Source organism: Saccoglossus kowalevskii, chromosome 5 (assembly GCF_978046115.1).
Source record: "Saccoglossus kowalevskii chromosome 5, keSacKowa6.1, whole genome shotgun sequence".
Taxonomy (NCBI): Eukaryota; Metazoa; Hemichordata; class Enteropneusta; family Harrimaniidae; genus Saccoglossus; species Saccoglossus kowalevskii.
The window spans coordinates 17924892-18069070 of record NC_140645.1 but is presented as its reverse complement, the minus strand read 5'-3'; the positions used below and the strand labels follow the sequence as shown (position 1 = coordinate 18069070).

Genomic DNA, 144179 nt, shown 5'->3' with positions numbered 1-144179 from the left:
TAGGCGATTGGGTGCCGTACGCGAGCGCCGGTTCGAGTCACGCACGCAGTACGTGTTTACTATAATTAGACATATTCTTTACCTTGCACGTGTTTACTATAATTAGACATAGTCTTTACCTTGCCGTTTATTCGGTGTTATTTGCTTACTTTACTTCCTATGTCGACAGGAACTATGAGTTTAGAATTATTTCTCAGTACTTATTCACTGTTACAATGCTGTACCATTACTTTCACCATTCTACTACAGCCAGATCTGAAGGCCTTTGCCGCATTCTGGCCACGCTGTGTGGCGCGGATCGCGTGGACGGGTTTCATGTTCTCTGCACGTAATAAGCTCGGTTATTAAGCATCCTTTTTTGGGGATGCCAGGTGGCCGAGGGGAAGACGTGTAGTGGCGTGAAGCTAGGCGATTGGGTGCCGTACGCTAGCGCCGGTTCGAGTCACGCACGCAGTACGTGTTTACTATAATTAGACATAGTCTTTACCTTGCCGTTTATTCGGTGTTATTTGCTTACTTTACTTCCTATGTCGACAGCAACTATGAGTTTAGAATTATTTCTCAGTACTTATTCACTGTTACAATGCTGTACCATTACTTTCACCATTCTACTACAGCCAGATCTGAAGGCCTTTGCCGCATTCTGGCCACGCTGTGTGGCGCGGATCGCGTGGACGGGTTTCATGTTCTCTGCACGTAATAAGCTCGGTTATTAAGCATCCTTTTTTGGGGATGCCCGGTGGCCGAGGGGAAGACGTGTAGTGGTGTGAAGCTAGGCGATTAGGTGCCGTACGCGAGCGCCGGTTCGAGTCACGCACGCGCACGCAGTACGTGTTTACTATAATTAGACATAGTCTTTACCTTGCCGTTTATTCGGTGTTATTTGCTTACTTTACTTCCTATGTCGACAGCAACTATGAGTTTAGAATTATTTCTCAGTACTTATTCACTGTTACAATGCTGTACCATTACTTTCACCATTCTACTACAGCCAGATCTGAAGGCCTTTGCCGCATTCTGGCCACGCTGTGTGGCGCGGATCGCGTGGACGGGTTTCATGTTCTCTGCACGTAATAAGCTCGGTTATTAAGCATCCTTTTTTGGGGATGCCAGGTGGCCGAGGGGAAGACGTGTAGTGGCGTGAAGCTAGGCGATTGGGTGCCGTACGCTAGCGCCGGTTCGAGTCACGCACGCAGTACGTGTTTACTATAATTAGACATAGTCTTTACCTTGCCGTTTATTCGGTGTTATTTGCTTACTTTACTTCCTATGTCGACAGCAACTATGAGTTTAGAATTATTTCTCAGTACTTATTCACTGTTACAATGCTGTACCATTACTTTCACCATTCTACTACAGCCAGATCTGAAGGCCTTTGCCGCATTCTGGCCACGCTGTGTGGCGCGGATCGCGTGGACGGGTTTCATGTTCTCTGCACGTAATAAGCTCGGTTATTAAGCATCCTTTTTTGGGGATGCCCGGTGGCCGAGGGGAAGACGTGTAGTGGTGTGAAGCTAGGCGATTAGGTGCCGTACGCGAGCGCCGGTTCGAGTCACGCACGCGCACGCAGTACGTGTTTACTATAATTAGACATAGTCTTTACCTTGCCGTTTATTCGGTGTTATTTGCTTACTTTACTTCCTATGTCGACAGCAACTATGAGTTTAGAATTATTTCTCAGTACTTATTCACTGTTGCAATGCTGTACCATTACTTTCACCTTTCTACTACAGCCAGATCTGAAGGCCTTTGCCGCATTCTGGCCACGCTGTGTGGCGCGGATCGCGTGAACGGGTTTCGTGTTCTCTGCACGTAATAAGCTCGGTTATTAAGCATCCTTTTTGAGGATGCCCGGTGGCCGAGGGGAAGACGTGTAGTGGCGTGAAGCTAGGCGATTGGGTGCCGTACGCGAGCGCCGGTTCGAGTCACGCACGCAGTACGTGTTTACTATAATTAGACATAGTCTTTACCTTGCCGTTTATTCGGTGTTATTTGCTTACTTTACTTCCTATGTAGACAGCAACTATGAGTTTAGAATTATTTTTCAGTACTTATTCACTGTTACAATGCTGTACCATTACTTTCACCATTCTACTACAGCCAGATCTGAAGGCCTTTGCCGCATTCTGGCCACGCTGTGTGGCGCGGATCGCGTGGACGGGTTTCATGTTCTCTGCACGTAATAAGCTCGGTTATTAAGCATCCTTTTTTGGGGATGCCCGGTGGCCGAGGGGAAGACGTGTAGTGGCGTGAAGCTAGGCGATTAGGTGCCGTACGCGAGCGCCGGTTCGAGTCACGCACGCAGTACGTGTTTAACTATAATTAGACATAGTCTTTACCTTGCCGTTTATTCGGTGTTATTTGCTTACTTTACTTCCTATGTCGACAGCAACTATGAGTTTAGAATTATTTCTCAGTACTTATTCACTGTTACAATGCTGTACCATTACTTTCACCATCCTACTACAGCCAGATCTGAAGGCCTTTGCCGCATTCTGGCCACGCTGTGTGGCGCGGATCGCGTGAACGGGTTTCATGTTCTCTGCACGTAATAAGCTCGGTTATTAAGCATCCTTTTTTGGGGATGCCCAGTGGCCGAGGGGAGCCGAGGGGAAGACGTGTAGTGGCGTGAAGCTAGGCGATTAGGTGCCGTACGCGACCGCCGGTTCGAGTCACGCACGCAGTACGTGTTTACTATAATTAGACATAGTCTTTACCTTGCCGTTTATTCGGTGTTATTTGCTTACTTTACTTCCTATGTCGACAGCAACTATGAGTTTAGAATTATTTCTCAGTACTTATTCACTGTTACAATGCTGTACCATTACTTTCACCATCCTACTACAGCCAGATCTGAAGGCCTTTGCCGCATTCTGGCCACGCTGTGTGGCGCGGATCGCGTGAACGGGTTTCATGTTCTCTGCACGTAATAAGCTCGGTTATTAAGCATCCTTTTTGGGGATGCCCGGTGGCCGAGGGGAAGACGTGTAGTGGCGTGAAGCTAGGCGATTGGGTGCCGTACGCGAGCGCCGGTTCGAGTCACGCACGCAGTACGTGTTTACTATAATTAGACATATTCTTTACCTTGCACGTGTTTACTATAATTAGACATAGTCTTTACCTTGCCGTTTATTCGGTGTTATTTGCTTACTTTACTTCCTATGTCGACAGGAACTATGAGTTTAGAATTATTTCTCAGTACTTATTCACTGTTACAATGCTGTACCATTACTTTCACCATTCTACTACAGCCAGATCTGAAGGCCTTTGCCGCATTCTGGCCACGCTGTGTGGCGCGGATCGCGTGGACGGGTTTCATGTTCTCTGCACGTAATAAGCTCGGTTATTAAGCATCCTTTTTTGGGGATGCCAGGTGGCCGAGGGGAAGACGTGTAGTGGCGTGAAGCTAGGCGATTGGGTGCCGTACGCTAGCGCCGGTTCGAGTCACGCACGCAGTACGTGTTTACTATAATTAGACATAGTCTTTACCTTGCCGTTTATTCGGTGTTATTTGCTTACTTTACTTCCTATGTCGACAACAACTATGAGTTTAGAATTATTTTTCAGTACTTATTCACTGTTACAATGCTGTACCATTACTTTCACCATTCTACTACAGCCAGATCTGAAGGCCTTTGCCGCATTCTGGCCACGCTGTGTGGCGCGGATCGCGTGGACGGGTTTCATGTTCTCTGCACGTAATAAGCTCGGTTATTAAGCATCCTTTTTTGGGGATGCCCGGTGGCCGAGGGGAAGACGTGTAGTGGTGTGAAGCTAGGCGATTAGGTGCCGTACGCGAGCGCCGGTTCGAGTCACGCACGCGCACGCAGTACGTGTTTACTATAATTAGACATAGTCTTTACCTTGCCGTTTATTCGGTGTTATTTGCTTACTTTACTTCCTATGTAGACAGCAACTATGAGTTTAGAATTATTTTTCAGTACTTATTCACTGTTACAATGCTGTACCATTACTTTCACCATTCTACTACAGCCAGATCTGAAGGCCTTTGCCGCATTCTGGCCACGCTGTGTGGCGCGGATCGCGTGGACGGGTTTCATGTTCTCTGCACGTAATAAGCTCGGTTATTAAGCATCCTTTTTTGGGGATGCCCGGTGGCCGAGGGGAAGACGTGTAGTGGCGTGAAGCTAGGCGATTAGGTGCCGTACGCGAGCGCCGGTTCGAGTCACGCACGCAGTACGTGTTTAACTATAATTAGACATAGTCTTTACCTTGCCGTTTATTCGGTGTTATTTGCTTACTTTACTTCCTATGTCGACAGCAACTATGAGTTTAGAATTATTTCTCAGTACTTATTCACTGTTACAATGCTGTACCATTACTTTCACCATCCTACTACAGCCAGATCTGAAGGCCTTTGCCGCATTCTGGCCACGCTGTGTGGCGCGGATCGCGTGAACGGGTTTCATGTTCTCTGCACGTAATAAGCTCGGTTATTAAGCATCCTTTTTTGGGGATGCCCAGTGGCCGAGGGGAGCCGAGGGGAAGACGTGTAGTGGCGTGAAGCTAGGCGATTAGGTGCCGTACGCGACCGCCGGTTCGAGTCACGCACGCAGTACGTGTTTACTATAATTAGACATAGTCTTTACCTTGCCGTTTATTCGGTGTTATTTGCTTACTTTACTTCCTATGTCGACAGCAACTATGAGTTTAGAATTATTTCTCAGTACTTATTCACTGTTACAATGCTGTACCATTACTTTCACCATCCTACTACAGCCAGATCTGAAGGCCTTTGCCGCATTCTGGCCACGCTGTGTGGCGCGGATCGCGTGAACGGGTTTCATGTTCTCTGCACGTAATAAGCTCGGTTATTAAGCATCCTTTTTGGGGATGCCCGGTGGCCGAGGGGAAGACGTGTAGTGGCGTGAAGCTAGGCGATTGGGTGCCGTACGCGAGCGCCGGTTCGAGTCACGCACGCAGTACGTGTTTACTATAATTAGACATATTCTTTACCTTGCACGTGTTTACTATAATTAGACATAGTCTTTACCTTGCCGTTTATTCGGTGTTATTTGCTTACTTTACTTCCTATGTCGACAGGAACTATGAGTTTAGAATTATTTCTCAGTACTTATTCACTGTTACAATGCTGTACCATTACTTTCACCATTCTACTACAGCCAGATCTGAAGGCCTTTGCCGCATTCTGGCCACGCTGTGTGGCGCGGATCGCGTGGACGGGTTTCATGTTCTCTGCACGTAATAAGCTCGGTTATTAAGCATCCTTTTTTGGGGATGCCAGGTGGCCGAGGGGAAGACGTGTAGTGGCGTGAAGCTAGGCGATTGGGTGCCGTACGCTAGCGCCGGTTCGAGTCACGCATGCAGTACGTGTTTACTATAATTAGACATAGTCTTTACCTTGCCGTTTATTCGGTGTTATTTGCTTACTTTACTTCCTATGTCGACAGCAACTATGAGTTTAGAATTATTTCTCAGTACTTATTCACTGTTACAATGCTGTACCATTACTTTCACCATTCTACTACAGCCAGATCTGAAGGCCTTTGCCGCATTCTGGCCACGCTGTGTGGCGCGGATCGCGTGGACGGGTTTCATGTTCTCTGCACGTAATAAGCTCGGTTATTAAGCATCCTTTTTTGGGGATGCCCGGTGGCCGAGGGGAAGACGTGTAGTGGTGTGAAGCTAGGCGATTAGGTGCCGTACGCGAGCGCCGGTTCGAGTCACGCACGCGCACGCAGTACGTGTTTACTATAATTAGACATAGTCTTTACCTTGCCGTTTATTCGGTGTTATTTGCTTACTTTACTTCCTATGTCGACAGCAACTATGAGTTTAGAATTATTTCTCAGTACTTATTCACTGTTACAATGCTGTACCATTACTTTCACCTTTCTACTACAGCCAGATCTGAAGGCCTTTGCCGCATTCTGGCCACGCTGTGTGGCGCGGATCGCGTGAACGGGTTTCGTGTTCTCTGCACGTAATAAGCTCGGTTATTAAGCATCCTTTTTGAGGATGCCCGGTGGCCGAGGGGAAGACGTGTAGTGGCGTGAAGCTAGGCGATTGGGTGCCGTACGCGAGCGCCGGTTCGAGTCACGCACGCAGTACGTGTTTACTATAATTAGACATAGTCTTTACCTTGCCGTTTATTCGGTGTTATTTGCTTACTTTACTTCCTATGTCGACAGGAACTATGAGTTTAGAATTATTTCTCAGTACTTATTCACTGTTACAATGCTGTACCATTACTTTCACCATTCTACTACAGCCAGATCTGAAGGCCTTTGCCGCATTCTGGCCACGCTGTGTGGCGCGGATCGCGTGGACGGGTTTCATGTTCTCTGCACGTAATAAGCTCGGTTATTAAGCATCCTTTTTTGGGGATGCCCGGTGGCCGAGGGGAAGACGTGTAGTGGCGTGAAGCTAGGCGATTAGGTGCCGTACGCGAGCGCCGGTTCGAGTCACGCACGCAGTACGTGTTTAACTATAATTAGACATAGTCTTTACCTTGCCGTTTATTCGGTGTTATTTGCTTACTTTACTTCCTATGTCGACAGCAACTATGAGTTTAGAATTATTTCTCAGTACTTATTCACTGTTACAATGCTGTACCATTACTTTCACCATCCTACTACAGCCAGATCTGAAGGCCTTTGCCGCATTCTGGCCACGCTGTGTGGCGCGGATCGCGTGAACGGATTTCATGTTCTCTGCACGTAATAAGCTCGGTTATTAAGCATCCTTTTTTGGGGATGCCCAGTGGCCGAGGGGAGCCGAGGGGAAGACGTGTAGTGGCGTGAAGCTAGGCGATTAGGTGCCGTACGCGACCGCCGGTTCGAGTCACGCACGCAGTACGTGTTTACTATAATTAGACATAGTCTTTACCTTGCCGTTTATTCGGTGTTATTTGCTTACTTTACTTCCTATGTCGACAGCAACTATGAGTTTAGAATTATTTCTCAGTACTTATTCACTGTTACAATGCTGTACCATTACTTTCACCATCCTACTACAGCCAGATCTGAAGGCCTTTGCCGCATTCTGGCCACGCTGTGTGGCGCGGATCGCGTGAACGGGTTTCATGTTCTCTGCACGTAATAAGCTCGGTTATTAAGCATCCTTTTTGGGGATGCCCGGTGGCCGAGGGGAAGACGTGTAGTGGCGTGAAGCTAGGCGATTGGGTGCCGTACGCGAGCGCCGGTTCGAGTCACGCACGCAGTACGTGTTTACTATAATTAGACATATTCTTTACCTTGCACGTGTTTACTATAATTAGACATAGTCTTTACCTTGCCGTTTATTCGGTGTTATTTGCTTACTTTACTTCCTATGTCGACAGGAACTATGAGTTTAGAATTATTTCTCAGTACTTATTCACTGTTACAATGCTGTACCATTACTTTCACCATTCTACTACAGCCAGATCTGAAGGCCTTTGCCGCATTCTGGCCACGCTGTGTGGCGCGGATCGCGTGGACGGGTTTCATGTTCTCTGCACGTAATAAGCTCGGTTATTAAGCATCCTTTTTTGGGGATGCCAGGTGGCCGAGGGGAAGACGTGTAGTGGCGTGAAGCTAGGCGATTGGGTGCCGTACGCTAGCGCCGGTTCGAGTCACGCACGCAGTACGTGTTTACTATAATTAGACATAGTCTTTACCTTGCCGTTTATTCGGTGTTATTTGCTTACTTTACTTCCTATGTCGACAGCAACTATGAGTTTAGAATTATTTCTCAGTACTTATTCACTGTTACAATGCTGTACCATTACTTTCACCATTCTACTACAGCCAGATCTGAAGGCCTTTGCCGCATTCTGGCCACGCTGTGTGGCGCGGATCGCGTGGACGGGTTTCATGTTCTCTGCACGTAATAAGCTCGGTTATTAAGCATCCTTTTTTGGGGATGCCCGGTGGCCGAGGGGAAGACGTGTAGTGGTGTGAAGCTAGGCGATTAGGTGCCGTACGCGAGCGCCGGTTCGAGTCACGCACGCGCACGCAGTACGTGTTTACTATAATTAGACATAGTCTTTACCTTGCCGTTTATTCGGTGTTATTTGCTTACTTTACTTCCTATGTCGACAGCAACTATGAGTTTAGAATTATTTCTCAGTACTTATTCACTGTTACAATGCTGTACCATTACTTTCACCATTCTACTACAGCCAGATCTGAAGGCCTTTGCCGCATTCTGGCCACGCTGTGTGGCGCGGATCGCGTGGACGGGTTTCATGTTCTCTGCACGTAATAAGCTCGGTTATTAAGCATCCTTTTTTGGGGATGCCAGGTGGCCGAGGGGAAGACGTGTAGTGGCGTGAAGCTAGGCGATTGGGTGCCGTACGCTAGCGCCGGTTCGAGTCACGCACGCAGTACGTGTTTACTATAATTAGACATAGTCTTTACCTTGCCGTTTATTCGGTGTTATTTGCTTACTTTACTTCCTATGTCGACAGCAACTATGAGTTTAGAATTATTTCTCAGTACTTATTCACTGTTACAATGCTGTACCATTACTTTCACCATTCTACTACAGCCAGATCTGAAGGCCTTTGCCGCATTCTGGCCACGCTGTGTGGCGCGGATCGCGTGGACGGGTTTCATGTTCTCTGCACGTAATAAGCTCGGTTATTAAGCATCCTTTTTTGGGGATGCCCGGTGGCCGAGGGGAAGACGTGTAGTGGTGTGAAGCTAGGCGATTAGGTGCCGTACGCGAGCGCCGGTTCGAGTCACGCACGCGCACGCAGTACGTGTTTACTATAATTAGACATAGTCTTTACCTTGCCGTTTATTCGGTGTTATTTGCTTACTTTACTTCCTATGTCGACAGCAACTATGAGTTTAGAATTATTTCTCAGTACTTATTCACTGTTACAATGCTGTACCATTACTTTCACCTTTCTACTACAGCCAGATCTGAAGGCCTTTGCCGCATTCTGGCCACGCTGTGTGGCGCGGATCGCGTGGACGGGTTTCATGTTCTCTGCACGTAATAAGCTCGGTTATTAAGCATCCTTTTTTGGGGATGCCAGGTGGCCGAGGGGAAGACGTGTAGTGGCGTGAAGCTAGGCGATTGGGTGCCGTACGCGAGCGCCGGTTCGAGTCACGCACGCAGTACGTGTTTACTATAATTAGACATAGTCTTTACCTTGCCGTTTATTCGGTGTTATTTGCTTACTTTACTTCCTATGTCGACAGCAACTATGAGTTTAGAATTATTTCTCAGTACTTATTCACTGTTACAATGCTGTACCATTACTTTCACCATCCTACTACAGCCAGATCTGAAGGCCTTTGCCGCATTCTGGCCACGCTGTGTGGCGCGGATCGCGTGGACGGGTTTCATGTTCTCTGCACGTAATAAGCTCGGTTATTAAGCATCCTTTTTGGGGGATGCCAGGTGGCCGAGGGGAAGACGTGTAGTGGCGTGAAGCTAGGCGATTGGGTGCCGTACGCGAGCGCCGGTTGGAGTCACGCACGCAGTACGTGTTTACTATAATTAGACATAGTCTTTACCTTGCCGTTTATTCGGTGTTATTTGCTTACTTTACTTCCTATGTCGACAGCAACTATGAGTTTAGAATTATTTCTCAGTACTTATTCACTGTTACAATGCTGTACCATTACTTTCACCATCCTACTACAGCCAGATCTGAAGGCCTTTGCCGCATTCTGGCCACGCTGTGTGGCGCGGATCGCGTGAACGGGTTTCATGTTCTCTGCACGTAATAAGCTCGGTTATTAGGCATCCTTTTTGGGGATGCCCGGTGGCCGAGGGGAAGACGTGTAGTGGCGTGAAGCTAGGCGATTGGGTGCCGTACGCGAGCGCCGGTTCGAGTCACGCACGCAGTACGTGTTTACTATAATTAGACATATTCTTTACCTTGCACGTGTTTACTATAATTAGACATAGTCTTTACCTTGCCGTTTATTCGGTGTTATTTGCTTACTTTACTTCCTATGTCGACAGCAACTATGAGTTTAGAATTATTTCTCAGTACTTATTCACTGTTACAATGCTGTACCATTACTTTCACCATTCTACTACAGCCAGATCTGAAGGCCTTTGCCGCATTCTGGCCACGCTGTGTGGCGCGGATCGCGTGGACGGGTTTCATGTTCTCTGCACGTAATAAGCTCGGTTATTAAGCATCCTTTTTGGGGGATGCCAGGTGGCCGAGGGGAAGACGTGTAGTGGCGTGAAGCTAGGCGATTGGGTGCCGTACGCGAGCGCCGGTTCGAGTCACGCACGCAGTACGTGTTTACTATAATTAGACATAGTCTTTACCTTGCCGTTTATTCGGTGTTATTTGCTTACTTTACTTCCTATGTCGACAGCAACTATGAGTTTAGAATTATTTCTCAGTACTTATTCACTGTTACAATGCTGTACCATTACTTTCACCATCCTACTACAGCCAGATCTGAAGGCCTTTGCCGCATTCTGGCCACGCTGTGTGGCGCGGATCGCGTGAACGGGTTTCGTGTTCTCTGCACGTAATAAGCTCGGTTATTAAGCATCCTTTTTGGGGATGCCCGGTGGCCGAGGGGAAGACGTGTAGTGGCGTGAAGCTAGGCGATTGGGTGCCGTACGCGAGCGCCGGTTCGAGTCACGCACGCAGTACGTGTTTACTATAATTAGACATAGTCTTTACCTTGCCGTTTATTCGGTGTTATTTGCTTACTTTACTTCCTATGTCGACAGGAACTATGAGTTTAGAATTATTTCTCAGTACTTATTCACTGTTACAATGCTGTACCATTACTTTCACCATTCTACTACAGCCAGATCTGAAGGCCTTTGCCGCATTCTGGCCACGCTGTGTGGCGCGGATCGCGTGGACGGGTTTCATGTTCTCTGCACGTAATAAGCTCGGTTATTAAGCATCCTTTTTTGGGGATGCCCGGTGGCCGAGGGGAAGACGTGTAGTGGCGTGAAGCTAGGCGATTAGGTGCCGTACGCGAGCGCCGGTTCGAGTCACGCACGCAGTATGTGTTTACTATAATTAGACATAGTCTTTACCTTGCCGTTTATTCGGTGTTATTTGCTTACTTTACTTCCTATGTCGACAGCAACTATGAGTTTAGAATTATTTCTCAGTACTTATTCACTGTTACAATGCTGTACCATTACTTTCACCATCCTACTACAGCCAGATCTGAAGGCCTTTGCCGCATTCTGGCCACGCTGTGTGGCGCGGATCGCGTGAACGGGTTTCATGTTCTCTGCACGTAATAAGCTCGGTTATTAAGCATCCTTTTTTGGGGATGCCCAGTGGCCGAGGGGAGCCGAGGGGAAGACGTGTAGTGGCGTGAAGCTAGGCGATTAGGTGCCGTACGCAACCGCCGGTTCGAGTCACGCACGCAGTACGTGTTTACTATAATTAGACATAGTCTTTACCTTGCCGTTTATTCGGTGTTATTTGCTTACTTTACTTCCTATGTCGACAGCAACTATGAGTTTAGAATTATTTCTCAGTACTTATTCACTGTTACAATGCTGTACCATTACTTTCAACATCCTACTACAGCCAGATCTGAAGGCCATTGCCGCATTCTGGCCACGCTGTGTGGCGCGGATCGCGTGAACGGGTTTCATGTTCTCTGCACGTAATAAGCTCGGTTATTAAGCATCCTTTTTGGGGATGCCCGGTGGCCGAGGGGAAGACGTGTAGTGGCGTGAAGCTAGGCGATTGGGTGCCATACGCGAGCGCCGGTTCGAGTCACGCACGCAGTACGTGTTTACTAAAATTAGACATATTCTTTACTTTGCACGTGTTTACTATAATTAGACATAGTCTTTACCTTGCCGTTTCTTCGGTGTTATTTGCTTACTTTACTTCCTATGTCGACAGCAACTATGAGTTTAGAATTATTTCTCAGTACTTATTCACTGTTACAATGCTGTACCATTACTTTCACCATCCTACTACAGCCAGATCTGAAGGCCTTTGCCGCATTCTGGCCACGCTGTGTGGCGCGGATCGCGTGGACGGGTTTCATGTTCTCTGCACGTAATAAGCTCGGTTATTAAGCATCCTTTTTTGGGGATGCCAGGTGGCCGAGGGGAAGACGTGTAGTGGCGTGAAGCTAGGCGATTTGGTGCCGTACGCGAGCGCCGGTTCGAGTCACGCACGCAGTACGTGTTTACTATAATTAGACATAGTCTTTACCTTGCCGTTTATTCGGTGTCATTTGCTTACTTTACTTCCTATGTCGACAGCAACTATGAGTTTAGAATTATTTCTCAGTACTTATTCACTGTTACAATGCTGTACCATTACTTTCACCATCCTACTACAGCCAGATCTGAAGGCCTTTGCCGCATTCTGGCCACGCTATGTGGCGCGGATCGCGTGAACGGGTTTCATGTTCTCTGCACGTAATAAGCTCGGTTATTAAGCATCCTTTTTTGGGGATGCCCGGTGGCCGAGGGGAAGACGTGTAGTGGCGTGAAGCTAGGCGATTGGGTGCCGTACGCGAGCGCCGGTTCGAGTCACGCACGCAGTACGTGTTTACTATAATTAGACATATTCTTTACCTTGCACGTGTTTACTATAATTAGACATAGTCTTTACCTTGCCGTTTCTTCGGTGTTATTTGCTTACTTTACTTCCTATGTCGACAGCAACTATGAGTTTAGAATTATTTCTCAGTACTTATTCACTGTTACAATGCTGTACCATTACTTTCACCATCCTACTACAGCCAGATCTGAAGGCCTTTGCCGCATTCTGGCCACGCTGTGTGGCGCGGATCGCGTGGACGGGTTTCATGTTCTCTGCACGTAATAAGCTCGGTTATTAAGCTTCCTTTTTTGGGGATGCCAGGTGGCCGAGGGGAAGACGTGTAGTGGCGTGAAGCTAGGCGATTAGGTGCCGTACGCGAGCGCCGGTTCGAGTCACGCACGCAGTACGTGTTTACTATAATTAGACATAGTCTTTACCTTGCCGTTTATTCGGTGTCATTTGCTTACTTTACTTCCTATGTCGACAGCAACTATGAGTTTAGAATTATTTCTCAGTACTTATTCACAGTTACAATGCTGTACCATTACTTTCACCATCCTACTACAGCCAGATCTGAAGGCCTTTGCCGCATTCTGGCCACGCTGTGTGGCGCGGATCGCGTGGACGGGTTTCATGTTCTCCGCACGTAATAAGCTCGGTTATTAAGCATCCTTTTTTGGGGATGCCCGGTGGCCGAGGGGAAGACGTGTAGTGGCGTGAAGCTAGGCGATTAGGTGCCGTACGCGAGCGCCGGTTCGAGTCACGCACGCAGTACGTGTTTACTATAATTAGACATAGTCTTTACCTTGCCGTTTATTCGGTGTCATTTGCTTACTTTACTTCCTATGTCGACAGCAACTATGAGTTTAGAATTATTTCTCAGTACTTATTCACTGTTACAATGCTGTACCATTACTTTCACCATCCTACTACAGCCAGATCTGAAGGCCTTTGCCGCATTCTGGCCACGCTGTGTGGCGCGGATCGCGTGAACGGGTTTCATGTTCTCTGCACGTAATAAGCTCGGTTATTAAGCATCCTTTTTTGGGGATGCCCGGTGGCCGAGGGGAAGACGTGTAGTGGCGTGAAGCTAGGCGATTGGGTGCCGTACGCGAGCGCCGGTTCGAGTCACGCACGCAGTACGTGTTTACTATAATTAGACATATTCTTTACCTTGCACGTGTTTACTATAATTAGACATAGTATAATTACCTTGCCGTTTCTTCGGTGTTATTTGCTTACTTTACTTCCTATGTCGACAGCAACTATGAGTTTAGAATTATTTCTCAGTACTTATTCACTGTTACAATGCTGTACCATTACTTTCACCATCCTACTACAGCCAGATCTGAAGGCCTTTGCCGCATTCTGGCCACGCTGTGTGGCGCGGATCGCGTGGACGGGTTTCATGTTCTCTGCACGTAATAAGCTCGGTTATTAAGCATCCTTTTTTGGGGATGCCAGGTGGCCGAGGGGAAGACGTGTAGTGGCGTGAAGCTAGGCGATTAGGTGCCGTACGCGAGCGCCGGTTCGAGTCACGCACGCAGTACGTGTTTACTATAATTAGACATAGTCTTTACCTTGCCGTTTATTCGGTGTCATTTGCTTACTTTACTTCCTATGTCGACAGCAACTATGAGTTTAGAATTATTTCTCAGTACTTATTCACTGTTACAATGCTGTACCATTACTTTCACCATCCTACTACAGCCAGATCTGAAGGCCTTTGCCGCATTCTGGCCACGCTGTGTGGCGCGGATCGCGTGAACGGGTTTCATGTTCTCTGCACGTAATAAGCTCGGTTATTAAGCATCCTTTTTTGGGGATGCCCGGTGGCCGAGGGGAAGACGTGTAGTGGCGTGAAGCTAGGCGATTGGGTGCCGTACGCGAGCGCCGGTTCGAGTCACGCACGCAGTACGTGTTTACTATAATTAGACATATTCTTTACCTTGCACGTGTTTACTATAATTAGACATAGTCTTTACCTTGCCGTTTCTTCGGTGTTATTTGCTTACTTTACTTCCTATGTCGACAGCAACTATGAGTTTAGAATTATTTCTCAGTACTTATTCACTGTTACAATGCTGTACCATTACTTTCACCATCCTACTACAGCCAGATCTGAAGGCCTTTGCCGCATTCTGGCCACGCTGTGTGGCGCGGATCGCGTGGACGGGTTTCATGTTCTCTGCACGTAATAAGCTCGGTTATTAAGCATCCTTTTTTGGGGATGCCAGGTGGCCGAGGGGAAGACGTGTAGTGGCGTGAAGCTAGGCGATTAGGTGCCGTACGCGAGCGCCGGTTCGAGTCACGCACGCAGTACGTGTTTACTATAATTAGACATAGTCTTTACCTTGCCGTTTATTCGGTGTCATTTGCTTACTTTACTTCCTATGTCGACAGCAACTATGAGTTTAGAATTATTTCTCAGTACTTATTCACTGTTACAATGCTGTACCATTACTTTCACCATCCTACTACAGCCAGATCTGAAGGCCTTTGCCGCATTCTGGCCACGCTGTGTGGCGCGGATCGCGTGGACGGGTTTCATGTTCTCTGCACGTAATAAGCTCGGTTATTAAGCATCCTTTTTTGGGGATGCCAGGTGGCCGAGGGGAAGACGTGTAGTGGCGTGAAGCTAGGCGATTAGGTGCCGTACGCGAGCGCCGGTTCGAGTCACGCACGCAGTACGTGTTTACTATAATTAGACATAGTCTTTACCTTGCCGTTTATTCGGTGTCATTTGCTTACTTTACTTCCTATGTCGACAGCAACTATGAGTTTAGAATTATTTCTCAGTACTTATTCACTGTTACAATGCTGTACCATTACTTTCACCATCCTACTACAGCCAGATCTGAAGGCCTTTGCCGCATTCTGGCCACGCTGTGTGGCGCGGATCGCGTGAACGGGTTTCATGTTCTCTGCACGTAATAAGCTCGGTTATTAAGCATCCTTTTTTGGGGATGCCCGGTGGCCGAGGGGAAGACGTGTAGTGGCGTGAAGCTAGGCGATTGGGTGCCGTACGCGAGCGCCGGTTCGAGTCACGCACGCAGTACGTGTTTACTATAATTAGACATATTCTTTACCTTGCACGTGTTTACTATAATTAGACATAGTCTTTACCTTGCCGTTTCTTCGGTGTTATTTGCTTACTTTACTTCCTATGTCGACAGCAACTATGAGTTTAGAATTATTTCTCAGTACTTATTCACTGTTACAATGCTGTACCATTACTTTCACCATCCTACTACAGCCAGATCTGAAGGCCTTTGCCGCATTCTGGCCACGCTGTGTGGCGCGGATCGCGTGGACGGGTTTCATGTTCTCTGCACGTAATAAGCTCGGTTATTAAGCATCCTTTTTTGGGGATGCCAGGTGGCCGAGGGGAAGACGTGTAGTGGCGTGAAGCTAGGCGATTAGGTGCCGTACGCGAGCGCCGGTTCGAGTCACGCACGCAGTACGTGTTTACTATAATTAGACATAGTCTTTACCTTGCCGTTTATTCGGTGTCATTTGCTTACTTTACTTCCTATGTCGACAGCAACTATGAGTTTAGAATTATTTCTCAGTACTTATTCACTGTTACAATGCTGTACCATTACTTTCACCATCCTACTACAGCCAGATCTGAAGGCCTTTGCCGCATTCTGGCCACGCTGTGTGGCGCGGATCGCGTGAACGGGTTTCATGTTCTCTGCACGTAATAAGCTCGGTTATTAAGCATCCGTTTTTGGGGATGCCCAGTGGCCGAGGGGAGCCGAGGGGAAGACGTGTAGTGGCGTGAAGCTAGGCGATTAGGTGCCGTACGCGACCGCCGGTTCGAGTCACGCACGCAGTACGTGTTTACTATAATTAGACATAGTCTTTACCTTGCCGTTTATTCGGTGTTATTTGCTTACTTTACTTCCTATGTCGACAGCAACTATGAGTTTAGAATTATTTCTCAGTACTTATTCACTGTTACAATGCTGTACCATTACTTTCACCATCCTACTACAGCCAGATCTGAAGGCCTTTGCCGCATTCTGGCCACGCTGTGTGGCGCGGATCGCGTGAACGGGTTTCATGTTCTCTGCACGTAATAAGCTCGGTTATTAAGCATCCTTTTTGGGGATGCCCGGTGGCCGAGGGGAAGACGTGTAGTGGCGTGAAGCTAGGCGATTGGGTGCCGTACGCGAGCGCCGGTTCGAGTCACGCACGCAGTACGTGTTTACTATAATTAGACATATTCTTTACCTTGCACGTGTTTACTATAATTAGACATAGTCTTTACCTTGCCGTTTATTCGGTGTTATTTGCTTTCTTTACTTCCTATGTCGACAGCAACTATGAGTTTAGAATTATTTCTCAGTACTTATTCACTGTTACAATGCTGTACCATTACTTTCACCATTCTACTACAGCCAGATCTGAAGGCCTTTGCCGAATTCTGGCCACGCTGTGTGGCGCGGATCGCGTGAACGGGTTTCATGTTCTCTGCACGTAATAAGCTCGGTTATTAAGCATCCTTTTTGGGGATGCCCGGTGGCCGAGGGGAAGACGTGTAGTGGCGTGAAGCTAGGCGATTGGGTGCCGTACGCGAGCGCCGGTTCGAGTCACGCACGCAGTACGTGTTTACTATAATTAGACATATTCTTTACCTTGCACGTGTTTACTATAATTAGACATAGTCTTTACCTTGCCGTTTATTCGGTGTCATTTGCTTACTTTACTTCCTATGTCGACAGCAACTATGAGTTTAGAATTATTTCTCAGTACTTATTCACTGTTACAATGCTGTACCATTACTTTCACCATCCTACTACAGCCAGATCTGAAGGCCTTTGCCGCATTCTGGCCACGCTGTGTGGCGCGGATCGCGTGAACGGGTTTCATGTTCTCTGCACGTAATAAGCTCGGTTATTAAGCATCCTTTTTTGGGGATGCCCGGTGGCCGAGGGGAAGACGTGTAGTGGCGTGAAGCTAGGCGATTGGGTGCCGTACGCGAGCGCCGGTTCGAGTCACGCACGCAGTACGTGTTTACTATAATTAGACATATTCTTTACCTTGCACGTGTTTACTATAATTAGACATAGTCTTTACCTTGCCGTTTATTCGGTGTTATTTGCTTACTTTACTTCCTATGTCGACAGCAACTATGAGTTTAGAATTATTTCTCAGTACTTATTCACTGTTACAATGCTGTACCATTACTTTCACCATCCTACTACAGCCAGATCTGAAGGCCTTTGCCGCATTCTGGCCACGCTGTGTGGCGCGGATCGCGTGGACGGGTTTCATGTTCTCTGCACGTAATAAGCTCGGTTATTAAGCATCCTTTTTTGGGGATGCCAGGTGGCCGAGGGGAAGACGTGTAGTGGCGTGAAGCTAGGCGATTAGGTGCCGTACGCGAGCGCCGGTTCGAGTCACGCACGCAGTACGTGTTTACTATAATTAGACATAGTCTTTACCTTGCCGTTTATTCGGTGTCATTTGCTTACTTTACTTCCTATGTCGACAGCAACTATGAGTTTAGAATTATTTCTCAGTACTTATTCACTGTTACAATGCTGTACCATTACTTTCACCATCCTACTACAGCCAGATCTGAAGGCCTTTGCCGCATTCTGGCCACGCTGTGTGGCGCGGATCGCGTGAACGGGTTTCATGTTCTCTGCACGTAATAAGCTCGGTTATTAAGCATCCTTTTTTGGGGATGCCCAGTGGCCGAGGGGAGCCGAGGGGAAGACGTGTAGTGGCGTGAAGCTAGGCGATTAGGTGCCGTACGCGACCGCCGGTTCGAGTCACGCACGCAGTACGTGTTTACTATAATTAGACATAGTCTTTACCTTGCCGTTTATTCGGTGTTATTTGCTTACTTTACTTCCTATGTCGACAGCAACTATGAGTTTAGAATTATTTCTCAGTACTTATTCACTGTTACAATGCTGTACCATTACTTTCACCATCCTACTACAGCCAGATCTGAAGGCCTTTGCCGCATTCTGGCCACGCTGTGTGGCGCGGATCGCGTGAACGGGTTTCATGTTCTCTGCACGTAATAAGCTCGGTTATTAAGCATCCTTTTTGGGGATGCCCGGTGGCCGAGGGGAAGACGTGTAGTGGCGTGAAGCTAGGCGATTGGGTGCCGTACGCGAGCGCCGGTTCGAGTCACGCACGCAGTACGTGTTTACTATAATTAGACATAGTCTTTACCTTGCCGTTTCTTCGGTGTTATTTGCTTACTTTACTTCCTATGTCGACAGCAACTATGAGTTTAGAATTATTTCTCAGTACTTATTCACTGTTACAATGCTGTACCATTACTTTCACCATCCTACTACAGCCAGATCTGAAGGCCTTTGCCGCATTCTGGCCACGCTGTGTGGCGCGGATCGCGTGAACGGGTTTCATGTTCTCTGCACGTAATAAGCTCGGTTATTAAGCATCCTTTTTTGGGGATGCCCAGTGGCCGAGGGGAGCCGAGGGGAAGACGTGTAGTGGCGTGAAGCTAGGCGATTAGGTGCCGTACGCGACCGCCGGTTCGAGTCACGCACGCAGTACGTGTTTACTATAATTAGACATAGTCTTTACCTTGCCGTTTATTCGGTGTTATTTGCTTACTTTACTTCCTATGTCAACAGCAACTATGAGTTTAGAATTATTTCTCAGTACTTATTCACTGTTACAATGCTGTACCATTACTTTCACCATCCTACTACAGCCAGATCTGAAGGCCTTTGCCGCATTCTGGCCACGCTGTGTGGCGCGGATCGCGTGAACGGGTTTCATGTTCTCTGCACGTAATAAGCTCGGTTATTAAGCATCCTTTTTGGGGATGCCCGGTGGCCGAGGGGAAGACGTGTAGTGGCGTGAAGCTAGGCGATTGGGTGCCGTACGCGAGCGCCGGTTCGAGTCACGCACGCAGTACGTGTTTACTATAATTAGACATATTCTTTACCTTGCACGTGTTTACTATAATTAGACATAGTCTTTACCTTGCCGTTTATTCGGTGTTATTTGTTTTCTTTACTTCCTATGTCGACAGCAACTATGAGTTTAGAATTATTTCTCAGTACTTATTCACTGTTACAATGCTGTACCATTACTTTCACCATTCTACTACAGCCAGATCTGAAGGCCTTTGCCGCATTCTGGCCACGCTGTGTGGCGCGGATCGCGTGAACGGGTTTCATGTTCTCTGCACGTAATAAGCTCGGTTATTAAGCATCCTTTTTGGGGATGCCCGGTGGCCGAGGGGAAGACGTGTAGTGGCGTGAAGCTAGGCGATTGGGTGCCGTACGCGAGCGCCGGTTCGAGTCACGCACGCAGTACGTGTTTACTATAATTAGACATATTCTTTACCTTGCACGTGTTTACTATAATTAGACATAGTCTTTACCTTGCCGTTTATTCGGTGTTATTTGCTTTCTTTACTTCCTATGTCGACAGCAACTATGAGTTTAGAATTATTTCTTAGTACTTATTCACTGTTACAATGCTGTACCATTACTTTCACCATTCTACTACAGCCAGATCTGAAGGCCTTTGCCGCATTCTGGCCACGCTGTGTGGCGCGGATCGCGTGGACGGGTTTCATGTTCTCTGCACGTAATAAGCTCGGTTATTAAGCATCCTTTTTTGGGGATGCCAGGTGGCCGAGGGGAAGACGTGTAGTGGCGTGAAGCTAGGCGATTGGGTGCCGTACGCTAGCGCCGGTTCGAGTCACGCACGCAGTACGTGTTTACTATAATTAGACATAGTCTTTTCCTTGCCGTTTATTCGGTGTTATTTGCTTACTTTACTTCCTATGTCGACAGCAACTATGAGTTTAGAATTATTTCTCAGTACTTATTCACTGTTACAATGCTGTACCATTACTTTCACCATTCTACTACAGCCAGATCTGAAGGCCTTTGCCGCATTCTTGCCACGCTGTGTGGCGCGGATCGCGTGGACGGGTTTCATGTTCTCTGCACGTAATAAGCTCGGTTATTAAGCATCCTTTTTTGGGGATGCCCGGTGGCCGAGGGGAAGACGTGTAGTGGCGTGAAGCTAGGCGATTAGGTGCCGTACGCGAGCGCCGGTTCGAGTCACGCACGCGCACGCAGTACGTGTTTACTATAATTAGACATAGTCTTTACCTTGCCATTTATTCGGTGTTATTTGCTTTCTTTACTTCCTATGTCGACAGCAACTATGAGTTTAGAATTATTTCTCAGTACTTATTCACTGTTACAATGCTGTACCATTACTTTCACCATTCTACTACAGCCAGATCTGAAGGCCTTTGCCGCATTCTGGCCACGCTGTGTGGCGCGGATCGCGTGGACGGGTTTCATGTTCTCTGCACGTAATAAGCTCGGTTATTAAGCATCCTTTTTTGGTGATGCCAGGTGGCCGAGGGGAAGACGTGTAGTGGCGTGAAGCTAGGCGATTGGGTGCCGTACGCGAGCGCCGGTTCGAGTCACGCACGCAGTACGTGTTTACTATAATTAGACATAGTCTTTACCTTGCCGTTTCTTCGGTGTTATTTGCTTACTTTACTTCCTATGTCGACAGCAACTATGAGTTTAGAATTATTTCTCAGTACTTATTCACTGTTACAATGCTGTACCATTACTTTCACCATCCTACTACAGCCAGATCTGAAGGCCTTTGCCGCATTCTGGCCACGCTGTGTGGCGCGGATCGCGTGGACGGGTTTCATGTTCTCTGCACGTAATAAGCTCGGTTATTAAGCATCCTTTTTTTGGGGATGCCAGGTGGCCGAGGGGAAGACGTGTAGTGGCGTGAAGCTAGGCGATTGGGTGCCGTACGCGAGCGCCGGTTCGAGTCACGCACGCAGTACGTGTTTACTATAATTAGACATAGTCTTTACCTTGCCGTTTATTCGGTGTTATTTGCTTACTTTACTTCCTATGTCGACAGCAACTATGAGTTTAGAATTATTTCTCAGTACTTATTCACTGTTACAATGCTGTACCATTACTTTCACCATCCTACTACAGCCAGATCTGAAGGCCTTTGCCGCATTCTGGCCACGCTGTGTGGCGCGGATCGCGTGAACGGGTTTCATGTTCTCTGCACGTAATAAGCTCGGTTATTAAGCATCCTTTTTGGGGATGCCCGGTGGCCGAGGGGAAGACGTGTAGTGGCGTGAAGCTAGGCGATTGGGTGCCGTACGCGAGCGCCGGTTCGAGTCACGCACGCAGTACGTGTTTACTATAATTAGACATATTCTTTACCTTGCACGTGTTTACTATAATTAGACATAGTCTTTACCTTGCCGTTTATTCGGTGTTATTTGCTTACTTTACTTCCTATGTCGACAGCAACTATGAGTTTAGAATTATTTCTCAGTACTTATTCACTGTTACAATGCTGTACCATTACTTTCACCATTCTACTACAGCCAGATCTGAAGGCCTTTGCCGCATTCTGGCCACGCTGTGTGGCGCGGATCGCGTGGACGGGTTTCATGTTCTCTGCACGTAATAAGCTCGGTTATTAAGCATCCTTTTTTGGGGATGCCATGTGGCCGAGGGGAAGACGTGTAGTGGCGTGAAGCTAGGCGATTGGGTGCCGTACGCGAGCGCCGGTTCGAGTCACGCACGCAGCACGTGTTTACTATAATTAGACATAGTCTTTACCTTGCCGTTTATTCGGTGTTATTTGCTTACTTTACTTCCTATGTCGACAGCAACTATGAGTTTAGAATTATTTCTCAGTACTTATTCACTGTTACAATGCTGTACCATTACTTTCACCATTCTACTACAGCCAGATCTGAAGGCCTTTGCCGCATTCTGGCCACGCTGTGTGGCGCGGATCGCGTGGACGGGTTTCATGTTCTCTGCACGTAATAAGCTCGGTTATTAAGCATCCTTTTTTGGGGATGCCAGGTGGCCGAGGGGAAGACGTGTAGTGGCGTGAAGCTAGGCGATTGGGTGCCGTACGCGAGCGCCGGTTCGAGTCACGCACGCAGTACGTGTTTACTATAATTAGACATAGTCTTTACCTTGCCGTTTATTCGGTGTTATTTGCTTACTTTACTTCCTATGTCGACAGCAACTATGAGTTTAGAATTATTTCTCAGTACTTATTCACTGTTACAATGCTGTACCATTACTTTCACCATCCTACTACAGCCAGATCTGAAGGCCTTTGCCGCATTCTGGCCACGCTGTGTGGCGCGGATCGCGTGGACGGGTTTCATGTTCTCTGCACGTAATAAGCTCGGTTATTAAGCATCCTTTTTTGGGGATGCCAGGTGGCCGAGGGGAAGACGTGTAGTGGCGTGAAGCTAGGCGATTGGGTGCCGTACGCGAGCGCCGGTTCGAGTCACGCACGCAGTACGTGTTTACTATAATTAGACATAGTCTTTACCTTGCCGTTTATTCGGTGTTATTTGCTTACTTTACTTCCTATGTCGACAGCAACTATGAGTTTAGAATTATTTCTCAGTACTTATTCACTGTTACAATGCTGTACCATTACTTTCACCATCCTACTACAGCCAGATCTGAAGGCCTTTGCCGCATTCTGGCCACGCTGTGTGGCGCGGATCGCGTGAACGGGTTTCATGTTCTCTGCACGTAATAAGCTCGGTTATTAAGCATCCTTTTTGGGGATGCCCGGTGGCCGAGGGGAAGACGTGTAGTGGCGTGAAGCTAGGCGATTGGGTGCCGTACGCGAGCGCCGGTTCGAGTCACGCACGCAGTACGTGTTTACTATAATTAGACATATTCTTTACCTTGCACGTGTTTACTATAATTAGACATAGTCTTTACCTTGCCGTTTATTTGGTGTTATTTGCTTACTTTACTTCCTATGTCGACAGCAACTATGAGTTTAGAATTATTTCTCAGTACTTATTCACTGTTACAATGCTGTACCATTACTTTCACCATCCTACTACAGCCAGATCTGAAGGCCTTTGCCGCATTCTGGCCACGCTGTGTGGCGCGGATCGCGTGAACGGGTTTCGTGTTCTCTGCACGTAATAAGCTCGGTTATTAAGCATCCTTTTTGGGGATGCCCGGTGGCCGAGGGGAAGACGTGTAGTGGCGTGAAGCTAGGCGATTGGGTGCCGTACGCGAGCGCCGGTTCGAGTCACGCACGCAGTACGTGTTTACTATAATTAGACATAGTCTTTACCTTGCCGTTTATTCGGTGTTATTTGCTTACTTTACTTCCTATGTCGACAGCAACTATGAGTTTAGAATTATTTCTCAGTACTTATTCACTGTTACAATGCTGTACCATTACTTTCACCATTGTACTACAGCCAGATCTGAAGGCCTTTGCCGCATTCTGGCCACGCTGTGTGGCGCGGATCGCGTGGACGGGTTTCATGTTCTCTGCACGTAATAAGCTCGGTTATTAAGCATCCTTTTTTGGGGATGCCAGGTGGCCGAGGGGAAGACGTGTAGTGGCGTGAAGCTAGGCGATTGGGTGCCGTACGCGAGCGCCGGTTCGAGTCACGCACGCAGTACGTGTTTACTATAATTAGACATATTCTTTACCTTGCACGTGCTTACTATAATTAGACATAGTCTTTACCTTGCCGTTTATTCGGTGTTATTTGCTTACTTTACTTCCTATGTCGACAGCAACTATGAGTTTAGAATTATTTCTCAGTACTTATTCACTGTTACAATGCTGTACCATTACTTTCACCATTCTACTACAGCCAGATCTGAAGGCCTTTGCCGCATTCTGGCCACGCTGTGTGGCGCGGATCGCGTGGACGGGTTTCATGTTCTCTGCACGTAATAAGCTCGGTTATTAAGCATCCTTTTTTGGGGATGCCAGGTGGCCGAGGGGAAGACGTGTAGTGGCGTGAAGCTAGGCGATTGGGTGCCGTACGCGAGCGCCGGTTCGAGTCACGCACGCAGTACGTGTTTACTATAATTAGACATAGTCTTTACCTTGCCGTTTCTTCGGTGTTATTTGCTTACTTTACTTCCTATGTCGACAGCAACTATGAGTTTAGAATTATTTCTCAGTACTTATTCACTGTTACAATGCTGTACCATTACTTTCACCATCCTACTACAGCCAGATCTGAAGGCCTTTGCCGCATTCTGGCCACGCTGTGTGGCGCGGATCGCGTGGACGGGTTTCATGTTCTCTGCACGTAATAAGCTCGGTTATTAAGCATCCTTTTTTTGGGGATGCCAGGTGGCCGAGGGGAAGACGTGTAGTGGCGTGAAGCTATGCGATTGGGTGCCGTACGCGAGCGCCGGTTCGAGTCACGCACGCAGTACGTGTTTACTATAATTAGACATAGTCTTTACCTTGCCGTTTATTCGGTGTTATTTGCTTACTTTACTTCCTATGTCGACAGCAACTATGAGTTTAGAATTATTTCTCAGTACTTATTCACTGTTACAATGCTGTACCATTACTTTCACCATCCTACTACAGCCAGATCTGAAGGCCTTTGCCGCATTCTGGCCACGCTGTGTGGCGCGGATCGCGTGAACGGGTTTCATGTTCTCTGCACGTAATAAGCTCGGTTATTAAGCATCCTTTTTGGGGATGCCCGGTGGCCGAGGGGAAGACGTGTAGTGGCGTGAAGCTAGGCGATTGGGTGCCGTACGCGAGCGCCGGTTCGAGTCACGCACGCAGTACGTGTTTACTATAATTAGACATATTCTTTACCTTGCACGTGTTTACTATAATTAGACATAGTCTTTACCTTGCCGTTTATTCGGTGTTATTTGCTTACTTTACTTCCTATGTCGACAGCAACTATGAGTTTAGAATTATTTCTCAGTACTTATTCACTGTTACAATGCTGTACCATTACTTTCACCATTCTACTACAGCCAGATCTGAAGGCCTTTGCCGCATTCTGGCCACGCTGTGTGGCGCGGATCGCGTGGACGGGTTTCATGTTCTCTGCACGTAATAAGCTCGGTTATTAAGCATCCTTTTTTGGGGATGCCAGGTGGCCGAGGGGAAGACGTGTAGTGGCGTGAAGCTAGGCGATTGGGTGCCGTACGCGAGCGCCGGTTCGAGTCACGCACGCAGCACGTGTTTACTATAATTAGACATAGTCTTTACCTTGCCGTTTATTCGGTGTTATTTGCTTACTTTACTTCCTATGTCGACAGCAACTATGAGTTTAGAATTATTTCTCAGTACTTATTCACTGTTACAATGCTGTACCATTACTTTCACCATTCTACTACAGCCAGATCTGAAGGCCTTTGCCGCATTCTGGCCACGCTGTGTGGCGCGGATCGCGTGGACGGGTTTCATGTTCTCTGCACGTAATAAGCTCGGTTATTAAAGTGTACACTGAACGATAAATTCGTCAAAGATATTATATTTCAATAAATAAATTGGTGACAATACCGAAAATTTCATCAAAATTCACGCACCATGAGCTTTGTTATGGGCGATCAATGTTAGCATTTTTACCGGTGCGTCGATGCTCATTTGTCTGTCAGGAACTCCGCGTCATTTATGGGCGTCAAATCTGTGACGTCACAAGTGTGACCCAAACATAACCCTAAGGAATAATGGCGTCGCCAACTCATAGTGCTGAAAGTTCGTCAACTCCAAGTGATGCGTCGTTGCAGAGCCGTGATTGCGAGCTTGAGTTGAATTACGAGTCTTCTGACTTCGATGTCGAGGGTTCATCGGTTGACGGAGGTATACGGCCCTACCAATTTGAGCCCGAATTTAACGACGACAGTCACAGTGATTCTGCTGAAGAAAACGATGTCGGTGATGCTTTGGGCGATCGCCTGAATACTACCGAGTGGTAAGTGGTCGAATCAGCTGGTTTTGATAACATTAACTTTCGGAGTTCCGCATATTTTGAATAATTATTAACCTGTATTTCGGAGTAGTTTAAGTCCCAGAACGAAATGTTCTGATTACGTTCAATCACAGAACTCAGACATGCATAGCCCACTAAGTTTAATTTCATTTTCTGTATCTGTTGACATTATATTTGCAAGTCAGTACAATACGATCGGTGACACAACAGCTACCATTTAAGCTTCATATTATTGCCCTAGTAGTTAATTACAATTTATGATTAAATTGTATGCATAGGAGCTTATATTTGTGATGCATGTAATCACAGTCCCTCTATCCCCAACTGTGATGTAATTATAAATTATAAAGTCGAATTTAAGCAAGACATTTACTAATTAGCCAAATTGAAATTATCTTGTATATTGGACATCCAGCATTATATTAGACAGATCATGACAACCACAACACATACAATTAAATTGTAAGGGGCCAGAATGTTAGTATTTGGGAGGAGGCTTAAAAAACTTATTCCCAATAAGTTGCTGTGATGTTTTTGTTTTTTTATTTGAGACTTGGGGTGGGGTGGTGCTATATCGTAGAGGTAATGCCTAATGAATATTAAGGTGAAGACCGTATTTTCAAGTGTCAGGAATAAATGATTTTGAAAATATGCAAAAAAATATCAATCTTAAGATTTTGACAATTTACCTTTGATAGTTCTGATATGGTAATAATTTGTTCTCACAAATAATTATACTGTATTTAGGAGGTAAATAACAAGATAGTAAATTTCATTTTTGCTGAGATACCTGCTTCAAGTATATGTTGTTTATATAATTCAGGTGTCAGTGTAACAGATGCCATGTCATGCCCTCTGCTGAGGAATGTAGATGCTGTTATGAAATAATGCAGGTGAAAGCTGTCTGTGATGAAGTTCCAAATACAGCATGCATCGCAGAACATCCTGGATTTAAGCCAGTGTGTCTGGACAAGTATGTTTTGCTAACAGCTTATCATGTATATAGACAGTACCATGGAACTATTCCAGAATCCTCTGAGTAAGTATTAAAAGTCGCACATACTGGTCTGGTATGAACACAATTTTATTAGGACAAAATATATCATGGTTTTTGTTACACTGAAAATGTATTATGGTAGATGTGCATAAATGTTAATGAATGTCAGACCAATTACAATTATGTTTTGCTAGAAATTTCTGAACTTTGTGAACTGAAAATGGTTGACACATAAATATGTACAACCAGAACCTCAGTATTTTGTTGAGGGCCATACCAACTACATTACATTTGTAATTGTGTACTAACAGTATTCTCTCATGTCCAATAGAAGTATAGGCATTTTATTAGGTTGGAATAAACTGTGTGCAGTAGACAGAATTTGTACATTCAATTTATTTTCCTTGCAGGAGATACAGGTATGTTGCCTACAGGCAACTTGTCCGATGGTGCTGGGGATATTTAGGCAAAGATGTCCACTCCCATCATGTGCAGTTCATCTTATCAGAGAAACATATCCTTCACAGAATGGAGTTTATCAGGGATTTAATTATGTTGATTAAAAAACCTCGACTGAAAGTCAGAAACTGCCACTTCTTTATTCGGTCTTTTGAACTCACTGCAGAGTGCAGGAGGTACTTTGTTCAACACATCACCTTTTGCCTGTGACATGGTACATTTTACCACTCTTGCAGTGACATTAGTTGTCACATTTTGTACATAATCTGTAATAAAGAATATTTTATTTTTTTAATTATTGTTATTGTTTTATTTGTTGAAAAACTGAGCTGTGGTTGTGATTTTAAGTAGCTTCAGTCATGCAAATATATAAAGCTGCTAGTGTACATGCATGTAGAACATTTTATACCAGTACTTACTGAAGGTAGGTTCTGTCTTTACTTGACGCACTGTGTAACTGCCTTTTTTAAATTTTGGATAAGTTATTTTATAGCAAGGATTTCCCTGCTTAGTAACAGCAGCATGTCGCCCACCATTTTCATTATAATGCATTGCTGCCAAGACAAGCCTATAAATAAAACAACCATGCATTATGATATACTGTATTTTACCACTAAGGACTTAATAGAATTACAAATTCTGAGTGTTAGAATACTTGTTACATACTACATCAATTGTGATTGCTAACTTTTGAAGTTAGAAGGCTCTATCATAGGGATAAGACCTGTCAGTAAATAATTAAAGTCAAAGACAGTAATGAGAACTTGTGTATTACACAGGTCTCCAAACCTGTTGATTTGTAAACAATATGTTGTTCTCTGTTTGATTGTAGAATTTAATGTGATAAAACTTATGATATTTGTACTAATTTAATCTACTAATTTGTTAGTCAGAACTACCAGGGCCAATGTTTTTTCAAAAATGTTGAATTTCAGGTCGTCATTTCAATGTTAATATATTTTGCTGCTATTAGACAACTGTACCAGTTGGAAGGTAGTTTTTTGGGGGGTACACATTGTGAAATAATACAATGACAAGTTTCTTTTATGGTGCCAATCTTTATCAACATCACTCCAGCCTACGTTTCCAACTCACAGTATATTACAACAAAGCTCTTTTGACCGCAAAGTTACTTGTTTATTTTCAATGTTGATTAATACAAGTACGCAGTTACCTGCACATCATTCCATTGTATGAGAACCCATGCATCTTTGGGGCAAACTGATTCACCACAGAATGGTATCCTTCCAGTTCTGAAGTCTGTTGTATTGTTGACAACTTAGGTATATCTTTCTTCATTTGTCGAGAATTGAGGAGCGTTATCAATTTCTCTAAGGGTTTAGTTCCTGGAAATATATATATAATATTTAGGCATTATAATAACAGCATACATATACCATCCTAGTCAAAGTGTGTTAAAATGTGAATAAGAGAGAAATACCTGGTTTTAACCATCGCTTTCTTCTCTCTTGTCTTGTTAAATCGTCATGTTCACATCTGGGAAAGAAAGTTCCATGCCCCTCATGAATATTTTGGATGTGGTTTCCAACAGATGTCCATTTGTCCATCATCAAATCACCATTTCCATCAGGTGTTGAGGCAGCAGTCCAATAAAGATGATTGGTGACACTTTTGATCCAGTCTTGTAATATACCACACTCTTTCTCTTTAGAAAGAGCTAGCATTTTTTTCTGTAGACCTTAAGGAATAAATCCTATCATTAGTATTCTGTGTTTTCAGTCATGATTATAGTTGAACTGTTGCAAGGTAATTTGCTGGTCATGTTATAAAATTGCACTTAAATTGCTCTGAATATTGAATATTATCAATATCACTGATGCTGTATTTGACTAAAATAAATTGAAAATATCCTACAAGGATTAACAATTTCATCTAAAATAATCTGTTCTACCCTAGTACCCATCAATTTTTGATATCAATAGACCACGGATAAAAGTGGATCATTTGCATACCAATAGAACAATGGAAAAATGTTTAAGCATGATAAAACAGCTGCTCTCAAAGATTGTGGGGAGAGAAAACTGCTTACCTTTAGCAACATGCCACACATCCACACAGTGTTGAGTATCTGTCATGTTCTCTCTGACCCATTTAATTATTTGAACATGACGGTCTGTGACTATTTTGTAGATATTAATACCTTGACCCTGTAAAAATGCCACACTCCTTGCCAAACCTTCCTTCTCCATGTGGCAGCTACTTTTCACCTCGTTACTCTGAATATAAACAATAGATTCAATTTAATTATAAATTGTTACTAGATTGGTGTTTACATAAAACGAGGTACTTGGTAAGTAAAATGTATAAATACCTGCACAAGCTGTATGTCAATCATAGTACCATTATCAAGGTCCATGACTGAATATGAGCCAAATTTAGCACTATGGCCAGGGGTGTCACACCTCCCATCTCCACCTATGCAAAGTGACCTTCCATTTTGAAGTGCATCATCAATGTACTTTCCACGCATGTTTCCCCATACTTCCATTACTGCTGGTTGGAGGTAGTACCTTTGATGTTTCATGAAAGTATCCGTTGAAATACTTGGCATATTCATAAACTGTAGGACACGTAAAGTTTTTGATGCTAATGCCCCAGCTAACAAAATTCCACAAGAAAGTCTAAGATTTCCACTTGGAATGGAACCTATCATGGATTGGCTGTTCCATTTTGTGCTTAGTCCACAAAAAACACAATTCTGCTCCACTCTTACCATTGTGCCACATATGTGTGTGATTTCACCTAATGTAGGTGAAGAGCATCTGGTACATGTGTGGAATAAATTCATGAGTTGAGCTTCCCCAACAACAAACAATCTATTTTTCTGCATACACCTATAATTAAGAGAAATAAACTAAACTATATTTATTGTATAACATATTTTATTTTACCATAAACCGTGTGATCTGAAGCTACTCAATGCTCACCATGTTTACCTACTTTGATTCACAAATTTTCCCATTTATATTTTATAATTTTATTAAAACTTACCAATCATCAGCACTCGAATATGAAGCTTGTGATTCACATTCTGACTGTTCATACGTTTCATCAGAATCAGTTGTTGCATTGGACTCTGAACTTGACCAAGTTGTGTCAAGTTCATTGTCTGGGGGTGGTTCTTGTACTTGTATTGTTTGGTTTGGTTTCAGGAGATCACATTGTACTTGAACGCTTCTTCTTTCTGGAGGATGCAACATTTCTGTCTGGCAAACTGTAATGCAAATAACACAGTCAAGTTCAAATACAATACCAAATGTAATTGTCCCATCTGAAAACCTGGCAGTGTGATGGAGAACTTTTTTTAAAAAAAATCTGAGGGTAAGAGAAAAAAAATATATTCATTGTCAAGATACGAGAAAAAAATATTTTCAACATAAAATATTCTCCTAGCCTCCCCACATACAATACATACCTTTATTTGATCCAAAGGGCCTTACTTGTACACGCACACTTCTCTTATTAGGCTGCTTGTAAGATATTTGAGTACCATATGTTCTAACAGTCTTAGCCTTGGTTAAAGTCTTAAATGTGAAACAAAATTTAGGAAGTGATTATTTATTTATTTATAAACACACTAATATAAACACACCAAGACGCTGTTTATAGAATACATTTATGTACATACATGTTTTTCATGCAAGTTTCTCGCAAATGTTCAGTACCTGAATAGAGCTGTCGGTAAGAGAATCAGTGTCCTGTACTTGGTGGCTTGTGTCCTCGTCATGGGTGTCCTCCGAATACTGCAGAGTTACCTGTATCAAACAATGATTACAAATAATAATGTATGAACAAAACAGACAAGTGAACGTACGTAATAGCATTACCGCCATAGACAGTCGTTATGTGTAAACATAAACATACTCGCGGTAAATTCAGTGCGCGGCACATAGTCGAACATGAACGAATACAAATACCTACCTTAGCATTTTCTCTTTTAAGAAAAGCAATCCTTGGCCTTTTAGGTGTTGACACAGCCGGATACGCTGGACTTGTATCAGTCTTGTTACTAATACTCTCCGCCAGGACACCGGTATGAATTGTTGGCACGGCATCTTTGTGCAAAGTTTTTCTTCCGGGAACTTGTCCCATCGCACGCATAAACTTGTATTTTGCCGGGTAGCACTCGTCTGTGAAATGGACTGAGCAAAGCACGGAATGCTTCGTAGGACCATGCCATTTAGCTCTCTTCACCCGAACAAACTTCGTCCAAAGTTTGCTCAAAGACGGTCTGTCGAGGGGGAATGCGTGAAGCGAAACACCGTCAAGGTTCGTGTTCTAGCACCCGAAAGCAACGCAGCGTTTACCTCGTCTGTCACAACGACTTGACATTACTAGTTTAAATACGAAGCTCAAATGAATAAAAAAAAATCCCAAACGCAACAGTTCGCGTCTTTGGTTGCAATATCACTAAAATAAAACCGTAGAACATACACGAAAATCAACAATAACACAGCTGATCACGAACGACATTTACATACGGTTTACATATCAATGGCGGCAAACTGAACAGGGCGGTCACACTTATGACGTCACATCCAAGAGGTCATGTAAACGAGGTCAAACGGGGGGAGCTTACGTGCGATTTTAACAGAATCCGCTATATTTCGTAAATGAGTCATCGGATTTTAAAACAAATTTCTGGTGTTTGATATTTAAATACAAGATAGCAGAAAATGAAATAAAATCTAGCGTTCAGTGTACACTTTAAGCATCCTTTTTTGGGGATGCCAGGTGGCCGAGGGGAAGACGTGTAGTGGCGTGAAGCTAGGTGATTGGGTGCCGTACGCGAGCGCCGGTTCGAGTCACGCACGCAGTACGTGTTTACTATAATTAGACATAGTCTTTACCTTGCCGTTTATTCGGTGTTATTTGCTTACTTTACTTCCTATGTCGACAGCAACTATGAGTTTAGAATTATTTCTCAGTACTTATTCACTGTTACAATGCTGTACCATTACTTTCACCATCCTACTACAGCCAGATCTGAAGGCCTTTGCCGCATTCTGGCCACGCTGTGTGGCGCGGATCGCGTGGACGGGTTTCATGTTCTCTGCACGTAATAAGCTCGGTTATTAAGCATCCTTTTTTGGGGATGCCAGGTGGCCGAGGGGAAGACGTGTAGTGGCGTGAAGCTAGGCGATTGGGTGCCGTACGCGAGCGCCGGTTCGAGTCACGCACGCAGTACGTGTTTACTATAATTAGACATAGTCTTTACCTTGCCGTTTATTCGGTGTTATTTGCTTACTTTACTTCCTATGTCGACAGCAACTATGAGTTTAGAATTATTTCTCAGTACTTATTCACTGTTACAATGCTGTACCATTACTTTCACCATCCTACTACAGCCAGATCTGAAGGCCTTTGCCGCATTCTGGCCACGCTGTGTGGCGCGGATCGCGTGAACGGGTTTCATGTTCTCTGCACGTAATAAGCTCGGTTATTAAGCATCCTTTTTGGGGATGCCCGGTGGCCGAGGGGAAGACGTGTAGTGGCGTGAAGCTAGGCGATTGGGTGCCGTACGCGAGCGCCGGTTCGAGTCACGCACGCAGTACGTGTTTACTATAATTAGACATATTCTTTACCTTGCACGTGTTTACTATAATTAGACATAGTCTTTACCTTGCCGTTTATTCGGTGTTATTTGCTTACTTTACTTCCTATGTCGACAGCAACTATGAGTTTAGAATTATGTCTCAGTACTTATTCACTGTTACAATGCTGTACCATTACTTTCACCATTCTACTACAGCCAGATCTGAAGGCCTTTGCCGCATTCTGGCCACGCTGTGTGGCGCGGATCGCGTGGACGGGTTTCATGTTCTCTGCACGTAATAAGCTCGGTTATTAAGCATCCTTTTTTGGGGATGCCAGGTGGCCGAGGGGAAGACGTGTAGTGGCGTGAAGCTAGGCGATTGGGTGCCGTACGCGAGCGCCGGTTCGAGTCACGCATGCAGTACGTGTTTACTATAATTAGACATAGTCTTTACCTTGCCGTTTATTCGGTGTTATTTGCTTACTTTACTTCCTATGTCGACAGCAACTATGAGTTTAGAATTATTTCTCAGTACTTATTCACTGTTACAATGCTGTACCATTACTTTCACCATCCTACTACAGCCAGATCTGAAGGCCTTTGCCGCATTCTGGCCACGCTGTGTGGCGCGGATCGCGTGAACGGGTTTCGTGTTCTCTGCACGTAATAAGCTCGGTTATTAAGCATCCTTTTTGGGGATGCCCGGTGGCCGAGGGGAAGACGTGTAGTGGCGTGAAGCTAGGCGATTGGGTGCCGTACGCGAGCGCCGGTTCGAGTCACGCACGCAGTACGTGTTTACTATAATTAGACATAGTCTTTACGTTGCCGTTTATTCGGTGTTATTTGCTTACTTTACTTCCTATGTCGACAGCAACTATGAGTTTAGAATTATTTCTCAGTACTTATTCACTGTTACAATGCTGTACCATTACTTTCACCATTGTACTACAGCCAGATCTGAAGGCCTTTGCCGCATTCTGGCCACGCTGTGTGGCGCGGATCGCGTGGACGGGTTTCATGTTCTCTGCACGTAATAAGCTCGGTTATTAAGCATCCTTTTTTGGGGATGCCAGGTGGCCGAGGGGAAGACGTGTAGTGGCGTGAAGCTAGGCGATTGGGTGCCGTACGCGAGCGCCGGTTTGAGTCACGCACGCAGTACGTGTTTACTATAATTAGACATATTCTTTACCTTGCACGTGCTTACTATAATTAGACATAGTCTTTACCTTGCCGTTTATTCGGTGTTATTTGCTTACTTTACTTCCTATGTCGACAGCAACTATGAGTTTAGAATTATTTCTCAGTACTTATTCACTGTTACAATGCTGTACCATTACTTTCACCATTCTACTACAGCCAGATCTGAAGGCCTTTGCCGCATTCTGGCCACGCTGTGTGGCGCGGATCGCGTGGACGGGTTTCATGTTCTCTGCACGTAATAAGCTCGGTTATTAAGCATCCTTTTTTGGGGATGCCAGGTGGCCGAGGGGAAGACGTGTAGTGGCGTGAAGCTAGGCGATTGGGTGCCGTACGTGAGCGCCGGTTCGAGTCACGCACGCAGTACGTGTTTACTATAATTAGACATAGTCTTTACCTTGCCGTTTATTCGGTGTTATTTGCTTACTTTACTTCCTATGTCGACAGCAACTATGAGTTTAGAATTATTTCTCAGTACTTATTCACTGTTACAATGCTGTACCATTACTTTCACCATTCTACTACAGCCAGATCTGAAGGCCTTTGCCGCATTCTGGCCACGCTGTGTGGCGCGGATCGCGTGGACGGGTTTCATGTTCTCTGCACGTAATAAGCTCGGTTATTAAGCATCCTTTTTTGGGGATGCCCGGTGGCCGAGGGGAAGACGTGTAGTGGCGTGAAGCTAGGCGATTAGGTGCCGTACGCGAGCGCCGGTTCGAGTCACGCACGCAGAACGTGTTTACTATAATTAGACATAGTCTTTACCTTGCCGTTTATTCGGTGTTATTTGCTTACTTTACTTCCTATGTCGACCACAACTATGAGTTTAGAATTATTTCTCAGTACTTATTCACTGTTACAATGCTGTACCATTACTTTCACCATCCTACTACAGCCAGATCTGAAGGCCTTTGCCGCATTCTGGCCACGCTGTGTGGCGCGGATCGCGTGAACGGGTTTCATGTTCTCTGCACGTAATAAGCTCGGTTATTAAGCATCCTTTTTTGGTGATGCCAGGTGGCCGAGGGGAAGACGTGTAGTGGCGTGAAGCTAGGCGATTGGGTGCCGTACGCGAGCGCCGGTTCGAGTCACGCACGCAGTACGTGTTTACTATAATTAGACATAGTCTTTACCTTGCCGTTTCTTCGGTGTTATTTGCTTACTTTACTTCCTATGTCGACAGCAACTATGAGTTTAGAATTATTTCTCAGTACTTATTCACTGTTACAATGCTGTACCATTACTTTCACCATCCTACTACAGCCAGATCTGAAGGCCTTTGCCGCATTCTGGCCACGCTGTGTGGCGCGGATCGCGTGGACGGGTTTCATGTTCTCTGCACGTAATAAGCTCGGTTATTAAGCATCCTTTTTTGGGGATGCCAGGTGGCCGAGGGGAAGACGTGTAGTGGCGTGAAGCTAGGCGATTGGGTGCCGTACGCGAGCGCCGGTTCGAGTCACGCACGCAGTACGTGTTTACTATAATTAGACATAGTCTTTACCTTGCCGTTTATTCGGTGTTATTTGCTTACTTTACTTCCTATGTCGACAGCAACTATGAGTTTAGAATTATTTCTCAGTACTTATTCACTGTTACAATGCTGTACCATTACTTTCACCATCCTACTACAGCCAGATCTGAAGGCCTTTGCCGCATTCTGGCCACGCTGTGTGGCGCGGATCGCGTGAACGGGTTTCATGTTCTCTGCACGTAATAAGCTCGGTTATTAAGCATCCTTTTTGGGGATGCCCGGTGGCCGAGGGGAAGACGTGTAGTGGCGTGAAGCTAGGCGATTGGGTGCCGTACGCGAGCGCCGGTTCGAGTCACGCACGCAGTACGTGTTTACTATAATTAGACATATTCTTTACCTTGCACGTGTTTACTATAATTAGACATAGTCTTTACCTTGCCGTTTATTCGGTGTTATTTGCTTACTTTACTTCCTATGTCGACAGCAACTATGAGTTTAGAATTATTTCTCAGTACTTATTCACTGTTACAATGCTGTACCATTACTTTCACCATTCTACTACAGCCAGATCTGAAGGCCTTTGCCGCATTCTGGCCACGCTGTGTGGCGCGGATCGCGTGGACGGGTTTCATGTTCTCTGCACGTAATAAGCTCGGTTATTAAGCATCCTTTTTTGGGGATGCCAGGTGGCCGAGGGGAAGACGTGTAGTGGCGTGAAGCTAGGCGATTGGGTGCCGTACGCGAGCGCCGGTTCGAGTCACGCACGCAGCACGTGTTTACTATAATTAGACATAGTCTTTACCTTGCCGTTTATTCGGTGTTATTTGCTTACTTTACTTCCTATGTCGACAGCAACTATGAGTTTAGAATTATTTCTCAGTACTTATTCACTGTTACAATGCTGTACCATTACTTTCACCATTCTACTACAGCCAGATCTGAAGGCCTTTGCCGCATTCTGGCCACGCTGTGTGGCGCGGATCGCGTGGACGGGTTTCATGTTCTCTGCACGTAATAAGCTCGGTTATTAAGCATCCTTTTTTGGGGATGCCAGGTGGCCGAGGGGAAGACGTGTAGTGGCGTGAAGCTAGGCGATTGGGTGCCGTACGCGAGCGCCGGTTCGAGTCACGCACGCAGTACGTGTTTACTATAATTAGACATAGTCTTTACCTTGCCGTTTATTCGGTGTTATTTGCTTACTTTACTTCCTATGTCGACAGCAACTATGAGTTTAGAATTATTTCTCAGTACTTATTCACTGTTACAATGCTGTACCATTACTTTCACCATCCTACTACAGCCAGATCTGAAGGCCTTTGCCGCATTCTGGCCACGCTGTGTGGCGCGGATCGCGTGGACGGGTTTCATGTTCTCTGCACGTAATAAGCTCGGTTATTAAGCATCCTTTTTTGGGGATGCCAGGTGGCCGAGGGGAAGACGTGTAGTGGCGTGAAGCTAGGCGATTGGGTGCCGTACGCGAGCGCCGGTTCGAGTCACGCACGCAGTACGTGTTTACTATAATTAGACATAGTCTTTACCTTGCCGTTTATTCGGTGTTATTTGCTTACTTTACTTCCTATGTCGACAGCAACTATGAGTTTAGAATTATTTCTCAGTACTTATTCACTGTTACAATGCTGTACCATTACTTTCACCATCCTACTACAGCCAGATCTGAAGGCCTTTGCCGCATTCTGGCCACGCTGTGTGGCGCGGATCGCGTGAACGGGTTTCATGTTCTCTGCACGTAATAAGCTCGGTTATTAAGCATCCTTTTTGGGGATGCCCGGTGGCCGAGGGGAAGACGTGTAGTGGCGTGAAGCTAGGCGATTGGGTGCCGTACGCGAGCGCCGGTTCGAGTCACGCACGCAGTACGTGTTTACTATAATTAGACATATTCTTTACCTTGCACGTGTTTACTATAATTAGACATAGTCTTTACCTTGCCGTTTATTCGGTGTTATTTGCTTACTTTACTTCCTATGTCGACAGCAACTATGAGTTTAGAATTATTTCTCAGTACTTATTCACTGTTACAATGCTGTACCATTACTTTCACCATCCTACTACAGCCAGATCTGAAGGCCTTTGCCGCATTCTGGCCACGCTGTGTGGCGCGGATCGCGTGAACGGGTTTCATGTTCTCTGCACGTAATAAGCTCGGTTATTAAGCATCCTTTTTGGGGATGCCCGGTGGCCGAGGGGAAGACGTGTAGTGGCGTGAAGCTAGGCGATTGGGTGCCGTACGCGAGCGCCGGTTCGAGTCACGCACGCAGTACGTGTTTACTATAATTAGACATATTCTTTACCTTGCACGTGTTTACTATAATTAGACATAGTCTTTACCTTGCCGTTTATTCGGTGTTATTTGCTTACTTTACTTCCTATGTCGACAGCAACTATGAGTTTAGAATTATGTCTCAGTACTTATTCACTGTTACAATGCTGTACCATTACTTTCACCATTCTACTACAGCCAGATCTGAAGGCCTTTGCCGCATTCTGGCCACGCTGTGTGGCGCGGATCGCGTGGACGGGTTTCATGTTCTCTGCACGTAATAAGCTCGGTTATTAAGCATCCTTTTTTGGGGATGCCAGGTGGCCGAGGGGAAGACGTGTAGTGGCGTGAAGCTAGGCGATTGGGTGCCGTACGCGAGCGCCGGTTCGAGTCACGCATGCAGTACGTGTTTACTATAATTAGACATAGTCTTTACCTTGCCGTTTATTCGGTGTTATTTGCTTACTTTACTTCCTATGTCGACAGCAACTATGAGTTTAGAATTATTTCTCAGTACTTATTCACTGTTACAATGCTGTACCATTACTTTCACCATCCTACTACAGCCAGATCTGAAGGCCTTTGCCGCATTCTGGCCACGCTGTGTGGCGCGGATCGCGTGAACGGGTTTCGTGTTCTCTGCACGTAATAAGCTCGGTTATTAAGCATCCTTTTTGGGGATGCCCGGTGGCCGAGGGGAAGACGTGTAGTGGCGTGAAGCTAGGCGATTGGGTGCCGTACGCGAGCGCCGGTTCGAGTCACGCACGCAGTACGTGTTTACTATAATTAGACATAGTCTTTACGTTGCCGTTTATTCGGTGTTATTTGCTTACTTTACTTCCTATGTCGACAGCAACTATGAGTTTAGAATTATTTCTCAGTACTTATTCACTGTTACAATGCTGTACCATTACTTTCACCATTGTACTACAGCCAGATCTGAAGGCCTTTGCCGCATTCTGGCCACGCTGTGTGGCGCGGATCGCGTGGACGGGTTTCATGTTCTCTGCACGTAATAAGCTCGGTTATTAAGCATCCTTTTTTGGGGATGCCAGGTGGCCGAGGGGAAGACGTGTAGTGGCGTGAAGCTAGGCGATTGGGTGCCGTACGCGAGCGCCGGTTCGAGTCACGCACGCAGTACGTGTTTACTATAATTAGACATATTCTTTACCTTGCACGTGCTTACTATAATTAGACATAGTCTTTACCTTGCCGTTTATTCGGTGTTATTTGCTTACTTTACTTCCTATGTCGACAGCAACTATGAGTTTAGAATTATTTCTCAGTACTTATTCACTGTTACAATGCTGTACCATTACTTTCACCATTCTACTACAGCCAGATCTGAAGGCCTTTGCCGCATTCTGGCCACGCTGTGTGGCGCGGATCGCGTGGACGGGTTTCATGTTCTCTGCACGTAATAAGCTCGGTTATTAAGCATCCTTTTTTGGGGATGCCAGGTGGCCGAGGGGAAGACGTGTAGTGGCGTGAAGCTAGGCGATTGGGTGCCGTACGCGAGCGCCGGTTCGAGTCACGCACGCAGTACGTGTTTACTATAATTAGACATAGTCTTTACCTTGCCGTTTATTCGGTGTTATTTGCTTACTTTACTTCCTATGTCGACAGCAACTATGAGTTTAGAATTATTTCTCAGTACTTATTCACTGTTACAATGCTGTACCATTACTTTCACCATTCTACTACAGCCAGATCTGAAGGCCTTTGCCGCATTCTGGCCACGCTGTGTGGCGCGGATCGCGTGGACGGGTTTCATGTTCTCTGCACGTAATAAGCTCGGTTATTAAGCATCCTTTTTTGGGGATGCCCGGTGGCCGAGGGGAAGACGTGTAGTGGCGTGAAGCTAGGCGATTAGGTGCCGTACGCGAGCGCCGGTTCGAGTCACGCACGCAGAACGTGTTTACTATAATTAGACATAGTCTTTACCTTGCCGTTTATTCGGTGTTATTTGCTTACTTTACTTCCTATGTCGACCACAACTATGAGTTTAGAATTATTTCTCAGTACTTATTCACTGTTACAATGCTGTACCATTACTTTCACCATCCTACTACAGCCAGATCTGAAGGCCTTTGCCGCATTCTGGCCACGCTGTGTGGCGCGGATCGCGTGAACGGGTTTCATGTTCTCTGCACGTAATAAGCTCGGTTATTAAGCATCCTTTTTTGGTGATGCCAGGTGGCCGAGGGGAAGACGTGTAGTGGCGTGAAGCTAGGCGATTGGGTGCCGTACGCGAGCGCCGGTTCGAGTCACGCACGCAGTACGTGTTTACTATAATTAGACATAGTCTTTACCTTGCCGTTTCTTCGGTGTTATTTGCTTACTTTACTTCCTATGTCGACAGCAACTATGAGTTTAGAATTATTTCTCAGTACTTATTCACTGTTACAATCCTGTACCATTACTTTCACCATCCTACTACAGCCAGATCTGAAGGCCTTTGCCGCATTCTGGCCACGCTGTGTGGCGCGGATCGCGTGGACGGGTTTCATGTTCTCTGCACGTAATAAGCTCGGTTATTAAGCATCCTTTTTTTGGGGATGCCAGGTGGCCGAGGGGAAGACGTGTAGTGGCGTGAAGCTAGGCGATTGGGTGCCGTACGCGAGCGCCGGTTCGAGTCACGCACGCAGTACGTGTTTACTATAATTAGACATAGTCTTTACCTTGCCGTTTATTCGGTGTTATTTGCTTACTTTACTTCCTATGTCGACAGCAACTATGAGTTTAGAATTATTTCTCAGTACTTATTCACTGTTACAATGCTGTACCATTACTTTCACCATCCTACTACAGCCAGATCTGAAGGCCTTTGCCGCATTCTGGCCACGCTGTGTGGCGCGGATCGCGTGAACGGGTTTCATGTTCTCTGCACGTAATAAGCTCGGTTATTAAGCATCCTTTTTGGGGATGCCCGGTGGCCGAGGGGAAGACGTGTAGTGGCGTGAAGCTAGGCGATTGGGTGCCGTACGCGAGCGCCGGTTCGAGTCACGCACGCAGTACGTGTTTACTATAATTAGACATATTCTTTACCTTGCACGTGTTTACTATAATTAGACATAGTCTTTACCTTGCCGTTTATTCGGTGTTATTTGCTTACTTTACTTCCTATGTCGACAGCAACTATGAGTTTAGAATTATTTCTCAGTACTTATTCACTGTTACAATGCTGTACCATTACTTTCACCATTCTACTACAGCCAGATCTGAAGGCCTTTGCCGCATTCTGGCCACGCTGTGTGGCGCGGATCGCGTGGACGGGTTTCATGTTCTCTGCACGTAATAAGCTCGGTTATTAAGCATCCTTTTTTGGGGATGCCAGGTGGCCGAGGGGAAGACGTGTAGTGGCGTGAAGCTAGGCGATTGGGTGCCGTACGCGAGCGCCGGTTCGAGTCACGCACGCAGCACGTGTTTACTATAATTAGACATAGTCTTTACCTTGCCGTTTATTCGGTGTTATTTGCTTACTTTACTTCCTATGTCGACAGCAACTATGAGTTTAGAATTATTTCTCAGTACTTATTCACTGTTACAATGCTGTACCATTACTTTCACCATTCTACTACAGCCAGATCTGAAGGCCTTTGCCGCATTCTGGCCACGCTGTGTGGCGCGGATCGCGTGGACGGGTTTCATGTTCTCTGCACGTAATAAGCTCGGTTATTAAGCATCCTTTTTTGGGGATGCCAGGTGGCCGAGGGGAAGACGTGTAGTGGCGTGAAGCTAGGCGATTGGGTGCCGTACGCGAGCGCCGGTTCGAGTCACGCACGCAGTACGTGTTTACTATAATTAGACATAGTCTTTACCTTGCCGTTTATTCGGTGTTATTTGCTTACTTTACTTCCTATGTCGACAGCAACTATGAGTTTAGAATTATTTCTCAGTACTTATTCACTGTTACAATGCTGTACCATTACTTTCACCATCCTACTACAGCCTGATCTGAAGGCCTTTGCCGCATTCTGGCCACGCTGTGTGGCGCGGATCGCGTGGACGGGTTTCATGTTCTCTGCACGTAATAAGCTCGGTTATTAAGCATCCTTTTTTGGGGATGCCAGGTGGCCGAGGGGAAGACGTGTAGTGGCGTGAAGCTAGGCGATTGGGTGCCGTACGCGAGCGCCGGTTCGAGTCACGCACGCAGTACGTGTTTACTATAATTAGACATAGTCTTTACCTTGCCGTTTATTCGGTGTTATTTGCTTACTTTACTTCCTATGTCGACAGCAACTATGAGTTTAGAATTATTTCTCAGTACTTATTCACTGTTTCAATGCTGTACCATTACTTTCACCATCCTACTACAGCCAGATCTGAAGGCCTTTGCCGCATTCTGGCCACGCTGTGTGGCGCGGATCGCGTGAACGGGTTTCATGTTCTCTGCACGTAATAAGCTCGGTTATTAAGCATCCTTTTTGGGGATGCCCGGTGGCCGAGGGGAAGACGTGTAGTGGCGTGAAGCTAGGCGATTGGGTGCCGTACGCGAGCGCCGGTTCGAGTCACGCACGCAGTACGTGTTTACTATAATTAGACATAGTCTTTACCTTGCCGTTTCTTCGGTGTTATTTGCTTACTTTACTTCCTATGTCGACAGCAACTATGAGTTTAGAATTATTTCTCAGTACTTATTCACTGTTACAATGCTGTACCATTACTTTCACCATCCTACTACAGCCAGATCTGAAGGCCTTTGCCGCATTCTGGCCACGCTGTGTGGCGCGGATCGCGTGGACGGGTTTCATGTTCTCTGCACGTAATAAGCTCGGTTATTAAGCATCCTTTTTTTGGGGATGCCCGGTGGCCGAGGGGAAGACGTGTAGTGGCGTGAAGCTAGGCGATTGGGTGCCGTACGCGAGCGCCGGTTCGAGTCACGCACGCAGTACGTGTTTACTATAATTAGACATATTCTTTACCTTGCACGTGTTTACTATAATTAGACATAGTCTTTACCTTGCCGTTTATTCGGTGTTATTTGCTTACTTTACTTCCTATGTCGACAGCAACTATGAGTTTAGAATTATTTCTCAGTACTTATTCACTGTTACAATGCTGTACCATTACTTTCACCATCCTACTACAGCCAGATCTGAAGGCCTTTGCCGCATTCTGGCCACGCTGTGTGGCGCGGATCGCGTGAACGGGTTTCGTGTTCTCTGCACGTAATAAGCTCGGTTATTAAGCATCCTTTTTGGGGATGCCCGGTGGCCGAGGGGAAGACGTGTAGTGGCGTGAAGCTAGGCGATTGGGTGCCGTACGCGAGCGCCGGTTCGAGTCACGCACGCAGTACGTGTTTACTATAATTAGACATAGTCTTTACCTTGCCGTTTATTCGGTGTTATTTGCTTACTTTACTTCCTATGTCGACAGCAACTATGAGTTTAGAATTATTTCTCAGTACTTATTCACTGTTACAATGCTGTACCATTACTTTCACCATTGTACTACAGCCAGATCTGAAGGCCTTTGCCGCATTCTGGCCACGCTGTGTGGCGCGGATCGCGTGGACGGGTTTCATGTTCTCTGCACGTAATAAGCTCGGTTATTAAGCATCCTTTTTTGGGGATGCCAGGTGGCCGAGGGGAAGACGTGTAGTGGCGTGAAGCTAGGCGATTGGGTGCCGTACGCGAGCGCCGGTTCGAGTCACGCACGCAGTACGTGTTTACTATAATTAGACATATTCTTTACCTTGCACGTGCTTACTATAATTAGACATAGTCTTTACCTTGCCGTTTATTCGGTGTTATTTGCTTACTTTACTTCCTATGTCGACAGCAACTATGAGTTTAGAATTATTTCTCAGTACTTATTCACTGTTACAATGCTGTACCATTACTTTCACCATTCTACTACAGCCAGATCTGAAGGCCTTTGCCGCATTCTGGCCACGCTGTGTGGCGCGGATCGCGTGGACGGGTTTCATGTTCTCTGCACGTAATAAGCTCGGTTATTAAAGTGTACACTGAACGATAAATTCGTCAAAGATATTATATTTCAATAAATAAATTGGTGACAATACCGAAAATTTCATCAAAATTCACGCACCATGAGCTTTGTTATGGGCGATCAATGTTAGCATTTTTACCGGTGCGTCGATGCTCATTTGTCTGTCAGGAACTCCGCGTCATTTATGGGCGTCAAATCTGTGACGTCACAAGTGTGACCCAAACATAACCCTAAGGAATAATGGCGTCGCCAACTCATAGTGCTGAAAGTTCGTCAACTCCAAGTGATGCGTCGTCGCAGAGCCGTGATTGCGAGCTTGAGTTGAATTACGAGTCTTCTGACTTCGATGTCGAGGGTTCATCGGTTGACGGAGGTATACGGCCCTACCAATTTGAGCCCGAATTTAACGACGACAGTCACAGTGATTCTGCTGAAGAAAACGATGTCGGTGATGCTTTGGGCGATCGCCTGAATACTACCGAGTGGTAAGTGGTCGAATCAGCTGGTTTTGATAACATTAACTTTCGGAGTTCCGCATATTTTGAATAATTATTAACCTGTATTTCGGAGTAGTTTAAGTCCCAGAACGAAATGTTCTGATTACGTTCAATCACAGAACTCAGACATGCATAGCCCACTAAGTTTAATTTCATTTTCTGTATCTGTTGACATTATATTTGCAAGTCAGTACAATACGATCGGTGACACAACAGCTACCATTTAAGCTTCATATTATTGCCCTAGTAGTTAATTACAATTTATGATTAAATTGTATGCATAGGAGCTTATATTTGTGATGCATGTAATCACAGTCCCTCTATCCCCAACTGTGATGTAATTATAAATTATAAAGTCGAATTTAAGCAAGACATTTACTAATTAGCCAAATTGAAATTATCTTGTATATTGGACATCCAGCATTATATTAGACAGATCATGACAACCACAACACATACAATTAAATTGTAAGGGGCCAGAATGTTAGTATTTGGGAGGAGGCTTAAAAAACTTATTCCCAATAAGTTGCTGTGATGTTTTTGTTTTTTTATTTGAGACTTGGGGTGGGGTGGTGCTATATCGTAGAGGTAATGCCTAATGAATATTAAGGTGAAGACCGTATTTTCAAGTGTCAGGAATAAATGATTTTGAAAATATGCAAAAAAATATCAATCTTAAGATTTTGACAATTTACCTTTGATAGTTCTGATATGGTAATAATTTGTTCTCACAAATAATTATACTGTATTTAGGAGGTAAATAACAAGATAGTAAATTTCATTTTTGCTGAGATACCTGCTTCAAGTATATGTTGTTTATATAATTCAGGTGTCAGTGTAACAGATGCCATGTCATGCCCTCTGCTGAGGAATGTAGATGCTGTTATGAAATAATGCAGGTGAAAGCTGTCTGTGATGAAGTTCCAAATACAGCATGCATCGCAGAACATCCTGGATTTAAGCCAGTGTGTCTGGACAAGTATGTTTTGCTAACAGCTTATCATGTATATAGACAGTACCATGGAACTATTCCAGAATCCTCTGAGTAAGTATTAAAAGTCGCACATACTGGTCTGGTATGAACACAATTTTATTAGGACAAAATATATCATGGTTTTTGTTACACTGAAAATGTATTATGGTAGATGTGCATAAATGTTAATGAATGTCAGACCAATTACAATTATGTTTTGCTAGAAATTTCTGAACTTTGTGAACTGAAAATGGTTGACACATAAATATGTACAACCAGAACCTCAGTATTTTGTTGAGGGCCATACCAACTACATTACATTTGTAATTGTGTACTAACAGTATTCTCTCATGTCCAATAGAAGTATAGGCATTTTATTAGGTTGGAATAAACTGTGTGCAGTAGACAGAATTTGTACATTCAATTTATTTTCCTTGCAGGAGATACAGGTATGTTGCCTACAGGCAACTTGTCCGATGGTGCTGGGGATATTTAGGCAAAGATGTCCACTCCCATCATGTGCAGTTCATCTTATCAGAGAAACATATCCTTCACAGAATGGAGTTTATCAGGGATTTAATTATGTTGATTAAAAAACCTCGACTGAAAGTCAGAAACTGCCACTTCTTTATTCGGTCTTTTGAACTCACTGCAGAGTGCAGGAGGTACTTTGTTCAACACATCACCTTTTGCCTGTGACATGGTACATTTTACCACTCTTGCAGTGACATTAGTTGTCACATTTTGTACATAATCTGTAATAAAGAATATTTTATTTTTTTAATTATTGTTATTGTTTTATTTGTTGAAAAACTGAGCTGTGGTTGTGATTTTAAGTAGCTTCAGTCATGCAAATATATAAAGCTGCTAGTGTACATGCATGTAGAACATTTTATACCAGTACTTACTGAAGGTAGGTTCTGTCTTTACTTGACGCACTGTGTAACTGCCTTTTTTAAATTTTGGATAAGTTATTTTATAGCAAGGATTTCCCTGCTTAGTAACAGCAGCATGTCGCCCACCATTTTCATTATAATGCATTGCTGCCAAGACAAGCCTATAAATAAAACAACCATGCATTATGATATACTGTATTTTACCACTAAGGACTTAATAGAATTACAAATTCTGAGTGTTAGAATACTTGTTACATACTACATCAATTGTGATTGCTAACTTTTGAAGTTAGAAGGCTCTATCATAGGGATAAGACCTGTCAGTAAATAATTAAAGTCAAAGACAGTAATGAGAACTTGTGTATTACACAGGTCTCCAAACCTGTTGATTTGTAAACAATATGTTGTTCTCTGTTTGATTGTAGAATTTAATGTGATAAAACTTATGATATTTGTACTAATTTAATCTACTAATTTGTTAGCCAGAACTACCAGGGCCAATGTTTTTTCAAAAATGTTGAATTTCAGGTCGTCATTTCAATGTTAATATATTTTGCTGCTATTAGACAACTGTACCAGTTGGAAGGTAGTTTTTTGGGGGGTACACATTGTGAAATAATACAATGACAAGTTTCTTTTATGGTGCCAATCTTTATCAACATCACTCCAGCCTACGTTTCCAACTCACAGTATATTACAACAAAGCTCTTTTGACCGCAAAGTTACTTGTTTATTTTCAATGTTGATTAATACAAGTACGCAGTTACCTGCACATCATTCCATTGTATGAGAACCCATGCATCTTTGGGGCAAACTGATTCACCACAGAATGGTATCCTTCCAGTTCTGAAGTCTGTTGTATTGTTGACAACTTAGGTATATCTTTCTTCATTTGTCGAGAATTGAGGAGCGTTATCAATTTCTCTAAGGGTTTAGTTCCTGGAAATATATATATAATATTTAGGCATTATAATAACAGCATACATATACCATCCTAGTCAAAGTGTGTTAAAATGTGAATAAGAGAGAAATACCTGGTTTTAACCATCGCTTTCTTCTCTCTTGTCTTGTTAAATCGTCATGTTCACATCTGGGAAAGAAAGTTCCATGCCCCTCATGAATATTTTGGATGTGGTTTCCAACAGATGTCCATTTGTCCATCATCAAATCACCATTTCCATCAGGTGTTGAGGCAGCAGTCCAATAAAGATGATTGGTGACACTTTTGATCCAGTCTTGTAATATACCACACTCTTTCTCTTTAGAAAGAGCTAGCATTTTTTTCTGTAGACCTTAAGGAATAAATCCTATCATCAGTATTCTGTGTTTTCAGTCATGATTATAGTTGAACTGTTGCAAGGTAATTTGCTGGTCATGTTATAAAATTGCACTTAAATTGCTCTAAATATTGAATATTATCAATATCACTGATGCTGTATTTGACTAAAATAAATTGAAAATATCCTACAAGGATTAACAATTTCATCTAAAATAATCTGTTCTACCCTAGTACCCATCAATTTTTGATATCAATAGACCACGGATAACAGTGGATCATTTGCATACCAATAGAACAATGGAAAAATGTTTAAGCATGATAAAACAGCTGCTCTCAAAGATTGTGGGGAGAGAAAACTGCTTACCTTTAGCAACATGCCACACATCCACACAGTGTTGAGTATCTGTCATGTTCTCTCTGACCCATTTAATTATTTGAACATGACGGTCTGTGACTATTTTGTAGATATTAATACCTTGACCCTGTAAAAATGCCACACTCCTTGCCAAACCTTCCTTCTCCATGTGGCAGCTACTTTTCACCTCGTTACTCTGAATATAAACAATAGATTCAATTTAATTATAAATTGTTACTAGATTGGTGTTTACATAAAACGAGGTACTTGGTAAGTAAAATGTATAAATACCTGCACAAGCTGTATGTCAATCATAGTACCATTATCAAGGTCCATGACTGAATATGAGCCAAATTTAGCACTATGGCCAGGGGTGTCACACCTCCCATCTCCACCTATGCAAAGTGACCTTCCATTTTGAAGTGCATCATCAATGTACTTTCCACGCATGTTTCCCCATACTTCCATTACTGCTGGTTGGAGGTAGTACCTTTGATGTTTCATGAAAGTATCCGTTGAAATACTTGGCATATTCATAAACTGTAGGACACGTAAAGTTTTTGATGCTAATGCCCCAGCTAACAAAATTCCACAAGAAAGTCTAAGATTTCCACTTGGAATGGAACCTATCATGGATTGGCTGTTCCATTTTGTGCTTAGTCCACAAAAAACACAATTCTGCTCCACTCTTACCATTGTGCCACATATGTGTGTGATTTCACCTAATGTAGGTGAAGAGCGTCTGGTACATGTGTGGAATAAATTCATGAGTTGAGCTTCCCCAACAACAAACAATCTATTTTTCTGCATACACCTATAATTAAGAGAAATAAACTAAACTATATTTATTGTATAACATATTTTATTTTACCATAAACCGTGTGATCTGAAGCTACTCAATGCTCACCATGTTTACCTACTTTGATTCACAAATTTTCCCATTTATATTTTATAATTTTATTAAAACTTACCAATCATCAGCACTCGAATATGAAGCTTGTGATTCACATTCTGACTGTTCATACGTTTCATCAGAATCAGTTGTTGCATTGGACTCTGAACTTGACCAAGTTGTGTCAAGTTCATTGTCTGGGGGTGGTTCTTGTACTTGTATTGTTTGGTTTGGTTTCAGGAGATCACATTGTACTTGAACGCTTCTTCTTTCTGGAGGATGCAACATCTCTGTCTGGCAAACTGTAATGCAAATAACACAGTCAAGTTCAAATACAATACCAAATGTAATTGTCCCATCTGAAAACCTGGCAGTGTGATGGAGAACTTTTTTTAAAAAAAATCTGAGGGTAAGAGAAAAAAAATATATTCATTGTCAAGATACGAGAAAAAAATATTTTCAACATAAAATATTCTCCTAGCCTCCCCACATACAATACATACCTTTATTTGATCCAAAGGGCCTTACTTGTACACGCACACTTCTCTTATTAGGCTGCTTGTAAGATATTTGAGTACCATATGTTCTAACAGTCTTAGCCTTGGTTAAAGTCTTAAATGTGAAACAAAATTTAGGAAGTGATTATTTATTTATTTATAAACACACTAATATAAACACACCAAGACGCTGTTTATAGAATACATTTATGTACATACATGTTTTTCATGCAAGTTTCTCGCAAATGTTCAGTACCTGAATAGAGCTGTCGGTAAGAGAATCAGTGTCCTGTACTTGGTGGCTTGTGTCCTCGTCATGGGTGTCCTCCGAATACTGCAGAGTTACCTGTATCAAACAATGATTACAAATAATAATGTATGAACAAAACAGACAAGTGAACGTACGTAATAGCATTACCGCCATAGACAGTCGTTATGTGTAAACGTAAACATACTCGCGGTAAATTCAGTGCGCGGCACATAGTCGAACATGAACGAATACAAATACCTACCTTAGCATTTTCTCTTTTAAGAAAAGCAATCCTTGGCCTTTTAGGTGTTGACACAGCCGGATACGCTGGACTTGTATCAGTCTTGTTACTAATACTCTCCGCCAGGACACCGGTATGAATTGTTGGCACGGCATCTTTGTGCAAAGTTTTTCTTCCGGGAACTTGTCCCATCGCACGCATAAACTTGTATTTTGCCGGATAGCACTCGTCTGTGAAATGGACTGAGCAAAGCACGGAATGCTTCGTAGGACCATGCCATTTAGCTCTCTTCACCCGAACAAACTTCGTCCAAAGTTTGCTCAAAGACGGTCTGTCGAGGGGGAATGCGTGAAGCGAAACACCGTCAAGGTTCGTGTTCCAGCACCCGAAAGCAACGCAGCGTTTACCTCGTCTGTCACAACGACTTGACATTACTAGTTTAAATACGAAGCTCAAATGAATAAAAAAAAATCCCAAACGCAACAGTTCGCGTCTTTGGTTGCAATATCACTAAAATAAAACCGTAGAACATACACGAAAATCAACAATAACACAGCTGATCACGAACGACATTTACATACGGTTTACATATCAATGGCGGCAAACTGAACAGGGCGGTCACACTTATGACGTCACATCCAAGAGGTCATGTAAACGAGGTCAAACGGGGGGAGCTTACGTGCGATTTTAACAGAATCCGCTATATTTCGTAAATGAGTCATCGGATTTTAAAACAAATTTCTGGTGTTTGATATTTAAATACAAGATAGCAGAAAATGAAATAAAATCTAGCGTTCAGTGTACACTTTAAGCATCCTTTTTGGGGGATGCCAGGTGGCCGAGGGGAAGACGTGTAGTGGCGTGAAGCTAGGCGATTGGGTGCCGTACGCGAGCGCCGGTTCGAGTCACGCACGCAGTACGTGTTTACTATAATTAGACATAGTCTTTACCTTGCCGTTTATTCGGTGTTATTTGCTTACTTTACTTCCTATGTCGACAGCAACTATGAGTTTAGAATTATTTCTCAGTACTTATTCACTGTTACAATGCTGTACCATTACTTTCACCATCCTACTACAGCCAGATCTGAAGGCCTTTGCCGCATTCTGGCCACGCTGTGTGGCGCGGATCGCGTGGACGGGTTTCATGTTCTCTGCACGTAATAAGCTCGGTTATTAAGCATCCTTTTTTGGGGATGCCAGGTGGCCGAGGGGAAGACGTGTAGTGGCGTGAAGCTAGGCGATTGGGTGCCGTACGTGAGCGCCGGTTCGAGTCACGCACGCAGTACGTGTTTACTATAATTAGACATAGTCTTTACCTTGCCGTTTATTCGGTGTTATTTGCTTACTTTACTTCCTATGTCGACAGCAACTATGAGTTTAGAATTATTTCTCAGTACTTATTCACTGTTACAATGCTGTACCATTACTTTCACCATCCTACTACAGCCAGATCTGAAGGCCTTTGCCGCATTCTGGCCACGCTGTGTGGCGCGGATCGCGTGAACGGGTTTCATGTTCTCTGCACGTAATAAGCTCGGTTATTAAGCATCCTTTTTGGGGATGCCCGGTGGCCGAGGGGAAGACGTGTAGTGGCGTGAAGCTAGGCGATTGGGTGCCGTACGCGAGCGCCGGTTCGAGTCACGCACGCAGTACGTGTTTACTATAATTAGACATATTCTTTACCTTGCACGTGTTTACTATAATTAGACATAGTCTTTACCTTGCCGTTTATTCGGTGTTATTTGCTTACTTTACTTCCTATGTCGACAGCAACTATGAGTTTAGAATTATGTCTCAGTACTTATTCACTGTTACAATGCTGTACCATTACTTTCACCATTCTACTACAGCCAGATCTGAAGGCCTTTGCCGCATTCTGGCCACGCTGTGTGGCGCGGATCGCGTGGACGGGTTTCATGTTCTCTGCACGTAATAAGCTCGGTTATTAAGCATCCTTTTTTGGGGATGCCAGGTGGCCGAGGGGAAGACGTGTAGTGGCGTGAAGCTAGGCGATTGGGTGCCGTACGCGAGCGCCGGTTCGAGTCACGCACGCAGTACGTGTTTACTATAATTAGACATAGTCTTTACCTTGCCGTTTATTCGGTGTTATTTGCTTACTTTACTTCCTATGTCGACAGCAACTATGAGTTTAGAATTATTTCTCAGTACTTATTCACTGTTACAATGCTGTACCATTACTTTCACCATCCTACTACAGCCAGATCTGAAGGCCTTTGCCGCATTCTGGCCACGCTGTGTGGCGCGGATCGCGTGAACGGGTTTCATGTTCTCTGCACGTAATAAGCTCGGTTATTAAGCATCCTTTTTGGGGATGCCCGGTGGCCGAGGGGAAGACGTGTAGTGGCGTGAAGCTAGGCGATTGGGTGCCGTACGCGAGCGCCGGTTCGAGTCACGCACGCAGTACGTGTTTACTATAATTAGACATATTCTTTACCTTGCACGTGTTTACTATAATTAGACATAGTCTTTACCTTGCCGTTTATTCGGTGTTATTTGCTTACTTTACTTCCTATGTCGACAGCAACTATGAGTTTAGAATTATTTCTCAGTACTTATTCACTGTTACAATGCTGTACCATTACTTTCACCATCCTACTACAGCCAGATCTGAAGGCCTTTGCCGCATTCTGGCCACGCTGTGTGGCGCGGATCGCGTGGACGGGTTTCATGTTCTCTGCACGTAATAAGCTCGGTTATTAAGCATCCTTTTTTGGGGATGCCAGGTGGCCGAGGGGAAGACGTGTAGTGGCGTGAAGCTAGGCGATTGGGTGCCGTACGCGAGCGCCGGTTCGAGTCACGCACGCAGTACGTGTTTACTATAATTAGACATAGTCTTTACCTTGCCGTTTATTCGGTGTTATTTGCTTACTTTACTTCCTATGTCGACAGCAACTATGAGTTTAGAATTATTTCTCAGTACTTATTCACTGTTACAATGCTGTACCATTACTTTCACCATTCTACTACAGCCAGATCTGAAGGCCTTTGCCGCATTCTGGCCACGCTGTGTGGCGCGGATCGCGTGGACGGGTTTCATGTTCTCTGCACGTAATAAGCTCGGTTATTAAGCATCCTTTTTTGGGGATGCCCGGTGGCCGAGGGGAAGACGTGTAGTGGCGTGAAGCTAGGCGATTAGGTGCCGTACGCGAGCGCCGGTTCGAGTCACGCACGCAGAACGTGTTTACTATAATTAGACATAGTCTTTACCTTGCCGTTTATTCGGTGTTATTTGCTTACTTTACTTCCTATGTCGACCACAACTATGAGTTTAGAATTATTTCTCAGTACTTATTCACTGTTACAATGCTGTACCATTACTTTCACCATCCTACTACAGCCAGATCTGAAGGCCTTTGCCGCATTCTGGCCACGCTGTGTGGCGCGGATCGCGTGAACGGGTTTCATGTTCTCTGCACGTAATAAGCTCGGTTATTAAGCATCCTTTTTTGGTGATGCCAGGTGGCCGAGGGGAAGACGTGTAGTGGCGTGAAGCTAGGCGATTGGGTGCCGTACGCGAGCGCCGGTTCGAGTCACGCACGCAGTACGTGTTTACTATAATTAGACATAGTCTTTACCTTGCCGTTTCTTCGGTGTTATTTGCTTACTTTACTTCCTATGTCGACAGCAACTATGAGTTTAGAATTATTTCTCAGTACTTATTCACTGTTACAATGCTGTACCATTACTTTCACCATCCTACTACAGCCAGATCTGAAGGCCTTTGCCGCATTCTGGCCACGCTGTGTGGCGCGGATCGCGTGGACGGGTTTCATGTTCTCTGCACGTAATAAGCTCGGTTATTAAGCATCCTTTTTTTGGGGATGCCAGGTGGCCGAGGGGAAGACGTGTAGTGGCGTGAAGCTAGGCGATTGGGTGCCGTACGCGAGCGCCGGTTCGAGTCACGCACGCAGTACGTGTTTACTATAATTAGACATAGTCTTTACCTTGCCGTTTATTCGGTGTTATTTGCTTACTTTACTTCCTATGTCGACAGCAACTATGAGTTTAGAATTATTTCTCAGTACTTATTCACTGTTACAATGCTGTACCATTACTTTCACCATCCTACTACAGCCAGATCTGAAGGCCTTTGCCGCATTCTGGCCACGCTGTGTGGCGCGGATCGCGTGAACGGGTTTCATGTTCTCTGCACGTAATAAGCTCGGTTATTAAGCATCCTTTTTGGGGATGCCCGGTGGCCGAGGGGAAGACGTGTAGTGGCGTGAAGCTAGGCGATTGGGTGCCGTACGCGAGCGCCGGTTCGAGTCACGCACGCAGTACGTGTTTACTATAATTAGACATATTCTTTACCTTGCACGTGTTTACTATAATTAGACATAGTCTTTACCTTGCCGTTTATTCGGTGTTATTTGCTTACTTTACTTCCTATGTCGACCACAACTATGAGTTTAGAATTATTTCTCAGTACTTATTCACTGTTACAATGCTGTACCATTACTTTCACCATCCTACTACAGCCAGATCTGAAGGTCTTTGCCGCATTCTGGCCACGCTGTGTGGCGCGGATCGCGTGAACGGGTTTCATGTTCTCTGCACGTAATAAGCTCGGTTATTAAGCATCCTTTTTTGGTGATGCCAGGTGGCCGAGGGGAAGACGTGTAGTGGCGTGAAGCTAGGCGATTGGGTGCCGTACGTGAGCGCCGGTTCGAGTCACGCACGCAGTACGTGTTTACTATAATTAGACATAGTCTTTACCTTGCCGTTTCTTCGGTGTTATTTGCTTACTTTACTTCCTATGTCGACAGCAACTATGAGTTTAGAATTATTTCTCAGTACTTATTCACTGTTACAATGCTGTACCATTACTTTCACCATCCTACTACAGCCAGATCTGAAGGCCTTTGCCGCATTCTGGCCACGCTGTGTGGCGCGGATCGCGTGGACGGGTTTCATGTTCTCTGCACGTAATAAGCTCGGTTATTAAGCATCCTTTTTTGGGGATGCCAGGTGGCCGAGGGGAAGACGTGTAGTGGCGTGAAGCTAGGCGATTGGGTGCCGTACGCGAGCGCCGGTTCGAGTCACGCACGCAGTACGTGTTTACTATAATTAGACATAGTCTTTACCTTGCCGTTTATTCGGTGTTATTTGCTTACTTTACTTCCTATGTCGACAGCAACTATGAGTTTAGAATTATTTCTCAGTACTTATTCACTGTTACAATGCTGTACCATTACTTTCACCATCCTACTACAGCCAGATCTGAAGGCCTTTGCCGCATTCTGGCCACGCTGTGTGGCGCGGATCGCGTGAACGGGTTTCATGTTCTCTGCACGTAATAAGCTCGGTTATTAAGCATCCTTTTTGGGGATGCCCGGTGGCCGAGGGGAAGACGTGTAGTGGCGTGAAGCTAGGCGATTGGGTGCCGTACGCGAGCGCCGGTTCGAGTCACGCACGCAGTACGTGTTTACTATAATTAGACATATTCTTTACCTTGCACGTGTTTACTATAATTAGACATAGTCTTTACCTTGCCGTTTATTCGGTGTTATTTGCTTACTTTACTTCCTATGTCGACAGCAACTATGAGTTTAGAATTATTTCTCAGTACTTATTCACTGTTACAATGCTGTACCATTACTTTCACCATCCTACTACAGCCAGATCTGAAGGCCTTTGCCGCATTCTGGCCACGCTGTGTGGCGCGGATCGCGTGAACGGGTTTCGTGTTCTCTGCACGTAATAAGCTCGGTTATTAAGCATCCTTTTTGGGGATGCCCGGTGGCCGAGGGGAAGACGTGTAGTGGCGTGAAGCTAGGCGATTGGGTGCCGTACGCGAGCGCCGGTTCGAGTCACGCACGCAGTACGTGTTTACTATAATTATACATAGTCTTTACCTTGCCGTTTATTCGGTGTTATTTGCTTACTTTACTTCCTATGTCGACAGCAACTATGAGTTTAGAATTATTTCTCAGTACTTATTCACTGTTACAATGCTGTACCATTACTTTCACCATTGTACTACAGCCAGATCTGAAGGCCTTTGCCGCATTCTGGCCACGCTGTGTGGCGCGGATCGCGTGGACGGGTTTCATGTTCTCTGCACGTAATAAGCTCGGTTATTAAGCATCCTTTTTTGGGGATGCCAGGTGGCCGAGGGGAAGACGTGTAGTGGCGTGAAGCTAGGCGATTGGGTGCCGTACGCGAGCGCCGGTTCGAGTCACGCACGCAGTACGTGTTTACTATAATTAGACATATTCTTTACCTTGCACGTGCTTACTATAATTAGACATAGTCTTTACCTTGCCGTTTATTCGGTGTTATTTGCTTACTTTACTTCCTATGTCGACAGCAACTATGAGTTTAGAATTATTTCTCAGTACTTATTCACTGTTACAATGCTGTACCATTACTTTCACCATTCTGCTACAGCCAGATCTGAAGGCCTTTGCCGCATTCTGGCCACGCTGTGTGGCGCGGATCGCGTGGACGGGTTTCATGTTCTCTGCACGTAATAAGCTCGGTTATTAAGCATCCTTTTTTGGGGATGCCAGGTGGCCGAGGGGAAGACGTGTAGTGGCGTGAAGCTAGGCGATTGGGTGCCGTACGCGAGCGCCGGTTCGAGTCACGCACGCAGTACGTGTTTACTATAATTAGACATAGTCTTTACCTTGCCGTTTCTTCGGTGTTATTTGCTTACTTTACTTCCTATGTCGACAGCAACTATGAGTTTAGAATTATTTCTCAGTACTTATTCACTGTTACAATGCTGTACCATTACTTTCACCATCCTACTACAGCCAGATCTGAAGGCCTTTGCCGCATTCTGGCCACGCTGTGTGGCGCGGATCGCGTGGACGGGTTTCATGTTCTCTGCACGTAATAAGCTCGGTTATTAAGCATCCTTTTTTTGGGGATGCCAGGTGGCCGAGGGGAAGACGTGTAGTGGCGTGAAGCTAGGCGATTGGGTGCCGTACGCGAGCGCCGGTTCGAGTCACGCACGCAGTACGTGTTTACTATAATTAGACATAGTCTTTACCTTGCCGTTTATTCGGTGTTATTTGCTTACTTTACTTCCTATGTCGACAGCAACTATGAGTTTAGAATTATTTCTCAGTACTTATTCACTGTTACAATGCTGTACCATTACTTTCACCATCCTACTACAGCCAGATCTGAAGGCCTTTGCCGCATTCTGGCCACGCTGTGTGGCGCGGATCGCGTGAACGGGTTTCATGTTCTCTGCACGTAATAAGCTCGGTTATTAAGCATCCTTTTTGGGGATGCCCGGTGGCCGAGGGGAAGACGTGTAGTGGCGTGAAGCTAGGCGATTGGGTGCCGTACGCGAGCGCCGGTTCGAGTCACGCACGCAGTACGTGTTTACTATAATTAGACATATTCTTTACCTTGCACGTGTTTACTATAATTAGACATAGTCTTTACCTTGCCGTTTATTCGGTGTTATTTGCTTACTTTACTTCCTATGTCGACAGCAACTATGAGTTTAGAATTATTTCTCAGTACTTATTCACTGTTACAATGCTGTACCATTACTTTCACCATTCTACTACAGCCAGATCTGAAGGCCTTTGCCGCATTCTGGCCACGCTGTGTGGCGCGGATCGCGTGGACGGGTTTCATGTTCTCTGCACGTAATAAGCTCGGTTATTAAGCATCCTTTTTTGGGGATGCCAGGTGGCCGAGGGGAAGACGTGTAGTGGCGTGAAGCTAGGCGATTGGGTGCCGTACGCGAGCGCCGGTTCGAGTCACGCACGCAGCACGTGTTTACTATAATTAGACATAGTCTTTACCTTGCCGTTTATTCGGTGTTATTTGCTTACTTTACTTCCTATGTCGACAGCAACTATGAGTTTAGAATTATTTCTCAGTACTTATTCACTGTTACAATGCTGTACCATTACTTTCACCATTCTACTACAGCCAGATCTGAAGGCCTTTGCCGCATTCTGGCCACGCTGTGTGGCGCGGATCGCGTGGACGGGTTTCATGTTCTCTGCACGTAATAAGCTCGGTTATTAAGCATCCTTTTTTGGGGATGCCAGGTGGCCGAGGGGAAGACGTGTAGTGGCGTGAAGCTAGGCGATTGGGTGCCGTACGCGAGCGCCGGTTCGAGTCACGCACGCAGTACGTGTTTACTATAATTAGACATAGTCTTTACCTTGCCGTTTATTCGGTGTTATTTGCTTACTTTACTTCCTATGTCGACAGCAACTATGAGTTTAGAATTATTTCTCAGTACTTATTCACTGTTACAATGCTGTACCATTACTTTCACCATCCTACTACAGCCAGATCTGAAGGCCTTTGCCGCATTCTGGCCACGCTGTGTGGCGCGGATCGCGTGGACGGGTTTCATGTTCTCTGCACGTAATAAGCTCGGTTATTAAGCATCCTTTTTTGGGGATGCCAGGTGGCCGAGGGGAAGACGTGTAGTGGCGTGAAGCTAGGCGATTGGGTGCCGTACGCGAGCGCCGGTTCGAGTCACGCACGCAGTACGTGTTTACTATAATTAGACATAGTCTTTACCTTGCCGTTTATTCGGTGTTATTTGCTTACTTTACTTCCTATGTCGACAGCAACTATGAGTTTAGAATTAATTCTCAGTACTTATTCACTGTTACAATGCTGTACCATTACTTTCACCATCCTACTACAGCCAGATCTGAAGGCCTTTGCCGCATTCTGGCCACGCTGTGTGGCGCGGATCGCGTGAACGGGTTTCATGTTCTCTGCACGTAATAAGCTCGGTTATTAAGCATCCTTTTTGGGGATGCCCGGTGGCCGAGGGGAAGACGTGTAGTGGCGTGAAGCTAGGCGATTGGGTGCCGTACGCGAGCGCCGGTTCGAGTCACGCACGCAGTACGTGTTTACTATAATTAGACATATTCTTTACCTTGCACGTGTTTACTATAATTAGACATAGTCTTTACCTTGCCGTTTATTCGGTGTTATTTGCTTACTTTACTTCCTATGTCGACAGCAACTATGAGTTTAGAATTATTTCTCAGTACTTATTCACTGTTACAATGCTGTACCATTACTTTCACCATCCTACTACAGCCAGATCTGAAGGCCTTTGCCGCATTCTGGCCACGCTGTGTGGCGCGGATCGCGTGGACGGGTTTCATGTTCTCTGCACGTAATAAGCTCGGTTATTAAGCATCCTTTTTTGGGGATGCCCGGTGGCCGAGGGGAAGACGTGTAGTGGCGTGAAGCTAGGCGATTAGGTGCCGTACGCGAGCGCCGGTTCGAGTCACGCACGCAGTACGTGTTTACTATAATTAGACATAGTCTTTACCTTGCCGTTTATTCGGTGTTATTTGCTTACTTTACTTCCTATGTCGACAGCAACTATGAGTTTAGAATTATTTCTCAGTACTTATTCACTGTTACAATGCTGTACCATTACTTTCACCATCCTACTACAGCCAGATCTGAAGGCCTTTGCCGCATTCTGGCCACGCTGTGTGGCGCGGATCGCGTGAACGGGTTTCATGTTCTCTGCACGTAATAAGCTCGGTTATTAAGCATCCTTTTTTGGGGATGCCAGGTGGCCGAGGGGAAGACGTGTAGTGGCGTGAAGCTAGGCGATTGGGTGCCGTACGCGAGCGCCGGTTCGAGTCACGCACGCAGTACGTGTTTACTATAATTAGACATATTCTTTACCTTGCACGTGCTTACTATAATTAGACATAGTCTTTACCTTGCCGTTTATTCGGTGTTATTTGCTTACTTTACTTCCTATGTCGACAGCAACTATGAGTTTAGAATTATTTCTCAGTACTTATTCACTGTTACAATGCTGTACCATTACTTTCACCATTCTACTACAGCCAGATCTGAAGGCCTTTGCCGCATTCTGGCCACGCTGTGTGGCGCGGATCGCGTGGACGGGTTTCATGTTCTCTGCACGTAATAAGCTCGGTTATTAAGCATCCTTTTTTGGGGATGCCCGGTGGCCGAGGGGAAGACGTGTAGTGGCGTGAAGCTAGGCGATTGGGTGCCGTACGCGAGCGCCGGTTCGAGTCACGCACGCAGTACGTGTTTACTATAATTAGACATAGTCTTTACCTTGCCGTTTATTCGGTGTTATTTGCTTACTTTACTTCCTATGTCGACAGCAACTATGAGTTTAGAATTATTTCTCAGTACTTATTCACTGTTACAATGCTGTACCATTACTTTCACCATCCTACTACAGCCAGATCTGAAGGCCTTTGCCGCATTCTGGCCACGCTGTGTGGCGCGGATCGCGTGGACGGGTTTCATGTTCTCTGCACGTAATAAGCTCGGTTATTAAGCATCCTTTTTTGGGGATGCCAGGTGGCCGAGGGGAAGACGTGTAGTGGCGTGAAGCTAGGCGATTGGGTGCCGTACGCGAGCGCCGGTTCGAGTCACGCACGCAGTACGTGTTTACTATAATTAGACATAGTCTTTACCTTGCCGTTTATTCGGTGTTATTTGCTTACTTTACTTCCTATGTCGACAGCAACTATGAGTTTAGAATTATTTCTCAGTACTTATTCACTGTTACAATGCTGTACCATTACTTTCACCATCCTACTACAGCCAGATCTGAAGGCCTTTGCCGCATTCTGGCCACGCTGTGTGGCGCGGATCGCGTGAACGGGTTTCATGTTCTCTGCACGTAATAAGCTCGGTTATTAAGCATCCTTTTTGGGGATGCCCGGTGGCCGAGGGGAAGACGTGTAGTGGCGTGAAGCTAGGCGATTGGGTGCCGTACGCGAGCGCCGGTTCGAGTCACGCACGCAGTACGTGTTTACTATAATTAGACATATTCTTTACCTTGCACGTGTTTACTATAATTAGACATAGTCTTTACCTTGCCGTTTATTCGGTGTTATTTGCTTACTTTACTTCCTATGTCGACAGCAACTATGAGTTTAGAATTATTTCTCAGTACTTATTCACTGTTACAATGCTGTACCATTACTTTCACCATCCTACTACAGCCAGATCTGAAGGCCTTTGCCGCATTCTGGCCACGCTGTGTGGCGCGGATCGCGTGAACGGGTTTCGTGTTCTCTGCACGTAATAAGCTCGGTTATTAAGCATCCTTTTTGGGGATGCCCGGTGGCCGAGGGGAAGACGTGTAGTGGCGTGAAGCTAGGCGATTGGGTGCCGTACGCGAGCGCCGGTTCGAGTCACGCACGCAGTACGTGTTTACTATAATTAGACATAGTCTTTACCTTGCCGTTTATTCGGTGTTATTTGCTTACTTTACTTCCTATGTCGACAGCAACTATGAGTTTAGAATTATTTCTCAGTACTTATTCACTGTTACAATGCTGTACCATTACTTTCACCATTCTACTACAGCCAGATCTGAAGGCCTTTGCCGCATTCTGGCCACGCTGTGTGGCGCGGATCGCGTGGACGGGTTTCATGTTCTCTGCACGTAATAAGCTCGGTTATTAAGCATCCTTTTTGGGGGATGCCAGGTGGCCGAGGGGAAGACGTGTAGTGGCGTGAAGCTAGGCGATTGGGTGCCGTACGCGAGCGCCGGTTCGAGTCACGCACGCAGTACGTGTTTACTATAATTAGACATATTCTTTACCTTGCACGTGCTTACTATAATTAGACATAGTCTTTACCTTGCCGTTTATTCGGTGTTATTTGCTTACTTTACTTCCTATGTCGACAGCAACTATGAGTTTAGAATTATTTCTCAGTACTTATTCACTGTTACAATGCTGTACCATTACTTTCACCATTCTACTACAGCCAGATCTGAAGGCCTTTGCCGCATTCTGGCCACGCTGTGTGGCGCGGATCGCGTGGACGGGTTTCATGTTCTCTGCACGTAATAAGCTCGGTTATTAAGCATCCTTTTTGGGGGATGCCAGGTGGCCGAGGGGAAGACGTGTAGTGGCGTGAAGCTAGGCGATTGGGTGCCGTACGCGAGCGCCGGTTCGAGTCACGCACGCAGTACGTGTTTACTATAATTAGACATAGTCTTTACCTTGCCGTTTATTCGGTGTTATTTGCTTACTTTACTTCCTATGTCGACAGCAACTATGAGTTTAGAATTATTTCTCAGTACTTATTCACTGTTACAATGCTGTACCATTACTTTCACCATTCTACTACAGCCAGATCTGAAGGCCTTTGCCGCATTCTGGCCACGCTGTGTGGCGCGGATCGCGTGGACGGGTTTCATGTTCTCTGCACGTAATAAGCTCGGTTATTAAGCATCCTTTTTTGGGGATGCCAGGTGGCCGAGGGGAAGACGTGTAGTGGCGTGAAGCTAGGCGATTGGGTGCCGTACGCGAGCGCCGGTTCGAGTCACGCACGCAGTACGTGTTTACTATAATTAGACATAGTCTTTACCTTGCCGTTTATTCGGTGTTATTTGCTTACTTTACTTCCTATGTCGACAGCAACTATGAGTTTAGAATTATTTCTCAGTACTTATTCACTGTTACAATGCTGTACCATTACTTTCACCATCCTACTACAGCCAGATCTGAAGGCCTTTGCCGCATTCTGGCCACGCTGTGTGGCGCGGATCGCGTGAACGGGTTTCATGTTCTCTGCACGTAATAAGCTCGGTTATTAAGCATCCTTTTTGGGGATGCCCGGTGGCCGAGGGGAAGACGTGTAGTGGCGTGAAGCTAGGCGATTGGGTGCCGTACGCGAGCGCCGGTTCGAGTCACGCACGCAGTACGTGTTTACTATAATTAGACATATTCTTTACCTTGCACGTGTTTACTATAATTAGACATAGTCTTTACCTTGCCGTTTATTCGGTGTTATTTGCTTACTTTACTTCCTATGTCGACAGCAACTATGAGTTTAGAATTATGTCTCAGTACTTATTCACTGTTACAATGCTGTACCATTACTTTCACCATTCTACTACAGCCAGATCTGAAGGCCTTTGCCGCATTCTGGCCACGCTGTGTGGCGCGGATCGCGTGGACGGGTTTCATGTTCTCTGCACGTAATAAGCTCGGTTATTAAGCATCCTTTTTTGGGGATGCCAGGTGGCCGAGGGGAAGACGTGTAGTGGCGTGAAGCTAGGCGATTGGGTGCCGTACGCGAGCGCCGGTTCGAGTCACGCATGCAGTACGTGTTTACTATAATTAGACATAGTCTTTACCTTGCCGTTTATTCGGTGTTATTTGCTTACTTTACTTCCTATGTCGACAGCAACTATGAGTTTAGAATTATTTCTCAGTACTTATTCACTGTTACAATGCTGTACCATTACTTTCACCATCCTACTACAGCCAGATCTGAAGGCCTTTGCCGCATTCTGGCCACGCTGTGTGGCGCGGATCGCGTGAACGGGTTTCATGTTCTCTGCACGTAATAAGCTCGGTTATTAAGCATCCTTTTTGGGGATGCCCGGTGGCCGAGGGGAAGACGTGTAGTGGCGTGAAGCTAGGCGATTGGGTGCCGTACGCGAGCGCCGGTTCGAGTCACGCACGCAGTACGTGTTTACTATAATTAGACATATTCTTTACCTTGCACGTGTTTACTATAATTAGACATAGTCTTTACCTTGCCGTTTATTCGGTGTTATTTGCTTACTTTACTTCCTATGTCGACAGCAACTATGAGTTTAGAATTATGTCTCAGTACTTATTCACTGTTACAATGCTGTACCATTACTTTCACCATTCTACTACAGCCAGATCTGAAGGCCTTTGCCGCATTCTGGCCACGCTGTGTGGCGCGGATCGCGTGGACGGGTTTCATGTTCTCTGCACGTAATAAGCTCGGTTATTAAGCATCCTTTTTTGGGGATGCCAGGTGGCCGAGGGGAAGACGTGTAGTGGCGTGAAGCTAGGCGATTGGGTGCCGTACGCGAGCGCCGGTTCGAGTCACGCATGCAGTACGTGTTTACTATAATTAGACATAGTCTTTACCTTGCCGTTTATTCGGTGTTATTTGCTTACTTTACTTCCTATGTCGACAGCAACTATGAGTTTAGAATTATTTCTCAGTACTTATTCACTGTTACAATGCTGTACCATTACTTTCACCATCCTACTACAGCCAGATCTGAAGGCCTTTGCCGCATTCTGGCCACGCTGTGTGGCGCGGATCGCGTGAACGGGTTTCGTGTTCTCTGCACGTAATAAGCTCGGTTATTAAGCATCCTTTTTTGGGGATGCCCGGTGGCCGAGGGGAAGACGTGTAGTGGCGTGAAGCTAGGCGATTAGGTGCCGTACGCGAGCGCCGGTTCGAGTCACGCACGCAGAACGTGTTTACTATAATTAGACATAGTCTTTACCTTGCCGTTTATTCGGTGTTATTTGCTTACTTTACTTCCTATGTCGACCACAACTATGAGTTTAGAATTATTTCTCAGTACTTATTCACTGTTACAATGCTGTACCATTACTTTCACCATCCTACTACAGCCAGATCTGAAGGCCTTTGCCGCATTCTGGCCACGCTGTGTGGCGCGGATCGCGTGAACGGGTTTCATGTTCTCTGCACGTAATAAGCTCGGTTATTAAGCATCCTTTTTTGGGGATGCCAGGTGGCCGAGGGGAAGACGTGTAGTGGCGTGAAGCTAGGCGATTGGGTGCCGTACGCGAGCGCCGGTTCGAGTCACGCACGCGCACGCAGTACGTGTTTACTATAATTAGACATAGTCTTTACCTTGCCATTTATTCGGTGTTATTTGCTTACTTTACTTCCTATGTCGACAGCAACTATGAGTTTAGAATTATTTCTCAGTACTTATTCACTGTTACAATGCTGTACCATTACTTTCACCATTCTACTACAGCCAGATCTGAAGGCCTTTGCCGCATTCTGGCCACGCTGTGTGGCGCGGATCGCGTGAACGGGTTTCGTGTTCTCTGCACGTAATAAGCTCGGTTATTAAGCATCCTTTTTGGGGATGCCCGGTGGCCGAGGGGAAGACGTGTAGTGGCGTGAAGCTAGGCGATTGGGTGCCGTACGCGAGCGCCGGTTCGAGTCACGCACGCAGTACGTGTTTACTATAATTAGACATAGTCTTTACCTTGCCGTTTATTCGGTGTTATTTGCTTACTTTACTTCCTATGTCGACAGCAACTATGAGTTTAGAATTATTTCTCAGTACTTATTCACTGTTACAATGCTGTACCATTACTTTCACCATTCTACTACAGCCAGATCTGAAGGCCTTTGCCGCATTCTGGCCACGCTGTGTGGCGCGGATCGCGTGGACGGGTTTCATGTTCTCTGCACGTAATAAGCTCGGTTATTAAGCATCCTTTTTTGGGGATGCCCGGTGGCCGAGGGGAAGACGTGTAGTGGCGTGAAGCTAGGCGATTAGGTGCCGTACGCGAGCGCCGGTTCGAGTCACGCACGCAGTACGTGTTTACTATAATTAGACATAGTCTTTACCTTGCCGTTTATTCGGTGTTATTTGCTTACTTTACTTCCTATGTCGACAGCAACTATGAGTTTAGAATTATTTCTCAGTACTTATTCACTGTTACAATGCTGTACCATTACTTTCACCATCCTACTACAGCCAGATCTGAAGGCCTTTGCCGCATTCTGGCCACGCTGTGTGGCGCGGATCGCGTGAACGGGTTTCATGTTCTCTGCACGTAATAAGCTCGGTTATTAAGCATCCTTTTTTGGGGATGCCAGGTGGCCGAGGGGAAGACGTGTAGTGGCGTGAAGCTAGGCGATTGGGTGCCGTACGCGAGCGCCGGTTCGAGTCACGCACGCAGTACGTGTTTACTATAATTAGACATATTCTTTACCTTGCACGTGCTTACTATAATTAGACATAGTCTTTACCTTGCCGTTTATTCGGTGTTATTTGCTTACTTTACTTCCTATGTCGACAGCAACTATGAGTTTAGAATTATTTCTCAGTACTTATTCACTGTTACAATGCTGTACCATTACTTTCACCATTCTACTACAGCCAGATCTGAAGGCCTTTGCCGCATTCTGGCCACGCTGTGTGGCGCGGATCGCGTGGACGGGTTTCATGTTCTCTGCACGTAATAAGCTCGGTTATTAAGCATCCTTTTTTGGGGATGCCCGGTGGCCGAGGGGAAGACGTGTAGTGGCGTGAAGCTAGGCGATTAGGTGCCGTACGCGAGCGCCGGTTCGAGTCACGCACGCAGTACGTGTTTACTATAATTAGACATAGTCTTTACCTTGCCGTTTATTCGGTGTTATTTGCTTACTTTACTTCCTATGTCGACAGCAACTATGAGTTTAGAATTATTTCTCAGTACTTATTCACTGTTACAATGCTGTACCATTACTTTCACCATCCTACTACAGCCAGATCTGAAGGCCTTTGCCGCATTCTGGCCACGCTGTGTGGCGCGGATCGCGTGAACGGGTTTCATGTTCTCTGCACGTAATAAGCTCGGTTATTAAGCATCCTTTTTTGGGGATGCCAGGTGGCCGAGGGGAAGACGTGTAGTGGCGTGAAGCTAGGCGATTGGGTGCCGTACGCGAGCGCCGGTTCGAGTCACGCACGCAGTACGTGTTTACTATAATTAGACATATTCTTTACCTTGCACGTGCTTACTATAATTAGACATAGTCTTTACCTTGCCGATTATTCGGTGTTATTTGCTTACTTTACTTCCTATGTCGACAGCAAATATGAGTTTAGAATTATTTCTCAGTACTTTACTTCCTATGTCGACAGCAACTATGAGTTTCTAATTAGCATACAATGGTGATTTTTGACGTCACGGGGGGAACTTGTCATCGTTTCACAATGGCCGCTATACGCATGCATTGCTCGGAAAGCGACACGGAATCTATCTTATTATCGTCTGACGAGAGTTGTGAGATCGAGGAATATGATGACAACAAGAGATGTCACGATTTTGTTTTAGAGTGCCAGGGACAAAGTGGCCCATACAGGTTTGAACCTGCGAGAAAAGTACGCGATGTGGGTGACCGTGTACCTCCCCAAAATGAACATGACGATTCAGGCACCCGGTTCAGGCGCAGGCACAGAGTTTGAACATCGTGACCGAAAATCTTAACGTTGTTATTTTTTATTAAACTCCACCTGAACAATGTATCAGTAATGTTAGAAAATTTGCACTCTAAAATGTAAATTGTTGTGCGTCGGATAGATCGCGTGTTCTATTTCCGGTAGGACGAATACCTATGTTGGGGAGTAAATGTAGTGAGTAGCAGTTAACTCCCTGGGGTAGGATTCGGGAAGACTATACCGGAACAGAACCAGACAGATCAGTTTTATGCAAAAAACACAGTGGTGGTTTATTGCCAGATAGACTGATATAGTAAGTAGTAACAACAGGTGAACACTGGTGAAATACACACATTCTGAGTATATATACTCTCTGAACGAACGTGATAGAAAACACAACTCTATAAAGTAGCAATCGTAACATAAATATAAATTGGCGGCAATGTGTACGACAGGTCAATAACATCTCGCCTGTGATAGGCTAAAATTAAAACAATCTGATAGGCTGAGAGATTCATCTCAGAATCCGAGACGTAACATTACAAGACTGCTTCTCTAAATTCTCCGCGCCTCAAAAATAAACACATGAAATGTATGTCTACTACATTATCAATGAAATCATGTACCTCGAACTATTAATAACGATATTGGATAAAAGATTCAAGTAAATGAAGTGTCCACGGAAGGCATTTCAGCCGACTGTCCATATTTATTTGGTTGAATATTACGAATAAAAACATAATAATGAAAATGAAATTTCGAAAGTCACATTAAATCAGCAATTCTTATTCGGGCTGCCACAGCAGAATACCTGGTTGGTCGCTTAGGAATAGTGTCACCAGTCATCTGGGTGGTGGTGACATCTTTGTCAGCGGTTAGTCCAATATTTTGTATTGTCTCTGCAGGTAATCCAACATCTGATTGATTATTACTTTCAGGCGACGTTAATTCCTTAGAAACAATTTCTAACGGATACAATTTATGTATCGGTCGATTGGTAGGTCCGTTAGCATTATTTAACTCAGCAGATCTCACAAGCTGGTCGTTGCCGTAAACTAATTTAGTTACGGTGCCAAGATGCCATTTCTGGCGTTTATCCACATCACTGTGGATTATCACAACATCTCCAACTTTCATTGTATTCCCTTTACTTCCGGTAGTTGGGTGTCTCTCTCGAAGGGCAGTCAAATATTCGGTCGACCATCTTCGCCAAAATTGAGCATGTAATCATGACAAGTGGACATAACGATTATTCATTTCACGGTGGTCTGAAAACTGATAAGTAGGGTCGCGTGGTAATGAGGGTAATGTCCGCCCGTGAAGTAAGTGATTCGGGGTCAATGCTATGTTGTCATTAATAATTGATGATACGTACGTAAGGGGTCGGCCATTAAGAACGGCATCAACTTCTGTTACTTCTGTTGAGAGTTCATCGAATGTTATTAACGCTCGACCTAGTGTCTTCTTAATAGCATTTTTTGTTAGCCCAATTAACCTCTCCCAAAAACCTCCATACCACGGATCACGTTTCGGTATGAATGTCCATTGCACTCGGTGTGCAGCGAGAAAGTCTCGGACTTCCGGTGTATCAAAGAGTGTGCGAATTTCATCAGCCGCGAAAATGTAGGTTGATGCATTATCAGACAACATGCGGCTTGGAAGTGAACGTCTGGCAGCAAATCTTCTGAATGCGTGCATGAATGTTTTTGTTGACAAATCAGGCACAAGTTCGAAGTGAATCGCACGTGTCACCCCCCCCCCGCAAGTAAATAAACAAACGTACGCTTTATCGCGTGTTCCATCAGCTGATTTCGTAAATAGATTTCCAGTGAAATCTACACCAGTTATAGTGAAAGCAGGGACAATGTTCACTCGATAATTCGGCAACGGTGCCTGAACTGGGTTTGCGTACGGTTTCCCTGTAACTTTATTGCATTTCACACACTTATGAATGACGTTACGCACAATAATCCGTATTTTAGGTATCCAATATTTCTGTCGTATATGCGTCACTGTGGATTGAACTCCTTCATGACACATCAGAGTGTGTGCTTTCCAAAAGATCAAGTCCGTTAGTTTGTGATGCGAGGGTATTAATGCTGGAAATTTTGTCACAAAATCTAATGCAGCATTATGGATTCTACTTCCACAGCGGAGTATATCATCTTCATCCACGAACAAATTCAGTTGTTGAACGATGGGAGAACATCGCGTTAAATTAAATTTAACGGATTGAATTGTATCGCCGTAGTATTGACGTTTGAATATGTTTGACCCACATATTTTCAGCGCGGTTCAGTTCGTCACCGGTTATTATTCCAGTGTTTATATCGTTAGACTTAATGCGGCTGATAAAACGTAGCACATAGCTGGTCACACGTAAAAGTTTGTCCAAATCGTTATATCTGGAAATATCCATAATTTGGTGAATTCCCCGATCACTGAGATTAGTAACAGCACACGATTGATTATCAATAGTATTTTCCCGTTCTGGAGTAGTGATAATTCCAACATCGTGGGCAGATAGTTCATTCACCCCACCTCTCGTGTGTGGGTTAATTAGATGAGATTCATTTGGCTCAATCGCAGAATGCAGCACATTTGCATCAAAGGCAGGACAAGTCGGCCATTCGCTTGTTGTTGGTAGCCTTGGGCCTTTCCACCACAAATCAGAATTTTCCAGGTTTTCGTAGGTAATCCATCTGGCTAGTAAGTCAGCGGGATTTTCTTCGGTTGGACAATATTTCCTAGTAGACTGAAATTCACAAATTTCATCCACACGATTTTTCACGAAGATCGGCAGTTTCTTGTTACTACTTAACCAGTGAAGCGTGATTTGGCTGTCTGACCACAAATAGAAATTAGTAATGTTATATATTTGTCAGATAGCGCATCTTTGACATATTTACTGAGACGTGCAGCAATTAATGTTGCCATAAGTTCCAATCTTGGTAGCATAGTTTCGGTCATTGGCGCGATTCTGGTTTTCGCCATCACAAAGGAAGTTTGTTGTGCACATCTTAGGTAGATCACCGCACCATATGCCTTGGGACTGGCGTCGGCGAAAGCGTGTAATTCGAACTCGGCATCAGGATTGACTTCAGGGAAATATTGACGTTTCACCTGAATATTGCTTGCATCGTTTATATCCTCAGCGATATGCATCCACATCGAACATAGGTCTGAGTTAAGCGGTTCGTCCCAGCCTAGTTCGAGTTTCCATAACAACTGTATGAATAACCGGGCTTTAACGTGGACTGGAGTTAGGTAACCAATCGGGTCGTATAACGCGGAAGTGAAACTGACAATGTCGCGTTTCGTAATTAGATCAGTTAATAGCGGTACATTATTAACTTTGGGGTAGGTCAACTTATCCGATTTCGTCGACCATCGCATTCCCAAAACAGACACAGTTTCGGCGGGCTCATTGAGGTTGTCACGTTTGGAAAGTTCGTTCAATTGTTCAAAATTAGAAGACCACGCCCTGAGTTTAAATCCGCTCGTCGTCATTAGCTTGTTGGCTTCTTTATAGTATGTTATGGCATTTTCTGTAGTATCAACACCATCGATCACATTATCAACATAAATATTGTTCTTTAATGTTTTGGCTGTAGAAAGTGTGTTGTTGGCGTCTAAATGCGTTTTTATAACCGCATTTAAGATAAACGGTGAACAAACAGCGCCAAACAATACTGTTTTAAATTGTAATGTTATGAATTTACCTTCTGGGTCAGACGCGTCTAACAGCCACAGAAATTTCGTGAATTTCCTCTCGTCTTCTTCCAATCTAACATTCAGAAAGGTCTTTTCAATGTCACTTGTTAATGCAATGTTATTTGGGCGAAATCGTAGTAGAATGGCTGGTAGGTCATTTATCAACGATAGACAGTCATTCAAGCTCAGAAAGCTAGCACCCTGACTACAACTGCAGTCATACGCAATTCTAATGGGTGTAGTTGCCGAGTCCTTCTTTACCGCTCTATGCGGTAAATAGTGTCCGATACTAGTATCGTCTTCGTTAACTTCCTCGATGAAATCACGACGTCGTTGCTCGGTGATGATGTCATCATACTTTTTGATGACATCGGGGGTTAGTCGGCGAATCATGTTACGCGTACGGTTTACAGTAACACTATAGTTCGTCGGCAGCGGTCGGTGATCCTCTTTCCATGGTAGTCGTGCGACGTATTTTCCTTGGTCGACCCTCAGATGCGTGTCTCTATACGATTCTTAGCTCATACGTTTGTCAGTTTCCGGACTTTCTTTAATTCCAATTAGTTCCAAGTCCCACACATTTTGGACTTTTGCGTCGTCGCCTCGGCAAGTATATTGAATATCCACGTTATCAACAATTTCGCGGCCATTTTCCGTTACAATAGTATTCTTGGTAACATAATTGTCCGGAGTAGAAATCACGTGAAGCATACGTACATTAGAATCCATTGTATTAGTAGTTCCAGAGGGCCCGGAAAGCAAATATCCAAATTTGGAGGATACGGCGGTTGGACCGACCATACCGGAAATTACTTGAGATCCAACGAATTCCAATATTGATCAGCCCGAATTAATATATCAATAGGAAGTTTCTCATGATCAGAAACTGGATGAGCGAAATGTAATCCCTTCAAATGGCTCATGTTATGAATTTCCTGGGAAATGTGATTAGTCAAGTCCTAAGATATTTCAGGTATAATCATTGCGTCGATCGTCGAGGTATTTCCATTCAATTCATGTGCGGTTAACTCAGTGAATGCCATGGCGCGTACATTGGACGTTTTGTCGCCAAATGTTGATAGTTTGATGTGCTCGCGGCGTGTTGTTTTCGCGGACAACTCTCGGGCAAATTTCTCTGTTGTGAATGTCATATTTGCCCCTTCATCGAAAAGAACAACAGCGCGTATAGGATTTCCGTTCCCGGCTGATATCCGGCACAAGCGCGGTTTTCAACAGCACGGGTCCGATGGCTGTCTTCTTATTTCGCAAAGGGTTGGCTTTGGTCAGGGTCACGGTGATTTCAGAAGTAGTAGAGGATGTAGATGACCGGTCAGGCTTGTTCGCGTCGTAGTGTAGAGCGGTATGGTGGCGTTTCTTGCAGACGCGACACAAATATTTCGATTTGCACTCAGAAACTCTGTGCTTACCGAAACAATTGAAGCAAAGTCGACCTTTCTTAACAATGGCCAGTCTCTTACGTGAATCAGTAATTATCGTACAGTTCGATGCGAAGTGCGTACCCTTGCAAAAGGGACAAGTTTGCGGTCTATTTTTCGTTGACTGTGCTGTTGTGTGAAACGCAGCGGTTAATTCCGGTTGTGTGTAATGTAAATCGCACCTTGGTTAAACAGCAACAGTATTACATTACTCTAGAAGCGTGCAATAGAATCTTTGTATTTATGTTTTTAGCACTGTTCACAAGTCAATGCAACTGCTTTAAGAATCAATTCAATATAATTTTAACCGGTTCACGGGGTCCAAAGTAAGTGAGTATTGTTAATAATAATATGTGCGGTTTCTTAAATGACCAAATTACATTTTATTCAAACTCTCATATCAGATAGTGGGATTAGTCGCCTATTACTTTATTAAAGTAGTATGTAATTACGAATTGAACGAACTACCTGCTATAATTAGCGAATCACAGAATACTTTGGTCTGAAAGAAATTTATGTTCAATTCTGTGCCATGTCAGGATTATTATGGTTGTTGATGGAAGTATACAGAATTTATTAATACCTGTTGAGACACAAAAACAAACAATTTACGCACTGTTTCACCTGCTCAAGAAGAGGTGAAAACAATACATATTATCATAGGCTGAAATTGGCGAATCAAAAACGTCCCTGGGCCAACATAAGATAGCAAATGGTTAAAAGTGTGTATACCACTATAAATGTTGTTTATGTAAAACATTATGTAGGTCGTATGTAGTTTAGTCTAATGCAGATTGTAAAGACAACAATTGTATTGATAAGTATACCCCTAGTTTAAATCTCGCGAAATTTATAGTCCGGCATTGTACTGACATTTAAACAGCTAATGTAAATCACTCGACAGAAAAACCTACCTTGTTATAATATAGATTGTTTATTGCACCTTAATTGAACAACTATTTGAAATTCAATTGTTTCATAAAAGCACATATGACTTCATGCACATGATAACGATTATGCATTAAATTATCAAATGAAACTTAAGTGTGTTCAATCTTGTAATGTAGTGAAACCTACTGTTTAACTTTGCCTTTTTTTTGGTTTTCGTGATATAAGTTGGAAATCACAAGATTTGACATATGTTAACTTTGATACAACAAACTAGATTCATTTTAAAAAGTGATATAATAGTACCCATTTTTTTGTGTATAGCACGAGACAAAATGCATTACAGTGTAACACTTTTGCTTTGCACCGCACATCATTAATGTGTCGTGAATAACACCCTAAACTACATACCTTTGCTACTTAACATACTGCCATTTAATTGATTTTATATTATATTGACAGAATCGTTGTAATTGGAGATATTGATTTATTATATTAGACAAATAACAGCCGCGTCACACAAATGGACTTTCTATTCTGCACCCTAATGGTTGCGGTTTTGCTTTGTAAGTACTAAATTCCTACAACACTGCGATAAAGAATTTCCGTTTTCGAAATTCCGACATTTTTTTTATTGTATTCACAGTAAAATTATTTATTAAAGTTAGTGTTCATACATGAGTTGTTGAACACACTACATAGTTTGTAATTTCATTCAGCTTCTTTCAGTCTTAATTCAAAACAAATAAAAGGAAGAAATATAGAGAATATAGCAAATTCTCTTTTTCTGTAATATTTTTGTGTAATCGGTAATTATGAAAATTATTTATGGGTGCTTGTGTAACACATTTCGTTATGAATTATTCCTAATGTGGCGAAATGGTTTTAGTGGGACTTTTCAATAATGAGGGAATTGGCACTTTGGCATTAACTTTATGTAGTGTCATATTTATTTTTGTGGTGAAAAATGGATGTTCTTCTCGTCTTTAAACAAAGGCATAATTATTATTTACAAATATTTATGACTGACAGACATAACTGAGCATAGCCTAGATAATGGCAAGTAGGATTACTTTTAATGTTTGTCAATTGTAAACATCTACATATAAGATATGCACACTGAAACACTGACAAGAGAAAGCTACATTCTTTATCTCTGATGTCTCAAGTCACAGTCACATATTCAGTACAACAGAGAAATAAAACATCATTTATTTGCCACAGTAATTATTAATCCTGTATTTCAGGCAAAAAAAAAAGACCCATATTAAATACATAACAAACACCAACACTAATAAATACAACGTCTAAGATTAGTTTAAAATTTGGATAAGAAAAAACTGTCAGAGTTGACACAAGTACGAATTAAAGCATTATTGCTCGTAAGTAGGCGCTGACTGAAGTTATATAATTCCTTGCGCTGACGAGATTCAAAGTTCAAAATATTTCTATTCACGAAATTACCACTAGCGCTGCTAGCCCGTTTAAGGCTAAATCTCAATCTTATAGCGTTATTATAAGCAATAAAACAATTTGTGTACGATAATCAATAAATATGCAAGAAAATATCGATTAAAAATGTCTTCTATTATCAGATTGGTATTATTCACAATGTAGAACAGAGCTCCTTTAATCCATCTTTGTATCCACCCTACCAAATAAAAATGAAATAAAGACAATTTGTATTTATTTGTTGTCAATGTTTCGAAAGTTATTCAGCTGCCTATAATGTAAATTATTTCCAGGAATAAAAAAAAAATGCATTATATTGTCAAAATAAGTTTTTTCGGGGTTTTTCGTCCTTAAAACGAAAGAATTTCACAAGTTTTCATCGCAGTGTTATACGTGTGCATACAAATACAATTCGGAGGTTTATGAATGTGTTATTTTAAGATTAACAACGTTGAAACTAGAACCATGACAAAAAACGATCACTGAATAATAACAATCATTATCCGATTGCATCTGATACTAAGAATATGGGTGACTAGCTATCATTGCATGTACTGATTACAATTTCGGTGATATGCAATATATGTTAAAAAATACGAATTACGTATGATTGTATATATTTATGTAATTCAAGTACCCAGGTCTGATGCTTCAGTCGTCGAGCAAACAGTCAACAAAGGGGAATCCATTGAACTCCAATGTCCAGTCAATCAGCTGAATGATAAAGCGGCACACGTTTTATCTACCAGATGGAACATCGGAACATCATACAGGTTCATTGGACAGCGTTTGGAGACTGGCCCTTCCAAGTATATAGATCATACTAAGTACAGTATTCTAGAAAATTCCTCTCTTCGTGTGTTTAACACCGACTACACGGACGAGAACGTATACACATGTACTCTTGTCTATAGTAATACCATACACTTAGTATACAGAGGGATAGTGAAACTTATAATATGTGGTACGTATTTATCGAATACATAATTTGCATTGATCGTCGCTCTCTAAGCTCGTGTTCAAATGTAACTTGCCTGTTATTTTAGGTTTATAGCCATTCTTCAATTTAAGTAATAATTGCTTCGCAATCAAGATAGTATTCCCTGAACACCAAAAGGAGTTCTTCTTTTAGATAGGGTAAAAGTAGTGTGAAATGCTATCTGTACAGAAGCGATAATTACATATATTCGTTTCAGTAATCGTGCATTTACGTAAACATTTACGTGAGTTTTAAGGTATATATAATATATAGTTGTTCACTGTAAACTTTCGAAATTTTTAATTTTATGATGTTCATAAGTATTTTTCATGTATGACACACTCCATGAGACGAGAGTGATAAAACTATTACTTGAAATATATATATATATATATGGAGGAGTTGCATGACACGATCGGTTGAAATAATATTATCATTTGCGTAAATTAATATTCACGAGCAATGAAAAACTCGTCTTTTCAGTACAATTGTGTCAAAATGAAAGTCCAATATCATAAATAGTAGTTCTAAATTGACTGATTGTATTGTTATGAGCTTAAAAAATAATCAAACACTGATTTTAAGTGCCAAATTAATTATGTATAAAAGCATTTTGTGTGCTTGCGCAGTTTAAAATGGAACAATTTTGAACACATAAAATAACGCGTAAAACATCCTCCTGCATAAAACAAGTAGCGCTAAACTGGCTGTCGGTTGAACTGTTTTAGAATAGACACAATTATAGGGCTTCTATATTTCTATGTCATGTTTCTAAGTTTCGTTGAAGAAAACAGTGTACCAGGAAACTATTGTTGATATGAAGCTAGGTATTACAGTGTGCGTGTAATAAATTACTATGTTATTAGTACGCGAAATGCATGAATGCGTACGTGGGTCTGTGTGTGTGGAGGGGGGGGGGGGAGGTGATCGACCGAGTGACTGACTATTTTGACATGTTCCATAAAGTTTTTTATATATATTATGTTAAGACATGTAATTTTGTAAAGTTTTAAAAACATAAATACAGATAAATTACATAAAAAAATGGCTCAGTCCCTGGAGGTCAGTAGTAGCAACCTACACATAGGTATGCGCACATCAGATTGGTTTACAATGGGCAAAGAGTATGTTTATGATATTTTCAAGGGTCACGGTACCTTTTTTAGAGTTTTGCAGGAATCAAAGCTGCATCGTTATACTAGTAACGTGTGCTATGTGGCAATGATAGTTCCATTTTATATTCTAATTTCTGCAGCTACAAAAAAATGCTTTAAGCACTTTATTGTGGTTTTGTTTTTGAAAATCTGTTTCAAAGGATGGATTTTTGAAAAATTTTGCCTCTTTGGCTTTGATTTCGCACATGCCCACATATAAATAATAACAGTACCATGTATCTATCAATTTGGCAAATTGCAATATATCTATGAGATATGATTTTGTCTTTCATCATTGGAATTTGAATATCAAGTCCCGCTATACTTGATGGGTGTTTTTAAAATTGAAATTATATATTGTTTATTACATTAAATTATAAAACGAAATCACCATTTATGAGTATTTCGCACAATTTGTTTGAATCAAAATTTCACACTCGTTCTAAATTTGTTATCTAAATTGCAGCCACTGATTTTTGTGCATAATGTTTACATATAATTTTGCCATGCAAAGAAATGATACTGTGTCATTAGTTTGTATGCGTTCATTTAATCTAGATACTTACACAATTCCTTTTTACGTTTTTCACCACACAACACTCCTCATAAAATACTTGTATTCTAGAGTGTTGGTTTGTTGATTGAATGTGCTGAAATCAAGCCAAAGACAAATGTTACAATTAAAATTCTCTAATGAACATCGATCGGGAGATAGCAGTTGTTAAGATCAATTTATTTCGGCACTTGTTGTAGCACAAGCATAGGAAACTTATCCTTGATTTTAGATCATCATTATACAGACTTACGAGTAAGTTTCACTTTATCTAATCCACTGAGAACGTCTGACTTTAGTTTTAGAACGATTAATTGATTTTGTATGTGTTGTATGCGTCTGCATGGTACTATATGTTGAAATATAGCTCGCTAATTTTGACGCAAAAGTTATAACGAAGGCCTCTCAGTAGTGTCAAATGTTTTGTTAAATCTAAAAACAGCAGCGTCCTTAAATAATTAGCTTTATTATTAAATCCCCCACAAGACGGATGTTTTCCGATATATGTCTCTTTTATATATATAGTTTGATAATAGACTGACTTTGCTGTAACAATTGTATAATAATATTAATGGTGAGTATCATATTTTAGTAGGTATTATTGTTTGCGAAAAGTTTGCCCAACAGTTAAATCTCGTGCACAGTAAAATGTATAAATGATTTTTTCTTTCAGTGCCATTCAGTTTGCAACTATCTCACGACATTGAAACAATGATTGATGAACAAGAATCGAACCTTGAATTTCGCGTCCGACCATCTACTGCCCTTAGTGTGACTTGCGAAGCTACATTAGGGCGACCAGTAGTCAAGTTAGAGTGGCGATTCAATGGAATTGTTCTCAACAGTAACACTGATACATTCGTGTTTCAGTGGGACGTTTGTGACGAGAAGTTATGTAACTCCTCTAGTAAACTTTTCTTCGGATCTATTAAGCAAACCCAGGAAGGCAATTATAGCTGTGTGGGTGAGAATGGCGTGAGTGTAAACCACCAGACTAAATATTTTATGCTACGGCTACAAGGTACTTTATAATTACGTACGAAATGTGTTTCATTAGATGCTTTTCGTTGGGTCACATGTTTTCTGTGTCAGGGTGTTCACCACAACAAAGTCACGATTCATCTAAGTAGAAACTTCACAAAATCGATTACCTTTTGGGTTTTTTCTAGTTTTCTAAATGACCAACAATAAACTCAACTCCCTATACGCATTATTAGTTATTAGTTCAGCATATATTGACAGATTGTATTTCACTGATAGTATAGTTTGCTAATTATTATGTTGCTTATCATTAATCCTAATCACGATGTTATCATTTTCACTATGATTATCAGAAGTCTCAAAACAACGTGAAACCACAATGGAAATTTACACAGTCAAGTTAGTAAATATTACGGATTATATCAACACATCAGAAAAGGGCTACGAGTCCAAAACACCATATTCAATATATAAAGTTGCCGTTCCAGTAGCAACGATAGTGCTAGTAGGTGCAGTAATAGTTGTAGTAGTAATGAAGGTAAAGAAAACAGTTTTATATATTTACATCCCATGGCAATTGTTTTTATATCAGTCATCTCAGTCATCTGTTTTAGCACTGTTCGGTAAACATCACTTTCGACTATTACGACACACATTAAATAACCAGAAAGTTTAATGTGATAACGGCAGACAATATCATAATATCATATACTTTAATAAAACATGTCGCTTTTGGGATAACGTGCGGACATGATTTGCAAACATGCACATGCACAAACTAATCCATACGCACTTTTCATAATTTCCACGTGAAGAGCTTGTGACTCACTGTCGATATTGCATTTAATAACATTTGCAACGCTTAAACAAAGTTAGAATTTACAGTATACGTCCACTCGCAAATTAAAAATTAATGTTGTTTTGTCTTCGTAAATAAAAAACTGAATTTCATAAATACGAGACTACATGACATAAAGATGGGACTGTATAATATAAATACGAGACTACATGACATAAAGATGGGACTGCATAACATAAATACGAGACTACATGACATTAAGATGGGACTGCATAACATAAATACGAGACTACATGACATAAAGATGGGACTGCATAACATAAATACGAGACTACATGACATAAAGATGGGACTGTATAATATAAATACGAGACTACATGACATAAAGATGGGACTGCATAACATAAATACGAGACTACATGACATTAAGATGGGACTGCATAACATAAATACGAGACTACATGACATAAAGATGGGACTGCATAACATAAATACGAGACTACATGACATAAAGATGGGACTGCATAACATAAATACGAGACTACATGACATAAAGATGGGACTGCATAACATAAATACGAGACTACATGACATAAAGATGGGACTGTATAATATAAATACGAGACTACATGTCATAAAGATGGGATTGCATAATATAAATACGAGACTACATGACATAAAGATGGGATTGCATAATATAAATACGAGACTACATGACATAAAGATGGGATTGCATAACATAAATACGAGACTACATGACATAAAGATGGGACTGCATAACATAAATACGAGACTACATGACATTAAGATGGGACTGAATAACATAAATACGAGATTACATGACATAAAGATGGGACTGCATAACATAAATACGAGGCTACATGACATAAAGATGGGATTGCATAATATAAATAGGAGACTACATGACATAAAGATGGGACTGCATAACATAAATACGAGACTACATGACATAAAGATGGGACTGCATAACATAAATACGAGACTACATGACATAAAGATGGGACTGCATAACATAAATACGAGACTACATGACATAAAGATGGGACTGCATAACATAAATACGAGGCTACATGACATAAAGATGGGATTGCATAATATAAATAGGAGACTACATGACATAAAGATGGGACTGCATAACATAAATACGAGACTACATGACATAAAGATGGGACTGCATAACATAAATACGGGACTACATGACATAAAGATGGGACTGCATAACATAAATACGAGACTACATGACATAAAGATGGGACTGCATAACATAAATACGAGACTACATGACATAAAGATGGGACTGCATAACATAAATACGAGACTACATGACATAAAGAGGGGACTGCATAATATAAATACAAGACTACATGACATAAAGAGGGGACTGCATGACATAAATACGAGACTACATGACATAAAGATGGGACTGCATAACATAAATACGAGACTACATGACATAAAGAGGGGACTGCATAACATAAATACGGGACTGCATGACATAAAGATGGGACTGCATAACATAAATACGAGACTACATGACATAAAGATGGGACTGCATAACATAAATACGAGACTACATGACATAAAGATGGGACTGCATAACATAAATACGAGACTACATGACATAAAGAGGGGACTGCATAATATAAATACGAGACTACATGACATAAAGAGGGGACTGCATAACATAAATACGAGACTACATGACATAAAGATGGGACTGTATAACATAAATACGAGACTACATGACATAAAGATGGGACTGCATAACATAAATACGAGACTACATGACATAGAGATGGGACTGCATAACATAAATACGAGACTACATGACATTAAGATGGGACTGCATAACATAAATACGAGACTACATGACATAAAGATGGGACTGTATAATATAAATACGAGACTACATGACATAAAGATGGGATTGCATAATATAAATACGAGACTACATGACATAAAGATGGGACTGCATAACATAAATACGAGACTACATGACATAAAGATGGGATTGCATAATATAAATAGGAGACTACATGACATAAAGATGGGACTGCATAACATAAATACGAGACTACATGACATAAAGATGGGACTGCATAACATAAATACGGGACTACATGACATAAAGATGGGACTGCATAACATAAATACGAGACTACATGACATAAAGATGGGACTGCATAACATAAATACGAGACTACATGACATAAAGATGGGACTGCATAACATAAATACGAGACTACATGACATAAAGAGGGAACTGCATAATATAAATACGAGACTACATGACATAAAGATGGGACTGCATAACATAAATACGAGACTACATGACATAAAGATGGGACTGCATAACATAAATACGAGACTACATGACATAAAGAGGGGACTGCATAATATAAATACGAGACTACATGACATAAAGATGGGACTGCATAACATAAATACGAGACTACATGACATAAAGATGGGACTGCATAACATAAATACGAGACTACATGACATAAAGATGGGACTGCATAACATAAATACGAGACTACATGATATTAATATGGGACTGCATAACATAAATACGAGACTACATGACATAAAGATGGGACTGTATAACATAAATACGAGACTACAGGACATAGAGATGGGACTGCATAACATAAATACGACACTACATGACATTAAGATGGGACTGCATAACATAAATACGAGACTACATGACATAAAGATGGGACTGCATAACATAAATACGAGACTACATGACATTAAGATGGGACTGCATAACATAAATTCGAGACTACATGACATAAAGATGGGACTGTATAATAATATAAATACGAGACTACATGACATAAAGATGGGACTGCATAACATAAATACGAGACTACATGACATTAAGATGGGACTGCATAACATAAATACGTGACTACATGACATAAAGATGGGACTGTATAATATAAATACGAGACTACATGACATAAAGATGGGATTGCATAATATAAATACGAGACTACATGACATAAAGATGGGACAGCATAATATAAATACGAGACTACATGACATAAATATGGGACTGCATAACATAAATACGAGACTACATGACATTAAGATGGGACTGCATAACATAAATACGTGACTACATGACATAAAGATGGGACTGTATAATATAAATACGAGACTACATGACATAAAGATGGGATTGCATAATTTAAATACGAGACTACATGACATAAAGATGGGACTGCATAACATAAATACGAGACTACATGACATAAAGATGGGACTGCATGACATAAATACGAGATTACATGACATAAAGATGGGACTGCATAACATAAATACGAGATTACATGACATAAAGATGGGACTGCATCACATAAATACGAGACTACATGACATAAAGATGGGACTGCATAACATAAATACGAGACTACATGACATAAAGATGGGACTGCATAACATAAATACGAGACTACACGACATAAAGATGGGACTGTATAATATAAATACGAGACTACATGTCATAAAGATGGGATTGCATAATATAAATACGAGACTACATGACATAAAGATGGGATTGCATAATATAAATACGAGACTACATGACATAAAGATGGGATTGTATAACATAAATACGAGACTACATGACATAAAGATGGGACTGCATAACATAAATACGAGACTACACGACATAAAGATGGGACTGTATAATATAAATACGAGACTACATGTCATAAAGATGGGATTGCATAATATAAATACGAGACTACATGACATAAAGATGGGATTGCATAATATAAATACGAGACTACATGACATAAAGATGGGATTGTATAACATAAATACGAGGCTACATGACATAAAGATGGGATTGCATAATATAAATAGGAGACTACATGACATAAAGATGGGACTGCATAACATAAATACGAGACTACATGACATAAAGATGGGACTGCATAACATAAATACGGGACTACATGACATAAAGATGGGACTGCATAACATAAATACGAGACTACATGACATAAAGATGGGACTGCATAACATAAATACGAGACTACATGACATAAAGATGGGACTGCATAACATAAATACGAGACTACATGACATAAAGAGGGGACTGCATAATATAAATACGAGACTACATGACATAAAGAGGGGACTGCATGACATAAATACGAGACTACATGACATAAAGATGGGACTGCATAACATAAATACGAGACTACATGACATAAAGAGGGGACTGCATAACATAAATACGGGACTGCATGACATAAAGATGGGACTGCATAACATAAATACGAGACTACATGACATAAAGATGGGACTGCATAACATAAATACGAGACTACATGACATAAAGATGTGACTGCATAACATAAATACGAGACTACATGACATAAAGAGGGGACTGCATAATATAAATACGAGACTACATGACATAAAGAGGGGACTGCATAACATAAATACGAGACTACATGACATAAAGATGGGACTGTATAACATAAATACGAGACTACATGACATAAAGATGGGACTGCATAACATAAATACGAGACTACATGACATAGAGATGGGACTGCATAACATAAATACGAGACTACATGACATTAAGATGGGACTGCATAACATAAATACGAGACTACATGACATAAAGATGGGACTGTATAATATAAATACGAGACTACATGGCATTAAGATGGGACTGCATAACATAAATACGTGACTACATGACATAAAGATGGGACTGTATAATATAAATACGAGACTACATGACATAAAGATGGGATTGCATAATATAAATACGAGACTACATGACATAAAGATGGGACAGCATAATATAAATACGAGACTACATGACATAAATATGGGACTGCATAACATAAATACGAGACTACATGACATTAAGATGGGACTGCATAACATAAATACGTGACTACATGACATAAAGATGGGACTGTATAATATAAATACGAGACTACATGACATAAAGATGGGATTGCATAACATAAATACGAGACTACATGACATAAAGATGGGACTGCATGACATAAATACGAGATTACATGACATAAAGATGGGACTGCATAACATAAATACGAGATTACATGACATAAAGATGGGACTGCATCACATAAATACGAGACTACATGACATAAAGATGGGACTGCATAACATAAATACGAGACTACATGACATAAAGATGGGACTGTATAATATAAATACGAGACTACATGACATTAAGATGGGACTGCATAACATAAATACGAGACTACATGACATAAAGAGGGGACTGCATAATATAAATACGAGACTACATGACATAACGATGGGACTGTATAACATGAATACGAGACTACATGACATAAAGATGGGACTGCATAACTTAAATACGAGACTGCATGACATTAAGATGGGACTGCATAACATAAATACGAGACTACATGACATAAAGAGGGGACTGCATAATATAAATACGAGACTACATGACATAAAGAGGGGACTGCATAACATAAATACGAGACTACATGACATAAAGATGGGACTGTATAACATAAATGCGGGACTACATGACATAAAGATGGGACTGCATAACATAAATACGAGACTACATGACATAAAGATGGGACTGTATAACATAAATACGAGACTACATGACATTAAGATGGGATTGCATAACATTAATACGAGACTACATGACACAAAGATGGGACTGCATAACATAAATACGAGACTAAATGACACTAAGATGGGACTGCATAACATAAATACGAGACTACATGACATAAAGATGGGACTGTATAATATAAATACGAGACTACATGACATAAAGATGGGACTGCATAACATAAATACGAGACTACATGACATTAAGATGGGACTGCATAACATAAATACGAGACTACATGACATTAAGATGGGACCGCATAATATAAATACGAGACTACATGACATAAAGATGGGACTGTATAACATAAATACGAGACTACATGACCTAAAGATGGGACTGTATAACATAAATACGAGACTACATGACATAAAGATGGGACTGCATAACATAAATACGAGACTACATGACATCAAGATGGGACTGCATAACATAAATACGAGACTACATGAAATTAAGATGGGACTGCATAACATAAATACGAGACTACATGACATAAAGATGGGACTGCATAACATAAATACGAGACTACATGACATAGAGATGGGACTGCATAACATAAATACGAGACTACATGACATTAAGATGGGACTGCATAACATAAATACGAGACTACATGACATAAAGATGGGACTGCATAACATAAATACGAGACTACATGACATCAAGATGGGACTGCATAATATAAATACGAGACTACATGACATTAAGATGGGACCGCATAATATAAATACGAGACTACATGACTTAAAGATGGGACTGTATAACATAAATACGAGACTACATGACCTAAAGATGGGACTGTATAACATAAATACGAGGCTACATGACATAAAGATGGGACTGCATAACATAAATACGAGACTACATGACATCAAGATGGGACTGCATAACATAAATACGAGACTACATGAAATTAAGATGGGACTGCATAACATAAATACGAGACTACATGACATAAAGATGGGACTGCATAACATAAATACGAGACACATGACATAGAGATGGGACTGCATAACATAAATACGAGACTACATGACATTAAGATGGGACTGCATAACATAAATACGAGACTACATGACATAAAGATGGGACTGCATAACATAAATACGAGACTACATGACATCAAGATGGGACTGCATAATATAAATACGAGACTACATGACATCAAGATGGGACTGTATAATATAAATACGAGACTACATGACATAAAGATGGGACCGCATAATATAAGTACGAGACTACATGACATTAAAACGGGACTGTATAATATAAATACGTGACTACATGACATAAAGATGGGACTGCATAATATAAATACGAGACTACATGACCTAAAGATGGGACTGTATAACATAAATACGAGACTACATGACATAAAGATGGGACTGCATAACATAAATACGAGACTACATGACATCAAGATGGGACTGCATAACATAAATACGAGACTACATGAAATTAAGATGGGACTGCATAACATAAATACGAGACTACATGACATGAAGATGGGACTGCATAACATAAATACGAGACTACATGACATAGAGATGGGACTGCATAACATAAATACGAGACTACATGACATAAAGATGGGACTGCATAACATAAATACGAGACTACATGACATAAAGAGGGGACTGCATAATATAAATACGAGACTACATGACATAAAGAGGGGACTGCATAACATAACATAAATACGAGACTACATGACATAAAGATGGGACTGTATAACATAAATACGAGACTACATGACATAAAGATGGGACTGCATAACATAAATACGAGACTACATGACATAGAGATGGGACTGCATAACATAAATACGAGACTACATGACATTAAGATGGGACTGCATAACATAAATACGAGACTACATGACATAAAGATGGGACTGTATAATATAAATACGAGACTACATGACATAAAGATGGGTTTGCATAATATAAATACGAGACTACATGACATAAAGATGGGACTGCATAACATAAATACGAGACTACACGACATAAAGATGGGACTGTATAATATAAATACGAGACTACATGTCATAAAGATGGGATTGCATAATATAAATACGAGACTACATGACATAAAGATGGGACTGCATAACATAAATACGAGACTACATGACATAAAGATGGGATTGCATAATATAAATACGAGACTACATGACATAAAGATGGGATTGCATAATATAAATACGAGGCTACATGACATAAAGATGGGATTGCATAATATAAATACGAGGCTACATGACATAAAGATGGGATTGCATAATATAAATACGAGACTACATGACATAAAGATGGGATTGTATAACATAAATACGAGGCTACATGACATAAAGATGGGATTGCATAATATAAATAGGAGACTACATGACATAAAGATGGGACTGCATAACATAAATACGAGACTACATGACATAAAGATGGGACTGCATAACATAAATACGGGACTACATGACATAAAGATGGGACTGCATAACATAAATACGAGACTACATGACATAAAGATGGGACTGCATAACATAAATACGAGACTACATGACATAAAGATGGGACTGCATAACATAAATACGAGACTACATGACATAAAGAGGGGACTGCATAATATAAATACGAGACTACATGACATAAAGAGGGGACTGCATGACATAAATACGAGACTACATGACATAAAGATGGGACTGCATAACATAAATACGAGACTACATGACATAAAGAGGGGACTGCATAACATAAATACGGGACTGCATGACATAAAGATGGGACTGCATAACATAAATACGAGACTACATGACATAAAGATGGGACTGCATAACATAAATACGAGACTACATGACATAAAGATGGGACTGCATAACATAAATACGAGACTACATGACATAAAGAGGGGACTGCATAATATAAATACGAGACTACATGACATAAAGAGGGGACTGCATAACATAAATACGAGACTACATGACATAAAGATGGGACTGTATAACATAAATACGAGACTACATGACATAAAGATGGGACTGCATAACATAAATACGAGACTACATGACATAGAGATGGGACTGCATAACATAAATACGAGACTACATGACATTAAGATGGGACTGCATAACATAAATACGAGACTACATGACATAAAGATGGGACTGTATAATATAAATACGAGACTACATGACATTAAGATGGGACTGCATAACATAAATACGTGACTACATGACATAAAGATGGGACTGTATAATATAAATACGAGACTACATGACATAAAGATGGGATTGCATAATATAAATACGAGACTACATGACATAAAGATGGGACAGCATAATATAAATACGAGACTACATGACATAAATATGGGACTGCATAACATAAATACGAGACTACATGACATTAAGATGGGACTGCATAACATAAATACGTGACTACATGACATAAAGATGGGACTGTATAATATAAATACGAGACTACATGACATAAAGATGGGATTGCATAACATAAATACGAGACTACATGACATAAAGATGGGACTGCATGACATAAATACGAGATTACATGACATAAAGATGGGACTGCATAACATAAATACGAGATTACATGACATAAAGATGGGACTGCATCACATAAATACGAGACTACATGACATAAAGATGGGACTGCATAACATAAATACGAGACTACATGACATAAAGATGGGACTGTATAATATAAATACGAGACTACATGACATTAAGATGGGACTGCATAACATAAATACGAGACTACATGACATAAAGAGGGGACTGCATAATATAAATACGAGACTACATGACATAACGATGGGACTGTATAACATGAATACGAGACTACATGACATAAAGATGGGACTGCATAACTTAAATACGAGACTGCATGACATTAAGATGGGACTGCATAACATAAATACGAGACTACATGACATAAAGAGGGGACTGCATAATATAAATACGAGACTACATGACATAAAGAGGGGACTGCATAACATAAATACGAGACTACATGACATAAAGATGGGACTGTATAACATAAATGCGGGACTACATGACATAAAGATGGGACTGCATAACATAAATACGAGACTACATGACATAAAGATGGGACTGTATAACATAAATACGAGACTACATGACATTAAGATGGGATTGCATAACATTAATACGAGACTACATGACACAAAGATGGGACTGCATAACATAAATACGAGACTAAATGACACTAAGATGGGACTGCATAACATAAATACGAGACTACATGACATAAAGATGGGAATGTATAATATAAATACGAGACTACATGACATAAAGATGGGACTGCATAACATAAATACGAGACTACATGACATTAAGATGGGACTGCATAACATAAATACGAGACTACATGACATTAAGATGGGACCGCATAATATAAATACGAGACTACATGACATAAAGATGGGACTGTATAACATAAATACGAGACTACATGATCTAAAGATGGGACTGTATAACATAAATACGAGACTACATGACATAAAGATGGGACTGCATAACATAAATACGAGACTACATGACATCAAGATGGGACTGCATAACATAAATACGAGACTACATGAAATTAAGATGGGACTGCATAACATAAATACGAGACTACATGACATAAAGATGGGACTGCATAACATAAATACGAGACTACATGACATAGAGATGGGACTGCATAACATAAATACGAGACTACATGACATTAAGATGGGACTGCATAACATAAATACGAGACTACATGACATAAAGATGGGACTGCATAACATAAATACGAGACTACATGACATCAAGATGGGACTGCATAATATAAATACGAGACTACATGACATTAAGATGGGACCGCATAATATAAATACGAGACTACATGACATAAAGATGGGACTGTATAACATAAATACGAGACTACATGACCTAAAGATGGGACTGTATAACATAAATACGAGACTACATGACATAAAGATGGGACTGCATAACATAAATACGAGACTACATGACATCAAGATGGGACTGCATAACATAAATACGAGACTACATGAAATTAAGATGGGACTGCATAACATAAATACGAGACTACATGACATAAAGATGGGACTGCATAACATAAATACGAGACTACATGACATAGAGATGGGACTGCATAACATAAATACGAGACTACATGACATTAAGATGGGACTGCATAACATAAATACGAGACTACATGACATAAAGATGGGACTGCATAACATAAATACGAGACTACATGACATCAAGATGGGACTGCATAATATAAATACGAGACTACATGACATCAAGATGGGACTGTATAATATAAATACGAGACTACATGACATAAAGATGGGACCGCATAATATAAGTACGAGACTACATGACATTAAAACGGGACTGTATAATATAAATACGTGACTACATGACATAAAGATGGGACTGCATAATATAAATACGAGACTACATGACCTAAAGATGGGACTGTATAACATAAATACGAGACTACATGACATAAAGATGGGACTGCATAACATAAATACGAGACTACATGACATCAAGATGGGACTGCATAACATAAATACGAGACTACATGAAATTAAGATGGGACTGCATAACATAAATACGAGACTACATGACATGAAGATGGGACTGCATAACATAAATACGAGACTACATGACATAGAGATGGGACTGCATAACATAAATACGAGACTACATGACATAAAGATGGGACTGCATAACATAAATACGAGACTACATGACATAAAGAGGGGACTGCATAATATAAATACGAGACTACATGACATAAAGAGGGGACTGCATAACATAAATACGAGACTACATGACATAAAGATGGGACTGTATAACATAAATACGAGACTACATGACATAAAGATGGGACTGCATAACATAAATACGAGACTACATGACATAGAGATGGGACTGCATAACATAAATACGAGACTACATGACATTAAGATGGGACTGCATAACATAAATACGAGACTACATGACATAAAGATGGGACTGTATAATATAAATACGAGACTACATGACATAAAGATGGGTTTGCATAATATAAATACGAGACTACATGACATAAAGATGGGACTGCATAACATAAATACGAGACTACATGACATAAAGATGGGATTGCATAATATAAATAAGAGACTACATGACATAAAGATGGGACTGCATAACATAAATACGAGACTACATGACATAAAGATGGGACTGCATAACATAAATACGGGACTACATGACATAAAGATGGGACTGCATAACATAAATACGAGACTACATGACATAAAGATGGGACTGCATAACATAAATACGAGACTACATGACATAAAGATGGGACTGCATAACATAAATACGAGACTACATGACATAAAGAGGGGACTGCATAATATAAATACGAGACTACATGACATAAAGAGGGGATTGCATAACATAAATACGAGACTACATGACATAAAGATGGGACTGCATAACATAAATACGAGACTACATGACATAAAGAGGGGACTGCATAATATAAATACGAGACTACATGACATAAAGATGGGACTGCATAACATAAATACGAGACTACATGACATAAAGATGGGACTGCATAACATAAATACGAGACTACATGACATAAAGATGGGACTGCATAACATAAATACGAGACTACATGATATTAATATGGGACTGCATAACATAAATACGAGACTACATGACATAAAGATGGGACTGTATAACATAAATACGAGACTACAGGACATAGAGATGGGACTGCATAACATAAATACGACACTACATGACATTAAGATGGGACTGCATAACATAAATACGAGACTACATGACATAAAGATGGGACTGCATAACATAAATACGAGACTACATGACATTAAGATGGGACTGCATAACATAAATTCGAGACTACATGACATAAAGATGGGACTGTATAATAATATAAATACGAGACTGCATGACATAAAGATGGGACTGCATAACATAAATACGAGACTACATGACATTAAGATGGGACTGCATAACATAAATACGTGACTACATGACATAAAGATGGGACTGTATAATATAAATACGAGACTACATGACCTAAAGATGGGACTGTATAACATAAATACGAGACTACATGACATAAAGATGGGACTGCATAACATAAATACGAGACTACATGACATCAAGATGGGACTGCATAACATAAATACGAGACTACATGAAATTAAGATGGGACTGCATAACATAAATACGAGACTACATGACATGAAGATGGGACTGCATAACATAAATACGAGACTACATGACATAGAGATGGGACTGCATAACATAAATACGAGACTACATGACATAAAGATGGGATTGCATAACATAAATACGAGACTACATGACATAAAGAGGGGACTGCATAATATAAATACGAGACTACATGACATAAAGAGGGGACTGCATAACATAAATACGAGACTACATGACATAAAGATGGGACTGTATAACATAAATACGAGACTACATGACATAAAGATGGGACTGCATAACATAAATACGAGACTACATGACATAGAGATGGGACTGCATAACATAAATACGAGACTACATGACATTAAGATGGGACTGCATAACATAAATACGAGACTACATGACATAAAGATGGGACTGTATAATATAAATACGAGACTACATGACATAAAGATGGGTTTGCATAATATAAATACGAGACTACATGACATAAAGATGGGACTGCATAACATAAATACGAGACTACATGACATAAAGATGGGATTGCATAATATAAATACGAGACTACATGACATAAAGATGGGACTGCATAACATAAATACGAGACTACATGACATAAAGATGGGACTGCATAACATAAATACGGGACTACATGACATAAAGATGGGACTGCATAACATAAATACGAGACTACATGACATGAAGATGGGACTGCATAACATAAATACGAGACTACATGACATAGAGATGGGACTGCATAACATAAATACGAGACTACATGACATAAAGATGGGACTGCATAACATAAATACGAGACTACATGACATCAAGATGGGACTGCATAATATAAATACGAGACTACATGACATAAAGAGGGGACTGCATAACATAAATACGAGACTACATGACATAAAGATGGGACTGTATAACATAAATACGAGACTACATGACATAAAGATGGGACTGCATAACATAAATACGAGACTACATGACATAGAGATGGGACTGCATAACATAAATACGAGACTACATGACATAAAGAGGGGACTGCATAATATAAATACGAGACTACATGACATAAAGAGGGGACTGCATAACATAAATACGAGACTACATGACATAAAGATGGGACTGTATAACATAAATACGAGACTACATGACATAAAGATGGGACTGCATAACATAAATACGAGACTACATGACATAGAGATGGGACTGCATAACATAAATACGAGACTACATGACATTAAGATGGGACTGCATAACATAAATACGAGACTACATGACATAAAGATGGGACTGTATAATATAAATACGAGACTACATGACATAAAGATGGGTTTGCATAATATAAATACGAGACTACATGACATAAAGATGGGACTGCATAACATAAATACGAGACTACATGACATAAAGATGGGATTGCATAATATAAATAGGAGACTACATGACATAAAGATGGGACTGCATAACATAAATACGAGACTACATGACATAAAGATGGGACTGCATAACATAAATACGAGACTACATGACATAAAGATGGGACTGCATAACATAAATACGAGACTACATGACATAAAGATGGGACTGCATAACATAAATACGAGACTACATGACATAAAGATGGGACTGCATAACATAAATACGAGACTACATGACATAAAGAGGGGACTGCATAATATAAATACGAGACTACATGACATAAAGAGGGGATTGCATAACATAAATACGAGACTACATGACATAAAGATGGGACTGCATAACATAAATACGAGACTACATGACATAAAGAGGGGACTGCATAATATAAATACGAGACTACATGACATAAAGATGGGACTGCATAACATAAATACGAGACTACATGACATAAAGATGGGACTGCATAACATAAATACGAGACTACATGACATAAAGATGGGACTGCATAACATAAATACGAGACTACATGATATTAATATGAGACTGCATAACATAAATACGAGACTACATGACATAAAGATGGGACTGTATAACATAAATACGAGACTACAGGACATAGAGATGGGACTGCATAACATAAATACGACACTACATGACATTAAGATGGGACTGCATAACATAAATACGAGACTACATGACATAAAGATGGGACTGCATAACATAAATACGAGACTACATGACATTAAGATGGGACTGCATAACATAAATTCGAGACTACATGACATAAAGATGGGACTGTATAATAATATAAATACGAGACTACATGACATAAAGATGGGACTGCATAACATAAATACGAGACTACATGACATTAAGATGGGACTGCATAACATAAATACGTGACTACATGACATAAAGATGGGACTGTATAATATAAATACGAGACTACATGACATAAAGATGGGATTGCATAATATAAATACGAGACTACATGACATAAAGATGGGACAGCATAATATAAATACGAGACTACATGACATAAATATGGGACTGCATAACATAAATACGAGACTACATGACATTAAGATGGGACTGCATAACATAAATACGTGACTACATGACATAAAGATGGGACTGTATAATATAAATACGAGACTACATGACATAAAGATGGGATTGCATAATTTAAATACGAGACTACATGACATAAAGATGGGACTGCATAACATAAATACGAGACTACATGACATAAAGATGGGACTGCATGACATAAATACGAGATTACATGACATAAAGATGGGACTGCATAACATAAATACGAGATTACATGACATAAAGATGGGACTGCATCACATAAATACGAGACTACATGACATAAAGATGGGACTGCATAACATAAATACGAGACTACATGACATAAAGATGGGACTGCATAACATAAATACGAGACTACATGACATAAAGATGGGACTGCATAACATAAATACGAGACTACATGACATTAAGATGGGACTGCATAACATAAATACGAGACTACATGACATAAAGAGGGGACTGCATAATATAAATACGAGACTACATGACATAACGATGGGACTGTATAACATGAATACGAGACTACATGACATAAAGATGGGACTGCATAACTTAAATACGAGACTGCATGACATTAAGATGGGACTGCATAACATAAATACGAGACTACATGACATAAAGAGGGGACTGCATAATATAAATACGAGACTACATGACATAAAGAGGGGACTGCATAACATAAATACGAGACTACATGACATAAAGATGGGACTGTATAACATAAATGCGGGACTACATGACATAAAGATGGGACTGCATAACATAAATACGAGACTACATGACATAAAGATGGGACTGCATAACATAAATACGAGACTACATGACATTAAGATGGGATTGCATAACATTAATACGAGACTACATGACACAAAGATGGGACTGCATAACATAAATACGAGACTAAATGACACTAAGATGGGACTGCATAACATAAATACGAGACTACATGACATAAAGATGGGACTGTATAATATAAATACGAGACTACATGACATAAAGATGGGACTGCATAACATAAATACGAGACTACATGACATTAAGATGGGACTGCATAACATAAATACGAGACTACATGACATTAAGATGGGACCGCATAATATAAATACGAGACTACATGACATAAAGATGGGACTGTATAACATAAATACGAGACTACATGACCTAAAGATGGGACTGTATAACATAAATACGAGACTACATGACATAAAGATGGGACTGCATAACATAAATACGAGACTACATGACATCAAGATGGGACTGCATAACATAAATACGAGACTACATGAAATTAAGATGGGACTGCATAACATAAATACGAGACTACATGACATAAAGATGGGACTGCATAACATAAATACGAGACTACATGACATAGAGATGGGACTGCATAACATAAATACGAGACTACATGACATTAAGATGGGACTGCATAACATAAATACGAGACTACATGACATAAAGATGGGACTGCATAACATAAATACGAGACTACATGACATCAAGATGGGACTGCATAATATAAATACGAGACTACATGACATCAAGATGGGACTGTATAATATAAATACGAGACTACATGACATAAAGATGGGACCGCATAATATAAATACGAGACTACATGACATTAAAACGGGACTGTATAATATAAATACGTGACTACATGACATAAAGATGGGACTGCATAATATAAATACGAGACTACATGACCTAAAGATGGGACTGTATAACATAAATACGAGACTACATGACATAAAGATGGGACTGCATAACATAAATACGAGACTACATGACATCAAGATGGGACTGCATAACATAAATACGAGACTACATGAAATTAAGATGGGACTGCATAACATAAATACGAGACTACATGACATGAAGATGGGACTGCATAACATAAATACGAGACTACATGACATAGAGATGGGACTGCATAACATAAATACGAGACTACATGACATTAAGATGGGACTGCATAACATAAATACGAGGCTACATGACATAAAGCTGGGACTGCATAACATAAATACGAGACTACATGACATTAAGATGGGACCGCATAATATAAATACGAGACTACATGACATAAAGATGGGACTGTATAACATAAATACGAGACTACATGACCTAAAGATGGGACTGTATAACATAAATACGAGACTACATGACATAAAGAGGGGACTGCATAATATAAATACGAGACTACATGACATAAAGATGGGACTGCATAACATAAATACGAGACTACATGACATAAAGATGGGACTGCATAACATAAATACGAGACTACATGACATAAAGATGGGACTGCATAACATAAATACGAGACTACATGATATTAATATGGGACTGCATAACATAAATACGAGACTACATGACATAAAGATGGGACTGTATAACATAAATACGAGACTACAGGACATAGAGATGGGACTGCATAACATAAATACGACACTACATGACATTAAGATGGGACTGCATAACATAAATACGAGACTACATGACATAAAGATGGGACTGCATAACATAAATACGAGACTACATGACATTAAGATGGGACTGCATAACATAAATTCGAGACTACATGACATAAAGATGGGACTGTATAATAATATAAATACGAGACTACATGACATAAAGATGGGACTGCATAACATAAATACGAGACTACATGACATTAAGATGGGACTGCATAACATAAATACGTGACTACATGACATAAAGATGGGACTGTATAATATAAATACGAGACTACATGACATAAAGATGGGATTGCATAATATAAATACGAGACTACATGACATAAAGATGGGACAGCATAATATAAATACGAGACTACATGACATAAATATGGGACTGCATAACATAAATACGAGACTACATGACATTAAGATGGGACTGCATAACATAAATACGTGACTACATGACATAAAGATGGGACTGTATAATATAAATACGAGACTACATGACATAAAGATGGGATTGCATAATTTAAATACGAGACTACATGACATAAAGATGGGACTGCATAACATAAATACGAGACTACATGACATAACGATGGGACTGCATGACATAAATACGAGATTGCATGACATAAAGATGGGACTGCATAACATAAATACGAGATTACATGACATAAAGATGGGACTGCATCACATAAATACGAGACTACATGACATAAAGATGGGACTGCATAACATAAATACGAGACTACATGACATAAAGATGGGACTGTATAATATATAAATACGAGACTACATGACATTAAGATGGGACTGCATAACATAAATACGAGACTACATGACATAAAGAGGGGACTGCATAATATAAATACGAGACTACATGACATAACGATGGGACTGTATAACATGAATACGAGACTACATGACATAAAGATGGGACTGCATAACTTAAATACGAGACTGCATGACATTAAGATGGGACTGCATAACATAAATACGAGACTACATGACATAAAGAGGGGACTGCATAATATAAATACGAGACTACATGACATAAAGAGGGGACTGCATAACATAAATACGAGACTACATGACATAAAGATGGGACTGTATAACATAAATGCGGGACTACATGACATAAAGATGGGACTGCATAACATAAATACGAGACTACATGACATAAAGATGGGACTGCATAACATAAATACGAGACTACATGACATTAAGATGGGATTGCATAACATTAATACGAGACTACATGACACAAAGATGGGACTGCATAACATAAATACGAGACTAAATGACACTAAGATGGGACTGCATAACATAAATACGAGACTACATGACATAAAGATGGGACTGTATAATATAAATACGAGACTACATGACATAAAGATGGGACTGCATAACATAAATACGAGACTACATGACATTAAGATGGGACTGCATAACATAAATACGAGACTACATGACATTAAGATGGGACCGCATAATATAAATACGAGACTACATGACATAAAGATGGGACTGTATAACATAAATACGAGACTACATGACCTAAAGATGGGACTGTATAACATAAATACGAGACTACATGACATAAAGATGGGACTGCATAACATAAATACGAGACTACATGACATCAAGATGGGACTGCATAACATAAATACGAGACTACATGAAATTAAGATGGGACTGCATAACATAAATACGAGACTACATGACATAAAGATGGGACTGCATAACATAAATACGAGACTACATGACATAGAGATGGGACTGCATAACATAAATACGAGACTACATGACATTAAGATGGGACTGCATAACATAAATACGAGACTACATGACATAAAGATGGGACTGCATAACATAAATACGAGACTACATGACATCAAGATGGGACTGCATAATATAAATACGAGACTACATGACATCAAGATGGGACTGTATAATATAAATACGAGACTACATGACATAAAGATGGGACCGCATAATATAAATACGAGACTACATGACATTAAAACGGGACTGTATAATATAAATACGTGACTACATGACATAAAGATGGGACTGCATAATATAAATACGAGACTACATGACCTAAAGATGGGACTGTATAACATAAATACGAGACTACATGACATAAAGATGGGACTGCATAACATAAATACGAGACTACATGACATCAAGATGGGACTGCATAACATAAATACGAGGCTACATGAAATTAAGATGGGACTGCATAACATAAATACGAGACTACATGACATGAAGATGGGACTGCATAACATAAATACGAGACTACATGACATAGAGATGGGACTGCATAACATAAATACGAGACTACATGACATTAAGATGGGACTGCATAACATAAATACGAGGCTACATGACATAAAGCTGGGACTGCATAACATAAATACGAGACTACATGACATTAAGATGGGACTGCATAACATAAATTCGAGACTACATGACATAAAGATGGGACTGTATAATATAAATACGAGACTACATGACATAAAGATGGGACTGCATAACATAAATACGAGACTACATGACATTAAGATGGGACTGCATAACATAAATACGTGACTACATGACATAAAGATGGGACTGTATAATATAAATACGAGACTACATGACATAAAGATGGGATTGCATAATATAAATACGAGACTACATGACATAAAGATGGGACTGCATAACATAAATACGAGACTACATGACATAAAGATGTGACTGCATAACATAAATACGAGACTACATGACATAAAGATGGGACTGCATAACATAAATACGAGATTACATGACATAAAGATGGGACTGCATCACATAAATACGAGACTACATGACATAAAGATGGGACTGCATAACATAAATACGAGACTACATGACATTAAGATGGGACTGCATAACATAAATACGAGACTACATGACATAAATATTGGACTGTATAATATAAATACGAGACTACATGACATAAAGATGGGACTGCATAACATAAATACGAGACTACATGACATTAAGATGGGACCGCATAATATAAATACGAGACTACATGACATAAAGATGGGACTGTATAACATAAATACGAGACTACATGACATAAAGATGGGACTGTATAACATAAATACGAGACTACATGACATAAAGATGGGACTGCATAACATAAATACGAGACTACATGACATAAAGATGGGACTGCATAACATAAATACGAGACTACATGACATTAAGATGGGACTGCATAACATAAATACGAGACTACATGACATTAAGATGGGACTGCATAACATAAATACGAGACTACATGACATTAAGAGGGGACTGCATAACATAAATACGAGACTACATGACATAAAGATGGGACTGCATAACATAAATACGAGACTACATGACATAGAGATGGGACTGCATAACATAAATACGTGACTACATGACATTAAGATGGGACTGCATAACATAAATACGAGACTACATGACATAAAGATGGGACTGCATAACATAAATACGAGACTACATGATATTAATATGGGACTGCATAACATAAATACGAGACTACATGACATAAAGATGGGACTGCATAACATAAATACGAGACTACATGACATTAAGATGGGACTGCATAACATAAATACGTGACTACATGACATAAAGATGGGACTGTATAATATAAATACGAGACTACATGACATAAAGATGGGATTGCATAATATAAATACGAGACTACATGACATAAAGATGGGACTGCATAACATAAATACGAGACTACATGACATAAAGATGGGACTGCATAACATAAATACGAGACTACATGACAAAGATGGGACTGCATAACATAAATACGAGATTACATGACATAAAGATGGGACTGCATCACATAAATACGAGACTACATGACATAAAGATGGGACTGCATAACATAAATACGAGACTACATGACATTAAGATGGGACTGCATAACATAAATACGAGACTACATGACATAAAGATGGGACTGCATAACATAAATACGAGACTACATGATATTAATATGGGACTACATAACATAAATACGAGACTACATGACATAAAGATGGGACTGTATAACATAAATACGAGACTACAGGACATAGAGATGGGACTGCATAACATAAATACGACACTACATGACATTAAGATGGGACTGCATAACATAAATACGAGACTACATGACATAAAGATGGGACTGCATAACATAAATACGAGACTACATGACATTAAGATGGGACTGCATAACATAAATTCGAGACTACATGACATAAAGATGGGACTGTATAATAATATAAATACGAGACTACATGACATAAAGATGGGACTGCATAACATAAATACGAGACTACATGACATTAAGATGGGACTGCATAACATAAATACGTGACTACATGACATAAAGATGGGACTGTATAATATAAATACGAGACTACATGACATAAAGATGGGATTGCATAATATAAATACGAGACTACATGACATAAAGATGGGACAGCATAATATAAATACGAGACTACATGACATAAATATGGGACTGCATAACATAAATACGAGACTACATGACATTAAGATGGGACTGCATAACATAAATACGTGACTACATGACATAAAGATGGGACTGTATAATATAAATACGAGACTACATGACATAAAGATGGGATTGCATAATTTAAATACGAGACTACATGACATAAAGATGGGACTGCATAACATAAATACGAGACTACATGACATAAAGATGGGACTGCATGACATAAATACGAGATTACATGACATAAAGATGGGACTGCATAACATAAATACGAGATTACATGACATAAAGATGGGACTGCATCACATAAATACGAGACTACATGACATAAAGATGGGACTGCATAACATAAATACGAGACTACATGACATAAAGATGGGACTGTATAATATAAATACGAGACTACATGACATTAAGATGGGACTGCATAACATAAATACGAGACTACATGACATAAAGAGGGGACTGCATAATATAAATACGAGACTACATGACATAACGATGGGACTGTATAACATGAATACGAGACTACATGACATCAAGATGGGACTGCATAACTTAAATACGAGACTGCATGACATTAAGATGGGACTGCATAACATAAATACGAGACTACATGACATAAAGAGGGGACTGCATAATATAAATACGAGACTACATGACATAAAGAGGGGACTGCATAACATAAATACGAGACTACATGACATAAAGATGGGATTGTATAACATAAATACGGGACTACATGACATAAAGATGGGACTGCATAACATAAATACGAGACTACATGACATAAAGATGGGACTGCATAACATAAATACGAGACTACATGACATTAAGATGGGATTGCATAACATTAATACGAGACTACATGACACAAAGATGGGACTGCATAACATAAATACGAGACTAAATGACACTAAGATGGGACTGCATAACATAAATACGAGACTACATGACATAAAGATGGGACTGTATAATATAAATACGAGACTACATGACATAAAGATGGGACTGCATAACATAAATACGAGACTACATGACATTAAGATGGGACTGCATAACATAAATACGAGACTACATGACATTAAGATGGGACCGCATAATATAAATACGAGACTACATGACATAAAGATTGGACTGTATAACATAAATACGAGACTACATGACCTAAAGATGGGACTGTATAACATAAATACGAGACTACATGACATAAAGATGGGACTGCATAACATAAATACGAGACTACATGACATCAAGATGGGACTGCATAACATAAATACGAGACTACATGAAATTAAGATGGGACTGCATAACATAAATACGAGACTACATGACGTAAAGATGGGACTGCATAACATAAATACGAGACTACATGACATAGAGATGGGACTGCATAACATAAATACGAGACTACATGACATTAAGATGGGACTGCATAACATAAATACGAGACTACATGACATAAAGATGGGACTGCATAACATAAATACGAGACTACATGACATCAAGATGGGACTGCATAATATAAATACGAGACTACATGACATCAAGATGGGACTGTATAATATAAATACGAGACTACATGACATAAAGATGGGACCGCATAATATAAATACGAGACTACATGACATTAAAACGGGACTGTATAATATAAATACGTGACTACATGACATAAAGATGGGACTGCATAATATAAATACGAGACTACATGACCTAAAGATGGGACTGTATAACATAAATACGAGACTACATGACATAAAGATGGGACTGCATAACATAAATACGAGACTACATGACATCAAGATGGGACTGCATAACATAAATACGAGACTACATGAAATTAAGATGGGACTGCATAACATAAATACGAGACTACATGACATAAAGATGGGACTGCATAACATAAATACGAGACTACATGACATAGAGATGGGACTGCATAACATAAATACGAGACTACATGACATTAAGATGGGACTGCATAACATAAATACGAGACTACATGACATAAAGATGGGACTGCATAACATAAATACGAGACTACATGACATTAAGATGGGACTGCATAACATAAATACGAGACTACATGACATAAAGATGGGACTGTATAATATAAATACGAGACTACATGACATAAAGATGGGACTGCATAACATAAATACGAGACTACATGACATTAAGATGGGACTGCATAACATAAATACGTGACTACATGACATAAAGATGGGACTGTATAATATAAATACGAGACTACATGACATAAAGATGGGATTGCATAATATAAATACGAGACTACATGACATAAAGATGGGACTGCATAACATAAATACGAGACTACATGACATAAAGATGTGACTGCATAACATAAATACGAGACTACATGACATAAAGATGGGACTGCATAACATAAATACGAGATTACATGACATAAAGATGGGACTGCATCACATAAATACGAGACTACATGACATAAAGATGGGACTGCATAACATAAATACGAGACTACATGACATTAAGATGGGACTGCATAACATAAATACGAGACTACATGACATACAGATGGGACTGTATAACATAAATACGAGACTACATGACATAAAGATGGGACTGCACAACATAAATACGAGACTACATGACATAAAGATGGGACTGCATAACATAAATACGAGACTAAATGACACTAAGATGGGACTGCATAACATAAATACGAGACTACATGACATAAAGATGGGACTGTATAATATAAATACGAGACTACATGACATAAAGATGGGACTGCATAACATAAATACGAGACTACATGACATTAAGATGGGACTGCATAACGTAAATACGAGACTACATGACATTAAGATGGGACCGCATAATATAAATACGAGACTACATGACATAAAGATGGGACTGTATAACATAAATACGAGACTACATGACATAAAGATGGGACTGTATAACATAAATACGAGACTACATGACATAAAGATGGGACTGCATAACATAAATACGAGACTACATGACATAAAGATGGGACTGCATAACATAAATACGAGACTACATGACATTAAGATGGGACTGCATAACATAAATACGAGACTACATGACATTAAGATGGGACTGCATAACATAAATACGAGACTACATGACATTAAGAGGGGACTGCATAACATAAATACGAGACTACATGACATAAAGATGGGACTGCATAACATAAATACGAGACTACATGACATAGAGATGGGACTGCATAACATAAATACGTGACTACATGACATTAAGATGGGACTGCATAACATAAATACGAGACTACATGACATAAAGATGGGACTGCATAACATAAATACGAGACTACATGATATTAATATGGGACTGCATAACATAAATACGAGACTACATGACATAAAGATGGGACTGCATAACATAAATACGAGACTACATGACATTAAGATGGGACTGCATAACATAAATTCGAGACTACATGACATAAAGATGGGACTGTATAATATAAATACGAGACTACATGACATAAAGATGGGACTGCATAACATAAATACGAGACTACATGACATTAAGATGGGACTGCATAACATAAATACGTGACTACATGACATAAAGATGGGACTGTATAATATAAATACGAGACTACATGACATAAAGATGGGATTGCATAATATAAATACGAGACTACATGACATAAAGAAGGGACTGCATAACATAAATACGAGACTACATGACATAAAGATGGGACTGCATAACATAAATACGAGACTACATGACAAAGATGGGACTGCATAACATAAATACGAGATTACATGACATAAAGATGGGACTGCATCACATAAATACGAGACTACATGACATAAAGATGGGACTGCATAACATAAATACGAGACTACATGACATTAAGATGGGACTGCATAACATAAATACGAGACTACATGACATAAATATGGGATTGTATAATATAAATACGAGACTACATGACATAAAGATGGGACTGCATAACATAAATACGAGACTACATGACATAAAGAGGGGACTGCATAATATAAATACGAGACTACATGACATAAAGATGGGACTGTATAACATAAATACGAGACTACATGACATAAAGATGGGACTGCATAACATAAATACGAGACTACATGACATAAAGATGGGACTGCATAACATAAATACGAGACTACATGACATAGAGATGGGACTGCATAACATAAATACGAGACTACATGACATTGAGATGGGACTGCATAACATAAATACGAGACTACATGACATAAAGATGGGACTGCATAACATAAATACGAGACTAAATGACACTAAGATGGGACTGCATAACATAAATACGAGACTACATGACATAAAGATGGGACTGTATAATATAAATACGAGACTACATGACATAAAGATGGGACTGCATAACATAAATACGAGACTACATGACATTAAGATGGGACTGCATAACATAAATACGAGACTACATGACATTAAGATGGGACTGCATAACATAAATACGAGACTACATGACATAAAGATGGGACTGCATAACATAAATACGAGACTACATGACATAAAGATGGGACTGCATAACATAAATACGAGACTACATGACATAAAGATGGGACTGCATAACATAAATACGAGACTACATGACATAGAGATGGGACTGCATAACATAAATACGAGACTACATGACATTGAGATGGGACTGCATAACATAAATACGAGACTACATGACATAAAGATGGGACTGCATAACATAAATACGAGACTAAATGACACTAAGATGGGACTGCATAACATAAATACGAGACTACATGACATAAAGATGGGACTGTATAATATAAATACGAGACTACATGACATAAAGATGGGACTGCATAACATAAATACGAGACTACATGACATTAAGATGGGACTGCATAACATAAATACGAGACTACATGACATTAAGATGGGACCGCATAATATAAATACGAGACTACTTGACATAAAGATGGGACTGTATAACATAAATACGTGACTACATGACATTAAAACGGGACTGTATAATATAAATACGTGACTACATGACATAAAGATGGGACTGCATAATATAAATACGAGACTACATGACATAAAGATGGGACTGTATAACATAAATACGAGACTACATGACATAAAGATGGGACTGCATAACATAAATACGAGACTACATGACATGAAGATGGGACTGCATAACATAAATACGAGACTACATGACACAAAGATGGGACTGCATAACATAAATACGAGACTAAATGACACTAAGATGGGACTGCATAACATAAATACGAGACTACATGACATAAAGATGGGACTGTATAATATAAATACGAGACTACATGACATAAAGATGGACTGCATAACATAAATACGAGACTACATGACATTAAGATGGGACTGCATAACATAAATACGAGACTACATGACATTAAGATGGGACCGCATAATATAAATACGAGACTACATGACATAAAGATGGGACTGTATAACATAAATACGAGACTACATGACCTAAAGATGGGACTGTATAACATAAATACGAAACTACATGACATAAAGATGGGACTGCATAACATAAATACGAGACTACATGACATCAAGATGGGACTGCATAACATAAATACGAGACTACATGAAATTAAGATGGGACTGCATAACATAAATACGAGACTACATGACATTAAGATGGGACCGCATAATATAAATACGAGACTACTTGACATTAAAACGGGACTGTATAATATAAATACGTGACTACATGACATAAAGATGGGACTGCATAATATAAATACGAGACTACATGACCTAAAGATGGGACTGTATAACATAAATACGAGACTACATGACATCAAGATGGGACTGCATAACATAAATACGAGACTACATGAAATTAAGATGGGACTGCATAACATAAATACGAGACTACATGACATAAAGATGGGACTGTATAACATAAATACGAGACTACATGACATAGAGATGGGACTGCATAACATAAATACGAGACTACATGACATTAAGATGGGACTGCATAACATAAATACGAGACTACATGACATAAAGATGGGACTGCATAACATAAATACGAGACTACATGACATTAAGATGGGACTGCATAACATAAATTCGAGACTACATGACATAAAGATGGGACTGTATAACATAAATACGAGACTACATGACCTAAAGATGGGACTGTATAACATAAATACGAAACTACATGACATAAAGATGGGACTGCATAACATAAATACGAGACTACATGACATCAAGATGGGACTGCATAACATAAATACGAGACTACATGAAATTAAGATGGGACTGTATAATATAAATACGAGACTACATGACATGAAGATGGGATTGCATAATATAAATACGAGACTACATGACATTAAGATGGGACTGCATAACATAAATTCGAGACTATATGACATAAGATGGGACTGTATAATATAAATACGAGACTACATGACATAAAGATTCGACTGCATAACATAAATACGAAACTACATGACATTAAGATGGGACTGCATAACATAAATACGTGACTACATGACATAAAGATGGGACTGTATAATATAAATACGAGACTACATGACATAAAGATGGGGTTGCATAATATAAATACGAGACTACATGACATAAAGATGGGACTGCATAACATAAATACGAGACTACATGACATAAAGATGGGACTGCATAACATAAATACGAGACTACATGACATAAAGATGGGACTGCATAACATTAATACGAGATTACATGACATAAAGATGGGACTGCATCACATAAATACGAGACTACATGACATAAAGATGGGACTGCATAACATAAATGCGAGACTACATGACATTAAGATGGGACTGCATAACATAAATACGAGACTACATGACATAAATATGGGATTGTATAATATAAATACGAGACTACATGACATAAAGATGGGACTGCATAACATAAATACGAGAATACATGACATAAAGATGGGACTGCATAACATAAATACGAGACTACATGACATAAAGATGGGACTGCATAACATAAATACGAGATTACATGACATAGAGATGGGACTGCATAACATAAATACGAGACTACATGACATTAAGATGGGACTGCATAACATAAATACGAGACTACATGACATAAAGATGGGACTGCATAACATAAATACGAGACTAAATGACACTAAGATGGGACTGCATAACATAAATACGAGACTACATGACATAAAGATGGGACTGTATAATATAAATACGAGACTACATGACATAAAGATGGGACTGCATAACATAAATACGAGACTACATGACATTAAGATGGGACTGCATAACATAAATACGAGACTACATGACATTAAGATGGGACCGCATAATATAAATACGAGACTACATGACATAAAGATGGGACTGTATAACATGAATACGTGACTACATGACATTAAAACGGGACTGTATAATATAAATACGTGACTACATGACATAAAGATGGGACTGCATAATATAAATAGGAGACTACATGACATAAAAATGGGACTGTATAATATAAATACGAGACTACATGACATAAAGATGGGACTGCATAACATAAATACGAGACTACATGACATAAAGATGGGACTGCATAACATAAATACGAGACTACATGACATTAAGATGGGACTGCATAACATAAATACGAGACTACATGACATTAAGATGGGACTGCATAACATAAATACGAGACTACATGACATTAAAAGGGGACTGCATAACATAAATACGAGACTACATGACATAAAGATGGGACTGCATAACATAAATACGAGACTACATGACATAGAGATGGGACTGCATAACATAAATACTTGACTACATGGCATTAAGATGGGACTGCATAACATAAATACGAGACTACATGACATAAAGATGGGACTGCATAACATAAATACGAGACTACATGACATTAAGATGGGACTGCATAACATAAATACGAGACTACATGACATAAAGATGGGACTGCATAACATAAATACGAGACTACATGACATTAAGATGGGACTGCATAACATAAATACGAGACTACATGACATGAAGATGGGACTGTATAATATAAATACGAGACTACATGACATAAATATGGGACTGTATAACATAAATACGAGACTACATGACATAAAGATGGGACTGCATAACATAAATACGAGACTACATGACACAAAGATGGGACTGCATAACATAAATACGAGACTAAATGACACTAAGATGGGACTGCATAACATAAATACGAGACTACATGACATAAAGATGGGACTGTATAATATAAATACGAGACTACATGACATAAAGATGGACTGCATAACATAAATACGAGACTACATGACATTAAGATGGGACTGCATAACATAAATACGAGACTACATGACATTAAGATGGGACCGCATAATATAAATACGAGACTACATGACATAAAGATGGGACTGTATAACATAAATACGAGACTACATGACCTAAAGATGGGACTGTATAACATAAATACGAAACTACATGACATAAAGATGGGACTGCATAACATAAATACGAGACTACATGACATCAAGATGGGACTGCATAACATAAATACGAGACTACATGAAATTAAGATGGGATGCATAACATAAATACGAGACTACATGACATTAAGATGGGACTGCATAACATAAATACGAGACTACATGACATAAAGATGGAACTGCATAACATAAATACGAGACTACATGACATCAAGATGGGACTGCATAATATAAATACGAGACTACATGACATCAAGATGGGACTGTATAATATAAATACGAGACTACATGACATAAAGATGGGACCGCATAATATAAATACGAGACTACATGACATTAAAACGGGACTGTATAATATAAATACGTGACTACATGACATAAAGATGGGACTGTATAACATAAATACGAAACTACATGACATAAAGATGGGACTGCATAACATAAATACGAGACTACATGACATAAAGATGGGACTGCATAACATAAATACGAGACTACATGACATTAAGATGGGACTGCATAACATAAATACGAGACTACATGACATAAAGATGGGACTGCATAACATAAATACGAGACTACATGACATTAAGATGGGACTGCATAACATAAATTCGAGACTACATGACATAAAGATGGGACTGTATAATATAAATACGAGACTACATGACATAAATATGGGACTGCATAACATAAATACGAGACTACATGACATTAAGATGGGACTGCATAACATAAATACGTGGCGACATGACATAAAGATGGGACTGTATAATATAAATACGAGACTACATGACATAAAGATGGGACTGTATAACATAAATACGAGACTACATGACATAAAGATGGGACTGCATAACATAAATACGAGACTACATGACATGAAGATGGGACTGCATAACATAAATACGAGACTACATGACACAAAGATGGGACTGCATAACATAAATACGAGACTAAATGACACTAAGATGGGACTGCATAACATAAATACGAGACTACATGACATAAAGATGGGACTGTATAATATAAATACGAGACTACATGACATAAAGATGGACTGCATAACATAAATACGAGACTACATGACATTAAGATGGGACTGCATAACATAAATACGAGACTACATGACATTAAGATGGGACCGCATAATATAAATACGAGACTACATGACATAAAGATGGGACTGTATAACATAAATACGAGACTACATGACCTAAAGATGGGACTGTATAACATAAATACGAAACTACATGACATAAAGATGGGACTGCATAACATAAATACGAGACTAAATGACATCGAGATGGGACTGCATAACATAAATACGAGACTACATGAAATTAAGATGGGATGCATAACATAAATACGAGACTACATGACATTAAGATGGGACTGCATAACATAAATACGAGACTACATGACATAAAGATGGGACTGCATAACATAAATACGAGACTACATGACATCAAGATGGGACTGCATAATATAAATACGAGACTACATGACATCAAGATGGGACTGTATAATATAAATACGAGACTACATGACATAAAGATGGGACCGCATAATATAAATACGAGACTACATGACATTAAAACGGGACTGTATAATATAAATACGTGACTACATGACATAAAGATGGGACTGCATAATATAAATACGAGACTACATGACCTAAAGATGGGAGTGTATAACATAAATACGAGACTACATGACATAAAGATGGGACTGCATAACATAAATACGAGACTACATGACATCAAGATGGGACTGCATAACATAAATACGAGACTACATGAAATTAAGATGGGACTGCATAACATAAATACGAGACTACATGACATAAAGATGGGACTGCATAACATAAATACGAGACTACATGACATAGAGATGGGACTGCATAACATAAATACGAGACTACATGACATTAAGATGGGACTGCATAACATAAATACGAGACTACATGACATAAAGATGGGACTGCATAACATAAATACGAGACTACATGACATTAAGATGGGACTGCATAACATAAATTCGAGACTACATGACATAAAGATGGGACTGTATAATATAAATACGAGACTACATGACATAAAGATGGGACTGCATAACATAAATACGAGACTACATGACATTAAGATGGGACTGCATAACATAAATACGTGACTACATGACATAAAGATGGGACTGTATAATATAAATACGAGACTACATGACATAAAGATGGGATTGCATAATATAAATACGAGACTACATGACATTAAGATGGGACTGCATAACATAAATTCGAGACTACATGACATAAAGATGGGACTGTATAATATAAATACGAGACTACATGACATAAAGATTCGACTGCATAACATAAATACGAGACTACATGACATTAAGATGGGACTGCATAACATAAATACGTGACTACATGACATAAAGATGGGACTGTATAATATAAATACGAGACTACATGACATAAAGATGGGATTGCATAATATAAATACGAGACTACATGACATAAAGATGGGACTGCATAACATAAATACGAGACTACATGACATAAAGATGGGACTGCATAACATAAATACGAGACTACATGACATAAAGATGGGACTGCATAACATTAATACGAGATTACATGACATAAAGATGGGACTGCATCACATAAATACGAGACTACATGACATAAAGATGGCACTGCATAACATAAATACGAGACTACATGACATTAAGATGGGACTGCATAACATAAATACGAGACTACATGACATAAATATGGGATTGTATAATATAAATACGAGACTACATGACATAAAGATGGGACTGCATAACATAAATACGAGACTACATGACATAAAGATGGGACTGCATAACATAAATACGAGACTACATGACATAAAGATGGGACTGCATAACATAAATACGAGACTACATGACATAGAGATGGGACTGCATAACATAAATACGAGACTACATGACATTAAGATGGGACTGCATAACATAAATACGAGACTACATGACATAAAGATGGGACTGCATAACATAAATACGAGACTAAATGACACTAAGATGGGACTGCATAACATAAATACGAGACTACATGACATAAAGATGGGACTGTATAATATAAATACGAGACTACATGACATAAAGATGGGACTGCATAACATAAATACGAGACTACATGACATTAAGATGGGAATGCATAACATAAATACGAGACTACATGACATTAAGATGGGACCGCATAATATAAATACGAGACTACATGACATAAAGATGGGACTGTATAACATAAATACGTGACTACATGACATTAAAACGGGACTGTATAATATAAATACGTGACTACATGACATAAAGATGGGACTGCATAATATAAATACGAGACTACATGACATAAAGATGGGACTGTATAACATAAATACGAGACTACATGACATAAAGATGGGACTGCATAACATAAATACGAGACTACATGACATAAAGATGGGACTGCATAACATAAATACGAGACTACATGACATTAAGATGGGACTGCATAACATAAATACGAGACTACATGACATAAAGATGGGACTGCATAACATAAATACGAGACTACATGACATTAAGATGGGACTGCATAACATAAATTCGAGACTACATGACATAAAGATGGGACTGTATAATATAAATACGAGACTACATGACATAAAGATGGGACTGCATAACATAAATACGAGACTACATGACATTAAGATGGGACTGCATAACATAAATACGAGACTACATGAAATTAAGATGGGACTGCATAACATAAATACGAGACTACATGACATAAAGATGGGACTGCATAACATAAATACGAGACTACATGACATAGAGATGGGACTGCATAACATAAATACGAGACTACATGACATTAAGATGGGACTGCATAACATAAATACGAGACTACATGACATAAAGATGGGACTGCATAACATAAATACGAGACTACATGACATTAAGATGGGACTGCATAACATAAATTCGAGACTACATGACATAAAGATGGGACTGTATAATATAAATACGAGACTACATGACATAAAGATGGGACTGCATAACATAAATACGAGACTACATGACATTAAGATGGGACTGCATAACATAAATACGTGACTACATGACATAAAGATGGGACTGTATAATATAAATACGAGACTACATGACATAAAGATGGGATTGCATAATATAAATACGAGACTACATGACATTAAGATGGGACTGCATAACATAAATTCGAGACTACATGACATAAAGATGGGACTGTATAATATAAATACGAGACTACATGACATAAAGATTCGACTGCATAACATAAATACGAGACTACATGACATTAAGATGGGACTGCATAACATAAATACGTGACTACATGACATAAAGATGGGACTGTATAATATAAATACGAGACTACATGACATAAAGATGGGATTGCATAATATAAATACGAGACTACATGACATAAAGATGGGACTGCATAACATAAATACGAGACTACATGACATAAAGATGGGACTGCATAACATAAATACGAGACTACATGACATAAAGATGGGACTGCATAACATTAATACGAGATTACATGACATAAAGATGGGACTGCATCACATAAATACGAGACTACATGACATAAAGATGGCACTGCATAACATAAATACGAGACTACATGACATTAAGATGGGACTGCATAACATAAATACGAGACTACATGACATAAATATGGGATTGTATAATATAAATACGAGACTACATGACATAAAGATGGGACTGCATAACATAAATACGAGACTACATGACATAAAGATGGGACTGCATAACATAAATACGAGACTACATGACATAAAGATGGGACTGCATAACATAAATACGAGACTACATGACATAGAGATGGGACTGCATAACATAAATACGAGACTACATGACATTAAGATGGGACTGCATAACATAAATACGAGACTACATGACATAAAGATGGGACTGCATAACATAAATACGAGACTAAATGACACTAAGATGGGACTGCATAACATAAATACGAGACTACATGACATAAAGATGGGACTGTATAATATAAATACGAGACTACATGACATAAAGATGGGACTGCATAACATAAATACGAGACTACATGACATTAAGATGGGAATGCATAACATAAATACGAGACTACATGACATTAAGATGGGACCGCATAATATAAATACGAGACTACATGACATAAAGATGGGACTGTATAACATAAATACGTGACTACATGACATTAAAACGGGACTGTATAATATGAATACGTGACTACATGACATAAAGATGGGACTGCATAATATAAATACGAGACTACATGACATAAAGATGGGACTGTATAACATAAATACGAGACTACATGACATAAAGATGGGACTGCATAACATAAATACGAGACTACATGACATAAAGATGGGACTGCATAACATAAATACGAGACTACATGACATTAAGATGGGACTGCATAACATAAATACGAGACTACATGACATAAAGATGGGACTGCATAACATAAATACGAGACTACATGACATAGAGATGGGACTGCATAACATAAATACGTGACTACATGGCATTAAGATGGGACTGCATAACATAAATACGAGACTACATGACATAAAGATAGGACTGCATAACATAAATACGAGACTACATGACATAGAGATGGGACTGCATAACATAAATACGAGACTACATGACATTAAGATGGGACTGCATAACATAAATACGAGACTACATGACATAAAGATGGGACTGCATAACATAAATACGAGACTAAATGACACTAAGATGGGACTGCATAACATAAATACGAGACTACATGACATAAAGATGGGACTGTATAATATAAATACGAGACTACATGACATAAAGATGGGACTGCATAACATAAATACGAGACTACATGACATTAAGATGGGACTGCATAACATAAATACGAGACTACATGACATTAAGATGGGACCGCATAATATAAATACGAGACTACATGACATAAAGATGGGACTGTATAACATGAATACGTGACTACATGACATTAAAACGGGACTGTATAATATAAATACGTGACTACATGACATAAAGATGGGACTGCATAATATAAATACGAGATTACATGACATAAAGATGGGACTGTATAACATAAATACGAGACTACATGACATAAAGATGGGACTGCATAACATAAATACGAGACTACATGACATAAAGATGGGACTGCATAACATAAATACGAGACTACATGACATTAAGATGGGACTGCATAACATAAATACGAGACTACATGACATTAAAACGGGACTGTATAATATAAATACGTGACTACATGACATAAAGATGGGACTGCATAATATAAATACGAGACTACATGACCTAAAGATGGGACTGTATAACATAAATACGAGACTACATGACATAAAGATGGGACTGCATAACATAAATACGAGACTACATGACATCAAGATGGGACTGCATAACATAAATACGAGACTACATGACATCAAGATGGGACTGCATAATATAAATACGAGACTACATGACATCAAGATGGGACTGTATAATATAAATACGAGACTACATGACATAAAGATGGGACCGCATAATATAAATACGAGACTACATGACATTAAAACGGGACTGTATAATATAAATACGTGACTACATGACATAAAGATGGGACTGCATAATATAAATACGAGACTACATGACCTAAAGATGGGACTGTATAACATAAATACGAGACTACATGACATAAAGATGGGACTGCATAACATAAATACGAGACTACATGACATCAAGATGGGACTGCATAACATAAATACGAGACTACATGAAATTAAGATGGGACTGCATAACATAAATACGAGACTACATGACATAAAGATGGGACTGCATAACATAAATACGAGACTACATGACATAGAGATGGGACTGCATAACATAAATACGAGACTACATGACATTAAGATGGGACTGCATAACATAAATACGAGACTACATGACATAAAGATGGGACTGCATAACATAAATACGAGACTACATGACATTAAGATGGGACTGCATAACATAAATTCGAGACTACATGACATAAAGATGGGACTGTATTATATAAATACGAGACTACATGACATAAAGATGGGACTGCATAACATAAATACGAGACTACATGACATTAAGATGGGACTGCATAACATAAATACGTGACTACATGACATAAAGATGGGACTGTATAATATAAATACGAGACTACATGACATAAAGATGGGATTGCATAATATAAATACGAGACTACATGACATTAAGATGGGACTGCATAACATAAATTCGAGACTACATGACATAAAGATGGGACTGTATAATATAAATACGAGACTACATGACATAAAGATTCGACTGCATAACATAAATACGAGACTACATGACATTAAGATGGGACTGCATAACATAAATACGTGACTACATGACATAAAGATGGGACTGTATAATATAAATACGAGACTACATGACATAAAGATGGGATTGCATAATATAAATACGAGACTACATGACATAAAGATGGTACTGCATAACATAAATACGAGACTACATGACATAAAGATGGGACTGCATAACATAAATACGAGACTACATGACATAGAGATGGGACTGCATAACATAAATACGAGACTACATGACATTAAGATGGGACTGCATAACATAAATACGAGACTACATGACATAAAGATGGGACTGCATAACATAAATACGAGACTAAATGACACTAAGATGGGACTGCATAACATAAATACGAGACTACATGACATAAAGATGGGACTGTATAATATAAATACGAGACTACATGACATAAAGATGGGACTGCATAACATAAATACGAGACTACATGACATTAAGATGGGAATGCATAACATAAATACGAGACTACATGACATTAAGATGGGACCGCATAATATAAATACGAGACTACATGACATAAAGATGGGACTGTATAACATAAATACGTGACTACATGACATTAAAACGGGACTGTATAATATAAATACGTGACTACATGACATAAAGATGGGACTGCATAATATAAATACGAGACTACATGACATAAAGATGGGACTGTATAACATAAATACGAGACTACATGACATAAAGATGGGACTGCATAACATAAATACGAGACTACATGACATAAAGATGGGACTGCATAACATAAATACGAGACTACATGACATTAAGATGGGACTGCATAACATAAATACGAGACTACATGACATAAAGATGGGACTGCATAACATAAATACGAGACTACATGACATAGAGATGGGACTGCATAACATAAATACGTGACTACATGGCATTAAGATGGGACTGCATAACATAAATACGAGACTACATGACATAAAGATGGGACTGCATAACATAAATACGAGACTACATGACATAGAGATGGGACTGCATAACATAAATACGAGACTACATGACATTAAGATGGGACTGCATAACATAAATACGAGACTACATGACATAAAGATGGGACTGCATAACATAAATACGAGACTAAATGACACTAAGATGGGACTGCATAACATAAATACGAGACTACATGACATAAAGATGGGACTGTATAATATAAATACGAGACTACATGACATAAAGATGGGACTGCATAACATAAATACGAGACTACATGACATTAAGATGGGACTGCATAACATAAATACGAGACTACATGACATTAAGATGGGACCGCATAGTATAAATACGAGACTACATGACATAAAGATGGGACTGTATAACATGAATACGTGACTACATGACATTAAAACGGGACTGTATAATATAAATACGTGACTACATGACATAAAGATGGGACTGCATAATATAAATACGAGACTACATGACATAAAGATGGGACTGTATAACATAAATACGAGACTACATGACATAAAGATGGGACTGCATAACATAAATACGAGACTACATGACATAAAGATGGGACTGCATAACATAAATACGAGACTACATGACATTAAGATGGGACTGCATAACATAAATACGAGACTACATGACATTAAGATGGGACTGCATAACATAAATACGAGACTACATGACATTAAAAGGGGACTGCATAACATAAATACGAGACTACATGACATAAAGATGGGACTGCATAACATAAATACGAGACTACATGACATAGAGATGGGACTGCATAACATAAATACTTGACTACATGGCATTAAGATGGGACTGCATAACATAAATACGAGACTACATGACATAAAGATGGGACTGCATAACATAAATACGAGACTACATGACATAAAGATGGGACTGCATAACATAAATACGAGACTACATGACATTAAGATGGGACTGCATAACATAAATACGAGACTACATGACATAAAGATGGGACTGCATAACATAAATACGAGACTACATGACATTAAGATGGGACTGCATAACATAAATTCGAGACTACATGACATAAAGATGGGACTGTATAATATAAATACGAGACTACATGACATAAATATGGGACTGTATAACATAAATACGAGACTACATGACATAAAGATGGGACTGCATAACATAAATACGAGACTACATGACACAAAGATGGGACTGCATAACATAAATACGAGACTAAATGACACTAAGATGGGACTGCATAACATAAATACGAGACTACATGACATAAAGATGGGACTGTATAATATAAATACGAGACTACATGACATAAAGATGGACTGCATAACATAAATACGAGACTACATGACATTAAGATGGGACTGCATAACATAAATACGAGACTACATGACATTAAGATGGGACCGCATAATATAAATACGAGACTACATGACATAAAGATGGGACTGTATAACATAAATACGAGACTACATGACATAAAGATGGGACTGTATAACATAAATACGAAACTACATGACATAAAGATGGGACTGCATAACATAAATACGAGACTACATGACATCAAGATGGGACTGCATAACATAAATACGAGACTACATGAAATTAAGATGGGATGCATAACATAAATACGAGACTACATGACATTAAGATGGGACTGCATAACATAAATACGAGACTACATGACATAAAGATGGGACTGCATAACATAAATACGAGACTACATGACATCAAGATGGGACTGCATAATATAAATACGAGACTACATGACATCAAGATGGGACTGTATAATATAAATACGAGACTACATGACATAAAGATGGGACCGCATAATATAAATACGAGACTACATGACATTAAATCGGGACTGTATAATATAAATACGTGACTACATGACATAAAGATGGGACTGCATAATATAAATACGAGACTACATGACCTAAATATGGGACTGTATAACATAAATACGAGACTACATGACATAAAGATGGGACTGCATAACATAAATACGAGACTACATGACATCAAGATGGGACTGCATAACATAAATACGAGACTACATGAAATTAAGATGGGACTGCATAACATAAATACGAGACTACATGACATAAAGATGGGACTGCATAACATAAATACGAGACTACATGACATAGAGATGGGACTGCATAACATAAATACGAGACTACATGACATAAAGATGGGACTGCATAACATAAATACGAGACTACATGACATTAAGATGGGACTGCATAACATAAATTCGAGACTACATGACATAAAGATGGGACTGTATAATATAAATACGAGACTACATGACATAAAGATGGGACTGCATAACTTAAATACGAGACTACATGACATTAAGATGGGACTGCATAACATAAATACGAGACTACATGACATAAAGATGGGACTGCATAACATAAATACGAGACTACATGACATTAAGATGGGACTGCATAACATAAATTCGAGACTACATGACATAAAGATGGGACTGTATAATATAAATACGAGACTACATGACATAAAGATGGGACTGCATAACATAAATACGAGACTACATGACATTAAGATGGGACTGCATAACATAAATACTTGACTACATGACATAAAGATGGGACTGTATAATATAAATACGAGACTACATGACATAAAGATGGGATAGCATAATATAAATACGAGACTACATGACATTAAGATGGGACTGCATAACATAAATTTCGAGACTACATGACATAAAGATGGGACTGTATAATATAAATACGAGACTACATGACATAAAGATTCGACTGCATAACATAAATACGAGACTACATGACATTAAGATGGGACTGCATAACATAAATACGTGACTACATGACATAAAGATGGGACTGTATAATATAAATACGAGACTACATGACATAAAGATGGGATTGCATAATATAAATACGAGACTACATGACATAAAGATGGGACTGCATAACATAAATACGAGACTACATGACATAAAGATGGGACTGCATAACATAAATACGAGACTACATGACATAAAGATGGGACTGCATAACATTAATACGAGATTACATGACATAAAGATGGGACTGCATCACATAAATACGAGACTACATGACATAAAGATGGGACTGCATAACATAAATACGAGACTACATGACATTAAGATGGGACTGCATAACATAAATACGAGACTACATGACATAAATATGGGATTGTATAATATAAATACGAGACTACATGACATAAAGATGGGACTGCATAACATAAATACGAGACTACATGACATAAAGATGGGACTGCATAACATAAATACGAGACTACATGACATAAAGATGGGACTGCATAACATAAATACGAGACTACATGACATAGAGATGGGACTGCATAACATAAATACGAGACTACATGACATTAAGATGGGACTGCATAACATAAATACGAGATTACATGACATAAAGATGGGACTGCATAACATAAATACGAGACTAAATGACACTAAGATGGGACTGCATAACATAAATACGAGACTACATGACATAAAGATGGGACTGTATAATATAAATACGAGACTACATGACATAAAGATGGGACTGCATAACAAAAATACGAGACTACATGACATTAAGATGGGAATGCATAACATAAATACGAGACTACATGACATTAAGATGGGACCGCATAATATAAATACGAGACTACATGACATAAAGATGGGACTGTATAACATAAATACGTGACTACATGACATTAAAACGGGACTGTATAATATAAATACGTGACTACATGACATAAAGATGGGACTGCATAATATAAATACGAGACTACATGACATAAAGATGGGACTGTATAACATAAATACGAGACTACATGACATAAAGATGGGACTGCATAACATAAATACGAGACTACATGACATAAAGATGGGACTGCATAACATAAATACGAGACTACATGACATTAAGATGGGACTGCATAACATAAATACGAGACTACATGACATTAAGATGGGACTGCATAACATAAATACGAGACTACATGACATTAAAAGGGGACTGCATAACATAAATACGAGACTACATGACATAAAGATGGGACTGCATAACATAAATACGAGACTACATGACATAGAGATGGGACTGCATAACATAAATACGTGACTACATGGCATTAAGATGGGACTGCATAACATAAATACGAGACTACATGACATAAAGATGGGACTGCATAACATAAATACGAGACTACATGACATTAAGATGGGACTGCATAACATAAATACGAGACTACATGACATAAAGATGGGACTGCATAACATAAATACGAGACTACATGACATTAAGATGGGACTGCATAACATAAATTCGAGACTACATGACATAAAGATGGGACTGTATAATATAAATACGAGACTACATGACATAAAGATGGGACTGCATAACATAAATACGAGACTACATGACATTAAGATGGGACTGCATAACATAAATACGTGGCTACATGACATAAAGATGGGACTGTATAATATAAATACGAGACTACATGACATAAAGATGGGATTGCATAATATAAATACGAGACTACATGACATAAAGATGGGACTGCATAACATAAATACGAGACTACATGACATAAAGATGGGACTGCATAACATAAATACGAGACTACATGACATAAAGATGGGACTGCATAACATAAATACGAGATTACATGACATAAAGATGGGACTGCATCACATAAATACGAGACTACATGACATAAAGATGGGACTGCATAACATAAATACGAGACTACATGACATTAAAACGGGACTGTATAATATAAATACGTGACTACATGACATAAAGATGGGACTGCATAACATAAATACGAGACTACATGACATAAATATGGGATTGTATAATATAAATACGAGACTACATGACATAAAGATGGGACTGCATAACATAAATACGAGACTACATGACATAAAGAGGGGACTGCATAATATAAATACGAGACTACATGACATAAAGATGGGACTGCATAACATAAATACGAGACTACATGACATAAAGATGGGACTGCATAACATAAATACGAGACTACAAGACATAGAGACGGGGCTGCCTAACATAAATACGAGACTACATGACATTAAGATGGGACTGCATAACATAAATACGAGACTACATGACATAAAGATGGGACTGCATAACATAAATACGAGACTAAATGACACTAAGATCGGACTGCATAACATAAATACGAGACTACATGACATGAAGATGGGACTGTATAATATAAATACGAGACTACTTGACATAAAGATGGGACTGCATAACATAAATACGAGACTACATGACATTAAGATGGGACTGCATAACATAAATACGAGACTACATGACATAAAGATGGGACTGCATAACATAAATACGAGACTACATGACACAAAGATGGGACTGCATAACATAAATACGAGACTACATGACACAAAGATGGGACTGCATAACATAAATACGAGACTAAATGACACTAAGATGGGACTGCATAACATAAATACGAGACTACATGACATAAAGATGGGACTGTATAATATAAATACGAGACTACATGACATAAAGATGGGACTGCATAACATAAATACGAGACTACATGACATTAAGATGGGACTGCATAACATAAATACGAGACTACATGACATTAAGATGGGACTGCATAATATAAATACGAGACTACATGACATAAAGATGGGACTGTATAACATAAATACGAGACTACATGACCTAAAGATGGGACTGTATAACATAAATACGAGACTACATGACATAAAGATGGGACTGCATAACATAAATACGAGACTACATGACATCAAGATGGGACTGCATAACATAAATACGAGACTACATGAAATTAAGATGGGACTGCATAACATAAATACGAGACTACATGACATAAAGATGGGACTGCATAACATAAATACGAGACTACATGACATAGAGATGGGACTGCATAACATAAATACGAGACTACATGACATTAAGATGGGACTGCATAACATAAATACGAGACTACATGACATAAAGATGGGACTGCATAACATAAATACGAGACTACATGACATTAAGATGGGACTGCATAATATAAATACGAGACTAAATGACATCAAGATGGGACTGTATAATATAAATACGAGACTACATGACATAAAGATGGGACCGCATGATATAAATACGAGACTACATGACATTAAAACGCGACTGTATAATATAAATACGTGACTACATGACATAAAGATGGGACTGCATAATATAAATACGAGACTACATGACCTAAAGATGGGACTGTATAACATAAATACGAGACTACATGACATAAAGATGGGACTGCATAACATAAATACGAGACTACATGACATCAAGATGGGACTGCATAACATAAATACGAGACTACATGAAATTAAGATGGGACTGCATAACATAAATATGAGACTACATGACATTAAGATGGGACTGCATAACATAAATACGAGACTACATGACATAGAGATGGGACTGCATAACATAAATACGTGACTACATGACATTAAGATGGGACTGCATAACATAAATACGAGACTACATGACATAAAGATGGGACTGCATAACATAAATACGAGACTACATGACATTAAGATGGGACTGCATAACATAAATTCGAGACTACATGACATAAAGATGGGACTGTATAATATAAATACGAGACTACATGACATAAAGATGGGACTGCATAACATAAATACGAGACTACATGACATTAAGATGGGACTGCATAACATAAATACGAGACTACATGACATAAAGATGGGACTGCATAACATAAATACGAGACTACATGACATAAAGATGGGACTGCATAACATAAATACGAGATTACATGACATAAAGATGGGACTGCATCACATAAATACGAGACTACATGACATAAAGATGGGACTGCATAACATAAATACGAGACTACATGACATTAAGATGGGACTGCATAACATAAATACGAGACTACATGACATAAATATGGGATTGTATAATATAAATACGAGACTACATGACATAAAGATGGGACTGCATAACATAAATACGAGACTACGTGACATAAAGAGGGGACTGCATAATATAAATACGAGACTACATGACATAAAGATGGGACTGTATAACATAAATACGAGACTACATGACATAAAGATGGGACTGCATAACATAAATACGAGACTACATGACATAAAGATGGGACTGCATAACATAAATACGAGACTACATGACATAGAGATGGGACTGCATAACATAAATACGAGACTACATGACATTAAGATGGGACTGCATAACATAAATACGAGACTACATGACATAAAGATGGGACTGCATAACATAAATACGAGACTAAATGACACTAAGATGGGACTGCATAACATAAATACGAGACTACATGACATTAAGATGGGACTGCATAACATAAATACGAGACTACATGACATAAAGATGGGACTGCATAACCTAAATACGAGACTACATGACATTAAGATGGGACTGCATAACATAAATTCGAGACTACATGACATAAAGATGGGACTGTATAATATAAATACGAGACTACATGACATAAAGATGGGACTGCATAACATAAATATGAGACTACATGACATTAAGATGGGACTGTATAACATAAATACGTGACTACATGACATAAAGATGGGACTGTATAATATAAATACGAGACTACATGACATAAAGATGGGATTGCATAATATAAATACGAGACTACATGACATAAAGATGGGACTGCATAACATAAATACGAGACTACGTGACATAAAGATGGGACTGCATAACATAAATACGAGACTACATGACATGAAGATGGGACTGCATAACATAAATACGAGATTACATGACATAAATATGGGACTCCATCACATAAATACGAGACTACATGACATAAAGATGGGACTCCTTAACATAAATACGAGACTACATGACATTAAGATTGGACTGCATAACATAAATACGAGACTACATGACATAAAGATGGGACTGCATAACATAAATACGAGACTACATGACATTAAGATGGGACTGCATAACATAAATTCGAGACTAAATGACATAAAGTTGGGACTGTATAATATAAATACGAGACTACATGACATAAAGAAGGGACTGCATAACATAAATACGAGACTGCATGACATTAAGATGGGACTGCATAACATAAATACGAGACTACATGACATAAAGATGGGACTGTATAATATAAATACGAGACTACATGACATAAAGAGGGGACTGCATAATATAAATACGAGACTACATGACATAAAGAGGGGACTGCATAACATAAATACGAGACTGCATGACATTAAGATGGGACTGCATCACATAAATACGAGACTACATGACATAAAGATGGGACTGTATAATATAAATACGAGACTACATGACATAAAGAGGGGACTGCATAATATAAATACGAGACTACATGACATAAAGAGGGGACTGCATAATAAAAATACGAGACTACATGACATAAAGATGGGGACTGCATAACATAAATAAGAGACTACATGACATAAAGATGTGATTGTATAATATAAATACGAGACTACATGACATAAAGATGGGACTGCATAACATAAATACGAGACTACATGACATAAGGATGGGACTGCATAACATAAGTACGTGACTACATGACATAAAGATAGGACTGCATAATATAAATACGTGACTACATGACATAAAGATGGGACTGTATAACATAAATACGAGACTACATGACATTAAGATGGGACTGCATAACATAAATACGAGACTACAAGACATAAAGATGGGACTGCATAACATAAATACGAGACTACATGACATAAAGATGGAACCGCATAATATAAATACGAGACTACATGACATTAAGATGGGACTGCATAACATAAATACGAGACTACATGACATAAAGATGGGACCGAATAATATAAATACGAGACTACATGACATAAAGATGGGACTGTATAATATAAATACGAGACTACATGACATAAAGATGGGACTGCATAACATAAATACGAGACTACGTGACATAAAGATGGGACTGCATAACATATATACGAGACTACAAGACATAAAGATGGGACTGCATAACATAAATACGAGACTACATGACATAAAGATGGGACCGCATAATATAAATACGAGACTACATGACATTAAGATGGGACTGCATAACATAAATACGAGACTACATGACATAAAGATGGGACCGCATAATATAAATACGAGACTACATGACATAAAGATGGGACTGTATAACATAAATACGTTACTACATGACATTAAAACAGGGCTGTATAATATAAATACGTGACTACATGACATAAAGATGGGACTGCATAACATAAATACGAGATTACATGACATAAAGATGGGACTGTATAATATAAATACGAGACTACATGACATAAAGATGGGATTGCATTATATAAATACGAGACTACATGACATAAAGATGGGACTGTATAACATAAATACGTGACTACATGACATTAAAACGGGACTGTATAATATAAATACGTGACTACATGACATAAAGATGGGACTGCATAACATAAATACGAGACTACATGACATAAAGATGGGACTGTATAATATAAATACGAGACTACATGACATAAAGATGGGATTGCATAACATAAATACGAGACTACATGACATAAAGATGGGACTGTATAATTCAAATACGAGACTACATGACATAAAGATGGGACCGCATAATATAAATACGAGACTACATGACATAAAGATGGGACTGTATAATATAAATACGAGACTACATGACATAAAGATGGGATTGCATAACATAAATACGAGACTACATGACATAAAGATGTGACTGTATAATATAAATACGAGACTACATGACATAAAGATGGGATTGCATAACATAAATACGAGACTACATGACTTAAAGATGGGACTGCATAACATAAATACGAGACTACATGACATAAAGATGGGACCGCATAATATAAATACGAGACTACATGACATTAAGATGAGATTGCATAATATAAATACGAGACTACATGACATAGAGATGGGACTGCATAACATAAATACGAGACTACATGACATAAAGATGGGACTGCATAATATAAATACGAGACTACATGACATAAAGATGGGACTGCATAACATAAATACGAGACTACATGACATAAAGATGGGACTGCATAACATAAATACGAGACTACATGACATAAAGATGGGACTGCATAATATAAATACGAGACTACATGACATAAAGATGGGACTGTATAATATAAATACGAGACTACATGACATAAAGATGGGACCGCATAATATAAATACGAGACTGCATGACATAAAGATGGGACTGTATAACATAAATACGTGACTACATGACATTAAAACGGGACTGTATAATATAAATACGTGACTACATGACATAAAGATGGGACTGCATAACATAAATACGAGACTACATGACATTAAGATGGGACTGTATAATATAAATACGAGACTACATGACATAAAGATGGGACTGCATTACATAAATACGAGACTACATGACATAAAGATGGGACCGCATACTATAAATACGTGACTACATGACATTAAGATGGGACTGCATAACATAAATACAAGACTACATGACATAAAGATTTGACTGCATAACATAAATACTAGACTACATGACATTAAGATGGGACTGCATAACATAAATACGAGACTACATGACATAAAGATGGGACCGCATAATATAAATACGAGACTACATGACATAAAGATGGGACTGTATAACATAAATGCGAGACTACATGACATTAAGATGGGACTGCATAACATAAATACGAGATTACATGACATAAATATGGGACTCCATCACATAAATACGAGACTACATGACATAAAGATGGGACTCCTTAACATAAATACGAGACTACATGACATTAAGATTGGACTGCATAACATAAATACGAGACTACATGACATAAAGATGGGACTGCATAACATAAATACGAGACTACATGACATTAAGATGGGACTGCATAACATAAATACGAGACTACATGACATAAAGATGGGACTGCATAACATAAATACGAGACTACATGACATAAAGATGGGACTGCATAACATAAATACGAGATTACATGACATAAAGATGGGACTGCATCACATAAATACGAGACTACATGACATAAAGATGGGACTGCATAACATAAATACGAGATTACATGACATAAATATGGGACTCCATCACATAAATACGAGACTACATGACATAAAGATGGGACTCCTTAACATAAATACGAGACTACATGACATTAAGATTGGACTGCATAACATAAATACGAGACTACATGACATAAAGATGGGACTGCATAACATAAATACGAGACTACATGACATTAAGATGGGACTGCATAACATAAATTCGAGACTAAATGACATAAAGTTGGGACTGTATAATATAAATACGAGACTACATGACATAAAGAAGGGACTGCATAACATAAATACGAGACTGCATGACATTAAGATGGGACTGCATAACATAAATACGAGACTACATGACATAAAGATGGGACTGTATAATATAAATACGAGACTACATGACATAAAGAGGGGACTGCATAATATAAATACGAGACTACATGACATAAAGAGGGGACTGCATAACATAAATACGAGACTGCATGACATTAAGATGGGACTGCATCACATAAATACGAGACTACATGACATAAAGATGGGACTGTATAATATAAATACGAGACTACATGACATAAAGAGGGGACTGCATAATATAAATACGAGACTACATGACATAAAGAGGGGACTGCATAATAAAAATACGAGACTACATGACATAAAGATGGGGACTGCATAACATAAATAAGAGACTACATGACATAAAGATGTGATTGTATAATATAAATACGAGACTACATGACATAAAGATGGGACTGCATAACATAAATACGAGACTACATGACATAAGGATGGGACTGCATAACATAAGTACGTGACTACATGACATAAAGATAGGACTGCATAATATAAATACGTGACTACATGACATAAAGATGGGACTGTATAACATAAATACGAGACTACATGACATTAAGATGGGACTGCATAACATAAATACGAGACTACAAGACATAAAGATGGGACTGCATAACATAAATACGAGACTACATGACATAAAGATGGAACCGCATAATATAAATACGAGACTACATGACATTAAGATGGGACTGCATAACATAAATACGAGACTACATGACATAAAGATGGGACCGAATAATATAAATACGAGACTACATGACATAAAGATGGGACTGTATAATATAAATACGAGACTACATGACATAAAGATGGGACTGCATAACATAAATACGAGACTACGTGACATAAAGATGGGACTGCATAACATATATACGAGACTACAAGACATAAAGATGGGACTGCATAACATAAATACGAGACTACATGACATAAAGATGGGACCGCATAATATAAATACGAGACTACATGACATTAAGATGGGACTGCATAACATAAATACGAGACTACATGACATAAAGATGGGACCGCATAATATAAATACGAGACTACATGACATAAAGATGGGACTGTATAACATAAATACGTTACTACATGACATTAAAACAGGGCTGTATAATATAAATACGTGACTACATGACATAAAGATGGGACTGCATAACATAAATACGAGATTACATGACATAAAGATGGGACTGTATAATATAAATACGAGACTACATGACATAAAGATGGGATTGCATTATATAAATACGAGACTACATGACATAAAGATGGGACTGTATAACATAAATACGTGACTACATGACATTAAAACGGGACTGTATAATATAAATACGTGACTACATGACATAAAGATGGGACTGCATAACATAAATACGAGACTACATGACATAAAGATGGGACTGTATAATATAAATACGAGACTACATGACATAAAGATGGGATTGCATAACATAAATACGAGACTACATGACATAAAGATGGGACTGTATAATTCAAATACGAGACTACATGACATAAAGATGGGACCGCATAATATAAATACGAGACTACATGACATAAAGATGGGACTGTATAATATAAATACGAGACTACATGACATAAAGATGGGATTGCATAACATAAATACGAGACTACATGACATAAAGATGTGACTGTATAATATAAATACGAGACTACATGACATAAAGATGGGATTGCATAACATAAATACGAGACTACATGACTTAAAGATGGGACTGCATAACATAAATACGAGACTACATGACATAAAGATGGGACCGCATAATATAAATACGAGACTACATGACATTAAGATGAGATTGCATAATATAAATACGAGACTACATGACATAGAGATGGGACTGCATAACATAAATACGAGACTACATGACATAAAGATGGGACTGCATAATATAAATACGAGACTACATGACATAAAGATGGGACTGCATAACATAAATACGAGACTACATGACATAAAGATGGGACTGCATAACATAAATACGAGACTACATGACATAAAGATGGGACTGCATAATATAAATACGAGACTACATGACATAAAGATGGGACTGTATAATATAAATACGAGACTACATGACATAAAGATGGGACCGCATAATATAAATACGAGACTGCATGACATAAAGATGGGACTGTATAACATAAATACGTGACTACATGACATTAAAACGGGACTGTATAATATAAATACGTGACTACATGACATAAAGATGGGACTGCATAACATAAATACGAGACTACATGACATTAAGATGGGACTGTATAATATAAATACGAGACTACATGACATAAAGATGGGACTGCATTACATAAATACGAGACTACATGACATAAAGATGGGACCGCATATTATAAATACGTGACTACATGACATTAAGATGGGACTGCATAACATAAATACAAGACTACATGACATAAAGATTTGACTGCATAACATAAATACTAGACTACATGACATTAAGATGGGACTGCATAACATAAATACGAGACTACATGACATAAAGATGGGACCGCATAATATAAATACGAGACTACATGACATAAAGATGGGACTGTATAACATAAATGCGAGACTACATGACATTAAGATGGGACTGCATAACATAAATACGAGACTACATGACATTAAGATGGGACTGCATAACATAAATACGAGACTACATGACATTAAGATGGGACTGCATAACATAAATACGAGATTACATGACATTAAGATGGGACTGCATAGCATAAATACGGCACTGCATAACATAAATACGGACTATCTAACATAAAGATGGAACCACATAACAACATGATGAAACATCACATATGTTTCGGCGTTCCATAGAATTGCATGTGGTTAATCAAGATGTGACTGCTGATGTCATTTCATAAAAATCTAATTCATGTTATACCGAAAATAACGTATGGCATAGTGTAAACAGTATATGCTTCCCGAATAATTTCTAATTACAGAATTACTAAATGTAACTTACCATAAAAATAGTGACATGAATGAATACATGTACATATTTTAATCAGGTTGAAGTTTGTCAAGGAAGATGTGAAAAAAAGAATTTGGGTTGCTTCAAGTATAAAGGTACAAATTGTATTCTAGTGTTGTCAATATTATTTGTATTAGAAAGATGATCTTATACTTATACAAAGATGAAATAGTAAATAGATTGTACAAAAATTATTCTCACCTACACATCTGCCATTATCAATAATATAAACCAAACAATGTTTTTACATTTGCAGATTACCGTGCGATTGGTAGCCCTGATCAACCACACAATTCCTGGGTGTAATCATTCGTCAAAATCAACTATTATAAACCCGTTATAATTGTGAAATTGTTACTTGCTAAAGTGGGAATCTCTAGTACACCAACGTGTGTTTACTGTGGTGAAGCAGACAATTGTAAACATTTTATTTTTGACTGTACCATAGTAAAATGTTTTTGATATTTAATTGTAGAATTGTGGAACCATGTTTTAAAAAATATATATACCATAGAGTTTAGACATATCATTCTTGAAAACGATTGGCATGAGTCTTATCATAATCTTATCATATCAGTCGCTGCTTTTGCAATATGCAAGGCACTACTAATTAAACAAGAGAATATTTAAGGATACTTTGAGTTATGTCCTATTAACTAGAAAACACTGAACGAAATTGTTAAAGTAGCGAGACTATTATTTGTGTTGAAAATTACGAATTTCACATTTATTTATTTATTAATTGATGAAATGCACTATAAACTTTCATATTATAAAGTTAACATAACATAGAATGTCATGTAAGTTCGTTAAAATGTAGATTTTCTGAATGAAAGCAAGGCAGCCTCAGTAGTGTTTGCCAAAATCAACAACACGGGTTTAATCTGTGTGCCTACACAAAGATTAACTCAAGACAATGCATTTTTGTTCGCCACCACTGGTTATGTTGATATTTGCATCTCCAGTGAGCGCAAACAATTAATGGGAAATTTGGTTCTTCCATATAACCTTCATGATTCATGATTACTTTTTCTCACTGCCTACTACGGCATGAAAGGTCCGACCATGGACGTGCTACCATTAGTAGATACATGGTCCGACATACTAGAAGTTCTAATCACACACACACACCCGGTTGTAAGTATTGCAAAGTCCTGAGAAGTATGAATGTTATTGTTCGCACTCTGAAATCAGACTACTATCTATAGTCATAGACGTGTTAGTATGTTCATGCTATAGTAGTCTGAGCCCTGAATAATCGATGCAACTAATCGAAGTTCTGGGAGCGTTTATTGTACACCTGATTGTGCTGTGACTGCTCGAGCTTTGGGTTTACGTTGCCGACTGCTTGATTGTTTGGTGGCCCAACTGCTGCCCGTCTGCATTTGGGGGCCTAGATGTGTTATCAGTAGCTTTCTGATACACAATGAGTGTTTATAACACTTGCGTGGTTGGTCTCCGCCCATGTTTGTTTCACTGATTAACATTTGCATATGAATGTGTCAGACACAAGGTCACACGGCCACTAAAAAAATCGTTGATTTTGGTGTTCTAAACTGCGAATTATAGCTATCCCATTCTTTTAGTTTTTGGTTTCCAATAGCCTTATACGTTTTCTAGGAGTTTATGTTTTTCAAAATACGAGGTCTTTAACAAAAAATAACGTATACTTATTGTACAAACTATTTCGTGAATTATTTACCAACGTAATGTGGTTTGAGTTGGGGGCAATGCGGCTAAAACAGAAATTAAAATTCAGCACGTTACTTTTTAAAACGCGTTGCTTGAATAAAACTGACAAGACACATTCACTTAACCAAACTATTGAACAAGGAAAAGTGAAAAAAAAATCTTATCACCAGATACAGAACAGTGTCAAGTGTACACACTGTACCAACATGCAGTTTAGCACCAAACAAGACACAAGTCGAATAGACTCAAAGCTATAGTGTGATGACACATGAATTCACGCACTGATAAACAAAAATGCTAATCCTTCAACCTATAAATTATCATTGTCGCGACCTTTGACCCCAGCCACTATGTCTCATTCCAATAGATTATTTATCACAATGCATTCAGTCGGTAGTTATGCTCAAACTGCAAAACTTATATTATAATGGAAAATTTGCAACATCACAATTATAATCCTACAGACTGATCTGAGTTATCTTAATACTCAATAGGAACTATAATACTATAAATTATGTATTAACAAAATTATAATGAAAATATATGAAAGTTTGAATGAAAATAATTTTATATTTAGAAAAAAAGGTGTCGTCATCTATATGACAGTATTTGATAGTGTAGACGTGTGTTAATAGTTGAAAATATGCACCAGAGGTTAACTCTGATTCTATGTTGTTTAGAATACCATAAGAGCGTCAAATACGTTGCACTTACGAAACGACCGTTCACGACTGTATGCTGGTTAGAATGAATTACAGTATTTATCACCCTAATCATGCACTCAATATTAACATTTGAAGCAATCTTGACTTTTATACTAATACATACAGGGATATTAGTCTATAATTCCGAATTTGTCCCTTAAATTCCCCATTTTTGTTAATTAAGATGATGACTGCCTTTTTTTGTTATATATCACTAGATCAAAATATCAAAAATATTCCAGTAAAGTTTGTATTATTGCTTTCCTTATTGTCGATTTGTACCTTGTTTTTTCAAAGCCCCAATAAATATTTTTTGCTGTCAAGCTCAAACCAAATGTGTCCTTGCCTAATACCTGAGGACACTCGTTTTTTTTCAATCTGTAATTTTACATTCTCAATATTTGCTTCGAAGACTATTAAAAACTGTTCTAGCTAGTGCAGTAGTTTTTCCTTTGCTTTTCCTTTAGCGTACAACATTGTGAATAACGGATATTGTTATTTCATTCTAGACCAACAACTCACATGTCCTGACTTAATATATTATTTATTTTCACAATATTCTGTTTCTCTGGGTGAACAATATCATGATCTGTACACAAAATATTATAGAATGTATTTATTAAAATATTATGGAGTGTAATTATAAAACATCCATTTGTTCCCATAATGATAAATAAGCGCAATGTATGCACGTATAGAAACGTACAAAACGAAAGGTTATCATTAGTTTAGTTACGTACACAACAAGTCATCTAGTGGTCGCTACATACATAAATATGTCATTCAATTTAATCACCTGTTGTTTCTTTTATTTTTATTAGAAACATAAACACTGCTAACCAAACCTCACCACATTTTTTTAGTATTTAGTTGCTGTTTAATTTCCCATTTTCAATTTCCGGAATTTAATTTCCTTGACTAACATGGGTCAAGTGTAGTAGCTATGTCATATTTGTTATATATATAATAGAGATGCTTTAACTTCCACCATAAAAATGAAACAGCTAAGATATTATTTCGCAATTGCCACAAGGTGTTTGTCAACTGTCAGCCATTTCGCTTATACACTGAGTGATGTATATTAGTGCATAACATAAATACGAATACGAGACTACATGACATTACATGCAGTCCCATCTTAATTAGTCTTTATTTCATGATTACCATTGACTCACAGACTGACGCTTAGTGATCATGCATTATTCTGAAGCTTTTTTTTACTTCTGGGAATTGGATTTAAGGAGTGTTATCAGTTTGGCCCAATATAAAACATGTTCTCATATTCTTAATGTTAAAGTCTTTTCATTTAAAGTGATTTGAGAGACTACACTGCAAGCTTGTTCGTCACTGCTGTTTGTATACTTGTCAACCTGGTATCGTCGTCCCGTTGCCTACTGCTCGTATCGTGGCATAGTCTCGTACATTCATTTATTTTGATAGCACTTCGTCGGGGGGGGGGGGGGTCGACACTTTAAGAACAGAGAATAACCATGTCGGCGACTATATATTTTTTTCTGCTGAAGGATTACCTAACATTTGACAGGTTTGATCATTATATATATGTAAACTTCTCACATAAAAACAGATATGCCGGCGAGAAATTGTGACATTATTACAACACAATTTCAGAATTACATATGTTAGGTTGTTATTGTTTTTTATATTATTCAAATTACAACTGTATTATAACACGCAGTTGCCTCTGTTGTTTATTTTTTTGTGTTTTATGTAAGTTATGAGGATGTATTGTGTTGTAGAGTGAATTATCTATTATATCACAGTTGCGTTTTTTGTCAGTTTTATCATACAAAATGCAGATTGCTTATGCACTGAATGTGGATAATACACCCACATTTGTTGTAATACTTATCTTAGTATGTAGCAATTATTTCAATAATTGATACAATATAATGTCTCTCTTTCACAAACAATACCAAATTGTAATGGCCATACTTATGCTATAAATATACTATGTAATGCAATATACGATTGTAATATACAGCCCGACCCAAGACAAAGCTATGATAATGCATTTTAGCGTTCGTAAACATGTACTAATAAAATTTAATTTATTGCAGACATGCGTAATGTGCTTATTCAAGTAATGTGACGTATGTTAAATTAGACATATGACTACCGCTTATAAAACAACTATTGTGCCGACACATTGAACGGCGCATGCCCATCGTCGCCTTTCACTCGAATATATATATGAGACATTCAAATTTACGTTGTCCTCATATTGCTCATTTCATTATAGAATTTATAGATCACACAAACGTCTCAATTTCTTTTGTGAATTCTACAGTGTGGTCCAGGGAAATCCTGTACCATATTGTTATTCAATCCTTCAAGTAGAATATATAAAAATGTAAAACAAACAAAACGAACTAATGTATTGATTATGTGTTGGCACACGTGGAAAATAGAGGGAAATGGATGAATTGTTGTTTGCAAAATGTCCATATACCATGGACACAATATACCACGTTTCACAAACAATGGCAAGGTACTAATATCTAAGTAGACTAAATATAACCACGCTTGCAATTGCTTCTGTATACAACAATAGGAACAAGACATTGTCCTTTCAAACGATAGGCTATAGCGTCTAATCACTTGAGGGGGCGATGTATTGAAAACCAAAGCCACCCCAAACATTTTATTTATTGACATGTGTATTTCATTTTATCACGTATCTACCTCTATAATAGATATTTTTTCAGTGAAATCACAACCCGTGTTAGAGTCACACACTCAGCAGTCAAGACATACGCCGAACAAAAGGGGCCACACAACGTTTCAGTATTCACAAACAATCACTTAAATTAAAATTGCCTCTTGACATGCCAAGTGGACGTTCAGCTTTCATTTCGTTAGTCACAAGACACCATAACTTCTCCACGTGAAAATAATCTGCAATTTATGATATGTTTCTATATTTACTTTTAACGTATTATAATAGAACGTATTAATTTCGCTCATTGAAACATTCCATAAGTGAGCCCCAGCATGGTTTTATATTAGAGGTTAGTCATCTTAGTTTCGTGTACAGATGTAATTAGCAAATCAATTACATGTACTAATAACAATCAAGTTAACTTGAAATTTAGTTGAATTTTTCCAAGTCTACTTTTACACAAATTATCATTTTGTCATAAAGGCGGCAACATTATAATACATTTCAGAGTTCAAAGATCAGTGCATATTGTAATAATCATGACATGTATTAAATCTGTCGGAATTAAAATCAATCATATATATATATATATATATATATATATATATATATATATATATGGTTTACATGTATTCAATGACACCGTACAATTTGAATACAAAGCAATGATCAATACAAAACAATGGGAACAATAGGTTATACCGCTGGGTATTGTAATACAGCCCAAAGCCACCTCCCACATTTTATTTACAGACATTATTAATTGTCACGTAACCTCATGTATTAGGTGTTGTTGCTTAGAGGCAACCCATTCAACAATCAACTAGTGTCTAACGCACAAGACATGTTGGGTATGTAACTACTGAAATGTTTCATCAAATATGTTCTTGAATAGATTAGAAATCATTTACCGTTGTACAAAACTTAATAATCGTTTTCAAGTCTTCGATTTGTATATTCTACCAGAAATGTCTTATTACATTACCAAATTTTGTATTTCGCCTATTGTTGTTGAATAATGGAGTTTCAGGCATAGTGTGTTTTCCAGTTGCCATCGTCAGCCAAATTATTCTCGTTAGTTTTAAGAAAATGTCGGGAAATGTTTCTCATCGCATGTTGGGCTTATTATGTATGATCGATCTCACGCCCTTAGTACTGTCAAATTCCCTTAAGTTCCTCAAATCAACTAATTGTTGTTTCTACTATAATCTACCGCCTCTTTTTTGGCCTGTAGCTACTAATTTCATCAAATTATATTATAATTATATCAAACCATATATCAGGCCATAGTCAAAATCCATGTTTGTCCGTCTATTTTCAACAGGTTACCAAGTGTTATTTAAGATTTCAATTGTCTTGTTGTTTTATAACTTTGGTATTGATTATGAGTTCTCCATTTACGAACGCTCAATACAACTACTATACCCAGACAACATATTTCACTCCTCTGACGGTGTATGGACCATCTATCCGTCATTCCATGAAAGTGAACAATCCCAAACCCGCTAATGTGTGTATGCTTTTTCGTGGAGTGCATATTTTTGGGTTACCTGGCATGTATCTATTTGGAAAAAAGCGGGCTTGTTTTTACATTGAATTCTTCAATTACCAAAATTGGTTGTTATATATCTCTGCCCCGTAAAATGGAATGGTATACAAAATACTCACACCCTCATGCACAGTTGACAACTTCGGCACGATCACCGATGACTACATTATTCATAGAAACTTTAGACTGCAATACACTAAATCCGGTCTAGCGCAGTATTGTTGAATATAAAAGTTGTGTGGTATAACGACAACTTGTCAAAATCACGAAGCAGGGCAATAACTCAACTGTAAGAGCCATTATTTCACATGGTTTTATTCACACACTGAATTTACTGAATACTTCAAATTTGTTTAGATCTTTTTATCTAACAGAGTTAAACAGATTGTATAAATATGAAATAAATAACAATAAGCAACAGTGTACATACAGTGAACAGATTTCTAAAAACAAATGGTAAATACACTATGCAGAAAAAAGGCAAAATAAAAGAAAATGTGTTATTGGGTATTACACAGTTCTTGTAATTATTGAATAATAGTTATTTATCACTTCGCAGTTAATCCCTACACAAGAACAATAGAATAATGATGAGTCATGTTTTGGTCTACGCATACTTTGCGCTGCTCAGAAACCTATCATGTCGCTATGCGTTAAACAACTCCGGTCATTTGGAACACGGTGTTATTTGACCTACCATTAATTTATTGCCTCATTTGTAAATTTCAGCTCATATGCGCTAAGTAAAAACAAGGTTAGCTGAAATTTGTTTAAACAGTATTGTATTGTTACTAGTTCTGCTTGTTATTTGTTCGATATCGAGACAATAACGTAAATGCTAGGAAATAAATACTTAAAAAAACAACCAGGTAACACTCAAGTTAAATTCAAATATTCAGTTATCATTAATAAAGGATTTTACATTGTTATCATAGGTATGTATTCAAATTAATTAACATGTTCTCAACCCAGCATCACTCACGTGTTTGAGTTAGATCATAATTTAGTATAAAAGTATCCAGGTATTTTAAATGTTTCAGCTTAGTGCAACTATTAAGGTTGTACAAACCTGTTTACTTAATCATACTTACCAGAAATAATAAATACCATGGAAATAATAAATTCCATTTATTACTCGTTAGGCTTAATTACAGATTACAGCCCCGAACGGAAACAATTAGAGAATATACCCGGGTCTACAAAGAACACCCTAGGGTGGAATTTACTATAGAAAAAAAGGCCTCTCCTGAGGGTTCACCCTCAGGGCGATCACGCGCGCGAGGCCTGGTCCGTTCATTCTCACAAACGTTTCCGTTGCCAAAACGGCCACCGGAAGCTTGTCGGGAGGTGGCCGGTTTTCACGAACTTTCTGGAAGGTATGATTAGGTAAACAAACGGGTTTGTACAACTCTAATAGTTTATTACATCACCTACCAGAAAGTCCGTGGAAATAATCAATTCCTTTTATTACTCGTTAGACAGAGTAGCATGCTCACTGGAAGTGGGGAAGCTCCGACAGCTGAAATGTAGGCGGCTCTTCAGGGACCAGGTGCCTCGAGAGTAGACTCCCCAATTTAGGGAGGCTTACTTAAAGCCGGTTGACTGAACTGTAAAAATAGGGCCCCAACAATTCTAGTGCATCAAAACAGTGTATTGCAGGGGTTCGATAGCACAGGTCGAAATCTGCAGCGTCAAGCAAATAAGGCTGGTTTCGACTGAAGATGCTGTAGCACTAGGCTTTCGTGCATAGGACCCCTTGGTGGTGCGGGCAGGGTCAACGAACACTGTCTGACCCATCACCACTGGATCCAACCTGTAGAGACCCTCCTTCAGCGATTGGAGATCTCTCTGGTAATAGTTAATGAAGACATTCTGTGATCTCCAGAACCCCGCTCGGAGCACCTGCTCGAGCGAAGCCCCAGACATCAAAGCCAACTAGTGATGATAGTGATGTTCCAAATGAGCCAATGAAGAAGCAGTTAATTTATATGCTTCCACGGCCGTATCAACAATCCTCCGCCCATAACAGACAAACGTGCGCTTCTCACTGCCCCTAGACACTTTGGTGCGGTCGGAGTACCAGCTCAGAGCTCGGACAGGACATAGAACCCATTCCTGACGGTCCTCCTTGTCCACCAAGTTAGTGAGGCATTGGATGGCGATCGGCTCGGGTCACGCCCTGGGATTTGATTCTTGGCAAGAAAGCCCAACCGAGTCTTCAAAATAACTTGTGAGTTCATTAAAGGAGGCATATCGGTCACTAAAAGAGTGTCCCTATCTCTGAGCGCCACCTACCTGACGTCAGAGCCAAAAGAAAACTGTTTTCAAAGTGACATATTTCATGTCCGCTTTATCAATAAGCTCGAAGGGGGGGTGTTGTAACGCTGTAAGAACCAACGACAAGTCCCAGTCAGGAAAATTTGCTAGCCCCATGGCGCATGGCCTCTTCAAGCGGAAAGGCTTAAACAGTTGTATCATAATAGAACTCAAAGCATGTTTCAGTCCAGCAGATTCTGATAATACTGGGAATAAAACTGACCAATATCCAATACACATTGATATAGATTTCCTTTGATCGAATAATATAGGAAAAAATCGGCAACCTCGCTAATAGAGGGACTGAGATGATCAATCTCCTTTCCGTCACATCAATCAATGTACAGTCGCCATCTGGATTCGTACAAACGTCTGGTGCCGTCCGACTGTGTCGAAGTGAGGAACTTGGACAACTCTGCAGAAAAGTCTTGAGTTTATTGACAGCCCCCACGTGTGAAGATGGAATAGCGCATGGCTCATCGGTAGAGTGCCGGTTGGGTCAACAGATCCGGAAGATCGGGCAACTCTACGGGTAACTTGACTAGAAGTTCCAGCAACATTGGGAACCAGATCTTCACTTGCCAATTGGGCACCACCAAAGTCAGAAGACAGATGGGCTCGAGTCGTAACTTCTCCATCACTTGGTGCACCAGTAGGAAGGATGGAAAGGCGTACGTGTCCATGAGACTCCAAGAAATCGATAGAGCGTTCGTGTCGAAAGCGCTCATCTCTAGGAGGAGTGACACGTACGACAGGAGCTTGACATTCCTGAGATTGGCAAACATATCTATCCGGGCACGTCCAAGAGATGAAAAAGCCGATCCGCCACCCATTGGGGGATCTGCTACTCGGCGTTCTGAAACCGAATACGTCTCGAGAGGGCTCTGCAGCTCTATTGCGTATCTATGGAAGGCGGTGAACCGAAAACTTCACCTGGTTTTCTAGGCACCAAAAGGGAATCTCCGCTGCTAGCTTCGACAATGTGGAGGAACGCGCCCCCTCCCTGTTGATGTATAGCACTACTGAGGTGTTGTTTGTTGAAGCAGGATTCTATGGTAGTGTGCGACTTCCTGGAAATGTTTCAGGGACAATAGGAGGGTCTGCAACTCCAACCAATTGATGTGGCGGTCCTAATATGCGGACGGCCATGTCCCTTGGACCTGAAGGTCCATCAGATGATCGACCCATCCCTGGAACGACGCATCCGTAATGAGAGTCAGCGAGGGAGTTGTCAGATCTAGGTGTATTCCTGTTTTCAAGTTTCGTGCGTCCTTCCACCAAAGGATGAAAAATGTTTGTTTGTAGTGGAAACAAGAAAGAAAGAACAAACCAGGTCTCGCGCGCATGGTCGCCCTGAGGGTGACCCCTCAGGAGAGGCCTTTTTTTCTATAGGGAATGCTACCCTAGAGTGTTCTTTGTAGACCTGGGTATATTCCTAATTGTTTCCTTTCGGGGCTGTAATCTGTAATTAAGGAAAATAAGATAATTTAAATTTAAAGTTCTTTAAATTATCAATCTCATATTTTGTTTGTCTGGCCAACGTGTTTATAAGAATAACTTGGTCTGGTCATCATCTTGGATTGGGGGGGGGGGATTACCACAAATAGGGCATTTCCCTATAAGTGATTTAGGGATCATGAGAAATTTAACAGGCAAACGTAATATTTTATATGTAGCATGTACTAACTAAGCGTTGAGAAAAACATTTATTCAGTTTATTACATTCAGTCGCACGATTTGGCTGACATTTTGTTATATTGGCCATTAGACAAACAATTTTTTATGAAACATTCACATTAGATGACATTGAATGTGTAACCCTAAGCGATTTAACAATAAGATATGTGATATTTGCAGTCTGAAAAACAAATTCATTACCCTACAATGATTGGATTCACAATTAGATTTTAGAAAATGAGAAAATAAATATATTCCATTCCCACAAACTACTGTTTGTAGTATTTTTCAAAATAGCAATTTATATGGTTATGTGTTGGCGTATAATCCTGGTATGAATACACACAGAACGAGCTCAAATAATCTTAGTTCCCATTGAAATGTGTGTAAAGTTAATTGTAGCAAAAAAACGCAACCATTACAATGCAATTGTATTCAATTAAAATATAATTGCA

At 39.9% G+C, this 144179-nt stretch overlaps 7 protein-coding genes across 7 annotated transcripts; 3 read left to right on the top strand and 4 right to left on the bottom strand.

Annotated features, from left to right (window-relative positions):
* The first annotated feature begins 26004 nt into the window (after window positions 1–26004).
* LOC146745833 (uncharacterized) lies at window positions 26005–28018 on the top strand. The gene is made up of 3 exons (XM_085498771.1): window positions 26005–26249; window positions 27091–27306; window positions 27675–28018. Exons 1-3 carry the CDS (start codon window positions 26005–26007, stop codon window positions 27931–27933), a joined length of 720 nt encoding a protein of 239 aa, XP_085354897.1. The 3' UTR covers window positions 27934–28018.
* Window positions 28019–28101: 83 nt separating this feature from the next.
* Window positions 28102–30944, bottom strand: LOC146745832 (uncharacterized). Its single transcript, XM_085498770.1, has 6 exons — window positions 30736–30944; window positions 30056–30578; window positions 29774–29960; window positions 29165–29422; window positions 28898–29069; window positions 28102–28291 (listed from the first exon to the last, which is right to left on the bottom strand). Exons 1-6 carry the CDS (start codon window positions 30942–30944, stop codon window positions 28102–28104), a joined length of 1539 nt encoding a protein of 512 aa, XP_085354896.1.
* Window positions 30945–44350: 13406 nt separating this feature from the next.
* On the top strand, window positions 44351–46435 carry LOC144358690 (uncharacterized). The gene is made up of 3 exons (XM_078012258.2): window positions 44351–44666; window positions 45508–45723; window positions 46092–46435. Exons 1-3 carry the CDS (start codon window positions 44422–44424, stop codon window positions 46348–46350), a joined length of 720 nt encoding a protein of 239 aa, XP_077868384.1. The 5' UTR covers window positions 44351–44421; the 3' UTR covers window positions 46351–46435.
* An 83-nt stretch (window positions 46436–46518) lies between these two features.
* LOC102807246 (uncharacterized) lies at window positions 46519–49994 on the bottom strand. Its single transcript, XM_085498769.1, has 8 exons — window positions 49827–49994; window positions 49577–49685; window positions 49153–49375; window positions 48473–48995; window positions 48191–48377; window positions 47582–47839; window positions 47315–47486; window positions 46519–46708 (listed from the first exon to the last, which is right to left on the bottom strand). Exons 1-8 carry the CDS (start codon window positions 49992–49994, stop codon window positions 46519–46521), a joined length of 1830 nt encoding a protein of 609 aa, XP_085354895.1.
* Window positions 49995–67776: 17782 nt separating this feature from the next.
* On the bottom strand, window positions 67777–68709 carry LOC144355733 (uncharacterized). The gene is made up of 2 exons (XM_085498768.1): window positions 68387–68709; window positions 67777–68215 (listed from the first exon to the last, which is right to left on the bottom strand). Exons 1-2 carry the CDS (start codon window positions 68707–68709, stop codon window positions 67777–67779), a joined length of 762 nt encoding a protein of 253 aa, XP_085354894.1.
* A 1119-nt stretch (window positions 68710–69828) lies between these two features.
* Window positions 69829–71118, bottom strand: LOC146745831 (uncharacterized). The gene has a single exon (XM_085498767.1). The coding sequence runs from the start codon at window positions 71116–71118 to the stop codon at window positions 69829–69831; it is 1290 nt and encodes a 429-aa protein (XP_085354893.1).
* A 6780-nt stretch (window positions 71119–77898) lies between these two features.
* LOC144355732 (uncharacterized) lies at window positions 77899–133575 on the top strand. The gene is made up of 4 exons (XM_085498766.1): window positions 77899–78208; window positions 78522–78706; window positions 133144–133201; window positions 133363–133575. The coding sequence occupies exons 1-4, from the start codon at window positions 77899–77901 to the stop codon at window positions 133410–133412; spliced, it is 603 nt and encodes a 200-aa protein (XP_085354892.1). The 3' UTR covers window positions 133413–133575.
* The last annotated feature ends 10604 nt before the right edge of the window (window positions 133576–144179 follow it).

What these genes read in the sequence shown, in the direction of transcription:
- LOC146745833 (XM_085498771.1), top strand. Translation starts at nt 26,005, where the DNA reads ATGGCGTCGCCAACTCATAGTGCTGAAAGTTCGTCAACTCCAAGTGAT. An exon ending in CGCCTGAATACTACCGAGTG is followed by an intron (nt 26,250 to 27,090) that starts GTAAGTGGTCGA and finishes TATATAATTCAG; the next exon opens with GTGTCAGTGTAACAGATGCC. An exon ending in ACTATTCCAGAATCCTCTGA is followed by an intron (nt 27,307 to 27,674) that starts GTAAGTATTAAA and finishes TTTTCCTTGCAG; the next exon opens with GAGATACAGGTATGTTGCCT.
- LOC146745832 (XM_085498770.1), bottom strand. Translation starts at nt 30,944, where the DNA reads ATGTTGCATCCTCCAGAAAGAAGAAGCGTTCAAGTACAATGTGATCTC. An exon ending in TGTGTGGCATGTTGCTAAAG is followed by an intron (nt 29,423 to 29,773) that starts GTAAGCAGTTTT and finishes TTATTCCTTAAG; the next exon opens with GTCTACAGAAAAAAATGCTA. An exon ending in AAAGCGATGGTTAAAACCAG is followed by an intron (nt 29,070 to 29,164) that starts GTATTTCTCTCT and finishes ATATATTTCCAG; the next exon opens with GAACTAAACCCTTAGAGAAA.
- LOC144358690 (XM_078012258.2), top strand. Translation starts at nt 44,422, where the DNA reads ATGGCGTCGCCAACTCATAGTGCTGAAAGTTCGTCAACTCCAAGTGAT. An exon ending in CGCCTGAATACTACCGAGTG is followed by an intron (nt 44,667 to 45,507) that starts GTAAGTGGTCGA and finishes TATATAATTCAG; the next exon opens with GTGTCAGTGTAACAGATGCC. An exon ending in ACTATTCCAGAATCCTCTGA is followed by an intron (nt 45,724 to 46,091) that starts GTAAGTATTAAA and finishes TTTTCCTTGCAG; the next exon opens with GAGATACAGGTATGTTGCCT.
- LOC102807246 (XM_085498769.1), bottom strand. Translation starts at nt 49,994, where the DNA reads ATGGCGGTAATGCTATTACGTACGTTCACTTGTCTGTTTTGTTCATAC. An exon ending in TATTCGAGTGCTGATGATTG is followed by an intron (nt 48,996 to 49,152) that starts GTAAGTTTTAAT and finishes TCTTAATTATAG; the next exon opens with GTGTATGCAGAAAAATAGAT. An exon ending in TGTGTGGCATGTTGCTAAAG is followed by an intron (nt 47,840 to 48,190) that starts GTAAGCAGTTTT and finishes TTATTCCTTAAG; the next exon opens with GTCTACAGAAAAAAATGCTA.
- LOC144355733 (XM_085498768.1), bottom strand. Translation starts at nt 68,709, where the DNA reads ATGCACGCATTCAGAAGATTTGCTGCCAGACGTTCACTTCCAAGCCGC. An exon ending in CTTAATGGCCGACCCCTTAC is followed by an intron (nt 68,216 to 68,386) that starts GTACGTATCATC and finishes ATTTTGGCGAAG; the next exon opens with ATGGTCGACCGAATATTTGA.
- LOC146745831 (XM_085498767.1), bottom strand. Translation starts at nt 71,118, where the DNA reads ATGATTCGCCGACTAACCCCCGATGTCATCAAAAAGTATGATGACATC.
- LOC144355732 (XM_085498766.1), top strand. Translation starts at nt 77,899, where the DNA reads ATGATTGATGAACAAGAATCGAACCTTGAATTTCGCGTCCGACCATCT. An exon ending in TTTTATGCTACGGCTACAAG is followed by an intron (nt 78,209 to 78,521) that starts GTACTTTATAAT and finishes TATGATTATCAG; the next exon opens with AAGTCTCAAAACAACGTGAA. An exon ending in GGGTTGCTTCAAGTATAAAG is followed by an intron (nt 133,202 to 133,362) that starts GTACAAATTGTA and finishes TTACATTTGCAG; the next exon opens with ATTACCGTGCGATTGGTAGC.